At 36.4% G+C, this 137,002-nt stretch overlaps 11 protein-coding genes and 1 long non-coding RNA gene across 15 annotated transcripts in view; 6 read left to right on the top strand and 6 right to left on the bottom strand.

Moving 5' to 3' along the window:
• LOC105200637 overlaps positions 1-260 on the top strand; it is a 1,651-nt gene extending 1,391 nt beyond the window's left edge. The window contains exon 3 of the mRNA XM_039453736.1: positions 1-260. This exon is cut by the window's left edge and continues 400 nt beyond it. Coding sequence (XP_039309670.1) covers positions 1-260 — 260 coding nt within the window.
• Positions 261-298: 38 nt separating this feature from the next.
• LOC120358697 lies at positions 299-3,608 on the top strand. The gene is made up of 2 exons (XM_039453735.1): positions 299-394; positions 3,288-3,608. The coding sequence occupies exons 1-2, from the start codon at positions 299-301 to the stop codon at positions 3,606-3,608; spliced, it is 417 nt and encodes a 138-aa protein (XP_039309669.1).
• Positions 3,609-31,858: 28,250 nt separating this feature from the next.
• LOC120358648 lies at positions 31,859-33,318 on the bottom strand. The gene is made up of 2 exons (XR_005575553.1): positions 32,573-33,318; positions 31,859-32,153 (listed from the first exon to the last, which is right to left on the bottom strand). It is a non-coding gene; the product is annotated as an uncharacterized LOC120358648 (long non-coding RNA).
• An 87-nt stretch (positions 33,319-33,405) lies between these two features.
• Positions 33,406-34,700, top strand: LOC120358647. The gene is made up of 2 exons (XM_039453518.1): positions 33,406-33,621; positions 33,716-34,700. The coding sequence occupies exons 1-2, from the start codon at positions 33,514-33,516 to the stop codon at positions 34,082-34,084; spliced, it is 477 nt and encodes a 158-aa protein (XP_039309452.1). The 5' UTR covers positions 33,406-33,513; the 3' UTR covers positions 34,085-34,700.
• A 4,886-nt stretch (positions 34,701-39,586) lies between these two features.
• LOC105207218 lies at positions 39,587-42,130 on the bottom strand. Its single transcript, XM_011176647.3, has one exon. The coding sequence runs from the start codon at positions 42,128-42,130 to the stop codon at positions 39,587-39,589; it is 2,544 nt and encodes an 847-aa protein (XP_011174949.3).
• Positions 42,131-51,082: 8,952 nt separating this feature from the next.
• LOC120358636 lies at positions 51,083-55,284 on the bottom strand. 3 transcript variants are annotated; one of them, XM_039453434.1, is made up of 4 exons: positions 54,701-55,283; positions 54,431-54,621; positions 53,659-53,858; positions 51,083-52,983 (listed from the first exon to the last, which is right to left on the bottom strand). In XM_039453434.1, the coding sequence occupies exons 3-4, from the start codon at positions 53,813-53,815 to the stop codon at positions 51,656-51,658; spliced, it is 1,485 nt and encodes a 494-aa protein (XP_039309368.1). In that variant the 5' UTR covers positions 53,816-53,858; positions 54,431-54,621; positions 54,701-55,283; the 3' UTR covers positions 51,083-51,655. The 3 variants fall into 3 exon arrangements, with proteins under 3 accessions (XP_039309368.1, XP_039309370.1, XP_039309371.1); XM_039453436.1 differs by having other exon boundaries at positions 54,776-55,283; XM_039453437.1 differs by having other exon boundaries at positions 53,659-53,873; positions 54,431-55,284.
• A 1,421-nt stretch (positions 55,285-56,705) lies between these two features.
• LOC120358671 (myb-like protein U) lies at positions 56,706-59,257 on the top strand. 2 transcript variants are annotated; one of them, XM_039453635.1, is made up of 5 exons: positions 56,706-56,855; positions 56,933-57,142; positions 58,478-58,714; positions 58,825-59,061; positions 59,224-59,257. In XM_039453635.1, the coding sequence occupies exons 1-4, from the start codon at positions 56,843-56,845 to the stop codon at positions 58,857-58,859; spliced, it is 495 nt and encodes a 164-aa protein (XP_039309569.1). In that variant the 5' UTR covers positions 56,706-56,842; the 3' UTR covers positions 58,860-59,061; positions 59,224-59,257. The 2 variants fall into 2 exon arrangements, with proteins under 2 accessions (XP_039309569.1, XP_039309568.1); XM_039453634.1 differs by having other exon boundaries at positions 58,259-58,714.
• Positions 59,258-78,047: 18,790 nt separating this feature from the next.
• Positions 78,048-78,701, top strand: LOC120358696. The gene is made up of 3 exons (XM_039453734.1): positions 78,048-78,256; positions 78,345-78,387; positions 78,543-78,701. Exons 1-3 carry the CDS (start codon positions 78,078-78,080, stop codon positions 78,699-78,701), a joined length of 381 nt encoding a protein of 126 aa, XP_039309668.1. The 5' UTR covers positions 78,048-78,077.
• Positions 78,702-82,277: 3,576 nt separating this feature from the next.
• On the bottom strand, positions 82,278-85,120 carry LOC105204999 (DNA/RNA-binding protein KIN17). Its single transcript, XM_026136141.2, has 2 exons — positions 84,468-85,120; positions 82,278-82,559 (listed from the first exon to the last, which is right to left on the bottom strand). The coding sequence occupies exons 1-2, from the start codon at positions 84,871-84,873 to the stop codon at positions 82,297-82,299; spliced, it is 669 nt and encodes a 222-aa protein (XP_025991926.2). The 5' UTR covers positions 84,874-85,120; the 3' UTR covers positions 82,278-82,296.
• A 9,727-nt stretch (positions 85,121-94,847) lies between these two features.
• Positions 94,848-97,696, top strand: LOC120358611 (DNA/RNA-binding protein KIN17-like). Its single transcript, XM_039453255.1, has 2 exons — positions 94,848-95,498; positions 97,406-97,696. Exons 1-2 carry the CDS (start codon positions 95,093-95,095, stop codon positions 97,666-97,668), a joined length of 669 nt encoding a protein of 222 aa, XP_039309189.1. The 5' UTR covers positions 94,848-95,092; the 3' UTR covers positions 97,669-97,696.
• Positions 97,697-125,455: 27,759 nt separating this feature from the next.
• Positions 125,456-126,601, bottom strand: LOC113005467. The gene has a single exon (XM_026141074.1). It carries the CDS (start codon positions 126,599-126,601, stop codon positions 125,456-125,458), a length of 1,146 nt encoding a protein of 381 aa, XP_025996859.1.
• A 114-nt stretch (positions 126,602-126,715) lies between these two features.
• Positions 126,716-128,667, bottom strand: LOC105206883. Its single transcript, XM_039453733.1, has 2 exons — positions 128,344-128,667; positions 126,716-128,290 (listed from the first exon to the last, which is right to left on the bottom strand). Exons 1-2 carry the CDS (start codon positions 128,665-128,667, stop codon positions 126,716-126,718), a joined length of 1,899 nt encoding a protein of 632 aa, XP_039309667.1.
• Between the last annotated feature and the right edge of the window lie 8,335 nt (positions 128,668-137,002).

Genomic DNA, 137,002 nt, shown 5'->3' with positions numbered 1-137,002 from the left:
TTATAAGGGACTACTTCCGGGACAGGAAGCTGGAGTTCCGAGACAAAAAACAGACTTTAGCAGTGGAGGGACATGTCGTGTGGCGTTCCGCAGGGGTCAGTGCTTGGCCCCCTGCTATGGAACGCCGCATACAACGCAATGCTCCGTACGGTCCTTCCCCCTGGCTGCCACATGATCGGATACGCGGACGACACATTAGTGATGGCCAGGGGGGGAAGTCTCCTGGGGAAGAACTGCCAAAATGGGCAATTGGGCGGTAGCATATACCGTTGGCGCTATCAAACGCCTGGGTCTGAGGATGACCCCCGAGAAAACGGAAGCCGTCTTTTTCCATGACGGCTCCGCCGGGGTCCCTCCTCAGGCCTCCATCCTGGTGGACGATACTCGAGTCCAGGTGAGTCACCTTGAAATATCAGAAGTTGCTCCTGGACGGTTGCTGGGCCTTTGTCTAACATTTCGACAAATTGGCCCCGCGATTGGATACGAGGGCGGAAGCCCTCGCGAGGTTGATGCCCAACCTCCGAGGTCCGAGAGACGGTGCGAGACGTGCGTACGCGAATGCCATGGCCGGGGCTCTATACGGAGCCCCGGTCTGGTTCAGTGAGGCACTGGCCAGCCGCCGTATACGTATCGCGTGCGATACAAAGGCGGCTGGCCAGGAGGATCGCACGCACGTTTTGCACCGCTCTCAGCGAGGCGACCCTAGTCTTGGCGGGACTCCCCCGGCGGAGTTGGCAGCCGACGCCCTGGCATGGTCTTATGCCAGGGCCAAGGCCATCCGCCTGGAGGGGGGAGGGGGTAACCTCTAGGGTTGCCTTGCTGCTAAGGGTGAGAGCGCGCCGGCAGGCCATAGATGCTTGGCGAGAGTATCTCGTCAACGACCCGCCGGCGACCGGTATTTAGACCTTGGAGGCCGTTCTACCACACCTGGACAAGTGGGTAGACCGCCCATGGGGCGGTCTGTCCTACAGGATGGCGCAGGTGCTCACCGGACACGGCTGTTTCGGTGAGTACCTGTGTAGGATAAACAGGGAGCCAAGGGCACAATGCCACCATTGCGAGGAAGAAAGGGACTCCGCGCAACACACGCTGGAATTCTGTCTAGCGTGGGACGAGCTGCGCGGAGTCCTACGAGAAGAGATAGGGGAGAACCTTTCCCTGCGGGCCATTATTCGTCAGATGATCCGCAGGGAGAGCGCCTGGAAAGCCGTCTCCTCCTTCTGCGAGCAAGTTATGCTGCAGAAGGAGGAGGCGGAACGGGAGAGAGAAAGAGGGGAGAAGAACACCGTTCCCTCCTCACATAACGGTAGAAGGGGGGAGGGGACGCAGAGGAAGGAGAAGAGGAGCCCCTCCCCCCCACGGCCGACCGGCCAGGAGATCGTCGTCGCCACTGCCACTGAGACGGTGGCAAAGATCAGCCACCAACGCGTCGATGGCGCACCAACCAATGGGCCACCGTTGCCCCCTCCCTTCTAACCATATCGGAAGAAAAAGGGAGCGACGGCTCCCACGCAGAACAGGCGGAACCCCCCACCGTTCCTGCCGAGGGCTCAGCATACGGGACCCGAAGCAGGACGGGGAGGAGGGCGCCTGCAGGGGCTGTGTCCCCGGAGATGCTGGGCGGAGGAGACCACTCAGCTGGCCTTTTCACCGCCCACCACGAAGCCGGCGGGGCCAGTTGACATGAGGGGGGGAGGTCGCCCAGCACACCAGCTGGCCATCTTCTCCCCCCTCTCTGGCCTCACCGCGAAGGGGGGAGAGTGAAGAGTAATCTCCCTCACTCTCCCCCCTTGAGAAGAAGGATAAAACCCGGGGCTCTCCGGCGGGGGCCAGATCCTCGGGTAATACCCCCAAACACCAACAGGGGTAGATACGGGGGGGGGGACGGTGTCCTCATCCCCCGACCTAGGGCAGACTAGGTCCTAAAGCCCAGCCAGGTGCGCTCATGGTTAGGACGCACCTGGCGCGCCGAGTAGGCCCAGGCCGATCGGGTCCGGGGGGCTCCGGAAGTATGCTGCACGCGTTCCCGGAGCCCTCCAATCATGGACCAGGGCAGGACACCCGGAGAGGTTTTAGTGAGTAGGTCCTCGCCGGCACGTCACCGGCGGGGAAGAGCCCCACATAACCACCAGGCCTCCCCCGGGGGCTGGGGTATGTGGTAACGCATTTCCTCTCCGTCAACAAACAAAAAAAAGGTTAAATCCTAGATAAAGTATCTGGAACTGATCTTTGACTCGCACTGGTTCTTTGAGCCACATTGGGCATGGATGGCCGCCAGGTTAGGCCTAGCGGTGCAAAGCTTTACTCGCATAATGTAACGCGGAGCCGTACCCCCCCTGCCTCGCCGGGGAGGGGGGAGTGGGAGGATTCTCCCCCTCCCCCCCTAGGGTAGTTAGGAGGGCCGCGCCGCCGCACAGGGCGGCGCGAAGAGGCCCGGGGTTACGGCGGGGGCCGGATACCCCGGGCTCTACCCCCAAACCAACAGGGGAAGAGGCGGGGGGGCTGGTGTCCCCCCTTCCCCCGACCTAGGGCTGCCAGGCCCAAGAGCCCTGCCGGGTGTGCCCAGAGCGCACCCGGCGTGACGAATCGGCCCATGGCCGATCGGGTCCGGGTGGCTCCGGAAGTATGCTGCACGCGTTCCCGGAGCCCCCCAGTCATGGACCAGGGCAGGACACCCGGAGAGGTTTTAGTGGGTATGTCCCCGCCGACACGTCGTCGGCGGGGAAGAGCCCCACATAACCACCAGTCCTCCCCCGGGGCCTGGGGTATGCGGTAACGCATTTCCTCTCCGTTATCAAAAAAAAAAAAAAAAAAAAAGGGCCTAGCGATGCAAAGCTTGACTCGCATAATGCCCAACCTTGGCGGCCCTGGCGAGGGAGCGCGCCGCCCGGGTGGTGCGCTCCATCGCGTTGTATGGAGCGCCAGTGTGGTGCGGACCCCTGGTGGCCTCCACAAGAAATGTATATTTGCTCCATGGAGCCCAACGTAGGATGTCCATCAGGGTGATAAGAGCGTATCGCACCGTGCCGCGGGAGGCGGCTTGTGTGCTTGCGGGCTCGGTCCCATAGGCGTATGTGGCGTGCTCCTTAGAAAAGTTATATGATTGAAACTCCTTTCAATCCTCCCCCGAGCATGCCCGCAGGCTCGGGCCGGCGGCACGTAAGTCGCTTCTCGAGAGAAGAACTCGCACAAAACGAGGTGAGTTCCGGCACTAACAGGAGAAGCTTCCTCATGCCAGGGCCGGACTTAGGGTTGTCGAGGCCATTGGGCCCATACTTGACCGGTAGGTGGAGAAGGGCCGTGGGGGCTTCTCGTTCCACATGACGCAAGTGCTCACCGGGCATGCTTGCTTCGGGGAGCACCTACACGAAAGGACTGGACGGGAAGCCACTACAAGGTGCCATCACTGTCCAAAGCCAAAGGACACGGCGCAACACACGCTGGAGTTTTGCCCAGCGTGGGCTGACGAGCGCCGTGCCCTCGTGGCAGTAGTGAGGGGCGACCTTTCCCTTCCCACAGTGGTCGAGCGAATTTTAGAGAGCCCAGAAAAGTGGGACGCACTCGCCTCTTTCTGCAGCAATGTAATTGCGGCTGAAAAAGGCGGCTGAGCGGGCGCATGAGGACACAAATGCGCCCGCTGAAAGACGGCAAAGGGGGGGAAGACGGACGAGGGTATGCCTGCAACAACATCAGTAAGTCCTCCTCCCTCTTCACCCCCCCCCCTGCGGGAGAAACTAGGCAGGAAGAGGGCGAGCACGTCGCCTTCTCCCTGCCCACAATAAGAGAGACCGGCGGCCCGGTGGCGATAATTACGTCACTGGGAAAGCCTTGCCGGCGCGGCTGAATTTACTTTCTCCCCTCTTCCTCATGAAAGGGAAGGAACAGTGAGGAGGGGGGGGGCCCTCACAGCGCCGACTAGATCAGACAGAGGGCCCTACCCTCTTCACTGTTGAGGAGGTACGCCTGAGGCGGAATCAGCGGCGGGGTAGTTGCCCGGTTGACCCGTCTGGGGCTTGGTATGCGGGAGAGCGAACTTAGGGCCCTCTCCTACGGGGGCCCGTCGCACCCGTGGCATCCTGGTTCGGGCGGCTGGGGCTCGACGGTCGAGTCTCGGCCACTAAATCCGGAGGGGGGTCCCTGCTCTCGAGCGGAGACCCGTTTGGGCTAGGACGGATCGCGGTGCATGCTAGTTCAATCCCGTGATCCGTCTCGAGCCCAGACGTCGGAAAAAGTTGGGTTTTAATGAGTATGCCGGCCACGTCTAGGTCGGAGAGTCTCACATACCCCGCGTCCTGACCCCACAGGCGCGAAAACCCATAAAGGTGTTTCCCAAATAAAAAAAGAAAAAAAAATGGGTATTCTTATCTCGTCCCTGTGCCCATACGTTGTGTTTGCATACGGCGAATAAGCGTGGGTTTCAATCTTGACAATTCGGTTGTCAAAGATTGGCTTGGCTCCAACGTTTAGAACATCAGTCACTTTTTTTTAAAGATTTTTGTACCGTGAATCGCAGTAATTGTAAAAATTTAACGTTTGCTGCGCTGAGCTTCTTCTTCTTCTTAATTATCCGAGTAGGATTATCAATCAATAATGTCACCGTCCTTGTAAAAGAATGCATTATCTCTCTTTGCACGCTCGGCTCCACTCAACACAAGCATCTCATGTGTCACGCTCGCTTTTGAACGTGCAACCTAACTGTAATCTCTTTTCCTCGAAAGTTCAACAATTGTCGGTTTTGATCGACAACTTGTATGGGGAGAGTTGTAACGCTCCGTACGATTACTGGAAAGTAAATGATCTGATTTGGCCTTTTATTGAGCTTATATCCTAAAAGCACGTTCGGCAAAAATTCATGAATTGTATGCACACGCGCACTGTTGTTGTGTACATTCGTAGTTACACTGCATTTGATACAAACTATATTTACGTTAATTATGTTGATCGACTCGTCCGATTCATACCATCTACGCGGCTGCGCTTAAAAAATCCCAGCAGCGATCGAATGCTGTTTGGTTTGTTAAAGTTTATTTTGTAAGCGCATCTAATCTTGCATTTCTTTGTGTTATAATTTGCGCAAATCATTATCGAGAACTCTCCTTCCTTGCTGTCATCATAGAACACGCCGATATTGCCGCGAACAACTAGCATGTCACCGGCATCGGGTGCGTTGCGTGGACGTTTCTGCAAAATTGCGCGTTTCAAAAATTTGTTTATGGCCGGCAGCTTGTGCGAGTCTTGGGTATCGTAATCTCCACATCATCTTTGCCAAAATAGAATTTATTCTTTGAGGCGTTTACGTCCGGTATCGTGTTATAAGTTTCAAAAAGCATTAGATTGAGTTCGTATGGGGTGCGCACGATTGGACACCGCACGATTGGACACCACCACTCACAGCGGCCGATGCCTAGAGTTTTTCCGTTGGTTTGGTTAGATAAGTCAAGATGATTGGTTGGTGTCCAATCGTGCTGTGTCCAAAAGAGTGTCACCCAGTTCGTATTTGGCATCGGTCAAATCTATTGCCGGAACGTAATTTGAAGCGAAAACGCTACTCTTTCTTCTCAACGTTACCGTAAACGACATGATGGAAAAAAACGCTCTACAAATACTGAGACTTTGCGTTACCTCGTCGGTCTTTTAAAGGTCGACAGTTTGTAAAAATTGCAAGCACATTTGTCCGCAGAAATTTTAATCGTACGTCTGATAGGACGTTCAATTGTACTCGATCGTAACATTGCTTCTAAAATATCGCACCAGATTTAAAGGCGGTCGAAGATTACCAAAACTATCGAAATAAATTACGCGGTTGCTCCTCTTTACGTATGCGACCCAGTGCATTCCAGGGCCCTTGGTATCGTCTAGATTGACAATAACGCTTTTGTTTCTTTATACGTCACTGGTCGGTAAAGCATTACGCATGTACACGCCCCTAAAATATGTTATGCGCATACGTTTCGCCAGATAGTTCAATTGCACATTGGTGATCACTCCCTCGGGCATTTTTATCGTTTTTTCGACGTTTTTTTTCTTTGCTGATACTCCTTGTCCGCATTTATATGGTCTAAGATACAATCCTTGTCCGCTTTTATACGAAGCAAGATAAAGCCCGCGATCTTGTTCCATTGCGTGATTGTGACGTTGCAGCTCTTTGAGCTGACGTCGCGCGGTTTTGCCGAGATATACCGCTTTTGCTACACCCGCCGATCAAAGATCCGAGTACGCCTAACATTAGCAGAATCGGTAACACGCCGCCTCGTTTCGCCGACAAAAGTATTCATTTTTTCTTCGTCGTTTTCTTTTTTTTGTCTCTGCTTTCATACTTACGTCGATTTTGGTTTTGGCTTTCATCGCTGCCCAAACGGCTGCTGCGGCGGCTCTCACCAACAGTCGAATCTTTTGCGATGACGCGTCCCAGCGCTTTATCGGCGAGCACCTTGTGTGTCTGTTGAAGAGTTTGTTACTTTCAGAATACGCAATATCGTGTTCGCGACATGCCGTGTCCAATGGATTGTCGTCTCTGGCTAATCGTTTCTTCAGCCGAGTGTCCGGACCGCAAACCGGTATGATCAAAGAGGATATTGCGATAGAGAGACGTTTCAAGCCCATCGTCAAACTTCTGAAACAGATCGTCGAGGAATCTCAGCCGATTAAGAGAGAAGCTAAAAATATCAAGGCAGAAGTGTTAAAAAAGTTTATGAAAAAACAAAGACATAGCGACGACGACGATGACGACAATGTTGCAAAATTTTGAAAGTAACATCAAGCAAAAAGAAACGTTCGAGACAATCAAACGTTACGTTGGATTCATCAGTGATAACGTCTACACCGCGTACAACGGTTGGAACTGTAAAATCAACAAATGATGCTCTCGAGAACGTTTTCGAAACCATAAACGATTCGTTCGGAACATCTGTCCAACATCAGATGCAAACGTTGGAAGGTCAAAAAACGTCGCAGCATTTGGATCCGTTGGATCAAAAGTACATTGGAGATTTTCTCAGCGGTGACGGAAAAGAGAAAATTATAGACACTATATATGGCGTTTTTCTCGACAAGGATAGAATGATGCTTGGTAATAAAAATGTAACATGGACCGCAATGAAAACATAATTGTCGATGGTGTGCGATATGCTGGCACACCCGGTCTTTACAAGTTGATTTTTAAGAGAATCCCCGATAATCTAATCTATACGAAGAACAATTTGCAAAAGTACAAAAGCATATTGTTAACTACTAAGCGCACATAAACGCAATTACACCGCACAGGAGCGATTATGGGGCAACAGAGGATACAAGTACAGAAACGTGATCACACTATTGATGTCGATTGAATTTATACTAAAGAAAAAGAATAAATCCGGAAAGGGATTACCTAGCGCTATAATACTAAACAATAATAAGATAGATTACGTTTATTGGGACGATCCCAATAAATTGGTGGATTGACTTCGATTGCTTAAAGCTTCGCATAAAGCCGGTAACGACACTCATGGCAACGAGATGCTGTCTATCGTAGAAAAACTTCGCGAAGCCGGTATTATTATAAATTAATCGCGTATTCGCAAAAACGAGTTAGACGAGAGGCTGACTTTGTTCAAGCAGGACGTGCGAGCATTACGATGAAACGACAAGCTTCAGCGTATCATTATTAAAAAAAGCCAAGATAAAACAAAAATGAGTGGCAATGAACATAAAAAAACGGTTACAAACGTCTAATAAATAATTTTGAACGGTTCTTCAATAAAAATCGAACGGTTCAAGAATTGTCAGATTATTACCGATCGGCTCAAGATCGCTATAAAAAGACTCAAGAACGAGTGTTGGATCGTTATAGAACGGTCGTAAATCAAGTCAAGAATAGTTACCACCAAGTATCTAATCGCCAAGTACCGGAAGATAAAGAAAAGTTATTGAGGCATGACAGAAATTTGTAACAAAAAGACAACAAATACAAAAAAAAAAGTTTGACAAAATAACTTTTTTAAAACAAATTAGAGGAACTTTGCGATAGTAATATAAATTAAATTGTGTGCCCGCAATACGAGTCAGTTGTAATATAACTCGTTTACGTGCTGAAACATGAGTTTGTCAACGCTGTTGTACAACGCCGATGTGCAGAAACTCTTGAAAAAACATGACATTAATGATTATTCTACATATTCGGTTTTAAAAGCATCTATAATAGAGAGATGGAATCGCACACTTAAGAACGATATGTGACGTAAATTTACATTTAATGGGTCGCACAAGTGAGTCAATGCTCTGCCGCGTCTGGTATCGGATTACAACAACCGCAGGCATCGTACTAGGCATACGACCAGTCAATGTAACTCCAACGATTACCAAAAAACTCGTATCCATTGTGTACAGTCGCACCAAAATTGCAGGGCCGGCAAAATTCAAAGTAAACGATTCGGTATGCGTGAGCAAGTTCAAAGCTGCATTTGAAAAGGGGTACACCCCCAATTAGACCGCCGAGGTGTTTAAGATTGTGAAAGTGCAACGTACTAATCCCGTTACTTATTTACTGAAAGATTATCGCGGTAAACAAATCTCAGGTGTTTTCTACGAATATGAGCTAAATTGCGCGAGATATCTGAATGTCTATCTCGTTGAAAAAATTTAAAAAAAGAAAGGAAACAAAGTTTACATCAAGTGGCTGGGATTCGATGAATCGCATAATTCATGGATAAATAAAAATGATGTTATTTGATTTATTTTTTGGTATGTATAAAACATATATATTGTGAACGATATAAATGTATACATGAATAAATATATATCATTATAAAACACTTTTTTCCTTTATTCTCCCTTTGTCCTTATTTTACAAAATTTATATAAAATTATTTTTTTAAACAAATAAAAAAATACAAAATATCTTATTCATAATACATATTAAACGTGTAAAAAAAAATATCTGAAACAATATATGAGATATAATACAATATATTATAATTGTATCCGCTAATGTTCCCAGGATAATGTTTTTGTTGAATGCGGCAATACATATCTTTTATCGTCTAGAGAACTAAGCGCGACCTTCTTCTCATTAATAGAATAAACCTCATGTAACTTCAAGCGTATGCACGTTTGACGTCGAGTTAATTCTATTGCATCATTCAAACAACGTATGTAATCTTCAAAAGTAATAGTTCGTGCTACAACATTATTCTTTACGCTTTTCGCCTTTTTCGTATCTTGTTTACCTTCTACTCTCACCGCGTACATCTTCGCCCTAAGTCCAACAAATTCAGTCATAATTAAACCACTATTTTCATTGTTTGTTAACCCGGAAACCTTTTTATTTGCAAGAGGTATTCCGTATGCGTTGTCCGCCAGATAATCGTTTGTATCATATCTCGCTATATCACTTTTCATCATCTCATACACATCTTTGCACTCGAGGTAATACAACAAACTGTCGGTATGAGGCCGTCCATATATTATGTAAGCAAATTTTTAACCCCTCCTTTTTTGAATCCCCCCCTCCCCAATGTAAGCAAATGTCAAATTTTTTAAGACTCTCCTCCCCCCAAATTACGTAAGATTTTCCTATATGCTCGATGTAAATTCTGAAAATATCTAATTTGCTGATATTACTAATAAAAATTTGTCTTGGCGTATTTTTTTGTTTTCAACGCAACTATATGATTTTTTAAATAACTGAAAGTAGAGAGGATATAGTATCAATATGCAAAATACATACCCCTAAAATATTGTGAGAATAATAAGAATACAATATGTTATCGGCAAAATTAATAAAATCTTTTGTTTCACTTAATTGTAATTATCAACATTCAATCGTCATTTTTAAATGATCCTCTCAACCAATTACTCATATTGTTTATCAAAATATCCTCCTGATCAATGAAGTGCGAGTCGCTGTTACTATCTGCCTCTACTTCTGTTTCTTCCATCCACTCTGTATCTTCGCACCTCGATACAGGATCTTTGACGACGCAGAGGACTTTTCCACTGCGTCGAACAGCTATTCTAATCTTTATTACATCATTTGAAGCATGTGCATCCTCTTTCTGGGAGTGCACATGCTTTGAATGACGTAATAAAGATTTTTTTTAAGCATGCTATAAGCCACACGTTTTGCAAATACGCCCATCCAATTGCGATTTTACGAATTTGCAAAAAAAATCATACAAAACCTGTAATATAATCCGTCAAAAATATATTACAAGTGCAAACATACTGTATGTATTTGTACTATGTTTTGAAATATGTGTATATCAGTTTAATCAATTTTCTACCTGCAAAAAATCTCTTGAATCGGGATTCAGTTTGAGAGAGATATGAGTCATCAAATCTATGAAACTCCCATTTGTTTCATTCTTGGTGATGACTAAATCATGCGTTGTTTGCGTCACTCGAATAGGAGGGGAAAGAAATCCTTCCGACAGCACTCTTTTTGACCCACTCCGAGTAATGGAACAACAATCATGCGAGTTACACTTCACAATCTAAAGCAAATACTAGCTTTCTCGGACATGACGGCTGTACCATTTAGCATCACATTCTTCAGGGGTATCAAGCTTTTTCCCTGGAGGAACATACTGTGCGTGCACTGGATGTCCATTGATTGTTAGGTTGCTCCATACCTCTGCTAGAGCTCGACCATATTCAAAGTTTTTGCGCTCCAATTCTTTATCGAAAGTCTTCCCCTGTACGTTGAGATGTGTCCCAAATTTGTCATGAGGCAAAATAAGACCAGCAAGTTCATAGGTCAAGGGAGCCATGCGACGTTCTGCTTGGTTAAAGGCGCTTCTGCCTATAAAAATTTTTTACCAGTAATAAAATATGTAAACTCACAATGTCATAAAAATTAAGAGTAACTTTATTCACAAAATATTGTATTTTACCTGGTGCGTTTGTGGCGACAAATATAGCATCTAAATTATATTTTTTTAAATGGCTGATAGCATGGGCAATCACCTTGCTGTAGCGCGGGTTTTCATCCGGTCCGCCATCTATAGTTAAAATCAAAACTGGCTTCACACTGCTCTCCTTTGTTCTTACTAATGCATGAAACGCCTCCAGATCTAGAAGTGCGTGCACATTCCGTGCGTTGTGAACGAGAAATGCTTGCCACTTCTGGCTATAAAAGTCGGACCCGAATAGCCCACAGCTTTAGGACAGCCCATTTGTTTAGGGCTAATGCATATTCCAGCAAACAGAAGGTATAAGTTTGTGTCTCGCTGCTACCACCCAATTATGGTCGGGTAATGATACACGGTACTCAACATGCATTAATAATGGAGCTTGTTTGTTTGCTGCTGTTAATCCTATCGGCACTCGGGCCTTATAGTCCTGTGAAATAAAACACACTTGCGATGGACCAAGAAGAGAAGCAAGGCATTCGAGATATCTTATGGAGGCCATGGCAAAAGGGCCATCCACGTGCTTGCGGTGCAAGTCTGTTTGTGCGCGAGTAAGTCTTACGGGCATCGTTTTTACATGACGCTGTCCCTCTAGAATGCAAGAGTTTTTAGGCAAGAGTCGTAGATAAGCTGCTATATTAGATAAGGATCTAATATAAAAGGATTAAGATTTTTGTAAATATTAATTTCAATCTAGATAAAATTCAAGAAAGTCATTTAAGAATAGAGTTTATATTATATACCTGCTGAATGAGAAACCTAGTTTAAGCAACTCCTCATAAAGTTCATCAAAAGTTTTGATGCTACAAATTATATTGGAGCGCCTTCGGTCATCCGCAGCACTGCCAAACATCGCAATGTTGATGATAGTTTTCAGGAGAAGTGGCTGATTCTCTTCTATTCGGGGTCTGCCAACCCTGTCTTGTTGGTGCAATTTCTCTTTCACCAGAAGAAATTCCGTGCATATTTCGCCCATTTTCGCCTTTTTATTATCACGGTGTTTCTTTTTATAGGCAGCATTACTCTTCTTTTTTTTCAAATCTTGTCTTGCTTCTTCTAGCGCCTTTTTAATTTTTTTAATTTTATCCTCGATGTCGCTAGAGTAAAATGAGTTGCGAGCTAAAAGCAGAGAATTTAACCGCTTTTCCAAGACCATGATATTCTTTGCCGCAGCTTCTTGCCCGGGTGACAATATTTCCTTGATACTAATGAAGAAGCTGCATCGATTTCAGGGTCATCTACATCGTCTTTATTATCTGTATTGTCTATAGTTTTTCTTGCTGCGAGATAAGCACAGGATGCTGTCTAAGCAGGCGATGCACCGCTAGACAAAGGAGCTACACTAGATACTGCAGCAGGCGGAGTCTAAAATAATTGAAAATGTCAAAGGGAGAATTCCTGAGGTCGACAATGACAATTTTGTCTCTTACATCAAAATATCGAAAACTTAGAATTTGCATTACGATATCTCCGCTTGTAGGGCATGAAGAGAAAAAATAAAATCACTTTTATTATACAATTCGACCCCAAGCTATCGAAACTACTCAGAACTTGATCGGTTTAGCCATTACGGAGATCTGATAATCTCGGTATGCTTGAACTCGCTGATTCGCGTAAAAGAGGCGGCGATTGATGCTCTCGCTCGTTCATTCAGAGAAGAGACAGAGAGAAAGACATAGGCGCAACACGCGACCGCGTCTCTTGATTTAAAAAATACAATTTTGTATAATATTTTAGAATTAACTAATTCTGTTTATAATGAATGAATTTCGATAATTTTTTAAATTATTGGTTTTTAAATTACTTATATAAAGTTTTAAAATATTTATTTAAATCTGCGAGCTCTAGATTGTTCAAATAAGCATATAGAAAATTTAAAAAGTACTTTTATATTATTCATTAACTTTTTTATCTAATTAATAAAAAGTTTAGCGTCAAAAAATGAATTTTCATAACTCTAGTTCTAATTGGGATTAAGAGATAATTTAAATCACCCTAAAATTTCAATAGATCTGAGATCAGAAATCAGATCAAACCTTGACAACTCATTTTTATTTTGTATAAAATCGGCATAGATACATTTAGGTAACTAATATCATGAAGGCTAAAGAAATTTTTAAAGTGTTAACACCAAAAAACATCACATTTTTAACTAATAAAAACTTCTTAAATCCCACATAAAGTAATTTATTCCAGTCCACATTTTTCTCAGCTTCATATCTTTTACTACAATTACAGAAAAAATGTCACTGTAACTATTGCAGATTATTTTTGGAAAAAAAGCTGCAATACTTACCTTTTGAAAAAACGGTAATATATTACGTGTTTTTTATTTTGTTATATGCTTCTCATAATTTGTGATCAAAGCCGAGATACACTTATCAAACTCCGTTTCACACTTTTTTGCATCCTTCCATATCTTTGTCACTTCTTTTTGACAAAAGTCTCCTGTTTGGTCAGAATATTTTTTTTTCTATACGCTTTAAACAGCATACCGAACTGTTCACTCCGCTTAGAAGTATGCATTTATATATTAATATAATTAATATAAAAATCTTGAAGTTCAATACACCTCTAAAATAATTAAACAGTAGCGCGAATGACTGGTGTAGATCAACACTCGTTATAGACAAACGTTCCGCGAGAACTCGGCAGTGACAGAGAACGATCCGCGTATGGGTCCATCTATTTGTCGCGTATGAACAAATACACTTAGAAACAAAATAGAGCTCACAGTCTGCGGACATGAATGCGCATGAAGCTGCGTATTTTTTGAACAAATGAACATGGAAACCAGTGGTGAATTATACATGAAGCATATGAGGCGCACGCCTCAAAACCTGGTCACTGTGAGGGCCCGACACAAAACTTGAAAAATTTTTATAAAAAATTAGAGCAAACGCAAAGTGTTAATTTAACATTTTCTAATATCATTACTTTACTGGAAAATTATTTAATAAGCCCGTTATCCAATGCCCCAGCAGAGAGATCGTTTTCCACATTAAAACAGATAAAAAATTACTTACAAAGATCAACTGTGGGGCAAACCAGACTGGTTCTTTTTTTCTCTAGCGCTTTCTTTCTTATACATAGAAAACAAAAATATGAACAATATTGACTGTGATGCTATTATAAAAGGCTGATTAAAGAAAGCAAGATAAAAATATATTTGTTAATAGTTTGATTAAGTAGTTATATTTAAGTTAGAGTTTGCTAATTAAGCGGTCTGTTCGTTTCTTCAGCTCGGTTGCCTTAATTTTAAGGAACTTAGAGCCTTTCCACGGTGTCTGTCGGTCGGAGTAGGCGAAAATAAAGAAAAACTTTCGTTTTGGAAATCACCGTTTCGTTCAATGAGCACTCGGTTCTCTCGCAACGAAAATACAAAAGCGGATAGGCGCGCGCTTCCCAAGCCGGCAAGCCGCGCGTCTCCCTTACCCTACCGGCCAAAACCCCGCTCCAGATGCTCGATCCACCGGGCAACGGAAACTCGGCCGGCAGATACAGCCATCTAGTCTAGATTTACAGTGTAAGCAATAAGAATGCGAACATTTCGCCCGCCTCGTCAAGTTGACAAAACGGACGCAATGCTCGAAGGACCCTGTCGGCGGAACTCCGTGAAGCGGTAGTCCCGCCTATCGATTAAGTATTAGTCGGCGGAAGCCTTGGCGATGTCCTCGGCGTAGTCCTGCGCGGGACGTGGATCCTCCGTCGCCTCAGGGCGTAACAGGCACAGTTTGGTGACCGGGCGCGTCAGCGTGGAGGAGGCCGTCCTTACGGTGACCACCCGTACGAGTCCATTCGGTCCCGGGCTCACCGCTGTGACACGTCCCAGGGGCCACTTAGCCGGGGGCAACAATTCGTCTTTGATCAGAATAAAGTCTCCGACGGCAAAGTTGCGTCGGCCAGTGTGCCACGCAACTGGTAGCCTGCTGCAGATGATGGAGATACTCCTTGGCCCATCTCTGCCAAAAATGAGTCCGTAAAGCTGAAACCAACCGCCAACGATTTAACAAGCTGGAGCTTCGGGTGGAGTCGGCTCGGGCAGGTTGGTAAGCGGTTCGCCAATCAAAAAATGCCCCGGCGTAAGGGCCGCGAGATGCTGGGACATGTCGTGTGGCGTCCCGCAGGGGTCCGTGCTCGGGCCACTGCTATGGAACGCCACATACACTCCGCGGGGCCCTCCCCCCCCGGCTGCCACGTCGTCGGATACGCTAACGACACATTCGTGGTGGCCGGGGGAGCCTCCTGGGTGATGGCAATTGCCATGGACAATTGGGCGGTGAACTGTGTCGTCGGCTCCATCAAGAGCCTGGGCCTGAGGGCGGCCCCGGAGAAAACGGAAGCTATCTTCTTCTATGATGGCTCCTCCCGGGTACCGCCCCGGGCTTTCATCCGGGTGGACAACACCCAGGTCCAAGTGGGGGCAACCCTAAAATATTTGGGGTTGTTATTGGACGGTCGCTGGGCCTTTGTCAAGCATTTCAACCAATTGGCCCAGCGATTGGGCAGGCGGACGGACGCCCTCCGGGGGTTGATGCCCAACCTCCGAGGTCCGAGAGTCGGTGCGAAGCGCGCGTACGCCTACGTGGCCATGGCTGGGGCTTTGTATGGAGCCCCAGTCTGGTTCCGCAAGGCGTTAGCCAGCCGCCGCATACGAGACGTGCTGCACGCAGTGCAGCGGCGGCTGGCGCGAAGAATTGTGCACGCGTACCGCACCGCCCCTAGCGCGGCGACCATGATACTGGCGGGACTCCCCCCGGCGGAATTCACGGCCGACGCTCTGGCTTGGTCATACGCCAGAGCGAAGACCGTCCGCCTGCAGGGGGGGAGTGGTTACCCCCAGGGTCGCCGCGCTACTACGGGAGAGAGCACGCCAGCGGGCCATGAGAGCTTGGCGAGAGAGCCTCGTCAACGACCCGCCGGCGGCAGGCTCTCGGATCTTGGAAGCCGTCCTACCCCACTTGGACGAATGGGTGGGCCATCCTTGGGGCGGCTTGTCCTACCGGACGACACAGGTGCTCACCGGGCATGGCTGCTTTGGTGAGTACCTGTGCAGGATACGTAAGGAGCCGACGACGCAGTGCCACCACTGCGACGCCGACAGGGACTCCGCGCAGCACACGCAGGAAGATTGTCCAGCATGGGATGAGCTGCGCGGAGTCCTCAAAAAAGAAATTGGCGACGACCTCTCCCTGCGGGCCATCATTAGCCAGATGGTCAGCAGGGAGAGAGCATGGGTCGCGGTCTCCTCCTTCTGCGAGTAAGTAATGCGGCAGAAGGAGGAGGCCGTAACTGGAGGACGAATGCCCCCAGGCAAAGACAACGAAGACAGGGGCGGCGAGGACGGGGGCCATGATCCACCTTGGCTCCCTCACCGGCCGCCCCGAAGAAGAAGAAGGCCTGCCCCCTGGGCCTTCGCGACCCGTCTGCCAAAAGGCGGCGGGGGGCCAATAGATCAGCCGCTGTTGCACCATCCCTTCCCACAATCAAGAAAGAGGGGAGCGACAGAGCCTACGGGGAGAGGAGACGTCCCTCCTCCCCTGCGGCTGCTGGCCCCGCCTTTGGGACACGCAGCCGCGGGAGCAGGGCCCCTCACATTAGCGAGCCTGGCGAGGCAGATCCGACCTGACCGTTTGAGGGGAGCGACCCTGCGGCATAACGCGGAGTCACTCCCCCCACTGCCTCATCGGGGCGGGGGGAGAGGGAAAGATTTTCTCTCTCCCTCCCAGGGTAGAAAGGAGGGCCGCGCCGACATCAGAGCGGCGCGAAGAAGCCCGGGGTTACGACGGGGGCCGGATACCCCGGGCTTTACCCCCAAAACACCAGGGAAAGAGGCGGGGGGCAGACGGTGTCCCCCTCCCCCGACCTAGGGCAGACTAGGCCCTTAAGCCCTGCCAGGTGCGCCTATGGTTAAGGCGCACCTGGCGCGCCGAGTAGGCCCAGGCCGATCGGGTCCGAGGGGCTCCGGAAGTATGCTGCACACGTTCCCGGAGCCCTCCAGTCATGGACCAGGGCAGGACACCCGGAGAGGTAGGCCCTCGCCGGCACGTCGCCGGCGGGGGAGAGCCCCACATAACCACCAGGCCTTCCTCGAGGTCTGGGGTATGCGGTAACGCATTTCCTCTCCGTGAACAAAAAAAAAAGGGGGGCCGCGAGATCCTGTGTATCGGAACTCAATGGGCTTAGTGGCCTCGAATTGAGGCAAGCCTCAATTCGGCACAGCAAAGTGACCAGCTCCTCGAAAGTAAGGGTGTGATCCCCTATGAGGCGACGCAGATGGTACTTGGTGGAGCGCACGCCAGCCTCCCACAGACCGCCAAAGTGGGGGGCGCGAGAAGGAATAAATGTCCAGTTCGTCCCGTCATTTGCGAGACAGGCACCAACCTCGCGATAAAATTTGGAGGCCATGTGGAACATCCCTCTCAGTTCTGCATCCGCACCATGGAAGTTGGTGCCGTTGTCGCTGAGAAACGAGGTACATCGACCTAGTCGACAGATAAAGCGGCGGAAAGCCGCAAGGAATGCATGGGTCGTACGATCCGTTACCGCCTCCAAGTGGATAGCCTTCGTGACAAGGCAAATAAAAAGGCATATGTAGCCCTTTGTTGCCTTGTGACCTCGCCCCTTGGAGGTTCGTATACCAAGCGGTCCAGCATAATCCACGCCAGACGAGAGGAAAGGACGCGACGGACGCACCCTCTCCATCGGTAACTGGCCCATGCGCTGTTGACCTGTTGCGGCTCTATAGCGCGCACAGCGTACGCACTGCCGCGCGATCATCCGGATTCGCGAGGCGCCGCCCAAGATCCAGAAGTGGCGCATCAAGTAGCCTCTCATCAGCTAAGGGCCTCCATGAAGGGTAGCCAAATGCACGTGACTAATCACCAGCATCGTGAAATGACCGGACCTTGGGAGAAGCAACGGATGCCGCTCCGTCTGCGGTATTAAAGCTGCTTGAAGCTTGCCTCCCACGCGCAGCAGCCCCGTCTCATCAAGGAGAGGGTGAAGACCGCGCAATGGAGAGCGACGCGCTACAGGGTGGCCGCCTCTCAGCGCAGTAAGCTCACTCTCGAACGCCCGTTCCTGGACCATTCTCACCAATGCACAGCGGCCTAAGTGCAGCTCGTCAGCAGTGAGATAACCATTTTGGGAAGGTTCTCGTCCTGACGCATGGTGATAGAATCTAAAACAATAAGCAATTACTCGAAGAAGCTTAGTTAGAGATGAAAATCTCTCCACAAAGGTCTCCTCCGGGAGAGTGTGAGCCTCGTGTACAGCTACCCGTCGTTCTTCGTCACGGAAGGCCGCGCCGACGGGCTCGCCTTGGACGGGCCAACTGTTACGGGGCTGGCTGAGCCAGAGCGGCTCGTGCCACCACAAGTTCATAGTTAGCAATTCCACTGGGCAGACGCCTCTCGTCGCGGCATCCGTTGGATTGAGCGACGTTGGGATGTAGTTCCATTGGTCAATCGGCAGAAGTCAGCTACTCGGTTGACTACAAATGGCTTCCACCTTGAAGCGTGGGATTTCAGCCAGCTGAGGACTACCTGCGCGTCTGTCCAGGCATAGATCGACGTTACCGGGAGACTGAGATTCCCGGCGGTACGAGCGAGTATTCTCGCCAGCACTAGAGCCCCGCACAACTCAAGGCGTGGGATGCTCTGAGTTCTTATCGAGGCGACCTTAGTTTGCGCCACCAATAGGTGTGTCGCAACTACCGGGTCCGGGGGGCTCCGGAAGTATGCTGCACGCGTTCCCGGAGCACCCCAGTCATGGACCAGGGCAGGACACCCGGAGAGGTTTTAGTGGGTATGTCCCCGCCGACACGTTGCGTCGGCGGGGAAGAGCCCCATATAACCACCAAGCCTCCCCCGGGGCCTGGGGTATGCGGCATTTCCTCTCCGTTATCAAAAAAAAAAAAAAAGGTGTGTCGCAACTTCGCCCGACTTCTGTACTGCTCGCAAATAGACGGCAGCGGCATAGGCTCGCTCCGAAGCATCGGAAAAACCATGAAGCTCGAGGGTGACCGTGTCTGAGCCGCGCTTGACTCAACGAAGCAAGCGGACGTCCTCCAATTGTTGCAGAGACGCTTGGAAGGTCTGCCACGACTGTGTCAGCTCCGTGGGCAGTGGATCATCCCAGCCACATCCGGTCAGGCATAAATCCTGAAGAAAAATCTTGGCAAATAGGAGGACCGGTGCCGCCCATTCAAAAGGGTCAAAGAGTTTGGCTATTACCAAAAGTGCTCCTCGCTTGGTCATGGCCAATGGTACCTCAGAGCGTGAGTCCCCAAACGGGAACACTCTCAAGGCGAGAGTGTCACTCTGAGGGTTCCAGATGACTCCCAGGGCGCTCACCGCCTCCTCAGTAGAAAACAATCTCTCCTCTTGATCCGAGGGCACAGATCTCTCCAATTGGAGGCCCACTTGCTCAAGGCGAACCCCCCTGCGCGCAAGAGCGCAGCCAGTTGCTCCTAGACGTCCCTGACCTCATCGAGAGAGTCACCACCTGCAAGAATGTCATCCACATAGGAGTGGCGACCGAGAGCTTCCGATCCCCTCAGAAACCGGGATGATTCGTCCTGAACCAGCTGCCTTAGTGTCCGCAAGGCCAAGAACGCTGAAGCCGTCCCATAGGTGACGGTGGTAAGACGGTAATCGCGGACTTCCTCAGACGGGTCCGCCCGCCATAAGATACGCTGGAGGTCAGCGTCATCTGGGTGGATTCGGATCTCCCGAAACATTGAAACGATGTCGGCCATGAATCCGACTCGGAAAAGTCGCCATCTCGTCAAGACGATCCGACTGAAGACGTGGCCCTGGCAGGAGTTCGTCGTTTAACGAATAGCCCGACGTAGTGCGAAACGACCCGTTAAAAACGACTCGAATCTTATTTGAAGAATCTCCCGCCTTAAATACCGCGTGGTGCGGCAGATAATACAACTCCTGTGCGGTGAAAGCTTCAGGACTTACCAAGTCCATGTCATTGCGGCTCTCCGCCTTATCAAGTCCATGTGACCAAGCGCTAGGTACTCGACCATAAAGTCGGCGTAGCGTTTACGGAGCTCCGTTTTCGTGCCTAGTCTGCGCTCGGAATTCAAGAGTATGGTCATCACGGCTCGACGTGAATCGCCGAACTTGACTTCTCCTTCTCTTCTCCTTGGTAGGCGGACGATGTAGCGTCCGTCTGGATCCCTAGAGTGCGTCTCGCAAAATTGCTGCTCCGCCCAAATCTGATCAGGAGTCGGAGGCGTCTGAGAGCTGACCTCCTCTAACTCCCAGAGACGCTGAACCGCGCGAGACAGATCCTTGTTGGTTTGCGCACAGTTAACCGAGATACGAAGTGAGACCGTTGTCCCACGGTCCACCGGAGCCAGCCCGGACAGTACCCAATCAAACGCAGTGAGCTGCGCAGAGGAAAAGCCAGATGGACCGTGACGCAGGTTCCATCACCAGATCATAGATATCCGAGCCGAGCACGGCATCGACCGGGGTCGGGACGTCGTAGGCTGGATCCGCTAGCTCCAGCCCGCGGCCAAGACATCGTCCTCACGCGCTCCGGCGGCAATAAGCTTGTCAAGCTTCGAAGCACCAGAGCTTTGGTTGGAAGACGCAAGCTCGGCTTATTAGGAGAGCTCACAGTGAGCCTGCAGGAAGAAGAAACCACGCCCATTCGAGCCTCCTGGAGACCCAGAACCGTCACGTTCACTCGCCGTCGCCTAGCGTGCAACTGCTGCGCAACCCACTCCGTCACGAAGGTTGACTGTGCACCCGAGTCCAGGAGTGCTCGGACCTTGATCGCGTGTCTCGAGTCACTAAGCAAGGTGACCATAGCTGTCTTCAGGAGAACCGTGGACGCAGTCGGCGCCGCCAGAGCAGCGACGCTCGTAGTCGCAGTGCTACTACTCGTCAGCGTGCCAATTTCACCTCCCTCCGACGACTCGAGGTTTGCAACGTGCTGAAAGGTAAAGCCATGTAGCGATGTGTGATGCTTACCGGAACAGACCAGGCATTGACCTGTTGCCGCACACGCGTCTACTCGATGCCCCGTGCGTAGGCAGCTGAGGCACAAGTTAAATTTCTTGGCCAACTCGCCCCGGTTAGCCACGGTCATGCCCTTGTATTTGGCGCAATATGGGAGAAGATGTTTCTCTTTGCAGAGTGGACACTTTCCGTTCGGCTTTGGCTTGAAAGTGGAAGCCGCATTCGCAGAGACACGCGTAGGTTTGATAGCCCTGGATCTCGACGCGAGCGCGGCCTGGGTAGGGGAGACATCCGGGTTTGCCACCTCCAGAGCTCGGATGCGATTTTCCATCTAGTCTCTTAAATGCTGGAAGGAAGGAAAATTGCGCGAATTTCCCAGCAAGGTTTTCCACCGAAGACGTGTCTGGAAGTCCATCTTGCAGCAAGTGCACGAACCAATCATCCCACTTGTCGTCGGGTCGCTCTAACGACGCAAAAACTCGAATCGATTGCGTTACAAACGTGCGAGCAAACGTTTAAGCTCTGCCGGCGACGCCTTAGACAGACCCGGGCAAGACAGCAAGTTACGCATGTGACTGAAAAGTAAAATGCGCCGATTATCATACCGAGCGACCAAATCGCTCCACGCTCCCTCATAGGCGGCATCGGTTACTGGAGCCTTCGCCACCATCGCCACTGCCTCCCCAGAGAGACAGCTTCTCAGATGTTGCAATTTTTGCACCGCGAGGATGTCCGGCACATTATGCACGAGCGAACTGAAGAGGTCGCGGAAATCCTCCCGCGCGAGTTGATCGCCCGAGAACTTGGGAAGATCGAGTTTCGGAAAATGCAGTTGTTTCAGAAGGGGCTGTGTATCAGCTGCCGATTCATCGGTCTTCCGCTCCGGTTGTTTCTTAGATAAGGCTGTCAAAAACTGAGCTCGCACGGAGAAATAACTTTCTTCAGTGGTGGTGAAGACATCGCTCTTATTATATGCGCTCGCCTCGAAACCCTCGAGAGCTATCAGCTCAAAGTGTCGCTATTGAAAACTGCTCCCAATAATTGTCAAGCCGCGTCAAGCGCGATTTAATTTCGTGTTGATCGATCCTTGCCTGGCCAAGTTTCTGCATATTCGTCCACATACGAGAGATATAGCCGGCCTGCGTGGTTTGTTATTTGACAAATGTCTCCAAAGTAGCCATGCCAAACTCCAATTGAATACGCTGTCACACTTAGCAGCAAGGATGCAAAGAAACGGAGCAGTGTATCGCGCACTTTTGGGACACCCGGTATAGTTTCCGCGGGAATCGAATCCCGTGTCACGCGCGCGTGCCAGACACGCGGTGCAAGGCGACTCCGGAATACGCGTTCCCGGCAGCCTACAAGAGCGAGGGAGAGAGCGCGTGATCAGATGCGTGTAACCCGCGGGAGCATCCCACAGACAACGAGCAAGGAAAGTATAGCGAGCGCGTGATCAGCGCGAGTAAAACGCGCAAGTATGCCACTAGCGGCGAGCACGAGAGAGCGAGAAAGAGAGAGATAGGCAAGGCGCATGATTGACGCGAGTAAGACGCGTGATTGTGCCATTGTCGGCGCGCGCGAGAGCGCGAGAGAGAGAGAGAGAGAGAGATAGACAGAGCGTGTGATCAACGCGAGTAAGGCTCGTGATAATCACTGGTCACTGGTGCGACAAGATCACACTTACCATTTAATGTCCACTGCAGTAAGCCTCCAGCAGGCAAACTCTGTCCACTGCACTCACCAGTGTATTAAAAGAGTCACGCCGCGAAGCGCGATGCGACCAAGATCGCCACAGCTCCGACGATAGCGACCACGCGGTTCGTACTATGATCGCGAATCACTGGCGAACTTGCGTTGCTCCGTAACTTTAAGGATCGGAAAGATCCGGCTCGAAGGATCAAATGTTCGTTTCTTCAGCTCGGTTACCTTAATTTTAAGGAACTTAGAGCCTTTTCACGGTGTCTGTCGGTCGGAGTAGGCGAAAAGAAAGAAAAACTCTCGTTTTGGAAATCACCGTTTCGTTTAATGAGCACCCGGTTCTCTCGCAACGACAATACAAAAGCGGGTAGGCGCGCGCTCCCCAAGCCGGCAAGCCGCGCGTCTCCCTTACCCCGCCGGCCAAATCCCCGCTCCAGCTGCTCGATCCACCGGGCAACGGGAACTCGGCCGGCAGGTACAGCCATCTAGTCTAAATTTACAGTGTAAGCAATAAGAATGCGAACACGGTCTTTATATGTTTAACGTAATTTTTAAACATTACTTAACGTTTAAACTTTTAAATTTTGCTATAGTTTATAAATGTTAAATCAGTATGCGAGAAAGAAGCACCTCGAGACGCCTTCTCATCTTCAACATCCGAAGATACACGCCGGGGACAGACATAAAAAAATCTTACGTAAGAATGTGTATGACCCCCCTCCCCCCATGTCAGCATTTATCAGAATTTACCTGACTCCCTCCCTCCCCCAATTATGCTTACGTAATATATGGACGACCCCTATCTGTATATAATATACTATATTTATCATGATATAAAGGAAGCATATACTCGTGGTAGAATTCGTATAGACAGATTTTTGAAATGTCGAGTATGCACATGCCCACATAAATCGGCTAGTTCAATTTCATCGACAATTTACGCAATTCGACGGTAACTAAGTTTTTCAGCGAAGACGCTGAGACTATGAAAATTGGGTGATATTACGGCCTCCGCCATAACGGCCTTCTCATTGCATTAATAATTTAATGTCAGAGTGATTACGTATTTTCATTGTTTTGCCAAATACTGCATTGTTTATCAATTTATATAAATTTTTCCTGAAATCATTTTTTGCGCTTGTTCTTAATTTTGTATTTAATTCGATATAATCGCGAAGCCAGGTGGATTAATCAAATTGAAGTATGCGGTGTATTTTTACAACTTCAAATCCATTACGCATTGTTAAAGACTTCGATAATGGATGACGTAACGCTTTTTGTCATATACTGTCGCAAATACTATTATTGTGCCTTGACCCTGGCGGCTTATCGCGTGAAGAACAGAACGGAAGGTCTGTGTGTCGATCGTGTAAATGTTTTGGATAATAAAAGTCGACTTTAAGAATATATCCAATGTTCGAATCCGAATCGATCGCGTTTACCTCAAAATTTTCAACGTCTTCGACCCATTTGAATTTGCCATATGGCAATAGTTGACATATTCCGTGGCCATACAAATTGTTTATGTCAAAATACATTAAATAAGACAATGGTTTTGACGGATCATAAGACTGCATGTATTTATTATTGGCTTTTGCATATCTGCCAGAACATTGATATAAACTGCCACGAATACCTTTTTTAATAAACATAACATCATCAATGTCTCTGAACAACTCGAATCTTATACCTGTTTTCTTCGACATTGCATCCCAAGCATAGCCGGGCAATGTGTAATAATGCGCAGGATCCAAACCGTAACTCTGCATGCTTTTATTACAGAAGCTTTCAAATACGTCAGATAGCAATAAGACATCGGTTTTCAAGTATAAATCGCTGTATTCGACCAGGATTTCAATTGAGAACCGCTGCCACACGTTCTTTGCGTGAGTGTAATCATTCTTTGATACCGTCTGCCTGGTAAGCGAACTATGGAAAGATTTGCGCAGAGGTAAACGCGTATCATTGAACTTATCCTTGTGATCCACGTATTTGTACGGAAAGACGCCTTTGCGCGTAAGCAATTCAAAATTCTCGTGAGACAACGAGGAAAATTCAGAACGAGTAATTTTTAATTGATCAATATTTAGAAATGATGCTAATTATTCAAAACTTGAACTCAAAAATTTATATGAATCAATGAATCTAAACCGTATGCAATTTCGTACTTTGCCCGATTCTGTTTTTACGCCGGTAGCTGCGACCATGATGTAAGAAACAAGGTGTGCTCGTGCGCAGGTATTTTTACTAGCCAATAAGAGAGCGTGACAAGTTTCTGCCATCTTGTAGAATTAAGTGGGAAATTTTAAGCAAGTTGAACAAGTTTTTGAAAAATGTGTAACGTTACGCCCCTCCATCGCACCGCCACTCCGGTCCAAACGCCGAACACAACGTGTGAGATCGAGCACGTGCATGCGCTCGGCTAAGTTTGCCGCGATCACGCGCTACCATGCGTGCCGCGGGCCGCGTTCGGCAAGCATTCCCACTCCGGCCGGCCCAACCGCGCGCGCTGATTGGTACGTCCAACCGCACAGACCGCTATACAGGGTGTTTCAGACCACCGGTACACCCCTTTTCTCTTCGCAGGATTAGGACCAATCAAAAATATGTTCAGACGAAAGTTGTAGGGTTTCAAAAGATCTATTCAATGATCTTATCAGTTTGACCTTGGATGGCGTCGCCAAGGTCAGATCGAAATCACATTAAGTTTTTTAAATGAAACACCCTATTTTTGATTCCAGAATCTAATAGCTGGTGTCAAGACCTTTCCAAAACACTACAAGAAAGTTTATTTTCGTTGACTACTTTCCGAGTTGTGCGGCTTGAAAGTTACACTACCGCCAACACCATGTAAATAACAATATAAAATCACGCGTTACGCAGAAAGCCGTGCAGCCGACACAAAGAAAGTAAACACGCGAGCCGGGCCAACAAAAACAGATCATGAAAAATCGTGAAAGTTAGCTGTCGCGACCGTAGATAGTCACATACATATGTATGTCATAATATTATGTAATTACATTATTACTTTAACGGTAGCACACGAGCAATAACGAGTGCGGCTTTCTGCGTAACGATGTCTAACTCGTGATTTTATACATATTGTTATTTGCATAGGATGTAGTAGAGATGTATTCACCACAACGCTATTGTGACTCAACTCAACACGAGTGACAATAACTCTCTCAAACTTGTCACCTACGTCTTCAATAACCGTCATATCAGTATCAATCGCGCAACAAAAATCCGACCCTCTTTATTAGTCTAGGTTTATTTAGCCATGTCCTATTCCAATGAAGAAGCATATGATATGCTGCTAATTTTAGGTGAGTGTCGAGGTACATTCATTGCAGCGGAAAGATTGTGGCGGGAACGTTATCCTGATCGGACTCCTCACTCGCGAAATGTTTTTTCACGTTTGGCTAAACGAATCAAAATTAAAGGTGTCGTTCAGCCTCAACATAACAAAGGTACACAAATTCGTCGTCCGATTATGGATGAAAGAACAGTGGAAATTCTTGCATCAACAGAATTGAACCCTTATGATTCTTTAAGACGACGAGAACAAGATTCTGGTGTTAGTAAAATCAGTGTTTGGCGCATTCTAAAAAATAACAAATTTCACCCTTACAGAATGTCTGTTCATCAAGCGTTGAATTATAACGATATTAGACAGAGACTTGTATTTTGCAACTTTATAAGACAGCAACCACTTGATTTCCACTTGAAAATTTTATTTTCTGACGAATGTACACTTAAAAGTGATGGATCTGTTAATACTTGGAACTCTCGTTATTGGGCACAAAATAATCCTCACTGGTTGAGAGAAGTAGATCATCAAACCATTTGGAAAATCAATGTTTGGTGTGGAATTATTGGAAGTCAAATTATAGGTCCTGTTTTCTTTGACGAAAATCTAAACGGTGATAGATATTCCGCCTTGATAATGACAGATCTTCCTGTCTTACTAGAAAATATTCCTCTGCAATTGCGCCTGAACATGTGGTTCCAACAAGATGCATGTCCGTCTCATACATCGAGAGTTGCTCGTGCGGCATTAAATACTATGTTCCCCGACAAGTGGATAGGCAAATACGGTCCAATCAATTATCCACCCCGATCACCAGATCTCACCGTCCTTGATTATTATTTCTGGGGAAGGATAAAAAACTTGGTCTATCATGAACGTCCGACTACGAGGGATAATATGATTCGTAGAATAAGTGAAGCAATTCGATCCTTACGTGCCGAGGAAATTCTTCGAGCAACCAATGATTTTCAAAATAGAGTTGATGCTTGCATCGCAGAGAATGGTGCTCACTTTGAACATTTAGTCGCTTAACAAAACATACACTCATTCATTCCCGAACGTGAGAGGCAAGGGGACTCACATGAATCAAGCACCCCAAACGTGAGAGGCAAGGGGACTCACGTGAATCAAGCACCCCAAACGTGAGAGGCAAGGGGACTCACGTGAATCAAGCACCCCAAACGTGAGAGGCAAGGGGACTCACGTGAATCAAGCACCCCAAACGTGAGAGGCAAGGGGACTCACGTGAATCAAGCACCCCAAACGTGAGAGGCAAGGGGACTCACGTGAATCAAGCACCCCAAACGTGAGAGGCAAGGGGACTCACGTGAATCAAGCACCCCAAACGTGAGAGGCAAGGGGACTCACGTGAATCAAGCACCACAAACGTGAGAAGCAAGGGGACTCACGTGAATCAAGCACCCCAATGGGATGAAATTCTCGTCACGTCCACGTCGTTCATTCTGGATAATGCTAAGCACGGGAAAATGCATACAGTCAATCTGGACATGATTGATCATCAAACATAATCAATCCAGTTAATAAACAAAAGCAGAGTACATAAAACTTTGACTCCCCTTTTCCTCCCCCATACACATACGCATGCACGTATGCACACACCCACACACAAGATTAAATCCGACTAAGTAACCACCACATGGTACATCTTGAGTAATGCTGATGCTGGCGGTAGTGTAACTTTCAAGCCGCACAACTCGGAAAGTAGTCAACGAAAATAAACATTCTTATAGTGTTTTGGAAAGGTCTTGACACCAGCTATTAGATTCTGGAATCAAAAATAGGGTGTTCCATTTAAAAAACTTAATGTGATTTCGATCTGACCTTGGCGACGCCATCCAAGGTCAAACTGATAAGATCATTGAATAGATCTTTTGAAACCCTACAACTTTCGTCTAAACATATTTTTTATTGGTCCTAATCCTGTGAAGAGAAAAGGGGTGTACGGGTGGTCTGAAACACCCTGTATAAGCCGGCAGCGAGCAGCCGAAGATTGCTCCGAGCCACCAATCTTGCACCTACTCCTCTCCTGCGTCGGGTATCTTTAGCGCTCCCTAGCTTCGATATTCTCGAGCACCTCCTCGGAAACGGGCATTCTCGTTCCAACTATCTTACGACGGGCATATCGTCGTTCCTAACGGATGGAAATACTCGGCCAATTCCATCCTCCGCTCGCGACGGAAATACTCGTTGTTCCCGCGGCTGGGTATTCTCAGCCAATAGAAACCGTCCGTTCCGCACGTCCGTTCTTGGGGATTCTCGAGAACATCCCCGTTGTCGGGAATACTCGACGCCGCTCCCCGGCTCAATTCATAAACCTATCCCCACGGGGTGACAACGTCCCGCAAGGAGAGACCACTTAGGTCTCTGAACGTTGATCACCCTTGCGTATCGCGGAACTGTCCGCTGCACCGCGCACCGTCGACTCCATGATCGCGACCGGCCGTCGCGCGGGCCAATCACGGCCCGTTTAACCGCACTTGAAGTTCACCGTTTCACGGCAACTCCGATTATGAATTATCCGAATCCGTTCTTTTGCTGAGATATTAATTTGCGTAGTGAATTATATTTTATCCGGCCCGACCAATCGTCGTTCATTTACTTTGCGCGGGTCCGATCGTTCATTTACTTTGCACGGGTTCGATCGTTGTTTAATCGAGCACTCCGGTGGATTGTTAATATTTATGTATTTAGACGACCTTTTGATACATATATTTTTTTTACGTTTGTCTCATTGTACCCAACACGGAGTTCTTATTACTATCAAAAACCCTGGCATCCGGCGAGCACATCCAAGCAACCGATTACGATATCACGCTGCTACGAAAAGTATCTTGACATCTGCCGCACCAAAAAGTACCAGCGTTACAAATGTAAATATATTTTAACATCAATTAAATACCAAACAAATGTAAGAGGCAATAAAATATTAATACATATTACAATAAAATATTAGGAGTACAAATTGAAAACCGCCGTTTTTTGTCAAAATTTGAGGATTGATTGTTGAAAAATGGTTACATACTTATTCTTGTAAGTATTGTCCATCGCTGGCCACTACTTTCTCCCACCTTTCGGGCAGCATACGAATCCCGCGTCGAAAAAACTGCTCGTTTTTTGCGGCGATCCACGAATCGACCCAGTTTTTGGCCTCTTCGTAATAATGGAAGTGCTGCTCAGCCAGGCCATGCGCCATTGATCGGAACAAGTGGTAATCTGAAGGGGCGATGTCAGGAGAATACGGCGGATGAGGTAAGACGTCCCATTTCAATGTTTCCAGATAGGTTTTAACGACCTGAGCAACATGAGCCGAGCGTTGTCGTGCAGCAACATCACTTTTTCGTGTCTTTGCTCGTATTGTGGCCGTTTTTCCTGCAATGCTCGGCTCAAACGCATTAGTTGTGTTCGGTAGCGAGCTCCTGTGATAGTTTCACCCGGTTGTAACAGCTCATAATAAATCACGCAGAGCTGGTCCCACCAAATACACAGCATGAGCTTCGAGCCATGGATGTTTGGCTTGGCCGTCAATGTTGATGCATGGCCGCGGTAGCCCCACGATTTTTTTCGCTTTGGATTATCATAATGGATCCACTTTTCATCGCCGGTTACAATACGATGCAGAAAACCCTTTCGTTTTTGCTGTTGAAGCAGCTGTTCGCACGCGAAAAAACGCCGTTCGACGTCTCTCGGCTTTAATTCGTATGGCACACAGTGTCCATGCTTTTGGATCATTTCCATGGTTTTTCAAACGATGTGAAATAGCTTGTTGAGTCACGCCCAATGAATCTGCAAGCTCCTGTTGCGTTTGAGATGAATCTTCATTCAGTAATGTTTCCAATTGTGCGTCTTCAAACTTTTTCACCTGTCCGGGCGCTCCTTGTCTTCTACGCCGAAATCACCACTTTTGAAGCGTTGGAACCATTCTTGACACGTTCTTTCACTAATGGAAGCCTCACCATTTTACAATCATTCGACGCGCCTCAGCCGCAGATTTTTTCGAATTGAAGGCAAAAAGCAAAACTTCCCGCAAATGACGCTTATTGGGCACAAATTTCGACATTTTCGATCACAAAAAATATGTAACGCCGATAAAAATTCACAACTGCAATGATAAGAAATTGTTGCCAGATGCCCAACCTTACATTTAAAATTTTTGATCTAATGTTTGGCGCCAGCATTTACCGCTGGCGCCATCTACTGGAAAACGGCGGTTTTCAATTTGTACTCCTAATATTAATATGATTTAGATTACTTAATAATTTGTAAATTTTGATATATTTTTTATGCTTTCTTTTATGGTTGTAACAACCTGTGTTTGTCCGAGCACGGACGAGCTCAGGAAAGCCAGGGCTTTCGTGAAAGTAGGTTGCCAGGTTAATTAAATTTGAGATCGGGAGTGCGTAAAAAAAATACAAATTTATTATAGCAGAAATGAAAATAATATATGCAAGTGTATGCTCTAAAAATAGAGAAACGCGGTATGTACAAGAACGGCGGTGTGGTCTAGAAATAGAGAAACGCGGTATGTACAAGAACGACGACGGTTATTTACAATGCTCTGTCTTTTCCTTTCGGAAAAGGCGGCCGGTGCAAAAGAACGGCGCAGCAGCGTTGTTTTCGTCGCGCCTGTTCGGTTACAACGCGTATTCTTCGCGGTGTTTACCTTTTTGCGGTTTCATGGCCCGCAACGCGCGCGGGCTGGGATGCTATTCAGACGGCGCGCCGGTGTTCTTGGAATTCGGTCTCGCGACAGGAGTTCTACGGGGTTCCTTTGTTTGCGCGTTGGTACCTGCTGCCTCGAGATCTCTCGATGGAACCAAAAATCACTTTATCTCCTGGGTGATAGTCGTCACCGCGGACTCTGAGGTGGAGACGGATTTCGGCGGAATCGTCGAGATCATTTGACGGTGACAGAGCTCGCTCTACCGCTCGGATTCCTTGGATATCGAAAAAGCGGGATCGGAAATCACTGAGATCTCTCAGCGGTGACATAGCTCGCTCTACCACATGGATTTCCTTGGTCTGGCTTGGAAGCTGGACCGGGAAAGAGTCGGTCTCTTCACGAAATCGCCCACCTTTTATACCCTGATCTCGGAAAGTTGGGGATGCTCGGATGGAGTTCGGTTCTTCTCGGAATACAACATCCCCGCTGCTCCGAGATCGGTCCACTATTGCGCTCCCGCTTGCGCGTACGTCTCTTTGTTGCTCCAACGCCAAGAGCGGCTTAATGCGCGTGCGCACGAAGTTTCCACGATTAACGGCGCGTTTGCTGGGCCGTTCGCGCGCGCGTATACAAGGCGTTTATCGGCGCATAGCGCCTGTTTGCCTGTCCGGCGGGTGTTTGGCCGGACAGGGAGGCGGTTCATGACCCCAGGAAAAACAATGCGGAGATGCATCGTTACATGGTTTTCGGCCGAAATTTGTTTATTAATAATTTGCACTCTAATATAAGTGCGCGTACGAATTAAACATAATAATACCTCCCGAGGTATTTTAATATGTTTTTTTTTCTATAATATCTGCTAATGTTTTAAAAATTCATGGATCTTTCTGAATGAAGTTTCCATAATAATTTTGGAATTCTTCATTCATTATTTTTGCAAGTAATTCAGTAATTCAGAAAAAGGATTAATTAATTTTTGAAATAAAATTAATCCAGTCGTTTTGTGGGTTAACTATCATTTTAGTCAAAGTGCCTAAATGAATGTATTTGTACATAATCTGAACATTGCGTCACCGGCAATATATTTAAGGCCTACTTCTTGAATTATGTCAATAACATTTCTTTCAATTTGATTTAACAAAGCCAGTTCTTGTGTAGGGGAATAAGTAAAAGAACTTGCATGCGGCCAGCTAGCTCCTCTACCCGGTGGAGGGGCGGGGTAGTGGAGACAGGGACGGAGCAGCTCTCTTACGGGAGGAGACGGGTAGGCGAGGAATTAAGTAAAATCAGGCCGATATAACAGATAGAGATCACATGTATTGCAGTGCATAATGGAGATGGCATACAATAAAATAAGAAAAAAAAAGAACGTAAGACGTTAACGTAAGAAAGAAAAACAAAGAGATAAGGAGTTGACAAAAAGAAATTAATAAGCCGGACGCGGGAATTATTTCAACTCAGACCATAATTACGCTACACGCGCCGATCACGACGACTGATCCCGCGCAAAGCGCGGCAACCAATCACGCGCGCTCTGACCGGCGCGGCAAGAATGCGAACGCAGAGCCTCCGCTACGGCGAGCCACGTAATTCTGAAACAAAAGTGCGTATAGTAAAGGATTCGCGCCGGCGACAACGCAGTCGCCGGAACCGCACTGCAAAATTAATATAACACGCACGCTGCGACAACGCACCGATAGCCCGGGCGGCCGTGCGATCACTGCCGTAACACGACTCGCGCACGTGCGCGAGGGCTTTGCGGCTTCCCGGGAAGCCGGTCGTCCGCGAACTTCTACAGCGGGACCGCCAAAACACACGCGGCAGCCGACAGCTGGGTGCCTCGACGAGGTCTCGTGCTTGAGGTGGAGATCCCGCCAAACACCAAGAAGCAAGGTGCGTTCAATCGCCACGCGGCGGACGCACTCGCACACTAATCTAATGGCTCCACCTCAGAACGCGAGCCGGTCGACACCGACAGCTCGTGGCCTCACACAGCGATCAGACGGGTCACCTCGACTCTCGGCACGATCCTCTTCCTCGTCTGCAGGATCCTGGGCAGAGATCGCCAGGCCGGACACCCGATAGCCGCCTCCCGGTAACTCAGGACGATATCCCACGCTCTCGCCTCCGATAGCACCGTCTACGCCGAATGCGCGATCGATGAGCGCTACCCCTCCCACAGGGTGCGCGATATCCTTGCGCCTAGCGGCGCGGCCTATTAGCGGCCGCCCTTATCTAACCGTGACGTCACGGCAGCGCAGTGTCGGGTCTCCGCAGGTGTCGTGCGGTCCCCGTCGGCATCCGACATCCTCGTCGCTCTCGTCGTCCTCGCGGCCGACAGCCGCAGAATTTTCCTGCGATGATTCCTTGCCGCTACCCTCCTCGATGGACAGCCGGCATTCGACCCTTGTCCTGGCCGTTCGTCCGCATCAGCCTGCCCATCAGCCATGCCACTGGCGAACCTCTTTTGCGTGGCGCTTATCTGTCGCCACGTCTTGTCTCCTCCTCTCCGTCGGCGTTATCCTGTGCGCCGGCCCTGGACGATCGCCCTCTCCTTTTTTTCCTGTCGCGGTCCATCTCTCCCTCGCCGCTGCTAGTCCTTAGGCGACGTTTGTCGAGGTGCCCGCGGTTACATGAAATAAGCCGCGAATGAGTAAATAAAATAATACGCTCCGCAGTCCCGCCAGAGATTTCGTTCTCTCGCTGAGTGCCCGACCCGGCCATACGCGCCTCCTTGCGCGACGCTTAGGCGGGAGACGGAGTGGCGAGGCAGCTAAAACTGCCACGTCACAATATATATATATATATATATATATATATATATATATATATATATATATATACATATACATACATATACACACATATAAAATTATTAACATAAACAAATTACTAATATAAATACATTTAAAAATATGTTACTTTTTAGATACAAAAGTGGCTATAAGTCTTATGTTACTTCCACATTTAATTCCGCCAAAAGGCCTGAAGAAATATAAAGGCAAATGTTATAAACCCTCAATAGCTAACGCCAAAGAAAGCCTGATAAAACATGCAAACGTTAGTAAAATTCAAAATTAATAAAACTTTATAAAAATTAAAGTTTCATGTAAAATTGTTTCATTTTTATTATATACTATAATATAATTTTTAGATTCCTGGAGACATGATTCTAATCAGACAAGAAGCAAGAAAACGTGCTGAAATGTTAAATTTGACGTTACAACCGTATATAGTCATTTTAGGTTCTCTTGACGAAGTAAAAGAGACATACATTCAAGTGGACGACATTTTATATAAAGCAAATAGTACTTTAGAGGCAATTGATGTATGCTTCAAAATATACCATGTTTTTCAAGTAAGCTACCCTATAATGAGCGAATACCTTTGGATGCTAATCCAAAAAGGTATTTATCACTTTACTACTAAGTGGGATTTTATAATTCCTAATATAGAGTATATATTAAGTAAAGTAACAAAGTGTTTTGAAAAAGCTATTAACTCTAAAAGTACTAATGTTTAAAACGTATTTTTAAATTTTTATTATTAAAATTAGATTTTTTGTAAAACTTTTAATCTATAAGTTTAAGCTATTATAAGTAAAAAATTTTCTCGTTTTGTATAAGTATATTTACTAGTTATATGGTAGTCTAATTTTTTACAATGATTCTTTGTTTTTTTTGTGAACACACATTTTCATCGACAGATACTTTAATGTTACATATAAAACTGAGACACAAGTTGCTTATGAATTCTACAGTGAAATGTAATTTCGAAGATTGCATAGGTAGTTTTAACAATATTTATTCATTGCGGAAACATGTTTTAAATACGCATTGTAAAATATTATCTCAACAGAATGCTTGTGTAAAGCAAAATGAAACATTAACAAATAATGGAACATTAAAAACTAATGTTGAAACTTTTCAAAATAATGTACCAAAATGCAATGTTAAAAATAATTTGCAATTTTTTAGTACTGAAATGTTATTTGATGTGATTGATAATACTGACGAAATTAATACTGAATTTTTCAAAAATATAGTATCCGAATATTCTGTTCGGTTTGTAACAAAATTGTATGCTACTGGAAATTTAAATAGAAAATGTATTCATGAAATAATAAAAAATATAGAAATAAATTACATTTTCATTTGTTTAAATGTTTTATCTAAGAAATTTAAGGATATAAAAGATTTTGATGTTTTTTTAAATATTATAAAAAATGGCTTTAAATTATTTAAATCAGAATATAAAACATTACAGTATTTACAAGAAAGAGATTGCTTGTTTATGCCAAAATTAATACGTATAAACTCTATTTTATCATTTGGTAAAGTTAAGAAAAAATATCAATCGCATCTACAACATAAAAAATTAAGTATAATACTTCTAAAGTTGATACTAAAAAAATTTTTAGAGCTTCCAAATGTATATCAACAAATAATGTCACACATTGAAAAAAGTAAAAAAAATGAATATTTAGTTTCTATATTTCAAACTGATTTTTGGAGATCTGTTGAAAAGAATGCAAATGGTAAATTTATTTTACCACTCATACTCTACTTTGATGATTTAGAAATTAATAACCCTTTGGGTTCTTGTAAGAATAAAAATAAAATTGGTACAGTTTATTGTCGTATTGATAGTTTACCAAATGAATTCTCCAGTTTATTGGAAAATATCTTTTTAGTGCAATTACATAATTATCAAGATCATAAAGTTTTAGGAAATAAAAAAATTTTTATTCATGTCATAAACCAAATTAATGAACTTTATACTAACGGAATTTCCATTAATGTAGAAGGAGAGACAAAACAAGTTTATTTTATTTTATCTCATATTGTTGGTGATAACTTAGGTCTCAATACGATTCTGGGCTTTACCAAAAGCTTTAACTCTTCTCACTGTTGTCGTATATGTTACATTTCCAAAGAAGAAATGCAGAGTACAATGATTGAAAACAGCAATTTATTAAGAAATGTTGGAAACTATAATAAACATTTTGTCGAGAAAAGTCATGGAATTGTAGAAAACTGCGTTTTTCATAATATTATAAACTTTCACGTAACTAAAAATATATCAGTAGATCCTATGCACGATCTATTGGAGGGTATTTGTAGATACGACATTGCTAAAATTTTATATGATCTGATATGTAATAAGAAAGCATTCTCTGTAGAGATACTTAATGAAAGAATTAAGAATTTTTCTCATTCATTTGATAAAAATATTCCTATTATAAAATTAGAATCTATAATTAACAGAATGATTATCCTATCCGCATCAGAAATGTATTATTTAATTTTTAATCTTGGCCTATTTATAGGCGACTTAGTTCCTATTAAAAGCTCAGTATGGAAACTATACGTGATGCTACGTAAAATAGTAAATATTTCTATGCTGGAATCTATTACTGACGATATTATGAACTCTTTTGCAATGTTGGTATCTCAATATTTAGAATTATATTTGAAGACTTTTAAATGTTCTTTTAAACCGAAACATCATTATTTAATACATTATGAAAGGATTATGCGTGAATTCGGACCTTTAAAAAATTTTTCTACAATGAGATTTGAAGCAAAGCATAAACAAATTAAAGAATACAGTAAAATTATTAGTTCTAGAAAATGTCCTGCATATTCCTTATCATTGAAACATCAAATGCAACTTTGTCACAGATTTATTTGTAACGAAGGGTTCCCAATACGACTTTCCCATGGGTCTTCTATTTCAAAATTAAAATTTATAAATGATTATGATAATTTTAAATTTTTATTACCAGCACATTTTGACGATTATTATTGTGTTCTATGGGCAAGATTACAAGGAACTCGTTATGAAATCAATAATTTTATAAATATAGAAACATATGCGTCTCCAGTTTTTGGTCGAATTAAGTACATTATAATTAATAAATCTAAAAATGTATTTTTCTTATTTAATAAGTACATCAATTTATGTTATTGCGAGAACTATGGAGCACATAATGTAAAAGAAAATAACGAATGGGGATTTATTGCTCAAAATAATCTCGTAGATTACAAAGTTTACAGTGCTCACATTATGTCAAATAATAAATATTATATTCCTTCTTTTTTATAACTATTATATGTTGAATGCTTTAATATATAAATATAAAGTTTTTAGATTCATTATAATGTACTCTCTCCTCTTTCTGTATTAATATTATTTTTTTAGTATTGTATGTTCACAATTTTGATATTTTTTGTTATTTATAAGTACAGTTTTTTAATTCATTATAATTTACTTCCTCCTCTTTTTGTATTAATATTACTTTTTAGTATTGTAATTCACGATTGCGATACTTTTTGTTACTTATTAGTAACAAAATATGCATTATAAAATGTTTTGTTAGTAACAAAGTATGCAATATAATAAAATGTTTTATACAACTCAAATGTTCTCTTTATTTTATATAAAAGGTTGATTCATTATTTTGATAAGAATATCATCTCGAGAACTTAAAAAGATTTTTTATGCTTAGAAATTCGTATTATTGCAATTGAGTAATTTAGCGAGTTTAGAAGAGAGTTGCTGACTAATCACGTGACCATTGCAGTATGAATAACTCTGATCAATCACATAATTCTGTGATTGGTCGAAATAATGCATACTGTAATAATAACATAATCAGTTGGCGGTTCTCTCTTAGGTTTGTTAAATTACCCCATTAAACAATAGTACGAATATGAAAACACAAAGAATATTATCTAGTAATTTAAAAAATATAATATAAAAGAAAAAATTTATGTGTTTAAATTAAACAAACAGTTCTTAACATTAATAATATATTTATTGAAGCAAACAAATATACTTATTTATTAATAAAAAAATGCTATTTATTTTAAAAAGACGTTTTGTTATTAAAATAATAGTTTATTGTATTAAAGAAAATTTTTTGCTACATTAACATCTAGAATTATTAAAATAAGTATCAATATTTTTAAAAATAAATAAATATTTTTTAGAATAAAAAATGATTTTTTTCTTTTAGAGAAATTATTTTTTTTCATTAAAACTATTACTTATTTTAAATTAATAGAAATTGTTTTAATTAAGAGTTACAACTTTTTAAAATAAATACTGATACTCTTTAATTAAATAAATATTGTTTTAATTTAATTTGAAATATTCTCATATAGAAAAAATCTTTGCTTTATTTTTAAATTAATTTTTTTTAACTGACATAATATTCATTGCAATATTCAAATAAATAATGTCTTTGCAAGTATTCAAATAAATTATTTATTTAGAACAATTAAAATTTTTTTGGATTTAAGATATTTTTTTTTCAGTGTACGAATTCCCCTAGCTAACGCAGAGGAATTCGTATCGTCGGTTAAATTAAAATACATGTAAAAATATGTAAAATATTTCTTTATATCTTTAAAAAGTATAATTTTTATATTTGGTGAACGCTTTTAACATAAATTTGAATTTATGTAATTTAATGAATGTTTATTACGAAAAATGTACACTGTATATTTACTAAATTGCACATAATGTAAAATGTTATACTTTGAAAATGTCTGCTTATTTTATTAAAATTATTCGAACGGTAAAATAAATTTCCTAACATTTCCGAATTGATTTATTCTAAACGGAAAGAGAATTCTTACAATTACCTAAATTAGAATTTACTTTTTTGCATTGTTTTTTTGTTATTCTCCATTTATCACCTTTGAAAAGGATTTAGAAAGAATTAAAGAGAGAGAGAGAGAGAGAGAGAGAGAGAGATGAAAAATAGAAGCAGGAAATAGTGAATGTAAAAGAAAGCGAAAGAAGCGACGTAACGGAAAGAGAGGAAGTGTGGGGAAGGAGAGAGATTCGCTGGCAACTCGCGAGAGAGGAAAGCGAGAACAACGGTGGAAGAGAAAGGGGAATGGAAATGCCGCGAGAGCACGGTGGAGAGACGTACGAGAGTGAGGCAGCTTTGCGGGCATTAAGGGATATTTCCCAGGTGGCCGTGTCTCCCACTGCGTCGACCGGCTTCCGCTCTCCTGGTTGCAGAGAGCACAGCGGAGTAGCGGCAACGGCAAGCAAGAACCACATTGGGAGGTTGTCGGGTTTACGGCATTGGCGTCGTCGTTCGCGACGATACCAATAGCCTCGTACTGTGCTACCTGGCTGTACGTACAGCAACACCTGAGAAGCCAGTGTCCCGGCAATATACACGCTTTTCGCCGATAAAGTGAGACCAAAAAGTCTGCGATTTCTTTTTCGAACAAATTTGTCCGGACAAATTTGTTTGGATAAATTTTTGGACAATTAATAACGTGATTATAATAATGAAATGTTTCTTTTTTTTTTAGAGTTTGTTCGATTTGAGAATGGCTCTCAAAATCTGGGGCTTGTGCCCTGTTCGCGCGTCCCGCACCAAACAAATTCACAAGAAACGCGCGGTCGAGAATTGCTGGCTGATTCTCTAATTTCTTTAATAACTTTATTTAAAAACTTTGAACATACTACAGCTTTTGCGAAAACGGGGTACAAGAATATCGACACGCTTGAAAAAACTTAAATGAAAAAATGTACAGATACGTCCGCACGCATCGGTGATTGAATTATGAATAATTGTGATCGCGGAGCGCGAGAGCAGCGCAGAAATCGGGATCAAAAAAGACAATCGGAAACGCGAATATTCACCTGTCTAAGACGCACGACGCTTTATGGGAATATGCGCAAACGGAGGTTTGTTGCCAAGGGAAAACTCGCGAGAAAAAAGGAGTAGGCGATGAAAATAGGGAAATCGCAAAAGTGCGATGAAAACGAATCAAACTCAAAGACGCATAATGGAAACCGAGCGATAACGATGACGCGCGTACCGAACAATGCCGCCCCCCTTGGAAGGACCAACTTTCAAAAAAAAAAAAAGGTGTGACAAGTACGCGCTTAACACTCTAGCTCTCGCGCGGGAATATGCTATTTTGACAAATATGAATGAATTGTGATCAAGATTTAGAACAAAAGTTTAAAAATACATTGATATTGCCATAATTCAATTGTCTATTGGCAATATCGCAAGCCGCGATAGCGGACGCACGAAAACACCTTTGGCAGTTTTAATTGTGGCTGTTCTCGCCACCCCGTCCGACCCTGGATGAGTTTCCTGGACGCGACCCAGAACCCACTGCATTGGTGCTAAATTTTGTTGTCTTACTAGTACCATTTGATTTGGTGATAATTGCGCTCCCTTGCTACTCCTCCACTTAGTGCGTTCCTGCAAGGAGTGGAGGTACTCTGTACTCCACCGCTCCCAAAAGTGCTGTCGAAGCTGCTCTACCCTTTGCCAGCGCACAAGGCGGTTCTCAGGAACGTTGCTTAGGTCGCTGTAAGGAAAACTGTTTAGAGTCGTGCCGACCAGAAAATGACCCGATGTGATATATTCTAAGTCGTTTGGATCCGAACTCAAAGGCGTGATAGGGCGTGAATTTAAAATCGCCTCGATTTTACAGAGTGAAGTCTGCATCTCTTCGAATGTTAAGTGAGCATTGCCTATGATTCGGGCCATGTGAAACTTCGCAGACTTAACTGCTGCCTCCCAAAGCCCGCCGAAATGAGGGGTGTTAGGAAGTATAAAACTCCAAGAAATTTCCTGATCATAGAAGAATCGCTTAATATCTGATTGTATTTGTTGCTCGTTATAAATTTTGTAGAATTCACTAAGTCGGTTTTGTGCGCCTACGATGGTTCCATTATCGGAAAACATATGAGCCGGCCTCCCCCTTTGCGAGATAAATCGCCTGAATGCTCCAAGGAAAGCTTCGGTCGTGAGATCACTTACGAGCTCAACGTGAACCGCCTCCGTAGTAAAGCACACAAATATCGCTATATAGGCTTTGTGATTTCGCGAGTTTCTTCTCTTTCCCTCTCGCAAGATCACCGGCCCTGCGTAGTCGATTCCGCAGCGAGAGAACGGCCGGGATATCGTAACTCGACTCGCCGGGAGCGAGCCCATGACGGCCTCCGACTGACGTGGTTTGGCTTTAAAGCACGTAATACAGTTTTGAACAATTTTTTGGGTTGTTGATCGTATTGCCAACGGCCAATATCGCTGTCTGACGGCCGCCATGGTGGCCTGCGTCCCTGCGTGCAAGTTGCGAACATGCTCATGCTCTATGATAAGTCTAGTTAAATTGTCGCTGCGCGGCAGTAAAATCGGATGACACGAGTCGAAAGATATGTTAGCATTTTTTAATCTGCCACCGACCCGCATTAAACCTGCCTCGTCCATGAATGGAGACAACGACAGTAAATTACTTGAGAGACTAATGTTGCTCCCACCGTTCAAAGCTCTATATTCATCGACGAATGTCCGTTTCTGTACGGCTCGACACATGATAGAGAGTGCGAGTGACTTCTCGTCTGGGGATACCAAGCGAATAGGCTCGTCCGGACGCCGATTTGTCCGAAATCGCAAACAATATGCCACAATACGGCTTATCTTATTGAGATTAGAGAACTTGCTTGTTAATTTGCTAACGATACACTCACCAATGACGGATGCGACCGCAATGGTCTTCCTTCTTTCCTTATCCTCGCCCATGTGAACGAAACTGCTACTCGGCCAGAGATTATCATCGAGCTGGAGGAAGCCGGGGCCGTGCCACCATTTAGACTCGGCGATTAATTCCATAGGGCTTACGCCGCGGGAGAGAATGTCAGCGGGATTATTTGACGAAGAAATGTGTCGCCAACTTCCATGATCGGTCAATCGCTGTATCTCGCCCACTCGATTGGCAACGAAAACAGCCCACTTCCTAGACGAAGACGTTATCCAGTTTAACGTGATCGTGGAATCCGACCAGAGAAATGTTTGAATGCGTGCGAAGCTTAACGACTCTTCCACCTTGGCTATCAGTCTTGCCAACAGAACGGCAGTGCATAATTCCAGCTTGGGCAGAGACACGGCCTTGAGGGGAGCAACGCGAGATCTCGAACATAACAGTTCAGATTGATATTTGCCTAGTCCAAGCTCGACGCGAATGTATACGCAAGCTCCGTAAGCTCGTTGACTAGCGTCGCAGAAACCATGTACTTGAATGACGGTGGAGTTTGAATTTGACTTGACACAGCGTGAAATTTGCAACTGATTGATGTCGAACAACTGTGATCTAAGTTTTGACCAACAGTGAGAATGAATATCTTGAGGTACTGATTCATCCCAATGGACCCCGGACTGCCACAGCTCTTGTAAAATGAGTTTTGCCGTAACAATAACTGGGCCGAGGAGGCCGAGAGGATCAAACAACCTTGAAACTTCTGATAAAATGACGCGCTTGGATACAATGCCAGGAGTAGTATTAAGCTTGCATGAAAAATGAAAGGTGTCGCTGATTTGATTCCATTGAATTCCTAGAATAGAGGAATTACTTTGATCATCTATGCTGACTACTTCGCCATTTCTGTTGTCGACTGCTTCGAGCAATTTGCGACAATTAGAAGCCCACTTGCTCAGCTCGAAAGAGCCTCGACGCAACAATTGAATTGTTTCATCCCGAATACGACTGACTTCTTCAATCGTGTCCGCCCCTGATAGCATGTCGTCAACTTAAAAATCACGCTGGACACAAGTGGAGCCAACAAGATAAATGGAAGCATGTTGTTCGGCCAAATGCTTGAGACATCTGGTTGCCAGGAATGATGCCGATGATGTACCGTATGTCAAAGTCGATAATTCGTACGTCTGGACATCCGAATTGGGATCGCTGCGCCAAAGAATTCTCTGCAAACTTGCTTGTGAAGGATCTACCAAAATTTGCCGGTACATTTTGATAATATCGAAATTACGTATTGAAAAATACGAAAACGCGTTAGGATGGATGCCAAATCCTGCTGAATGACTGGGCCCACCATCAAAGCATCATTTAGAGAGATACCGCTGATTGTTTTGCAAGAAGCATCAAATACAACGCGCAATTTTGAAGACTGATCGGTTACCTTGTGTACGCAATGATGAGGCAAATAAAAATTTACTGATCTTTCTTCGGGCAGTGCATCTATCAAGGGCATGTGACCCAGTGAAAGATATTCGTCAATGAATCGTGAGTATTGAAGTTTTAATTGAGGATCGCGACGAAAACGTCTTTCTAGAGAGAATAATCGTTTGAGGGCAGCGGCTCGAGAATCTCCAAGCTTACTGATGAGATGCTCCTTGACCGGGAGTTTGACAATGTACCGACCTTGCGAGGTCTGTGTAACATTGCTGATGAAATGCTGTTCGCAAAAATTTTCTTCTGATGTACGAGTATTTGAAGGTATAATACTGTCGTTCAATTGCCAAAAACGATTCAACTGCTCATGTAATTGAGTATCTGTTACTGAAGCGTGAAGAGAATGCACCCTTGAAGGCAATGCGGGACCTCCCAATCGCCCTGCTAAAATCCAGCCCAGCCGCGTCTTTTGTAATAGAGGATGATCTCGTGTGGCCTTGATCTGTCCAATACACAATAGCTCCCAGAATAAGTCATTTCCTATTAGAACGTCAATTTCAGATGACACGTCAAAGTGAGGATCGGCTAGCTTTAAATTCTGGGGAATGAGGAATTTATTGCGCTTCAATGAGAGTGCCGGCATTCTGTCTGTCACTTTGTTCGCGACGATGCACTTTATTGTAGCTGTATATGAGTTCATGCGCGATTGCAATTTCAAATTAACCTTTTGATTGGCTGTAGAAATCGTTCTGTTTACCCCTGAAATGGTTATGTTAGACGGACGCGAAATAATCCCGAGAGTATCTAAAAAGCGTTTCAAAATAAGATTAATTTCTGATCCGCAGTCCAGAAGTACTCGGCATGAATGAGATGAGCCGTTTATGTCGAAGGCGTGAACGACGGCTGTTGATAGTATACTAAAGCTACTGTTAATCGAGCCCGATGCATGCGCCGCTAGAACTGTGGCAGAACCGGACGGCTTGGTATCATCGGGATTTGCGTTGTGCTCAGATGTTTCCGATGCGGAGCTGGATGAGTGTAGCAGAGTATTGTGTTTGGCTTGACAAACCCTGCAGCTACCCAAAGCACATTTATTAGCTACGTGCGACGTGGATCGTAAACAATTCGCGCAAATCTTACGGCTACGTATTTCCGTGATTCTACGCTGAACTGAAGAGCTAGAAATTGTTTGCAGCGGTAAATTAAATGTTCGCCACTGCAATAATTGCACTTTGGGCGTACAGTTGCTGTGCATGAGGACTGGCGTTTGGAAACTGACTGAGATGCCTTTGAAGGCGGTGCGCTAATTCCATTAGTAGCTTTGAGCATCTGACATTGGTGAGTGGTGAAATCAAAAAATTGCTGAAGTGTTGGCAATTCAGCGCCGATCAATGCCGACTGCCATTCTCTGAGCGTAACTGCATCAAGTTTCGAGCTAAGTATGTGTACGAGCAGGTCGTCCCAATGAGAAGTCGGACGCCTTAGACTCTAAGGCTTAAAGCGTGGAGAGCATGCAAATGTTTTGCGGCACCGTCCGCAATTTTTCTTAACTCCAAGTGGTTTTCCTTCGCCATAGATGGCAATTCCATTAATGCCTTTATATGATTTTGAACAATGACTCTTTTGTTATCGTATCGATGCTTGAGGAGGGTCCATGCGACCTCATAATTCGCATCCAAAATTTCCAAAAAATTAATTACGTTCCTCGCGTCACCAGTAAGAGACGCCCTCAAATATTGAAATTTTTGAATGTTATTTAGAGTAACGTTGGAAACCACTCGTCGTATTTCCCGGAAAATGTAGGCAAATTTAATTTAGGAAGGCGGACGTGACCGATTCAGCTGTATCGCGAGAACTTATCGAGACCGGAGAGGATGGACTCGGCGTACGCGTCGCCGACATGACCTTTACGACTAATTCGCGAGCCTTAGATGATAACGCATAAAATTGGTCTTCGAAAGTCACGCGATCGACAGTCTCCGATTCATCGGCGAGCTCTATTCGCGTTTGCACCCTATCATACTCCATCCAATAATGATCTAGCTCAGTGCTCGGAATTAGTGGCACATTTCGAGCCGATTTCCGAGGCGACGCCTACTGTCTCCCCTCGAGCCCCTCACTCCGCTCGCGGGCCTACAGCCGAGCTGCCGGCCGCGCGTCAAATGTTGTGGCTCAGGAGCGTAGAGCGTCCCTTGTAAAAGAAATAGCCTAGGGCCTAGAACCTAGAAATAATTATTATTTTTATAAATAATTATATAAAAATTTAATATTAATGTATGTAATATATACATACAATATAAATAATTATATAAAAATTTAATATTGTGAATGTGCGTTCGGCCGGAAGAGTTGTATTTGCTGCAGTGTACGAGTACGTTTGACTGCGATGTCGTTTAGCCGTGAATTTCTCTGACCGGAAAACGACGCTCAGGAGATCGTGTCGTGTCGATGGGCAATTGACACCCGAAGCCTTGACCCGCTGGAATCCGCTGTAGCCGATGTTCTGATATTGTGCAGGATAATCCGGAGCGGAATATCCGGCTCGAAGGACCATAAAAATGTTCGATTTGAAAATGGCTTTCAAAATCTGGGGCTTGTGCCCTGTCCGCGCGTCCCGCACCAAACAAATTCACAAGAAACGCGCGGTCGAGAATTGCTAGCTGATTCTCTAATTTCTTTAATAACTTTATTTAAAAACTTTGAACACACTACAGCTTTTGCGAAAACGGGGTACAAGAATATCGACACGCTTGAAAAAACTTAAATAAAAAAATGTACAGATACGTCCGCACGCATCGGTGACTGAATTATGAATAATTGTGATCGCGGAGCGCGAGAGCAGCGCAGAAATCGGGATCAAAAAAGACAATCGGAAACGCGAATATTCATTTGTCTAACAATAAGACGCACGATGCTTTATGGGAATATGCGCAAACGGCAATCGCAAAAGTGCGATGAAAACGAATCAAACTCAAAGACGCGTAATGGAAACCGAGCGATAACGATGACGCGCGTACCGAACAGAGTTCATATTATTAAATTCGTAATTCGCGAGTTATTTCAATTCTAATTAACGTTCAACGAGGTATTTGATATCGGAAAATTGAAACATTGCGGTGAAGGAAAACGTCCAATAAAATTATCGTTGAAGGGGAATAAAATTTATATTAATTAATGAATCTCTTTCTCGTGATTTCGATTACTCTGTACAACTGTGCGTGAAGCAACGATTGACAGTCACTTTACGAAAAAGCGACTTCTATGACGACGCGACAAATACGGATCTCGCGCGAGACATCGCGTTGGATTAAAGACGATTCGCTTCAAATCCCGTCGTACTACCGTCGCCTCCGTTTCTCCGCTTTCGCCTTTACCTTCATCTTATTCGTGAAAGCTGCAGGTATTCTCGCAGAGATATGCAAGAAGGTAAACACCGGTTTTCGATAATGCTGGCTCATGCGCAACAATAATCGCTCGATTGAGTCTGTAATCCGTTTATAATCTGAATTAAACTCTTTATATATAGACCTATATCTGTAACCATATAAGTCTGTACTACACTTTTATTTATTTTTTTCTTATTTATCTTTTTTGTTCACTTTCTTGTTCTTTTTTGTTCACTTGTTGAGAACTTTTTCTTACAAACATGTAATTTAACGACACATTTGTCATCGGCATTACAACCTGTGATTATAGAAATTGTATTGACTATTTAAGTACAAAAGAATTAATTTTCGATATCACGAATGTCAGTCTTAATTAATTAACTTTACTTGATGTTAATTTAAACACGACGTAGATGTTGAAGTTTAAATTCAGCGCGATATAGATGAGAGGCGCCTCTGACTGCTTATGTAATCGCGTGCGTGCATTACTACGCGCGTTACTCAACTCGTTTGTGTTGCGACATTGGCCTAGTTTACATCGTGCACTTGATACGCGTATTAAGCACTATATTCGTATCAAATTTGTACTAAATTTTTAGTACTCACGATGTAAACGCTGCCGGATCAAATTGGTACGAACGTATCAAGCAAGAGTATCGTACCAAACTGATACGCGTACCAAATGATACAGACCTAGTTTACACCGAACACTTGACACGCATACTAACAAGTAACTTTCTATTAAATTGTCTTAATTTCGACAATACGTGTAAATGTATACGTGATATCTATATTTAATTAATTATCTTGATTCATATTGTACCAGCTTAATATACTATTCATTAAATTTATTATCAAAATTAAGATAATGAATAAAAAGTTACTAAATATTACGCGTATCAAGTATTCGGTGTAAACAAAGCCATTGTCGGGACTGCAATTAATTTAATCAGCAATTAAATCATGTCTGTGAAAATGAAAGATCGATTCGACAATGCGATGATGCAAAAAAAAAATTAACTAATTGCATTTCTACTTACATTTCTACTTTTTCATTGTTTATTTTTATTATTTATTACATGAAAGAAAAGTAAAATGATATTTGCATGTAATAATTTATAGAATCATTCGACATCGATTTAAACAATAATTTTATTAGTTATTTAAAATTTTTTCAGAATTTTTATATAAATTGAAACACTTTAGAAATATTGAAAAATATATTTTTTTTTTCTAAATTTTTTATATATATGTGTATTTTTACATATTCTAAAGTTTACATTAAAAAATCTGAGAACTATTCTAAAAAATATGTTATACAGAAAATCAGGAAAATTTAAAGAAAAGTTTTCAGAGTATATAAATTTGTCTCAGATTTTTAAATATAATTTTCAAAATTTTTAGATATTTTTTAGTCATTTCCAGAATTTTTCAAAATTTCTGTAATATTTTATAGTTTTTAGAAAATTTCTTAGTTTTTTTATAGAATATTAGAATATTTCAGAACTTATGCATACATGAAAAATTTAAAGAAAAAACTTAATTACTTAATATTTTTGAAAAATGTTCTATAATTTGTATAAAAAGTATATCTCAGAAAAATTTTTATCAGCAATAGAGTTAATGATGTCTTTCTTTTCAACTGATTTTTCTAGTTTTATCTTTTTTGTATACCAAAATTATTACATACGTTTATAAACTATAAAAAAAAGAATATTAAAAAAAGAAAATTGCAGCAGTGTTGTAATGTTGCAGATTACAATGCAATATTATAGAGACATTGTAAAAACATAAATTAACAATATGCCTTTAACATCGCATAGCATATGCCAGTAATATTCCGGAAACATTGCAATATCATAATTTTTTAATAAAGTAGTGGCAATAAAAAACCAAAACAAAATTTAAAATTTAAAAAAATAAAAACAAAAATAAAAAATAAAAATTATTAATTAATTATTAATTTTATTAATTATTCATCAAAATTAATAAAAATTTTGAAAATTTTTGACTTGCATTTCTGACATCGAAACGACAGAGAGGAACCATCGTTTCGACAGAGAGGAACCTGAGAGCGGCCACGGCGGCCTTTTTCCAGTAACGCTTGAAAACTCCCGTACACTAGCGACGCACATCCATTTAGGCCGGAATGGGAACTACATGTCACATCCATTTGCGACTCGCCGTTAAAAACAGTGCCTCGTGAAGGTGGATGTGGGTTGTTGTCTTTGCTAACATCCATTTTCCCGTCGATAAATCATTTGACGTTATGCGTGTCCGTGCTAAGATGTAGCACATCCATTTTGTTACCGATAAATCGTGTGTCAGCGTGCTGCATCCACAACGGGACTACTTAAGAGGATGCTATAGTGACCGAAGAACTTCCTCGGCATTGCAGATTATTTTTGAGGGAGACCAAGCTATCGCTCTTTGTCCAACGCACAGATCTGTCTTTGTTTTTCAATTATTTCGCCATCTACGAAAAGACCTATCAACTACAGTCACTACTCTGTTTGCCATTGTTTACGTGCGCTAAGCGAAATTTGTACACGTACAACTGTTTACATGTTAAACTTTTTTGTTAGGCTTTTGACTGGAATGACACACAGTGTTGTTCGTCAGAATTTTCTAAAGTGCGGTCTGGTCTCATTTCATACATGCGAGCTACGTTAGTAAATGACAAAAGTTAACCTCGGTTGACAGATCCACGAGCCAAAAATAAATAAATTTTTAACTTTTTGTTTGATTTTCTCGTAAAATTTACCAGCCCGCACTTTGTTTTGGTGCGTACTTTTATTCTGTAAAAGGATTTTGTGATCTGTAGAGTCAATTCGAAAATTAATGAACACTGTAATGTGTCGGTAATTCCCGTCACTATAGCATCCTCTTAAGAAGCGTCTACAGTGGGGTCGTAGAGTCACGGGACTAATCGTAAATTTCTGTATTTTTGGTCGTAATTGTAGTCGCTTGGAGTTGATTCAATTCCAATTCCAGCGACAACCGTAATTACGGTTGACCAATTACAATAGAACATGGTATATCGCGTATTAACAGAAACTTTATTTGGATTTACGACCACTCTTGCGATTTTACGACCCCATTGTAGACGCCGCTTTAAATTTAAGAAAATGTTTTTCTATTCATACACGAGGAAATGTATTAAGAAGTAAACAATATATTTTATTTGATTTTTATTTATTAAAATTTTATTGCGTTACAAATAAGGTAAAATATTAAAAATAAAAATTAAAAGTTTTTGACACCCCACTTAAATTTCTCCAATTTCTCTTGCTTTTCATTTCTCCACTCTTGCCCTTTTCTCCACCCTCTCCATTCGCGTTTCCGTTCCTTCCTCTCCAACCGCCTTTTCCTCTCCAACCGCCTCTTCCTCTCCAATCACCTCTTCCGTCTCTTTCGCCTCTTTCGACTATTCCGACTCTTCCGCCTCTTTTGCCTCGAACCAAATTTCCTCTTTTTTTCCAAATCTAAAATAAAATAAATAATATTATAATATATAAATCGTAAAAAAGTAATTAAATAAAATATAACATGCACTTAAAAAATGAATAACATATATCTTACATTTTGTTCCTTTCTTTTAAATTTTTCCCTCCTCTCTTTGTTCTTCTTTTCTCTTCCGTCTGCTCCTTTTCCTCCTCTTCCTCCTCCTTCTCTTCCTCATCATCAGCCAACAAGGTGGCTTCGTTTAAACTTTCTTCTTTGTCGACGTCCATCTTCTTTAACTCCTTCTTTTTCTTTTTCTCCTCTTTCTTATGTTCTGACCTGTATTATAATTTTAAACGATAATGTTGATTAATTTTAATTTGGCATTTTTTAAAAACTTGCGCAACAATATCATAAATCATAACGACACTATGAAAAGGTTATATCCCAGATAGCACACAATATTTATGATAAATATTAATAAATATTTATCATAAATATTTTTTATAAATATTATAGAAATATTTTATAAATATTTTATATATATGACGGAAAAAGATTATAAAAATCTTTATCAAAAATATTGTTAAAATATTTTCTAAAATATTGGTTGCGACTTGGATGGGTAACCGCTTCGGAATTTCCGAAAAAAATTCCTAAGAATGGAATTTTTGCGAAAATTGTTTTTTAAAATATAGAAATATTGTTTTACTCATTGGGATTATGTGGTGTAATATAATATTTATATTTATGATATTTCGAACATTTTCAAAATAATTATCATAAATCATAAATATTTTTGAAACATTTATGATAAATATTTATGATCAGTCCAATCTACGGCAATAAAAACATTTATTAAATGTTTTGATAAATGTTTATAAGATATTAAAATAAATATTATAAATATTTAGTAAATATTTTATAAATATTTTGTGCTATCTGGGATATGATCAATCTCTTAGCTTGATAATCTGGATCTACCCTATAAGCGCATAATATTCCTGGAATATTATATGAATATTATTAAAAATTAAAATAATATTATTGTAATATTCCGAGAATATGATATAATATTTTTTAATATCTTGGGACTATTCTGTGGATGTTATATGTCCACTTCATATAATATTTTACAAATATTATTTTAATGTCCATGGAATATTATTTTAATATCTGCGGAATATTATTTTAATATCCGCGAAATATTATTTTAATATCCGTAGAATATTACTTTAACATCCGTGAAATATTATTTTAATATCCGTGGAATATTATTTTAATATCCGCGAAATATTAAAAAAATGTTCTTAGAATATTATTCTGGTCCAAAATTGACGTTCATATAACATTCCTGGGATATCAGATTTTATTTTTTTAATGAAAATCAATCTATATTTAAAATATTTTTATTTAATAAATTGTTTAATCAAAATTTTTTATTACAATAAATAATATGCCATAAAATATATATTCCAATATTTTTATTTTAATACAAATGTACAAATTTTATACATATTATATACCTATTACAACATACATATTACAAAATAAATTTCTCTGTATTATGTTCGTTATGCAGCAATGGTAATACAATGAATTTGTTTTTATACGGTAATACGAACATTTTATTTTTAATTTTGTTCAATGGCCACATTTTTCTTGCGAAAGCTGAGAAACCACATAAATTTGGAGTAAAGAAGATTCACATGGGATTGTAAATAAATTATCTTTTCGCTCGTATCTTTTCCCACAAATGATTCATTCTTCCTTCTCAAAGTCGTAAGAAAATTTTGTTATTTGTACAATGTCTCCATTTGTCAATATACAACAATTATCATTGATAGTATTTACTCGAAAACGATAATTAATTGAAATAGCTTCTGTATATAAAGGTGCTCTTTTTCCATTGGGCAAAATACAATAAGTATTTTGCGATTCGCTGACTACAAGTTTAGTTGTACGATAATCAGTCCTTTTCACGTTAGATTTAATTTCATGGTACCGATTATACAATTGTTCTAAAGGTTGCGCATACTTTTTGACTACTCGTTTTAGATGCTGTAAAAAATTTTCATATTTAAATGCACTGTAATTGTCTAATGGTCCAAATGTTTTTACATCTTGTATAACGTGTATCAATCCATGCACATTATGCGATACAAAAGATTCATGATACAAATGTGGCATTGCATCCACAAATTTTTCTAACAGTTGACCTGCATATTCGATGTACTGACTATAATCATTACTACACAGAATTCGTACAGATACGTGTAAAACCAAGAAATGGTTAAACAAATTTTAATCTAAAATGTTTTTTAAAACAACAGGACCGGTATATAAAAGCAATAATCTGTATTCGGTTGCTTTAAAATATTTAACTAATTGTAACGATCGAGGTTTACGTGAAAATTCGTTAGGAACAAACGATGCAATGTTTTCAAACAAAACGGATAAACGTTGTATACTTTGAGCATTTAAAGAATATGGTTGTTTTGATTTACTTAACCATAAATATAAGAGTTTACGCATAACACCGAGGCATATTAAGTGCATGTATTCCAAAAGAATTTGATTAACAATATCAAAATCCGGAATGTCTGTCAAAATACTATGCCCTAAATGATAATTAGGATCGGTTTTATTTTTAAATTCAAAATCATTTCGCAATTGTTCATGATTATTTAACATATAAACGCGCCTATGAGCATATTTGCCTTTTACATGGCATTTAGTACAACTATAATATCCGCAGTGACCTTTGACATTTAAAATATATGATTTTGCTGGTGCATCAGCTATAACAGAAACAATTCGACAGTTATAATGTAATCCTTCAATTGTTATACCATTTTGACATACATCTTTAATATCATTTATAGTAGCACTTAAATAAAGATTACTATCATATGGCTTTTCAGAACCGTAATAAGCTCCAATAAGAAAAATATCACTAGTATTTTTTACAGAACCTACAATAGGCCACAATGATGCACTTGATTTGAATAACGGAATACCATCTATGAAAATTGATATTTCTATTCCACTGAGAAATAATTCTTTGTTTGTATTTAAAATTGTTTCTGTAATTCCTTTTTGTAAACCTATGTGTATATATCTACCTGGTACCATGGATATGATATTTACTTTATTGCGAGGAGTATTCATCAATGTCTTTGATTGTATTGGTAAAGTTTGAAAACAAGAGTGCAATTTGAAATGATGTAACAACTCAGTCACAGCTGTATGACAAATATTATTCCTAAGTTTCCAATTTCTTAAAAATTCTTTTGTATTCTCGATCTCTTTATTTTTATGCTCTTTTGTAGAACACTCCGTTTCACTCATCACATTTTCGTATTCAGGAAGATATGGTGTCACTACTGTTGTATCATCTGTATTATTAAAGCATTCAATATCTGAATCAATTGGATTATCATCCGAATCTAGACAATTTATATCAATATGACAATTTTCTTCATCAAATATATCTACTATTTCTTCGAATTTATTTTCACATTGATTCTGATACTGTAAAAATCTATCAAATGGATCTTGTTTAGAAGAGCCTGGTCTATGTAATGATTCAGTCGTAACAGTACATTGTTCTTCGTACAAATCGAGCAATTCTGAAAAAAATATAATAATGGATTACAATTAATAAATTCTTTAGCATCCATAATAGTGCATAATATTGCAAAATGTAATACAACATTTAAGCAATATTACAAAAATATAATATTATACAAGATATTGTGAGAATATTTCAAAACATATTTAATATCATAAAAATATTTTTTATAAATATTTTAAAATAAAACACTTAAATTAATATTGCTTTTCTATGTTATACTTCTTATTTGAAATATATTGTGCTAAAATAATATATATTACATGATATATAAATATTTTCACTAAAATATTTTTAATATTGAAGTAAACTTCATGAACTTCCCGGAATATTTAAGATGCCTATAATATTTATGTAATAAGAAATTAAAATATTTTATATATTATCTGCATATTTATAACATTTAAAATCAGTATTTTCTGATACAATAATTATAAATGTATAAAAATACCATTAAATTGTATAAATTTTTATTCTGTGTTAAATAATTGCAGAAAACGTTATTAATAATTGTGTTACTTTTATTACAAAATAAAAATGTTTTAATTGCTTGTTAATACAAATAATTTTAATATAATTTTCTTTTTAAAATAACACTTCCATAGGATGAAATAAATTGTTTCATACATAATACAAATAATTTTACAATAAAATAATATTGCAAAAATTATACCTTTTCTTGTTTCTTCATCTCTATCATCATAATCATCATTATCTTTTATGTTCTCGAAAATACATCTCATCACTTTTTCCGTTTCACTTGTTATGCGACGGCGGAACTGACGATTACTCAATTCCGAAATGTGTTTTTTAAAACGTTTCGACATCATACAAGTTATCCGGCAATATATACTCAATTGACAAAACGTTATCCTGTTACATTTTTATCTAATATTAAATTAAAATGTTAAGAGAGTAAGATTTCATTGTAAAGACAAAATCATAATGTAATTTCCAAAATGTAAGTTTTACTTAAAATAAATAAAATAGTAAATTTAATATCAAAAAAATTGAAACTTTGTGGTTGCAAATTTAAATACTTACGCCGCGCTGTCCGCAAATTTAAATAATCGGATAAAAAATTTATCATTTACATTTATATGTTTTAAAAACAATGTGATAAACAAAATATCAACAACATCAACAAATATCAATATTTGTCTTATTATTAGAAAGAAAGAAATATACTCTCAAAGGGACAAAGTTTTGCTTGGCATTATAATTATTTAAATTTGAAACTACGAAGTTTTCATTATTTTAATATGCTATTTTATTTATTTCAACTAAAATCTACATTTTTGAGATTATGTTATGATTTTGTTATGAAAACGAGAATAATGGATAAACGCTAGTGCGATTATCCATTTTACATGTCATAAATAATTATTATATTATAATTATTATATTACAATTATACCTATATGTACTATAGTACTTATACTTACGACACTTATAATGCAAATTGATTTGAATTAATTTTGCTTTCAAAATCTTTTAATTAAATTGATACTTTGTACTGTATTTACAACGGATGGCCAAAATGTATACTCCTTGTCATCAGTTAACCATTGTTTCGGTACTATAATCAAGTCATTGTTCAATAAAATTATGTAAAATATGTCGCTTTTTTCTTTTTCTAAAAAAGATGATAAAAATATGTGCGCATGCTGCTAACATTTTGCTTATTGGACTATTTCATACAATGTAGTACTTACCAATACGACATTCATAATGCTAATTGATTACATTACAGTACTTAATTACTATTAATGTACTACTAATTAGCCTACGCTGCAGAACATGTGACCACGTGGCATTAGATATTATAAATACGTGGCACCGTATTTCTAGATTTTTCCTTTGTCGAACGGAATTTCACTGTGTACATACTACTAATAGCGTTTTTCACTGGGAGAATTGGTGCGCACTGAGTGCGCACTCGCTACGGGCAACGTGTTTCACTGAACGTTTCGGTGCGCATGAAACCGGTGCGCGCTGTTTCACTGGGAAGGCTAGTGCCGAATTTTTGCCCTTTCGTGCAAGATTTCGGCACGAGCTCCCAGAGACGGTGCCAGTTCAGTGCAACATGGCTGCGCGGGACGCACGATTAGCAATTGCATTACTAGATTTGCTTTCTTCATCATCATCTAGCAGTGATGAAGAAGAAGTATTAAAAAATCCACGGAAAATTCCGAAAATCAAAAATTTTGTTCAGGTGGTGCATAACTTAACGGATAAAGATGTAAGTACATCTGTTTTCATTGTTTCTGCAGATTATATTGTATTACACGTGAAGCAATAATATATATTGTATAAATATATAGTATCAATACTACAAATAATTATTAAAATATTTAAGATAGACTTGGTAGTATTAAAATTAGAGAATAAAACGTAGGAAATGCGAGTCAAATGCGGTAGTTGGTGCGTCAATAATATAAATAGTAAATATATTTAGCTATCAGTACATAAATGTGAATACAAATAACGGACGCGTTTCGACTTTCTTTGAAGTCATTCTCAACAATAATTTTAAATTAACAATTAACATATATGATTTTGTTAATTGAAAATTATCGTTGAGAATGACTTCAAGGAAAGTTGAAACGCGTCCGTTATTTGTATTCACGTTTATGTATTAATAGCGAAATATATGTATTATTATATTGACGCACCAACTACTGCGTTTGATTCGTATTTCCTACGTTTTATTCTCTAATACAAATAATTATATTATTAATAATTGTATTATTAATTATATTATTATTATTACTATTATTACTATTACTACTATTACTATTACTATTATTATTATATTACATTATTATTATTAATTATTTTTAATCTAATGGAGTCTGTGGTACTTACCAATTAATTTTATTATTTTATTAATTTTATTATTATTTTTATTAATTAATTTTATAGAAATTTATCAATTTCTTTTCTAACATGTGCATTGAATAACCTCAAAAACCAAGATCATAAGTACATACTTACTCTTTAATTTATTATATAAGTCCGTTTCAAGCGGCTCAAGGGTTAAAGTTAATATTTCAGTATTTATTCTAAAAGAAATACACAAACTAATCGATCCTTCCATATTAAATTACAAATTTTTGTGATGCTAATGTTCAAAAGGTATCGAATATAATGCGCCATAAAACTGCACGGAAAATAATGGACGTGTTTAGCTGAGAGTGCAAGAAACTCGCACTGTCAGTGCACTCGGGCAGTGTCGCCTGAACTCGGCGAGTTTCCAGTGCGCACTCGGTGTCGCCCAGTGAAAAACGCTATAACTAGCTTATGCTGAACTGTGCTGAACAACGTGTGTGCTAAGCAGCCAAGTGTAGTGTTGCCTTTACCAGCCATGCGCTGGCCGCGCTGTCCATGGAGGGGACTAGCTCCCAGTGATATCGTTGAGGCGCCAATTTGAACCACCGAGTGCAGAAGAAACTGCACCCGCTGGTAGAGAGAGAATGCTGCGGGTGCTGTTCCTTCTGTACTCGATGGCTGCAAATTGGCGCCTCAACGGCATTACTGCTAACTCCCCTCCATGGACAGCGCAGCCGGCGCATGGCTGGTAAAGGCAACACTACATTGGCTGCTCAGCACACACGTTGTTCAGCATAGGCTACTTATGGCTCTGGCAGACCAGCGCGATTTGCGACACGCGACGCGCGATTATCCAATAGGCGTTTACAATTTTTTGAAAAAACGTACGCCTATTGGATAATCGCACGTCGCGTGTCGCAAATCGCGCTGGTCTGCCAGAGCCATTAGTAGTACACAGTGAAATTCCGTTCGACAAAGGAAAAGTCTAGAAATACGTTTCCACGTATTTATAATTAATTAGCATTATGAGTGTCATAGGTAAGTACCACATTGCATAAAATAACCTAAGAAGCAAAATGTTAGCATGTGCGTACATTTTTACCATTTGTTTCCAAAAAAAGTACAGAAAAATGACAAATTTTACATAGTTTTACTGAAGGATGGCTTAGTTACAGTACCGAAACAATGGTTAACAAATGACAAGAAATATACATATTGGCCATCTGATATAAATACAGCACAACGTATGAATTTAATTAAATCTTGTGCCGAAGTAAACTTAGAATGGGAAAAATACGAGATAGAATGTAGATATGGAACAGCAGGTTTGTATTTACCCATTATCTATTCTTAAATTATGTATACCTTTATTTAGACTTGCAATAATTTCGGCCGTAAAATTAATTTAATTTAACGTGAATTTAATTATTGGTTTAATTCTTAATTTTAATCATGCATATTCTATGCTGAATCATTGATTTATATAAATATTATTTCTAAAATATCACTCTTTATAATTGTCAAAAAATAATCTAGTAAACTCTTGTAGTTATATTTAATTTTGTACTTAAGCAGTAATATTAAAATAATAGAGCTTTAATATTGAACAATTAATATTTATTATTTGAGTAAAAAAATCTAATTTTGCAGAACATCATTAGAATATATTAATTTTTAATGTTACAATTAAATAAAATCCCGGGAAAACAAATTTATATATAATCATATAGGATCATTTATATACCATTATATAAGAATTATAGATAATATACGACCATACATAATTACGGTACATAATTGTATATAATTGTATATAATTATTATAATTATATTACTTATCAGAAACATTATACAGGGTGTCCCAGACCAATGTATAAAGATTATCACGATGAGGTAGAAGGGATCGAGATAAATGAAAAAGTCTAATACCATTTTGCGATATTTGCAATAATTTTTGAGTAATAAAATATTAAGGTCAGCCAAATAAGAGCGCGCGGAGAGACAAGCGGTCGCTCGTCTGAGCCGTAGGACCGCCCACTGTGGTCCGATTGTAGGCGACGGTAAGTGGTGCGCGGCGAGGGAAAGGATAGCTTGGCACCGCATCGCGTCGAACCGGGCGGCCTTACGGCTCAGGCGACCAACCATTTGCCTCTCCGCGCGCTCTTATTCGGCTGACTTTAATATTTTATTACACGAAAATTATTACAAATATCGCAAACTGTTATTAGACTTTTTGATTTATCTCGATCCCTTCTACCTCATCGTAGTAATCTTTATACATTGGTCTGGGACACCCTGTATATAAAATTATAATACGTAACTTACATAAAATGCTTTTCGTAAGTGATTATATTTCATATATGATTATATATAATTACTTGACGCTACTTTATTTATTTGTAAATAATTATAACAATAAATAATTTTTTTTTGGTAAAAAGAAACTTATACAAGAGCTCGAGAAAAGGAAAAATTAGCAGAGAAAATATCCGACATTAATACTGCTTCAGATGAAGAAGAAAATAAACGTAAAAGAAAATTACGCTGTAAGAAAACTTTAACTACTTCTGAATCTGAAGATAATGCTTCTGATAATGAAGATGCTTCTGTTGCTGCAAAATTGCCAAAAAAAAATAAACCTTCACAATTGACGTATCCAGAACCACCAACTTCAAAAATTACATCTGTGTCCAGTTTAAATATGGATTACATTGACACAAATAAATTAGATTCCAATAGTGAGATTGAAGAAGACATTGATGAGTATCACAAATCAAACAATTCAAATCATCGGAAAAATACAAGTAATAACTCTGTTGTAAAAAATTTGGCATGTAACAAAAGTCAAGAAGCTACGGGTAAAAGTTTGGCATATAACAGAAATAAAAAAGCTACGGGTAAAAATTTCATGTTTGGAATATTATTGTATAACAAATCTTATTATATAACTTAAAATTTTGTTTTCATAAGTAATTAAAAATTTTTTCAAATATTAACTTTTTTCCAGAAACAGAAAAAAAAATTCAAAAAATTCATGATTAGTAGTTTGATAGATATTACTAATCGCGTAAAGAGTTGCGAGTGTTTGTTAAAGAAACTGCACAATTCTTCTCAACAATTGGAATATCAGATTTATGATACTGACAACAAAATCTTGGATGAAAAATTCCCCATGAAAAGTCTCGATGACGTAAGAGATATTGAACAGCAATTAAAACATGATGAGACATTTAAAAACCAAGTTGTAAGTATAGATAAACGTATTATCCAATAATACTTGTATATTTTTTACTTATTTAGAAAAATTTGGACATTTTTTTAAGTTTTACAGTATTTCCACTTTTTTTGGAAATGTAATTGGTATATCATTGTAAATATCCGTTATCAAAATTTATTTTTTTTACAGAAATCGGCACTTTATTTCAACTCACAAAGTACTATGAAAAAAATCGTTACGAGAATTATGACAACATTGTTTACAAATGAAGTAGCTACAAAATTCAGTTGGACTGGACAAAAAGAAAACGAACAGAGATTTGAAACATTGCTTTTATGGAAAATAATATATGGTAAGAATAGACTTATAATTTACTTAAATTTGAAATTTTAACATCGTTTATTTATATAAAAGTAGAGTTGTTAACATATTACAAAATATTTGATAATGCCATTTTTTAATTTTTATAATTATTTTCCATATGAGTAAAATAAAAATTCTATTTTTTATGTAAATGTTAATACTGCTTTTTGAGATTTAAAGGAGTAAACATTTCTTGAAATATATTATAAAATTGTTAATAATGACACGTTCAAACTTTATTTTTTGCATGACACAAAATTTTATATACTTTATTTTTTCTTTGAATTTCATTACATTTTAACAACAAAATATATTTACATTATCAAAGTTTTAATTTATTTTTTCGTTCTATATAGTTACGTTCTATGATAATTTTAGGTGTTGTAAGAAGCAAGTTCAAGGATGTCACTAAGGGGGATGTAAGCGCACCTATTAAAATTTGGTTAGCTCACGCAACGGATCGACTAAAAAACAAGAGACAAGAATGATTATTTTTCTATAGCATTTAATTTAAAATTTTATGAAAAAAAAAAAGAAGTCATGCATATACGTTTCCTTTTTTGTTTATAATTTCTGTTTATTAATATATATCTTTGTTGTCTAATAATTTTTTTTTAATTTTTGTTTATTGAGATATACTTTAGTTGTATAATCTAAATTATAAATACCGTTTCTCAAAAAATTGTTTTTTTTTTTATAAAAAGATTAGAATTGTTATTCAACGAATTAAAAGTATACGAAATTATGAATAAAGATTTTATTTGATGAAAGTAATGAAATTTATAATTTTTTCCATTTGTTTATATATTCTTCATACAGAGTAGCGATTACCTATCACATAACTTAATTGTTATAATATTAAATAATGTTAAATAATATTACTCTTTAATTTTCAGAATATCATTATAATATTAAATAATATTAAATAATGATACTTTTTAATATTGAGAATATCATTATAATGTTAGATAATATTTAAATATTATTAATAATATTAAATAATATTACCTTTTAAATATTCAGAATATCATTATAAAATATTTTTTTTCTCAAATAATATTTTAATAACATTAAATAATGTTATTTATTTAATATTATATGAAGTGGACATATAATATTCATATAACAATCTAATCATATTCCAGGAAGATTATTTAATATTATTTAATATTATTGGTATATTCTTATATTATTCATTTAATATTCTAAGGATATACCAAGAATATTATTTAATATCAAATAATATTACGCGCTTATAGGGTATCTTAATGCAAATATTCTAGAAGTTCGAATGTACACCTCAAATGCATAGAGTATATAGAGTATGCATTATTTATCCTTGTTTAACGTCTAATAAACTACAAGGACAATATGTGCTCTATGTATTTGATGCATATATTCAAACTTTTGAATTATTCGCGTTAAGATAGATACAGATAATCGAACTAACAGTCATCACAACGTTAAAATGATGTCAAAGTGACCGCAAAATGATCATTGAAAATCATTTTTCGAACAATTACGATTCACTTTCATATCATTTTGACGTTATATTCGGTGTTTTGTTTGAAAAGAGATCGATTCTAATCCGTAATTCAGCGGGACGGATGCAAGTATTTATATATTCCAAACAAATACGCTTTTTATTATGCATATTGTTCGAGATGTTATAAAAAGATAAAACATGTTTTTACTTACATTTTTAAGCACCGTTGTCAATTTCTGCTCGACGTGACGAATTACAATAACCAAGTGTGGCAATAAACGTATTAAAAATAACAATTGATGGTTGGGAGCGGGGGGAAATAGCAACCGACAGGACTCGCGGCTGCAAAAAAGAGTTTGTTTTGTTTTGAAGACGTTCAAAACAAATCAATTGCAATCGCAGATATATGCATCTTAGCATATCTTCACGTAGATATAGTAAATTTGCAAGATCTGTATTATCAATATTTGTATTTATTTACTTCTATTCATAAACTTTCGCGCAGTGAATATTAGATTTATAGTATAATTAAATAATAGTAAGTTAAACAATGGCAAATAACAATGATTTGAACAATACATGCACGTCTAAAAACTTTTATAAAAAGTGCATGTATAAAGATTGTGTAAATGGACGTGTGCCTCATGACAAATATATGTATATATAGATTTCCACTACCGACAGATGCTAGGCATAATATATGGATACGTAATAGTGGTAAGTTTATGTACATACATACATATATAAATATATCCTAGTTGCACTTTCTGCAGAGCTAAATGCGTGTGTGGTTATACGTAGCAAAATTAAATTAAATGTGTAAAAGATTATTCTCAATACAGTCCTGTTGACAGACTGTCATCAAGATTCGTGTAATGTACATTGGCTATTCTGCGTGAAACCAATTAGTCATCTCTTATTTTGTAATTTTGTGTCAAAGGATTTTTTTTAATTACAAAATTAATTGAGATATAAACAATTAAAAATTTGACTATCATTTTGTTTAAAAATTTATAACTTTATTGCTGATAATGTTAGCTCAATTTTTTTTTTTTTCCACGGAAAATGTTATACTTTACGAAAAAAATGTCAATATTGTAAAATTTTTTTTTTCAATGTTTAGTTTACAATACATTTTTTAACAATTTTTTCAACAATCAGGGACAGATCAAAAAAATCCTAAAAAATTGTAGGAAAATTTAAAGTATATAAAAACAATTTTGTCAGATTTTTCAATTCTCTTCCCGATTGTTTACAAAATTGTTAAAACGATTATTATTAAATAAACACTGAAGAAAAACTTTGCATTATTCATATTTTTCTCTTAAAGTAGAAAATTTTCCGTGAAAATTAAAAAAAATTACATTACCGCTATCAGCAATAAAATTATGAATTTTTAAACAAAATAGTAGTCAAATTTTTAATTGTTTATATCTCGATTAATTTTGCAATTAAAAAAAATCTTTTGGCACAAAATTACAAAATGTGCAAAATTTTAAAAATTTCTAAGAGTTGACTAATTCGCTTCGCACGAAATAGCCTAACATGCAAATGAATTGTGTGTAGATATTTATTGCAGAAATCTAACTTTATTAAAGCAGATTATTCTGCTCTTAACTGCAGTCTGTAAACAAAATGCTGTAATTTTTGCAGCAGATACGTGCAATTTCTTGCAAAAATGTAAGTTACAGAATTTTTACAAGAACTTGAGCAAACTTGCTACTAGGGTATATACAGAGTGCCCCAAAATTTGCACCTTTGGAGTACATGATACTTTATGTTAAAAGAAATAACTTTTTCTTTTAGTTAAATTGCGAAAGACATAATTTTTGCGGGATAGCTGGTTAAAATTAACGAATAAGCGTTTTTAGTTATGTGGCGCTCAGGAACAGTGCGCGCGTTTCTCACTCACTTATTCCTAGTATTTGGCTCGTATTTATGAATAATGTTTTCTTAAGATGCTAATACGATCGTGTTATGATTAATTTATCGCATTTTAAGACAATCTTAAATATAATATAAAACACCTAAGACAGTGTTAAATATAAAAATCTTAGACAATCTTAAAAATCAATTATAAATATCGGATTTCAACATTCCTTTCCGTATTGTTATGGTTTATATATGAAAAGTTAATAAAAGAAATATTAATTTTATTCCTTATGTAATAAATAAAGAAAAAGTTATAAGTTAATTTTGTTCATATGAAAATAAAGATAAATGTATAAATAATAGAATACTTTACGCGGGCTGAGTGTTCTATCGTTACAAATATTGAACAGTTGTGTACGATCATTAAATAGTATCAATAAATAAGTAGTTTAAATAATAACTCTAAATCTAAAGAATAGTTTACTAATTATGTAAGCTGTGAATATGCATTCTTTTCGCTAGACGCACGATCGAGAGAAAATATGATACGATCAGGTGGAAAGTTGGTATCCTTACGTTCTGTATGAACGAGGTATCGTGGTATTTTGTTGCTTGTCGTTTTAATTTTTAATAGCATAAAAAATATTTACTTGATTACAAATATTTGCTTGAAAAATAGTGCAAATATATAGACTTTCAATTTTTATTAATAAATAATTTGCGTAAAACTACACTCGACAGCAAAATTAAGGGATTACCTATTGTTACATCCGGAGGATTTCACGATTTCCCTTTTCGCATCCATTATATAAATTATGCTAAACAAGCTAAGGGATTGTCTGTAAAATTTACAACACTTATATCCGGAACTCCACGATTTCTCTTTTATAAATAACACTATCACCCGGCTATTATAAGAAAAAAATCAAACATTGTTCTCGGAATATATATATATAATGGCCACATATTACATCCGGAGCAATAAATAGACGCAAAAAAAGGAGAAATCGTGCGACTGCAAAATTATAAGCAACGATGCTTATTTAATAATTCATATGGACGAACAAAGCCTGGACTCGAAAGAGAAAAAATCTAAACGCTATTAAAGTCTGGCAACAATCAGAGATAAGATTGAGTCGCGACGCCGGACGGAAACTATAAAACTATAAAATCAAAATTTACAACCCGGCTTTGTTTGTTCGAACCTATGTTTCATCACGAACGGAAAGATGATTCATATGGAAAGCGAGTCCCAAATAAACGGACGCGGCGATATAAAAAATCGAGACCGAACGTTCCAAGAAGAGGAACCGAAGATAACGAATTCCTTAAGCGATTGGGTGATGCAACTGCTCGCCCCTCTTAGAGTTAAGAAAAATCGGGAGAAGATGGAAAATTAGCCAACGAGAGATCATCCGAGAAGATGATTGGTAGTGAGCGTTGGTGAACTACCCAACGAATAAGCTCGAAATTTCGACAACAAGGAATCTCCAAAGAAGGGGAAAAAGCTCAAAAGGCTTTACCCAATCAAATCCTCATCTCACCCACTAAACTAATCTCACGCCCTTTTCCTAAGCCCTATAAAATACGCAGCTTCGAACGGCTCGAGCATTCATTCACTGATTCATTCATTCATTCATTCATTCATTCATTCAAAAAATTCAAAGTTCAAGTTCGCACTCACATCCACGCGTTGCACGTGTCGAAGCTGTGCGCGTTATTTTCAAAATCGTTTTAAACTTAGAATCTGTGCTTAAGAATCACATACATTAAAACTCCGAGCAGCCCACCGTTGAAGCATCCCCAGAGCGGACAGCCTGCGCTGCGTCAAGCACCTTTCAACCCGCAGATTTCCATAGTTCTTCCCTTTCTCTTCTTGTCTAACTAATAAGTAAGTTTTTTCCTTTTTTTCTCTTTTTCGGTTTTACTTCAATTTTCCATTCAACTCGCCAGGAATCAATCGCTAATGAGCAATCACAGCCGTTCATGTCCCAGCTCCTTGTTCCCAATATTATTATTTTTATTTCGGATTAATACAGCAATTCTCATTTTAAACAATTCCCGACTTTCCCTCTAAATCTCTATGTAAATGAAATGTTCTACTTCCATTCTTAAATCTTAGGTTTTGATTTGATTTAATAGTTAAAATATGAATCTCAACGCATAATTACAATTCTCGTAACCGAAATCAATCAATTCCATCTTCTCCTACACAAATGTAATAGAATTAAGTTTTTTTTTATTTTTTTATTTTATACTATAAATCCTAACGATAATGCATAATACTAATTTCTTCAATAACCTTTAATTAATTTCTTGTTTTGTTCACTTTTACAATTATGTATCGATATTAAACAATGTATATAACTTTTAAACTTCTGAATAATCATTACCTAATCGTTTTGTATTTTAAACTAACCGATTACGTACTGCTGTCTTAATTAATAATGATTACCTTGTTATATTGTTTTCTTTTTTCTATTAAATAACCATAACCGATAATGTATTCATTTGCTAATTCCTTTTGAACCTTTATGTATGTAAAATTCAAATATTAGAATATATGTTAAATTTTAGTTTAAAAGAAGCTCCAATGTAAAATTTTATTTCATCAAACCCATCTCGTACTCACACACTAACCTCCCGACTCGAAAAGATTACACTCGGTCCGATCCCGAGTTATAGAGATTGAATTCTCTGACTCAAATTAGGACCAACGATCGCACGATTTTGAAAAGGCGTTAAAGCGTGTCATTACACGTTGACGCATAATTTCGGAATCTTCAAAAGTGCGTTCGGCTCGTGCCGCACGTCCCACTAGTGCGGTCACGAGAATAAAAGAGTTTTTGTTGCATCCTTCCCTGCCTTCCTTTCCTTAAGGCTGGATGTAACACTATTCTAACTCCGAAAAATAGGCATAATTCAATAGAGTGTAACTTTGTCAAAAATGATCGTAAAAAAATAAAAAAAAAACATTTTAAAAGTTGAAATCTTTAGTTTTGAGATTGACAAATCATTAAACGATTTACAGATAGTTTATGAAGTTACGCGGATTTAAATGGAGATGCGTCAAATCTCAAAATTTTTTACATTTGTCGGATTTTTTTACGAACTTTGCAAAGCTCCACGACGCAAAATAAAAATTGCACACAAAGGCAGTTTACAGCATTTGAAAGAGTGGATCTTTAGCTTTAATTTGCGTTTTTGTTGAGCTTTGTACTATTTTTTTTTACTGACAAGGAAACACAGGGAAGTGTCCGCCTCAGATTAAAACAAGTTTTTAATATGTTGTAGTACAAATAAAAATAAGGGACACGTATTTTTTTATACGTGCCCATACGCACTTTAAGGGGGTGAAACACCCCTTTGAAGAAAATCGGTTTTTTTCTTTCGAAGCGTATGCCGTCGAAACTATAAGAGATAGAAAAAAATGTTTTAAAAGTTGAATGGCTTGAAGAGTAATTTATAACAGCGGAAAAAAAATTTTTGTAAAAATTTTTTTTAATACTTTCCCCCACCACTTACCTATTTTTTTTCAAAATTTTTATTTTTTTTATAAACAAAATAAAACTTATTTTATTACAAATTCAACGGTATATGATAAAGTTACGATACAACATTCCCATTTTCCAAAAATAATTAAAAACCTCTCTATACGCACGGTACGCGCACCCGTCCGCGTGTTCGTGCGCTATGGAAGTGACTCCCTCCGATTTCGACGTGCCTTTAATATGTTGTACAGATTAAAATAAGGGACACGTATTTTTTACGTGTCCTAATACACTTTTAAGGGTGAAACACCCCTTTGAAGAAAATCGGGTTTTTTCTTTCGAAGCGTGTATCGTCGAAACTATAAGAGATAAAGAAAAATGTTTTCAATGAAAGTTGAATGCATGTTTTACTCGCATAAGATGACAAAAACATTTCGAGGACAGTCTGTGTCTAATATGAAAACGCAGACATTGAGAAAAACATTTACTATAAAATAAGACGACACTACACTAAAGAATAACAACAATTACGGTGTTGTAACACATTAATTTCTTGTTTAGAAAATAATATGTAATTAATATAAGTTATACATTTATTTACTGGTCTACATGATTCGACTAGAATAGTTGTTTTCTCCAACATTTTACAGATAAGGAGACTTGGATTACAAAAAATTATTACTCACACATTCCATATCTTTACTATCTAACGCCATCTCATCAACTAACAACAAGAGACCTTACATACGTAACTCTTGAATCTATACATGTCAATACTGCCGAGACGTAAACATTCTATTTCAAGATAGGAAATGACCCTATTTCAAGATAGGAAGTGCACGCACCAGTAGCGTGGTTATGCATATTTCTACACTAATGGAATTTAATAAACACTTTAATTAAATTGTATAAGTGCAGTATAAAAGATGAAATTTCTAACTAATTTTTTAATTAATTTTATGTTAGTTCTCTTGTTGTTAGTTGATGAACTGGCGTTAGATAGTGAAGATATGGAATGTGTGAGTAATAATTTTTTGTAATCCAAATCTCCTTATCTGTAAAATGTTGAAGAAAACAACTATTCTAGTCGAATCATGTAGACCAGTAAATAAATGTTTAACTTATATTAATTACATATTATTTTCTAAACAAGAAATTAATATGTTACAACACCGTAATTGTTGTTATTCTTCAGTGTAGTGTCGTTTTATTTTGTAGTAAACGTTTTTTTCAATGTCTGCGTTTTTATGTTAAACACAGACTGTCCTCGAAATGTTTTTGTCATCTTATGCGAGAAAAACATGCATTCAATTTTCATTGAGAACATTTTTCTTTATCTCTTATAGTTTCGACGATACACGCTTCGAAAGAAAAAACCCGATTTTCTTCAAAAGGGTGTTTCACCCTTAAAAGTGTATTAGGACACGTGTAAAAAATACGTGTCCCTTATTTTAATCTGTACAACATATTAAAGGCACGTCGAAATCGGAGGGAGTCACTTCCGTAGCGCACGAACGCGCGGACGGGTGCGCGTACCGTGCGTATAGAGAGGTTTTTAATTATTTTTGGAAAATGGGAATATTGTATCGTAACTTTATCATATACCGTTGAATTTGCAATAAAATAAGCTTTATTTTGCTTATAAAAAAAATAAAAAATTTGAAAAAAAATAGGTGAGTGGTGGGGGAAAGTATTTAAAAAAATTAAAAAAAAAATTTTTTTTCCGCTGTTATAAATTACTCTTCAAGCCATTCAACTTTTATTTAAAACATTTTTTTCTATCTCTTATAGTTTTGACGGCATACGCTTCGAAAGAAAAAAACCGATTTTCTTCAAAGGGGTGTTTCACCCCCTTAAAGTGCGTATGGGCACGTATAAAAAAATATGTTTCCCTTATTTTTATCTGTACTACAACATATTAAAAACTCGTTTTAATCTGAGGCGGACACTTCCCTGTGTTTCCTTGTGAGTTAGGCAACACTGAAGCAAAAATGATTCCTTTTTTTAATGTTGAATAAAACGGTGAATAAACATCATACAACGCTCAACAAGTACGCAAATTAAAGATAAAGATTCACGCTTTCGAACGCTGCAAATTGCATTTGTGTGTGATTTTTAATTTACATTAAATAAACTCGAAGTCGATATTTGAACTTATAAAAAAAAAATTATAAAATAATCTTCCAAGACTCCTGTTAACGGGCAAAACCTTTAAAATGCTTTAAAGGTTTCGATTATTTAAATTGATTTTTTTTTTGAAGATTTTTTTACGCTAGAAAATAAAGGAAGAAATTCAAGAAAATTTTTAAAAATCAAAAATTTGCCAAATGAAAAATTTTTCATAATGCAATGAAACATTAAAAATATTGTGGATTATTTTTTAAATACTAAATTTCTTTAAAGGGTTTTTCAACTTTCGACTTCATATTAATTAAAATGGCAAAAAATTAGCAATTTCCTAAATTTATTTAAATTTGGAAAATTTTAAATTTTTTAAAATCTTTTTTGAATTTTTTCCTTTATTTCCTAGTGTGAAAGAATCTTCGATAAAAATCAATTTGAATAATCAAAATCATTTTAAAGATTTTGGCTGTTAACATGAGCCTTGGAAGATCATTTTATAATTTTTTTTTCAAAAGTTCAAATATCAACTTCAGCAAAGATTAAATGAACGTTCAACAGCAAAATTAAAAGATCATCAACAGTTACTCTCCAAAAGAAAGTGTAACATGATAAGTCAACAAAAATGATAAATTAAACGTTTCAAAACACATTTTACAGCTTATTATTTCTATGTACACTTTTAGTATCGACTTTAAAAACATATACTGATTTTTTACGGAGCTATACGGATAAAAATAAAAATGCGGCAAAATTTATTACAAATTTTGTGAGTTTATTTGACGTGAATTAAAAATCGCACACAAATGCAGTTTGCAGCGTTCGAAAGCGTGAATCTTTATCTTTAATTTGCGTACTTGTTGAGCGTTGTATGATATTTATTCACCGATTTATTCAACATTAAAGAAAGGAATTTTTGTTTCAGTGTTGCCTAACTCAGTAAAAAAAAAATTGTACAAAGCTCAACAAAAACGCAAATTAAAGCTAAAGATCCACGCTTTCAAATGCTGTAAACTGCGATTTTTATTTCACGCTGTACAACTTAATAAAATTTTTATAAGATTTTGACATTTGTCGGATTTTTTTACGAACTTTGCAAAGCTCCACGACGCGAAATAAAAATTGCACGCAAATGCGGTTTACAGCATTTGAAAGGATGGATCATTAGCTTTAATTTGCGATTTTGTTGAGCTTTGTACGATTTTTATTCACTGAATTATTCAACATTGAAGCAAAAGAGGCCATTTTTGCTTCAGTGTTGCCTAATTCAATTCACACGTTTTTTATATTTCTTTATTTTTAGTATTCTTAAATCTTGTTTTTTTTATGATCGCATAATAATAAAAAGGAATTAATTGTTTACGAAACAACAGTTGTACTTTATCGAAATAATTTTTACAAATGTGACCAGATAGAAAAATATTGTAAGTTGCACATTGATAAAGGTTGCAATGTGTCAAAATTATGTCGAATAACAGGCTGTTGTATTTTTTAAGCCGGTGCGTGCATGTACGTGCACGGCTTTGTGTGTGTACGGCAGCCGTGCGCCGCGCGGCGATAGATCTCATTCCTAACAGTCCGATACATGTCTCGAGATAGCAAGACGCGCACAATTCTGCATCTTTTTGCAGGACGCACGATCGAAAGAGAAAGTATAAAATAATGTGATGCGGACTTGCGATGTCCTATAACTACCTAACTGCGGTATTATTATTACATCGCTCGCTTATGGCAAACCGTTTTAATTTTTAATAGCATAAAAAAATCGACTTGGTTATAAAGATTTTATTTTTAGACATTTGTTTTGAATAATAGTATAAATAAAGGGTATAGCTGGATTTGTTTATGAAATCTGCCCCCACTCCAAAATAGATGTATTATTGTACGTCAATCTTTAACTCTTGATGAAAGAACAATTTTCATCAAGTTTTAATTCTGTATCCTTGCTATTGCGATAGTGACAAATAAAAACATAATTATTTTATTTTATTTTTTTCTATTCTTCTGATTCTTAAAAAATTATGAAAAAAATCACTGATGTTTTAGTCATCAAGGTACATATCTAGAAATTTCAAGTTTTAATTTTAAAAAATTTAAGAAGTTTAAAATTGTACATTTTTTATTGAAATTTTTAAGTGACTTTTTTCATATTTTTTTGATTGCAACATCTTTCCAACATTATTTACCTCAATTTTTTCAGATTTTTTTAAAGACAAGCGTCAATGTTAAAATATTGATAATATAATTTTTTTAAGTTTTTATGCATAAAATTAATGTGATTCTTTAATCTACGTATTTTCTAATATATGTTATTTTATTTTATTTATTGTTTATAATAATGTAATTTTTCTATTATATTAAATGATTTGAGTTTTATATGTATATAAAAAATAATACAATTACATCTTTATTCTTAATATTATTCTTAATATATCATTATTATCATTATTAATCACAAGATTAACATTTTTAACACAAAATATTCTACTTAATATTAGGTTGAGGAAAAAGAAATCCATTATTTCACCATTATTTATCTATTATAAAATAATATTTCTGCAGGTCTTATAATTTTTGAGAGATTTCGACTATTACAAATAATAAATTACTGCAGATACGTATGAACAGCATCCGATAGTACGATTACCATTAGCACATTTGCAATAATAACATTTCACTATAAAATATCTAATGAAACTTGGAATGTAATCAATATAACATTTATAAGTTCTACTATGAACATGTCGCGATAATGGTAATCGTACTATCGGATATTGTTGACACGTATCTGTAGTAATTTATTATCTATCTCATGATCAATACCTCTCAAAAATTAAAAGACCTGCAGAAATATTAAGTAGAATATTTTGTGTATTAACTATTTCATATTATCCTAATATTTTTACTATGATGTATAAACAGTTAATAAAGATAATATGTAAAATTAATTTTATATTTATTATTTTTTTTTAAAGCAAGACAAATATAATTCCAACACAATTAACTAGTTAAATCAACTTTCATTGTTTTTTTTTATAATCTACATATAATTGTATTAGTTTTTATATACATATAAAACTCAAACTTTTTAATATAATACAAAATTCCATTATTATGAACAATAAATAAAATAAAATACACTCGACGCCAAAATTAAGGGATCACCTATTCTGAATCCAAAAAACAGGCGTAATTCAAGAAAGTGTAACTTTGTCAAAAATAATTGTAAAAATTTTTTAAAAAAGCATTTTAAAGTTTGAAATCTCTAGTTTTGAGATTGATAAGTCATTAAACAATTTATAGATTGTTTACGAAGTTACGCGGATTCAAATGGGACTGCGTCAAATCTCAAAATATTTTACAAACTTTGCACAGCTCCACGGCGTGAAATAAAAATTGCACGCAAATGCAGTTTACAGCATTCGAAAGCGTAAATCTTTACCTTTAATTTGCGTTTGGGTTGAGCGTTGTACGAATTATATTCACCGAATTATTCAACATTGAAGAAAGGAGAAAATTGTTCTTTCATAGAAGGTTACAGATTGACATCTGATAAATCTATTTTGGCGTGGGGGCAGATTTCATATACAATTATCTAACTGTAATTCTCAATCTTTCCATTTTATTACTCTATTGTAGGAAACACTAATCTGGAAAAATGGTCTCGTCTTTCTCTTCGACGTGTCGGATTGTGCGAAAATCATTTCACTGCAGATTCATTTAATCCAAACAGTAAAATGAAGCGATTAAAAAAAGATGCAGTGCCAGTCCCATTTGACTTAAATGTACAAAACTCCAAAAGAGATAATAGAAAAAGAACAAATTTAAATGAAGCAGAAGAATATCAAGCTGATAATATTACAAGGCAGTCAGAATCTGAAAATGATGAGACAAACGTTGCATCTGCACTCACATCAATTTCCGATAATATTTCAATTCAAGAGCAATTACAAGAGCCTCCACTAAAAACTTATATATCAAAGCTTGACAACTCAGACGAAGATATTAGCGAATGGCTACACCTTGAGCCAGATATGCATAAAGAAACCTCAACGGCTATTGCGCCTAATTATGTACAGAACGTTTCTCAAAGTTCAATGCTAGTCCCATTTGAATTCAACGTCGCTGAAAACAATTTTAAAACATATAATAGAAAAAGAAAAAATTTAAATAAAACAGAGGCATATCGAGCTGAAAAATATCACGAGACAGTCACAATCTAAAAATAATGAAATAAACATTACATCTGCACTTACATTCATTTCCGATAATATGTCGATTGAAGAGCAATTAAAAGAGCCTCCAATAAAAACATATAAATCATGGCTGAATGATTGTGACAGCTCAGAGGAAGAAGATAATAACAAATGGACACATCTTGAGTCACCTATGCATAATAAAAATTCAGAAAATAAAAAATATAAAAAATAAGAAACAAAACAACAAACAAGAAGAAAATAACGATCATAAAAATGTAAATAATTCAAACATTGTTAAGTTTTTACAACGTAAGATAAGTCGATTACAGAATCATATAAGATCTTTAAAATATAAATTACGTACAGCTCGAAGATATAGAAAACCAAAAACACAAAAGCAAAATAAAAAGTTGATAAAACAATTAATAAATAAACAAGACCTACATCCCATTGCAAAAACTATGATAAATTTGCAGCTACATCAGCCACGTATACCATACACACAAGAAGAAAAAAATCTTGCAAGGCAATTGTATTATTATTCGCCTTCTGCATTCTGTCGTTTAAGAAAAGCAGGTTGTAATTTACCGGAACAGCGAACAATTCGAAAGTGGCTGGAAGAACATGATATAATATCAGGATTTTGTGACTTTATATTTAAAAAATTAAAAGACAAACTTTCTCAGCTTCCATTACAGGAAAGAGTGTGCGCTCTAAAATGGGACGAAATGCCTATAAAAAGTTATGAGGAATATTCGCAGAAATTAGATCAAATAGAAGGTTTTGTCGATCTTGGACCTTTAGGAAGAAAATCCGAGAGAAGTAAATGTGTTCTTGTATTCTGTTTGGATAGTTTGAATGCGCATCATCTATGGCGTTAGCCTCTAGCATACTTTCTACCAGGAAAATGTATGAAAGCAGAGGAAATAGTGATATTAGTAAAAGAATGTCTAGATAGACTAAACGAAGCAGGAGCTGACGTAAAACTTCTTACATGTGACCAAGGTACCAGCAATCAAAGTGCTTATGCTCAACTAAATATTACTACAGAAAAACCATATTTTACACATAACGGTAAAACATATTATGCCTCATTTGATTTTCCTCATTTGATAAAAAGATTAACCAGTTTTTTGAGGAGACATACAAATCTGTATTGTGATGGAAAAATAATTGCATCATATACAGATATCGAAATGACCTAGACTATCGACAATGCTACAAAAGGAGGCTCAAATTTGTTATCTCACATCACAGAAGCTCACATTCGTTCAAATAATTTCGAGGCGATGAGGGTTAATTTAGCTTTTCAGCTATTAAGCCATACCATTGGATGTGCGATAAAAACAGCTGGCAATGAAAACGAGTTAGATACTGAAACATGGGAAGCAACTGCCGATTTTGCAGAACGCATGAACAATATTATTGATGCGTGTAATAGTTATAGCATTAAAATGAGATTTGGCGGAAAACGACCATTGTCCTCTAAAAATCCAGATTTAATTGCTCTGTTAACAGATTTTACTGAATGGTGCTCAAGATGGTCAAAATCACCAAACAATGTAACTCAAATGCCATGTTTCAGAGGCCTCGTTTTAACTGTACGAGCTATTCTTGCAATTTATGAAAAACTTTCAAATCAATTTCAAGGATTTGAACTGGTAACAGGATTGTGCAACCAAGATTCGGTGGAGCACTTATTTTCTAAACTTAGACAACGTGGAAGGCATAATCCAAATCCAACAGCAAGAATGGTACGATTATCCATGAGACATATACTCTCAACAGGATATATACAAACAAGCGACAAAGGTAACGTTGAATGTCCAGAAAGTGAGGCACTTATTACTCAACCAAGTCAACTCATGAAAGAGGTAGAAAAAGTCATGAGTACAAGTACTTCTACTGTAGAATATGCTGACTTTGAAGATGATTCATATTTGGAAGATGCGCAGCTTTTGGAAGAATATGCAGATTATGAAAATATTGAAAATATAGAAAATATAACTCCACTGAGTGGTTATGATGAAAATGCTATTGCATATTTCGCTGGATTTGTAGCACGACGAAGTTTGAAAAAAACTAAATGTGAGAATTGTCGAAACGATATGATGAAGACTCCCATGGATGATGCGACAGCAAATGAAAAGTATATTGAATATCGTGAATATTCAGATTCAGATGATGATGAAGATGCTCCAACAGTAAAAAAATTAGTAAGGCCAACTACTATCTTAACAAATATAACAAAAACACAATTAAAAACATTTAATCATATGTGGTAAAATCATTGGGCATCTAACCACGTTCTTGAAAATATTGTAGCTGCATGTGTTCAAGCAACAAATAAAAATCACGCTGGATGGTTGGATACTAGTCACGAGTGTTATAATCATCGAATGGAAGCTTTAAAATATTTGATTAGAGTAAAAACATATTCTCGCACTAGATACAACAATCGTGCAGAGAAAATAAAAAGTAATACCTCCAAAAGAAAAATGAAAAACATTTTAAACAAATAAAATGTAATAGTGAATATACGATAAAATCTAAAAATAACACAAAAATAAAATATTATTAGCATCAGATCATAATTTGTCATAATAAGTAAAGTGTAACAAATATAATGTAAAGATATTAATTTTACAAACCTAAATCTATTAATTTATTGTATTGCACAATGAGGAAAATGTTTTATAATATTTCACTGCGCATAGCGCAGAATGCATCTTACAACAATTTGCTGCGCATAGCGCAGAATGCATTTAACAACAATTTGCTGCGCATAGCGCAGAATGCATTTAACAACAATTTGCTGCGCATAACGCAGAATGCATTTAACAACAATTTGCTGCGCATAGCGCAGAATGCATTTTACAACAATGTGCTGCGCGGAGCGCAGAATGCATTTTACAATAATTTGCGGTGCGGAGCGCAAAATGCATTTTACAATAATTTTCTGCGCATAGCGCAAAATGCATTTAACAACAATTTACTGCGCATAGCACAGAATGCATTTTACAACAATTTGCTGCGCATAGCGCAGAATGCATTTTACAACAATTTGCTGCGCGGAGCGCAGAATGCATTTTACAACAATTTGCTGCGCGGAGCGCAGAATGCATTTTACAATAATTTTGCGGTGCGGAGCGCAAAATGCATTTTAAAAATACTGAAATCAGTGTTGTGCTTTTATGCATAAAATATGAATAGTATATGTATAGTATGAATAGTTATGCGTAAACATGTATAAAATGCAGGGTAAGTTAATATATTTTTTAACTACATTAAATTAAAAAGTTACGTTCAGATTAAATTAATGTAAGTTAAATTAAATATATATATATATATGCTATTTTTATATCCTAAAGTCAGATATATTAACAATGTTTTAAAACTTTATTATTACTTTTTCTGTTTTGTGTTTTGTATTATCCAATTTACAATAATTAATATTTTTGTATTCGCTAATATGAAAAAAGTTTGTGTAAATTACACGTAAAGTACACGTTAAAAAATTGTAAATATAATTTCAAAATATACAAGCACACCCTGAGTAAAATAACCATGTGAATTGATGCGCGTATTCATGTGGTTGTGCGTAATTGACTTACGGAATCGGCCGCGATGCTACAATGCTTCGATGATCATCTACGATGATCAGCGTAGTGTGGTGTAATGGACTTTTACTTTGATTTTCGTTCAGAGAATTATCGCTGAGCTTGAATACAGCGGACCTGGGTACGTATGACGAAATTGTTCAGAATAAATTCCGATCGGAATTGTTCAATTATTCCCTAAATTTTTATTGTTTTCTAGGAAAAACGGATAATTCCGATCAGAATTCATTCAAAATAATTCCATAATATGTGCCCTGTTTGAGATAATAAGTAATTCTTGTCGCCGTCACTTGCCTGGTCAAAATTATAAATCGGCGCGAGATCACCTGTAGCTACTTTGTCCAAGATCCATCGCAGTTCCAAGAAATCGCTCCTGTACACTGTGCCCGTTTGAGAAATACCAGAGGCCGTGGTTTCGTACAACTTGGTACTCTGCTAATCCCATATAAGCCATGTGCACCGTAAAGTAAATACAAACATTTTTTTTCTTAATCTTAAACAACACGCATATTATAAGGCGTGTTGTCTGGGATAATATCTAATAAATTTATATAAATTTATATAATCTTTTTGTTAATACGTGTTTTTGACACTTTCTGTTTTAGGTCTGGAATCTTCATAAATTAATTTTTATTACTTTTACATAAAAAATTCTTCAGCAACTCTTGTCTATGCATCTTTAGAAAGCATTTGAAAAACATAGATATAAAAACATTGTATATAAATATTGTAAGTAATTTTAACAAAAGAAAGAAGTTAGAAAAATGCATATTTTTACTGGTGACAATTCTTTTCAGATTTTTTTAATAACGTTACCACGGTGTGCAAGGAGATCTATCTCGATACGAATAATAACAAACAATCGTCTCGTCAAATAGATGTTGCTCGTGCGAATCGTTTGATCAAATTGCTCAAGGAGTTAAAGCCGATGATCAGAGCCCAGCTTTGACTCTGCTGATAGTAATATTGCACAAGAATAAAAAATTAAACAGCGAATTGCTACAGGTAAATAAATTCAGTAATTGAAATATAGAAAACGGGTTATCTGCTGCTTTTTCAATTTTCACAGTCTCTAATCAACTTTATATAAAAGTACACAGGAGATAGAGAAGAAAAAATAACATAAACTCCTGAGACTACTTATTTTACTAATAAGAAGTTGACTCATTAATTGTCTGTAAGGATAAGAGCATACAATACTTAAATAGTCAGTTATAGCATTCTTCTAGCATAACATGGTATACTTGCAAAACATCGTATGTCTAAAATTAATTAGTTTACAAAAGTAACAAAGTTATTTTTAAGTAATATTATATAACATTTATGATTATCGTTTAAGTCAATCTGGGACTTAATGGGAGAAAATTTATATTGAGAAATAGATGTTTTCATTCTCTTAAATGTGTTCTGTTATAACATCAAAATCCGTCTGTTATAACATCAAAGGTTTGTTGAACGCCTCTCGTATTACAATCGTTACTGGAGCGCTCCACGATTGCGTTATAACATCATTAGAGAATCCAATGAATCCGGGATAATCTACTGAATATAACGATACCAAAAACTCGATTTTGTTTTGAAAGTATACCATTGATAACACCTTTTAACAGATATTGAAGAAGAAAATTTCTTTTTTGTTCTACCCTTTCAAACTGCTCACAAAAATTTGATGATGTTTAAGTCAGGCAATTACGCTGGCTGAGAAAAATGTTGAAGTTTTAAAGAACAGAAAGCAATTTTGAAAAATATTTTTTCCTCAAGCATTTAGTGTTTCAAAAACCAATTTAAAATATATTTTAATAAATGTTATACGTTAAGATATTATGGGAAAAATTCTCCATGAAGTATTCAAATACATCGCCAATATTATATAGATAACAGAATTGCATTAATGATAATAACGATAATAACTCAGGCAAACTTCAATATAACGACCGATAATCTGGACGTGTTAATGAAGATAGAATTAGGTCTGCGCAAGAAAGACGATCTTCTTTTAGCGCGAGATATTTGCAGAATGTTATTAAAGAAAAAACAAACTAGCAAGGACGTCGAAAAACCACTTCTAAGGTAAACTTTCCAAGTGGTGAAATTAATTCAAAAAATAATTCGAAATTTGTTGGGAAATTATTAATTAAAAACAAATTTTCTTATACAGATATTCTAACAATCATGACATATTGAAAGAGATCTTGACATTAGTAATAAGATATTTTATTAGAGCGGAAGAGAACGCTTATATTTCTTTTGTCACAGATGCACTTAACGCTATATCATGTCAGTGCGATTATTGTGTGTTAATTAAATGCAACTGGAATGAAAACATTGCACTAAGAGAATTTTATTTTAATTACAGTTAGCGAATCAACCTGACAAGTTGATAAAGGAATTATTATTAAACATCGTCGAGAAGGGTCACTTTATGAATAAAAAAACGAACGAAGTGTCAGATGTGTCAAGTACTGCGCTCTCCAAATTGCTTTACATAAAATTGAACACGCCATCAAAGAGTTAATTCACTTGAACGTGTTCATTTACAAGGATTCAAAGCGTAAAAATATACTACGAGAGATGCAAGGTAAAAGAAAGAAACAGAAAATTGCGTTTTCGACTCCAGATATTAAAGTTAAATTGACGAACGCATCAATCTCGAGAAGCTCGAATGCGCGATGCGAATTTCTCGAGCTAAGGAAACCTCGATGCTCAGGATAATGGTGAAGAAGCCTTAGAGAGTGCTATGAACGCCTCCAAGGCGAAGTTTGTGAATGGCGCACTCGAATATGAAATGGTTACTGGGGAAGGCTTGCTCGTAAAATTTGTGTATGTATTTGAATATTAAAAATTGCAAGAACTTGAACTTACTCGATTATTAAATATTGCAATTAACGAATGCGCGATTATTTACAGTTCGCTGGTATTGGATATATGCCAGTATCTCGGAAAACGTACAGGCTGCAGGTTCACTCGCACTCAACAAAATGATGATGATGAGCTCTAAATTTTGCGAATAATCTTTGCAACTTTAGATCATCACATTGGAGCGATCGCCGCATCCTGGGATCCGATCAAATATATACTGATCGGATTAAATAATCTCGCTACTATAATGAGATGGAACCATGGTCGAAATACATCTACGGTAAGTAAATTAACTTTTATGCATAAATTTTTAGCATTTAAAATCAATCTTTTAGGATTAATATTGATAATTATATTACATTGATTTTTATTATATTGATTATTTTTATAGACTTCGAGATGATATGAACGTGCGTAGGACATAAATTCGTATGTTGTCAAATCTGATAATGAGAGAAATGATATGCGTGAAGGCACAGATTTTGGAATTTGCGTCATCGATGAGGCTGAACAGATACGTCGGGATACGAAGAAATTCTTCATTCAATTTTCTCAAAAAGGCAATGTCTTATACAATATAGTTCCGGATATATTGTTGCGCTTAGTAAATCTTGGAGAGGAGAAGGAAGAAGAGGATGGAGAAGTGGATCCAGACGCGGAATGTGGAAGAGGGGATCTATTTTTAATATTAATGGAAACAATAAATTTTAATAAATATTGTCTAATAAAATATATATAATTGTTCACTTTTTAATACATGTCCTTGAATAGAAAGACATTTCCCTTTATATAATATTTATATTAACTTATAACTAGTCCTGTTGTGGATGTAGCACGCCGACACGCATCAGATTTATCGTTAGCAAAAGATTAATATCGAAAAAATTTTTATTAAAATCCGTTACTCTATCAACCAATGCTTCGATACCTCATATCGTATTATTATATAATTTTTTATTAATTTCTTTTTGCAAAATTTTGGTTAATCTTTACGTGACATTTCGTAAAAACTGTAGAAAGGTTCTATTGAAATCAGATCTATAATTTTCACGCTTGTAAGAAAATAAAAATAATACTCAGATATTCATATATATATTCCATATTAATCTTTATTACATTATTATTTATTATACAATATTAAACACGCGCGTATTATCATTTTTAATTCAATCATATATGCGCGCATATTCCATTATAACAAAATAAAAAAATTTATAAAAGAGGCGCTTTCTGACCTCTTTACGTCCCTGCCCAAAAATCGTCCGAAATCCTCTTTCTGCATTTTACGGCTAGGACGTTGCACGGAAAATGAGATCGGTGAGAGGGAAGTGGAGAGGAGGGTATCCATAGAGATAACATCGTCGCTTACTCCGTGTTTGCCACCGCGATGCTTTCTCTCTCTGACCGGTGATGTAAACAGAGAACGAACAAAGATTGTCCGTCTTTATCTATCCAGAAAAGAACGTCTTAGCACGGACACGCATAACGTCAAATGATTTATCGACGGGAAAATGGATGTTAGCAAAGACAGTGTACGGGAGTTTTCAAGCGTTACTGGAAAAAGACCGCCGCTCTTAGGTTCCTCTCTGGTTTCGAGAAACTATTTCTGACTGGATATATTTAACCTCCAATCTTGATGATTATAAACAATTATATGTATATATATTACTTTCCTAATTGCTATCTTAACTAACATTTTAGTATAAAACTCCATATTACATACAAATATAGAACAAATATAAACATCTATTAACCTTTGGAATCTTCATATCCAATATCTGATTGATACTTGATTGGCTATCGTTACAACCTTTCAAATTTTGCTCTTAAAATCACTTTGCGATGTAGTGGGGGTACTCCCACCATATGATTTTAACACAGACATGAACCATTTTTATCGACAGTCGCAAAATAGATGTAATTTTAGTTCATATTCCGACCAGAATGGATGTGCGTCGTTAGTGCACCGGGAATTTTAGCGTTACAAGAAAAAGGCCGGCGTGGCCGCTCTCAGGTTCCTCTCTGCCGCAAGTGAAGTTGGATTAATCCAACTTCATTTGCGGCAACGCAGGAGGATGCAGAAGCTCTTAGATTTAGTTCTTTCTGAATCCCCACCACAACCTTCAGTATCCAATTGAGTCCTCCACCGCCATTTTAAGACCGCTTTAACGTCATCAAGCCATAGAGATATTACAGATAGAGTAGAGAAGCTAGCCTCAAAAGTGATCCATTGGTAGAAAGAGACAAATCCCATTGTTAGAAAGAGACAAAAAACGCGAACTTTAGTTTATCTCTATCTTAATGGCGCTAGTACGACAAAGACAAGAATATAGGTCCTATCTTCTCTCTCTTTTTAACGGAGGGACATTTCCGCTTACAGATCTGTCTATGGTTCCTCTATTCTATTTGTAATATCTCTATGCATCAAACACCATTCGTATCATTCTACAAACAGCTGTGGTCACAATATGGCTGCTCGCTTAGCCAATCAAGTGTCAATCAGATTACCAATCAGAGCTTCGGATATCAATGTCGCTTCTCTCTTTATATAGGACTTTACTCTGTATTTGAGACTTGCTTTGGTAAATCTTTACAAAAGGGGAGCAGCCTCTGACGATGTTGACCTTGATATATGTTATCAATGGGAAGGTACTGAGTGACATACACAAGATTTTAAGTAATGCTCACTTTTTATTTAAAAAATATCATTACAGAAAGAAAAGTTTTTCTTACTAATTTCGGAAAATATTCATTTTACGAAAAAATGTGTCAAACAAAAAATGAAGCTATTACTAAGCTCTATAAAAAAGGTCATATACACATTTTACCTAATGTCAATACTTTCGTCGTTATTACAGAAAAATACTTTTGCAAGAAGTTATCAACGAAGTTACTAACAAAACGAATGCCTGGGCAGAGCAAAAATATAAACAAAAGGATGACATAAGCAACAGTTACCAGCTCGTATATAGGGAACATTCACTTGTCAACTTAGTAACTGCTGCAACGTGTCATGTTGGATGGCTAGGTTTCTTTACTAGCACATTCGGCTTGGCGTATTTAATATATGAAAAACCACCGGTACAAGAGAAAGAACCAGAAGATCCGGCTGCTGGACAGAAATTTAGACCTCTGATTGCTGTAGAAAGAATACTCATGTTATTCGTTAGTTTTGCTTTATCCACACTACTCGTAGTAGGGAGTAGAACAATTCCGTTTAGAATTTATCACGATTCTGCAGAAAACATTTTTTATTTAAGTACAGGAAGCAACTTTGGCTTTGGTTTTAGCTTTATATTAAGAATCAAAGGTGTATCATTCTCGGGACGCATCAGTGGTGCCTTAGATGTTTCGCCTTCAGCTTCTTTTGTATCTTGTTTTGCCTTCTCTATTTGTTTGGCAATAAAATCCATCAATCGTTCCTCGTCGTCTTTGTCCATTTTTGCCTTTTTTGCTTTTTTCTCCTGTGCAGCGAGAGTCTCAGGATCTCTATCGATGTATGTTATGAACCAACCTAAAACAATATAACACATTTTTTATGAAATTTAAAATTTTATCGATAAATCTGTTTCTAATTATCTAATTGTAAAGAATTTTGACAACATAAAAATTTAAGATTGAATAAATTAATATTTTTTAAACTAAATTGAGTTAAAATTAACTGAGAAATTAACATAAAATTAATTTAGTTATGTTAAAAGCTGCATGAATATGATAAAATAATTCAGTTAAAAGTTACATTATGATTAAATAAAAGTTAATTTTGGAAAGCATGACATTAGAGTTGTAATTTTTGAAAAATTAGATTACCCTAAATAAAACAAAACGATTAGGTACATTACCAAATAAATTTAATATATTTATTTGTAAATTAAGTTTATGAAAAATAATAAAGAAATATTGTCCTTTATATGGAAATGTACTTTTTCTCTTTTTGTTTGCAATTTTTTCTTTTGCACAAATAAAATTTCAACTTAAGAAAAAAGATTAATAAGTTAATAATTAAACATTTTTAAAATAACTAATTAAAGTTAAAATTAACTCATTCGAAATTGATTAACAAGAAAAGGTCCTCCACTTAAAAATTCAAAAAAATGATAAATCTTTGCTTTTGAAACCTTTATTAACAAATTTTTTATTGCTTGAATTTATCTTATAAAGAAGGGAAGTCAATCCCTGAAAATTGACTCATTTTTTTGTTTCATTATTCATTAACAAAAGAAAATAAAATAAAATTTCATAGAGTACATTTATTTCTTTTAACGAGATTTATTGATTAGAAAATGTAATTATTTAATACAATAATTTGAATAAAATCTTGATGTGTGTAACAATTAAAATCGAGAAAAGGCCGTTATGAACTGTCACGGGTGTCCGGCGCCGATTTGATTTTACTTGAAATATGTTGTTAAACACGAAAATTAAAGACACTCATATTTCTTCATATGGGCGAAATCTTATGTTTAGGGGGTGAAACACCCCTTTGAAAAATGCGGTATTTTTCTTTCAGAGCGAATATCGTCAAAAGTATAAAAGATATAAAAAACTTTTTTAACAAAAGTACGGTTTAAAAAGTACTTTAAAGTTGTAAAGAAAAAAATGTTTTTGTTTAATAAAATACCCCTATCACCCAATGTTTCTTTCAAATTTTTAAAATTTTTTTTCAGCCAAATTAAAGGTTATTCTTTTCTAAATCCAACCATATCACTGCCCAGCAAAGAAAACGGTATAATAAAAATTTAGGAAAAATTTACCAAACTTCAAACACTTGTAAAACAAGAAATATTTAAGATACAGGGATGTTTCAAAAACAAAATTAAAGCTTGAAGCCTGTACTTAGAGAAACTTTCAATGCCGATTGAGTGGCATAATTAATTTGTTAATGGCCGATAACAACAAAAATTTGCAAAATCGAATTGCATTGGTCCATTGGAATTGTCTATTCGCATTGCCTATTGTGTGAAATAACAAATGCAATTGGTCAATTCCAATGGACTAAGATTGGTGAAAGATTGGTTAGATTGGTGAAAGAGGCTCTAAGAGCTGTTTTAAGAACGAAGGTAATGGTGTGCAATTTAAAAAACTAGAAAATGTACATAAAATCACAGGAATATTCAAAATCTTGCTATAATCATTGTTTTCCTTTTCTTAATTTCAATTGTAATTACTTAATAATAAAATAAAATAGGCCAATTTTAGAAAAATTGATTTTCTCTCTCCAGAGTGAAATTAAACAGCAAAAAAATATATTATTGTTATATTATTATATATCAAGATTCTCTATGTATTGTCAAAATTGTATAATCTTTTAACTTTCCGAGTTGAAAATCTTCCCTTGTAAGTTAAAAGTTAACTTTATAACTTCATTTAATTTTTACCTTTTTAATTAGTTTCTATCAAGCTCTAAACAATGTGTACAAACCTTTTTCAGTCTCATCAACCACGCATTGTCCAGTACGTCCAAGCCATTTCACAAACGCAGTCAAAGTCAACCACTTAGTAGCGTTCATATGTATATGTCCTCTGTCAGAAATGTACTCTTGGTACACTCGATTTGCTGGCACTCGTCTGGTGCCAAATTGCCTCTTTAACAGATTCAAATATCCTTCTGAAAATTCTCGGGAAAATTGGTCCATGTACCGATGTGCGTTTTCAGCAAATAGCAATAGCTGATGATGATGTGACTCTGACATAGTATGACATTTGAAGCCATTCTCATCGCGACACTGTTTCTGGCACATTTGACAATACCATCGTAACTTTTGTAAGCCTTTGGCTTTCATTTTATTGGATATATATTTGGGTGTTCCAAATTCATGTTTACCCATTATTAATCTCACCACTCGTTTCACACTCAAATTGAAATTATTTACAGGTTAGAAGTGAAAACGATGTCAACGTGCGATGTGATTTTATTAATGTACGAGGCTCTTTAGTAGGGCAGGGACGATTCGGCCATAAATCGAATTAATTTCAGAATGCAGAGAAGTATATGTAGTAAATTAAAATTTGTAAAGAGTATTCGATGCAATTCGATGACTCCAGTGGAAATGAAATATAATGGCGGAGCGAACCGGAAAACAGGGTTGCCAGATGAGCTTGGACAAATATCGCCAACTGCAAAGTTTTTTGTAGCCAAAAATCGCCATTTTACTGGTGAATTCTCGCCAAGAAAAGAGGCCTGTTCGTGTTGCTGCCCTTTTTGAATTAATTTTTTTGTCGTCTCTCTCTTTCTTACGATCGAATATATATTTATCTCATCTCGAGTGCAAAAATTTTTGGGGATATCAAGCAACTTGAACAAACCTAAGGCTTGTTTTCTATTCCTGCACTAGAACGTTCCTTCTTGCTTTCGCTAACTTTAAAACGTCTATCTATTTCATTTTAGGTGTACACTTATATAGAGAGTTCAGGAACAGAAAACAAATGGAATATCGCCAAATTTTAGGAACTTATATTAATGAATGAACTAGGCTTGTTTTTTATTCCGGCACTAGACTGCACTAGAACGTTCCTTCTTGCTTTTACTAACTTTCAAATATATATCTATTTTATTTTAAGTGCACACTAATTCAGAGAGTTCAGGAGATCGATCATGAAACTTTTTCCCTAAGGCGGAAACGTAAAAAATGAAAAATTTCTCCATTAACTTCAATGGTAAAAATTTTCACTTTTCACGTTTCCGCCCTAGGGAAAAAGTTTCATGATCGACCCTCAGGAACAGAAAACAAACGGACTGATGTAATTACACTATACAGGCTTTTTACAATAAGCTATTAGTCGGTATCATAAGTCATAAGCCATAAAAATTGACCAATCACAATCAAATGTAAAGAGAACATTCGACTGTGATTGATCAATTTTTATGGCTTATGACTTATGATACTGACTAACAGCTTAGGCTTGTTTTCTATTCCTGCACTAGACTGCACTGGAACGTTCCTTCTTGCTTTCGCTAACTTTAAAACATCTATCTATTTCATTTTAAGTGTACACTTATTTAGAGAGTTCAGGAACAGAAAACAAACGGCTTATTGCAGAGAAAGCCTATTAAGTCGTTTGTTTTCTGTTCCTGAACTCCCTGAATTAGTGTACACTTAAAATGAAATAGATATATATTTGAAAGTTAGTGAAAGCAAGAAGGAACGTTCCTGTGCAGTTTAGTGCAGGAATAGAAAACAAGCCTAAGGTTGCGACACGTGCTTTAGCATACCATTTGTTTTCTGTTCCTGGACTCCCTGAATTAGTGTGTACTTAAAATGAAATAGATATATATTTGAAAGTTAGTGAAAGCAAGATGGAACGTTCCAGTGCAGTCTAGTGCAGGAATAGTAAACAAGCCTATAGCTGAATAACCGTATGCATAAAGAAATTGATTGGTCCATTTCTTTATGCATGTGCTAACGAACCAATCAACTTCCTTATGCATATGGTTATTCAGCTATGCAAAAGCACATGTCGCGGCTTTAATAGGCTTTCTACAATAAGCTATTAGTCGGTATCATAAGTCATAAGCCATAAGAATTGATCAATCGCAGTCGAATATTCTCTTTACGTTTAACTGTGATTGGTAAATTTTTATAGCTTATGCCTTAGTTTACACCGAGTACTTGATACGCGTACTAACTAGTAATTTTCTATTAAATTATCTTAATTTTGGCAATAAATTTAAAAAATATTATATTAAGTTGGTACAATATGAATCGAGATAATTAAATATATGTATCATGTATACACGCATTGTCGAAAATAAGATAAATTAATAGAAAGTTACGAGTTAGTACGCGTATCAAGTGCTCGGTGTAAACTAGGCCTATATTTATCTCATCTCAAGTGCAAAAATTTTTGGGGATATCAAGCAACTCGAACACACCTAAGGCTTGTTTTCTATTCCTGCACTAGACTGCACTAGAACGTTCCTTCTTGCTTTCACTAACTTTCAAATATATATCTATTTCATTTTAAGTGCACACTAATTCAGGGAGTTCAGGAACAGAAAACAAACGAACTGATGTAATTACACTATACAGGCTTTTTACAAAAAGCTATAAAGGAGCTCGCACATGAAATGCATAACGTAACACAAGCACAACATCAGACCGATGGGTCAATGAGCATCCAGCATAAAGTCGCCATATTGATTTACATAAAATTTTCATTGGTCTATTGGTCTTATGTTGTGCTTATGTTATGTTATGCATTTTATGTGCGAGACCCTTTATGCTACGCTTATGCTCTGTTATGCATTTCATGTGCAAGACCCTATAGTCGGTATCATAAGTCATAAGCCATAAAAATTGACCAATCACAGTCAAATGTAAAGAGAACATTCGACTGTGATTGATCAATTTTTATGCTTAAGGGCCTCGCACATGAAATGCATAACAGAGCATAAGCATAGCATAAAGGGCCTCGCACATGAAATGCATAACGGAACACAAGCACAACATAAGACCGATGGGCCAATGAGCATCCAGCATAAAGTCGCCATATTGATTTACATAAGATTCCCATTGGTCCAGAGGCCTTATGCTACGCTTATGCTCTGTTATGCATTTCATGTGCGAGGCCCTTAAGACCTCTGGACGAATGAGAATCTTATGTAAATCAATATGGCGATTTTATGCTAGATGCAAGATTGTAACATAAGAAATGAAAATTTTTCATTCGCTTATGAGCTTTTAAAACCATGCCTTACAACCTTACGGTCTTGTGTTTACTGCTATTGTAGAACAGGCATTAAAGGGTCTTGCACATGAAATGCATAACATAACATAAGCACAACATAAGACCTATTGACCAATGAGCATCCAGCATAAAGTTGCCATATTGATTTACATAAGATTCTCATTCGTCCAGAGGTCTTATGCTAATTCGTATGTACTTGACCGAAGCAAAGTTCCGGATGAAGAAATGACTATTTTAAATCGTTTGTATTTCGTTTGAAGAGTTATGAAGTGCATTTGAAAAGGTTTGTGAGTCCTTCAATTAATTGTAATTAATTTTTTATTTTTACACCGTGTATTTGGCCGAAAAAATTAACCGGAGCTAAATTAAACAAAAATCTTGTATGGATTCGTTTGTATTTTGTTTGAAGACTTTTGAAGTGTCGTCAGAAACGTTTGTGAGTTATCCAGATAATTTTAATAAAATATTTTAAAGTCATGTAATTGACCGAAATATAGATTCCAGGCGCTACTGGTCCTGAAGTACCAGAAGGCGCGTTCGCTGTAATCTCTAGTATTTCGATACTCCTGGTTCTTTCTTGACAGTAAGGATAAACAATGTGCAGTAAATCACATATTTCCAAAATATCTGGGGGGGCTATTACGGTTTCTGAAACGAGGTGAAAATTACAAAAGTGAGCAAATTCATTAGTTGTTGATCAATAAAGTTATAGATATTCTAGTAAATTTGTTCACTTTTGTAATTTTCATCTCGTTTTAAGAACCGTGATAGCCCCCCTGAGAAGGTGCAATTGGTGTTGCAAAAGCGAATTGGTATTTAATCAACGAGATTCAGAGACGGAAGCACAAGCCCAGGATGATCCTTCCCGAGAAAGCAGTCTCCGTACTTCGTCTGGAACCAAGATTCATAACTCCAGCGATTAGAACCTGTTCGGATGCACTCAAATGCAAAGTACAATAGAATTAATTTTTTCAGAAAGATGAAAATGTATTTAATATTTACACATAAAATAACATTGGATCCAAGATCCTTGACGATAGTTGATGCATCTTTATTTATTTTTGCAAGTAATTTTTTTGGATGCTGTATTGATTTTATGTTCAACGCACTATATTTTATTGCAGGTTTGTCGTGCCATGAGATATTTTCCTCCTGAACAATGCAGTATGGTCAATGTTAAAGTGATCGGGTGTTTACTGTTTGTATGTGATGGCGACACACTATAGTTAAACAAACATCCGTATCTCTCATTATTCTAATAGAAATGTACAAAGCTTATTGATACATAGGAGAATCTGATACTTAGGAGAGATAGTTACAAAAGTGAGAAAATAATACATATACAAATAGCAGGATTTTTAACTTATGTCTATGGCCGCGATAATAACATCTTATTTGTTTATATATATTTATATACACATACATATATATATACAGGGTGATTCAGAACGACCCATGTGTCCCTGTAAAGACGTGTTCTTGAATAAATTCTAAGACGATTTTTCCTGTACAAAAAATTTGTCCGACACTTACTTTTTGAATAATAAGAGGATAAAGTTAGCGAATCACGGGCCGCGTACACATGGTAGACAAAGGCGACGCAACTCACCGTCCGACACAGATAGGCGCCCACGTCGGACTGTGAGTTGCACCGCCTTTGTCTACCATGTGTACACGGCCCGTGATTCGCTAACTTTATCCACTTATTATTCAAAAAGTAAGTGTCGGACAAATTTTTCGTACAGGAAAAATCGTCTCAGAATTTATTCAAGAACACGTCTTTACAGGGACACATGGGTCGTTCTGAATCACCCTGTATATATATGTATGTATGAAAAACAGTGATACAGCCGAATAATGAAAAGTACAATTGTGCAATATGTATCAATGGTTCTAACTGCGTGATAGAAGTACTTTGAACGATAACATTAAGTACATATTTTAAGTAATAAATGTGTAATAATTTGAATAATCTTTACACTACAACAAACGTCCGTATCTCTCATTATTCTAATAGAAATGTACAAAGCTTATTGATACGTAAGAGAGTCTGATACTTAGGAGAGATAGTTACAAAAGTGAGAAAATAATACATATATAATTAGCAGGATTCTTAACTTATGTCTATGGCCGCGATAATAACATCTTATTTGTTAATATCTATATATATATATATATATATTTGTATGAAGAACAGTGATAAGCCGAGTAATGAAAAGTACAATTGTGCAATATGTATCAATGGTTCTAACTGCGTGATAAGTGCTTTGATCGATAACATTAAGTACATATTATAAGTAATAAATGTATAATAATTTGAATAGTAACGAGGCTACAATCCGTTGTCTTTTCTTCTTTTTTGAAATGGCAAATGCTTAATGTATTTCAACGTGAATTAACTAATTATTTACTATGTAATGCCGTTAACTTTGTAAGACGTCGAACGATATAGCAACGGATTGGCTTCAACGCCTGATTTTAAATAGCGACCTTAAAATTCTCGGGGTAAATGTACGAAACAGTCGGCTAAAATTAACTAGAAGTCAATTTTTTTAATTAAATGGAAGATTTATTGATTATACAATTGTAACAATAGCTCTTTGCAGTAACAATATAATTTTACCTGTATTACAAATAGGTTTTTTTGTATGGTACATGGTATTTTGCATAATGGGAATTTTATTATGTACAGTTTCAGATTAAAACATGGTTAGAATAAATCATGATTAGTATATTTATCATAATTGACTCTATTCCCTTCTGACAGATATTCTACTCCAGAAATCATACCCTAAGAAATGCACTCCATCAACGTTGCTGGTTTGGCAACGTTGATGGAGTGCATTTTTGGAGGAAAACATCACATTCTTTATCGCAGAATCATAAGATCTTGATCAAATTTTTTATCCTTTGTCCTACCGTGGTTTACATATGTTTCTAATTGCGTCGAGTCTACAAATGTAACCAACTATCCGCAGGACTCAGTATAATTTTATCTTGAGCTTAAAAAAAACCAGTCTAGCTAAGTGCAAGATTCAATAATGTGGAAATTATCTGTGTACTACTTGTTAAACAGTAATTAAAATATGTAAATAACAAATTACCATGCATTTCAATGGCATTCCTCTGTATGTTCTCCCATACTTCTAAGACATTTTCATACAAACTCGTTAGATTATCAAATAAAGTCGAATGCATCAAGAAATATCCTTTCGCCAAAGAGAGCAAGTCGCAGATGGAATATTCCAATCTGTTCTTGAATCACCGGTACAACTATAGTGTGTCGCCATCACATACAAACAGTAAACACCCGATCACTTTAACATTGACCATACTGCATTGTTCAGGAGGAAAATATCTTATGGCACGACAAACCTGCAATAAAATATAGTGCGTTGAACATAAAATCAATACAGCATCCAAAAAAATTACTTGCAAAAATAAATAAAGATGCATCAACTATCGTCAAGGATCTTGGATCCAATGTTATTTTATGTGTAAATATTAAATACATTTTCATCTTTCTGAAAAAATTAATTCTATTGTACTTTGCATTTGAGTGCATCCGAACAGGTTCTAATCGCTGGAGTTATGAATCTTGGTTCCAGACGAAGTACGGAGACTGCTTTCTCGGGAAGGATCATCCTGGGCTTGTGCTTCCGTCTCTGAATCTCGTTGATTAAATACCAATTCGCTTTTGCAACACCAATTGCACCTTCTCAGGGGGGCTATCACGGTTCTTAAAACGAGATGAAAATTACAAAAGTGAACAAATTTACTAGAATATCTATAACTTTATTGATCAACAACTAATGAATTTGCTCACTTTTGTAATTTTCACCTCGTTTCAGAAACCGTAATAGCCCCCCCAGATATTTTGGAAATATGTGATTTACTGCACATTGTTTATCCTTACTGTCAAGAAAGAACCAGGAGTATCGAAATACTAGAGATTACAGCGAACGCGCCTTCTGGTACTTCAGGACCAGTAGCGCCTGGAATCTATATTTCGGTCAATTACATGACTTTAAAATATTTTATTAAAATTATCTGGATAACTCACAAACGTTTCTGACGACACTTCAAAAGTCTTCAAACAAAATACAAACGAATCCATACAAGATTTTTGTTTAATTTAGCTCCGGTTAATTTTTTCGGCCAAATACACGGTGTAAAAATAAAAAATTAATTACAATTAATTGAAGGACTCACAAACCTTTTCAAATGCACTTCATAACTCTTCAAACGAAATACAAACGATTTAAAATAGTCATTTCTTCATCCGGAACTTTGCTTCGGTCAAGTACATACGAATTAGCATAAGACCTCTGGACGAATGAGAATCTTATGTAAATCAATATGGCAACTTTATGCTGGATGCTCATTGGTCAATAGGTCTTATGTTGTGCTTATGTTATGTTATGCATTTCATGTGCAAGACCCTTTAATGCCTGTTCTACAATAGCAGTAAACACAAGACCGTAAGGTTGTAAGGCATGGTTTTAAAAGCTCATAAGCGAATGAAAAATTTTCATTTCTTATGTTACAATCTTGCATCTAGCATAAAATCGCCATATTGATTTACATAAGATTCTCATTCGTCCAGAGGTCTTAAGGGCCTCGCACATGAAATGCATAACAGAGCATAAGCGTAGCATAAGGCCTCTGGACCAATGGGAATCTTATGTAAATCAATATGGCGACTTTATGCTGGATGCTCATTGGCCCATCGGTCTTATGTTGTGCTTGTGTTCCGTTATGCATTTCATGTGCGAGGCCCTTTATGCTATGCTTATGCTCTGTTATGCATTTCATGTGCGAGGCCCTTAAGCATAAAAATTGATCAATCACAGTCGAATGTTCTCTTTACATTTGACTGTGATTGGTCAATTTTTATGGCTTATGACTTATGATACCGACTATAGGGTCTTGCACATGAAATGCATAACAGAGCATAAGCGTAGCATAAAGGGTCTCGCACATAAAATGCATAACATAACATAAGCACAACATAAGACCAATAGACCAATGAAAATTTTATGTAAATCAATATGGCGACTTTATGCTGGATGCTCATTGACCCATCGGTCTGATGTTGTGCTTGTGTTACGTTATGCATTTCATGTGCGAGCTCCTTTATAGCTTTTTGTAAAAAGCCTGTATAGTGTAATTACATCAGTTCGTTTGTTTTCTGTTCCTGAACTCCCTGAATTAGTGTGCACTTAAAATGAAATAGATATATATTTGAAAGTTAGTGAAAGCAAGAAGGAACGTTCTAGTGCAGTCTAGTGCAGGAATAGAAAACAAGCCTTAGGTGTGTTCGAGTTGCTTGATATCCCCAAAAATTTTTGCACTTGAGATGAGATAAATATAGGCCTAGTTTACACCGAGCACTTGATACGCGTACTAACTCGTAACTTTCTATTAATTTATCTTATTTTCGACAATGCGTGTATACATGATACATATATTTAATTATCTCGATTCATATTGTACCAACTTAATATAATATTTTTTAAATTTATTGCCAAAATTAAGATAATTTAATAGAAAATTACTAGTTAGTACGCGTATCAAGTACTCGGTGTAAACTAAGGCATAAGCTATAAAAATTTACCAATCACAGTTAAACGTAAAGAGAATATTCGACTGCGATTGATCAATTCTTATGGCTTATGACTTATGATACCGACTAATAGCTTATTGTAGAAAGCCTATTAAAGCCGCGACATGTGCTTTTGCATAGCTGAATAACCATATGCATAAGGAAGTTGATTGGTTCGTTAGCACATGCATAAAGAAATGGACCAATCAATTTCTTTATGCATACGGTTATTCAGCTATAGGCTTGTTTTCTATTCCTGCACTAGACTGCACTGGAACGTTCCATCTTGCTTTCACTAACTTTCAAATATATATCTATTTCATTTTAAGTACACACTAATTCAGGGAGTCCAGGAACAGAAAACAAATGGTATGCTAAAGCACGTGTCGCAACCTTAGGCTTGTTTTCTATTCCTGCACTAAACTGCACAGGAACGTTCCTTCTTGCTTTCACTAACTTTCAAATATATATCTATTTCATTTTAAGTGTACACTAATTCAGGGAGTTCAGGAACAGAAAACAAACGACTTAATAGGCTTTCTCTGCAATAAGCCGTTTGTTTTCTGTTCCTGAACTCTCTAAATAAGTGTACACTTAAAATGAAATAGATAGATGTTTTAAAGTTAGTGAAAGCAAGAAGGAACGTTCCAGTGCAGTCTAGTGCAGGAATAGAAAACAAGCCTAAGCTGTTAGTCAGTATCATAAGTCATAAGCCATAAAAATTGATCAATCACAGTCGAATGTTCTCTTTACATTTGATTGTGATTGGTCAATTTTTATGGCTTATGACTTATGATACCGACTAATAGCTTATTGTAAAAAGCCTGTATAGTGTAATTACATCAGTCCGTTTGTTTTCTGTTCCTGAGGGTCGATCATGAAACTTTTTCCCTAGGGCGGAAACGTGAAAAGTGAAAATTTTTACCATTGAAGTTAATGGAGAAATTTTTCATTTTTTACGTTTCCGCCTTAGGGAAAAAGTTTCATGAACGATCTCCTGAACTCTCTGAATTAGTGTGCACTTAAAATAAAATAGATATATATTTGAAAGTTAGTAAAAGCAAGAAGGAACGTTCTAGTGCAGTCTAGTGCCGGAATAAAAAACAAGCCTAGTTCATTCATTAATATAAGTTCCTAAAATTTGGCGATATTCCATTTGTTTTCTGTTCCTGAACTCTCTATATAAGTGTACACCTAAAATGAAATAGATAGACGTTTTAAAGTTAGCGAAAGCAAGAAGGAACGTTCTAGTGCAGGAATAGAAAACAAGCCTTAGGTTTGTTCAAGTTGCTTGATATCCCCAAAAATTTTTGCACTCGAGATGAGATAAATATATATTCGATCGTAAGAAAGAGAGAGACGACAAAAAAATTAATTCAAAAAGGGCAGCAACACGAACAGGCCTCTTTTCTTGGCGAGAATTCACCAGTAAAATGGCGATTTTTGGCTACAAAAAACTTTGCAGTTGGCGATATTTGTCCAAGCTCATCTGGCAACCCTGTTTTCCAGTTCGCTCCGCCATTATATTTCATTTCCACTGGAGTCATCGAATTGCATCGAATACTCTTTACAAATTTTAATTTACTACATATACTTCTCTGCATTCTGAAATTAATTCGATTTATGGCCGAATCGTCCCTGCCCTACTAAAGAGCCTCGTACATTAATAAAATCACATCGCACGTTGACATCGTTTTCACTTCTAACCTGTAAATAATTTCAATTTGAGTGTGAAACGAGTGGTGAGATTAATAATGGGTAAACATGAATTTGGAACACCCAAATATATATCCAATAAAATGAAAGCCAAAGGCTTACAAAAGTTACGATGGTATTGTCAAATGTGCCAGAAACAGTGTCGCGATGAGAATGGCTTCAAATGTCATACTATGTCAGAGTCACATCATCATCAGCTATTGCTATTTGCTGAAAACGCACATCGGTACATGGACCAATTTTCCCGAGAATTTTCAGAAGGATATTTGAATCTGTTAAAGAGGCAATTTGGCACCAGACGAGTGCCAGCAAATCGAGTGTACCAAGAGTACATTTCTGACAGAGGACATATACATATGAACGCTACTAAGTGGTTGACTTTGACTGCGTTTGTGAAATGGCTTGGACGTACTGGACAATGCGTGGTTGATGAGACTGAAAAAGGTTTGTACACATTGTTTAGAGCTTGATAGAAACTAATTAAAAAGGTAAAAATTAAATGAAGTTATAAAGTTAACTTTTAACTTACAAGGGAAGATTTTCAACTCGGAAAGTTAAAAGATTATACAATTTTGACAATACATAGAGAATCTTGATATATAATAATATAACAATAATATATTTTTTTGCTGTTTAATTTCACTCTGGAGAGAGAAAATCAATTTTTCTAAAATTGGCCTATTTTATTTTATTATTAAGTAATTACAATTGAAATTAAGAAAAGGAAAACAATGATTATAGCAAGATTTTGAATATTCCTGTGATTTTATGTACATTTTCTAGTTTTTTAAATTGCACACCATTACCTTCGTTCTTAAAACAGCTCTTAGAGCCTCTTTCACCAATCTAACCAATCTTTCACCAATCTTAGTCCATTGGAATTGACCAATTGCATTTGTTATTTCACACAATAGGCAATGCGAATAGACAATTCCAATGGACCAATGCAATTCGATTTTGCAAATTTTTGTTGTTATCGGCCATTAACAAATTAATTATGCCACTCAATCGGCATTGAAAGTTTCTCTAAGTACAGGCTTCAAGCTTTAATTTTGTTTTTGAAACATCCCTGTATCTTAAATATTTCTTGTTTTACAAGTGTTTGAAGTTTGGTAAATTTTTCCTAAATTTTTATTATACCGTTTTCTTTGCTGGGCAGTGATATGGTTGGATTTAGAAAAGAATAACCTTTAATTTGGCTGAAAAAAAATTTTAAAAATTTGAAAGAAACATTGGGTGATAGGGGTATTTTATTAAACAAAAACATTTTTTTCTTTACAACTTTAAAGTACTTTTTAAACCGTACTTTTGTTAAAAAAGTTTTTTATATCTTTTATACTTTTGACGATATTCGCTCTGAAAGAAAAATACCGCATTTTTCAAAGGGGTGTTTCACCCCCTAAACATAAGATTTCGCCCATATGAAGAAATATGAGTGTCTTTAATTTTCGTGTTTAACAACATATTTCAAGTAAAATCAAATCGGCGCCGGACACCCGTGACGTTCATAACGGCCTTTTCTCGATTTTAATTGTTACACACATCAAGATTTTATTCAAATTATTGTATTAAATAATTACATTTTCTAATCAATAAATCTCGTTAAAAGAAATAAATGTACTCTATGAAATTTTATTTTATTTTCTTTTGTTAATGAATAATGAAACAAAAAAATGAGTCAATTTTCAGGGATTGACTTCCCTTCTTTATAAGATAAATTCAAGCAATAAAAAATTTGTTAATAAAGGTTTCAAAAGCAAAGATTTATCATTTTTTTGAATTTTTAAGTGGAGGACCTTTTCTTGTTAATCAATTTCGAATGAGTTAATTTTAACTTTAATTAGTTATTTTAAAAATGTTTAATTATTAACTTATTAATCTTTTTTCTTAAGTTGAAATTTTATTTGTGCAAAAGAAAAAATTGCAAACAAAAAGAGAAAAAGTACATTTCCATATAAAGGACAATATTTCTTTATTATTTTTCATAAACTTAATTTACAAATAAATATATTAAATTTATTTGGTAATGTACCTAATCGTTTTGTTTTATTTAGGGTAATCTAATTTTTCAAAAATTACAACTCTAATGTCATGCTTTCCAAAATTAACTTTTATTTAATCATAATGTAACTTTTAACTGAATTATTTTATCATATTCATGCAGCTTTTAACATAACTAAATTAATTTTATGTTAATTTCTCAGTTAATTTTAACTCAATTTAGTTTAAAAAATATTAATTTATTCAATCTTAAATTTTTATGTTGTCAAAATTCTTTACAATTAGATAATTAGAAACAGATTTATCGATAAAATTTTAAATTTCATAAAAAATGTGTTATATTGTTTTAGGTTGGTTCATAACATACATCGATAGAGATCCTGAGACTCTCGCTGCACAGGAGAAAAAAGCAAAAAAGGCAAAAATGGACAAAGACGACGAGGAACGATTGATGGATTTTATTGCCAAACAAATAGAGAAGGCAAAACAAGATACAAAAGAAGCTGAAGGCGAAACATCTAAGGCACCACTGATGCGTCCCAAGAATGATACACCTTTGATTCTTAATATAAAGCTAAAACCAAAGCCAAAGTTGCTTCCTGTACTTAAATAAAAAATGTTTTCTGCAGAATCGTGATAAATTCTAAACGGAATTGTTCTACTCCCTACTACGAGTAGTGTGGATAAAGCAAAACTAACGAATAACATGAGTATTCTTTCTACAGCAATCAGAGGTCTAAATTTCTGTCCAGCAGCCGGATCTTCTGGTTCTTTCTCTTGTACCGGTGGTTTTTCATATATTAAATACGCCAAGCCGAATGTGCTAGTAAAGAAACCTAGCCATCCAACATGACACGTTGCAGCAGTTACTAAGTTGACAAGTGAATGTTCCCTATATACGAGCTGGTAACTGTTGCTTATGTCATCCTTTTGTTTATATTTTTGCTCTGCCCAGGCATTCGTTTTGTTAGTAACTTCGTTGATAACTTCTTGCAAAAGTGTTTTTATTGATAGGATCAGAAATTATTTTTTTGCAAAACATAGGTCGACACAAAATGGTAGCTTTACTCACAATGTAAGCCACTCTTGTGAATCACTATTTTGTAACATTACGTGCAAATATGTTTATGAATAATCAAAAAGTATAAGATTCATTAAATTATATTAGATATATTATATTATTATTAAATCAGATTAAATAATCTACATGTAATAACATTAGTCTCAGTATTGTCATTATTTTTTATTTTTATATATAGGATGTTTGATAAGTACAAAAAAATTTTTTTAAATTCTAAATAAAGCAAGATAAAAATAACAAACTTGCAATAAAGGTTTTTTGAATTATAAATATTGAAATATTTACATAAAGTGTTTAAAATGTGCAAACATTTAAACATTATAATTAAACAGACAAAATATTTCATTAAAATTTTGTTCTTAACTTTATAATTCAGAATATTTAAATATTCATGTAAAAAGTACTTAAAACATGTGAATATTTAAATATTTACAATTGAGAAACAAAGCTTTTTTGCAATTTTGTTATTTTTTCCCCTTATTTTATTAATTATCTAGAATCACTTAAAATTTCTTCAGCCTATTGCTAAATCTGAATACTTATTCCAAAAATTTGATGTTTTTTTTTAATGGTTAGGAAATAGAATAATATTATATGTTGTAATCTTAGAACATGTAGGGTGCGTTCGTTTATGCAGTCACTGCCGCAGATGTTCGTTTACTCCGTCTTCGAAAGCGACTTCAGCGCAGTTTGTCGTTCGTTTATGCAGGGATGCATCCCATTTGCGTAGCTATTTACGAGGTCCTGCTCAGGATGCTCTGCTTGCAGTACTGCGTAAACAAACAATCGTTTATATGACCTAACCCGTTGGGTGTATTCGTTTATGCAGTGGTTAGCGCAGCCACTGCTCTTTCATCTGCCGATCACATGACCTAAATTTACCGAACGGATTCCTGCGTGAATGGCTGCTTGGATCGTATTAGTCAGATATGTACCAATAGAAAATGTAAGCAAAATCTTAATTAAAAACTGTTTGCAGTGTGTAAGTAAAGAAAATGTTTTTAATCTAAAATATTTTTTATTTATAAAATATTATTTATAAAATATTTTTAACTTCATATTTGAATAATTTTAATGTAATTTTTGAAATTATGTAAGAAATTATATTTTTATTAAAATTATTAAATTTTAGTAATAATAATTAAGCAATAAATATCTTAAAAATATTTAATTTATATAGTTTATTTAAAGGTTAAGTGATGTAATTCTTTGTAAATTTTATTTTTAAGCTTATTTTATTTAAAAACTTCAATTTTCAGAAGTCACAATGAAAATCAAAGTAATTATGAATTGTGCTATGGATCTCATCAATAGTAGCTCATCAGACTCTGACTTGTGGTCGGAGATCAGTTTTAATCAATTTTCCCGTGTTCTTTTCATCTTTATTGTAAAAAACCATTTTTATTATACACAGGATACGCGAATTCAGTCTCAGGTTTTAATTTGTTATGGCTCTCGTTCCTTTTCTCAACAATGCAGAGACGATACGGTCAGTTTTCAGAGTCATATAAACGATTGTTTGTTTATGCAGTACATACTGTAAGCAGAGCATCCAGAGCAGAAGGTCATTCATGGGTGTTTACGATAACTAATCGGATCTCGGATTGGATTGAACAATAGTACTCAACGTAGGTATAGGAAATTTCCTTAGGGTAATCGGATTGACGATTGCTGTCTCAAATGTAATCCGATTGATGACGAAAGCGTGGAGACCGAGAAGCATGCTTGAAAAGTAAGTCTCTTTATTTTGTTAAATAATAACACAAAAAATCAAAGATAAAGTTAAAAATAATGATTTGAATTTAGATTTATTGTAATTTTTTTTGTCTAAACACTGGATTTCGTTTAAATTTTTGTTTGTAAAAATTAATTAATCTATTCTAAAGTTTGTGGTTATATCGGAAACAAATCAAAATTAATAAAACAATTATTAATTGTTAGGTACATATTAAAGCATATAATATTTCAAGCATATCATATAGAATTCCTGTTTATTACAAACTTAGTAAAAATAACTTTGAAATTATTCAACTACATTACACATTAATCAATATTAATTTATATGTTAAAAATCAATAATGTCTCTGAAAATGTTTTTTTTTATTCTTTTCCAGATCGTAAATAAACTTCAACTCCAAGAATAAATAAAAATTACTGGAAAATGGATTGACATGAAAAGGGCATTATTAAACAATATCAATTTGTGCTAATTTAAAATTTGTAAAATCTGCTATTCTTTGTTAGTTGTTCATTAGAGAGTAATAATATAAGAACGGAATATACATAAATAAAATTCAAATAATTATCGTAAACACCCTGTAGTGTATATACACCCATGGAATTTGATTCTGTCCATGAGGAAATTTTCCAAACTAAAAAGTCGCTATCTTTCTACATACAGTTTATAATTAACATAACGACCAATAAGCTCTAGTCGTTAAATTTATGAAAAGAAATTTTTGAAAAAAGAACCATATTTTTCAGATTTATTAAGGTTTTTGAGAATTTATAAAATGAGAAAACATAGAATATATTAGAATACATATATAAGGATTTTTTTGTTTTTTAGCGCTATTTGTTTAAAAACGCACTTTTTCTTTCCAATGTCATTATTTCCTCAACAATAAAAAAATTGGTAACAAGGCTAATGAGAGTCAGCGCGGGTATAAATGCGCAATCATAAATATTGATATTATAATAAATATTTATTCATCCTAAATTACAGAAATGAACAAACATTTTGACTCATTTTGGAGTCATCTTCAACGTATTAATGTAATAAGTTCTAGCCGTCATCAATCACCAAAAACAGGAAACAGTCGAATTATCTTTTACATTAAAACTCATAAACTTAATATTTATTTATTATAGATTTCGCGCGCGGCACATGACATTTGTTTAAATTTGTTTCATATTGTATACACAAATTTAACATCATCATAATTATTCATGTGCATAAGCGCATAACAGAAATTCGCATCTTGATTTGTATTGCGTGTTCTAAATTCATCGGAAAAGAAAGTGTCGCAATGCTCTCGACAGTTGTACATACACCAAGCGCCTGTCGAACGGCAGCCTGGCAAGTACAAGAGCGACGGGGTCGTCGCAGGTGCGCTACTTACCGCGCATAGCGACAGATGGCCGTAGCCACGAATAGTTACTCGCGTTTAAGATTCCGCGACTACAGTATAAGAGTCGCGACGCTACGACAACTCAATGGCCTTAGTGGCGTTTGGTTGGTGGCATTATTGCCGGTTTTCTCTCTCAAGCAGTTTCTCTCGCTTCAACCTGTTATCCTTTTCTACCTTGAGTTTTCTCTTGTTATAGAGGTACACTCAGTGTTGCCAGGTCCTTAAAAAGTTTAGCGGTATATCCTTTTTTAAAATAGCGGTAGATGACGCAACTTAGCGGTAAAATCTAGAGTCCCTAGAAGTAGAGAGTCTGGACATCTCGGGGTTCCACGTGATTGGACTGCACCTAAAAAGGCAGCACCAATACGGATACCTGTTTAATCTTCTTTAGCCAATGCGATAACAGCATACAACACATTTAAGTGCACGCAACGATAAACATACACACACATAAAGCTCACGTACATAACTGACATATTCATCACCGACATTTTAGGGGCAGATGTCCAGACTCTCTACTTCTAGGGACTCTAGTAAAATCCACAGAGTCATCCAATGTGTAGATGTCTTTTCATTGGGCCAGAGTCAGACACCCCTATTAAAATGGCGAATCAATGGCCAATCATCATACAAAGTGAGAACGCTCTGTCTCTCTCTCTCTCTCTCTTTCTCTTTTTCTCTCTCACATACAAATCAGTATCCATGATTTTGAGGAGGTCTGACTTTGATCCAATGAAAAGATTTTTTTAACCAAGTTGACCAGACTTCTGTATTCTTACTCTAGTAAAAATTATTATTAAAGAAAGTGGTGCTGCAAATAAAAAAAATTTTTAAACCGCTTTTTTTGTCTTTTTTGACAAAAAATTGCATTTTATTACTTCGAAATTAAGACAAACTGTTTATTTTTTTATAAAATCTTTATTAAATCTTTTCTTCTTTGTAAACAAAATAAGACATAAAATCTAAGGCCGGTATTTATAGTCGATTCTTATATTTAAGATCATCTTAAGTATTATCTTAAGATGCCATCAACCAATCAGAGAGCCGTATTAGCATCTTAAGAAGTTACTTAAGACGATCTTGAAATAAGAATCGACTATAAATACCGGCCTTATAATCTACAAATTAACAAAAACAAAAAAAATTTTTATAGTCTACAAATTGACAAAAACCAGAAATAAAATCTTGAGCCTTATGTCCACAATATTAGAAATTAGTCCGAAATCTTGGATAGAGAATTGATTAATTGCATTTAAACAATTCGGTCAACTGATTAATATGATTGATTCTCTCTGTGGTCAATTCTCTCTCTATACGAAATTTCGGACCGATTTCTAGCATCATGGAGAAGCTTTACAATCACAAAATTTTACAAGCTATAAAACAAAAAATAAATTTTTATTATTTATGAACTTAATAGACAGAAACAAATATAAGTTCTCGTTAAGAATTTTTGACAATTAATTTTCTATTCATTAGTTACTCAGTTCATTAAGATCAGTTTCGTCACCAATAGGTTTGTACATTTCATTATTAATTCGCTTCAGAATATTTTTTTCAATGTTTAAATTAAAACATTCCTTATTTTTTAAATAAGTTTTTGTATGTAACAAACCTGTAATTGACTTTGTGCAAAGTTTGTTTCTTTGTTGGGTTTTCATTAAGTTTATTTGTGAGAAAATTCTTTCAACATTAGCCGATGAGTGAGGAAGACAAAGTAAGTTAAGCATAAATGGCCCTAATGTACCGAACATAAGATGTTCATCAGAATATTTTAACTCCGAAATGTAACTCCAGAACTCTTCTACGGTAGAATATTTTTCATAAGAAATATTTGTATTGCGTAAAAGCCGCCACTCGTTATCAATTGTTTGAAATTTTTCTTCCGATATCAAGTTTGGAAACGCGTTACATAAATTCATTATAGATGGTACAGAACCACTTCTTACAATTTCAGGATCTAGTACTTCTAATGATTTTAAGACAATGCTATCAAAATCGTAACGTTTTCGTATTTGTTTTGTGCCTTCTATATAGAAACTTAAACATCTTGTTCGCAAAACGTGTAGCTGTTGATTGTCAAAATGTTTATTATGTAAAACTGCAAGTATTTTAGCTCCCATGTATATTTCTTCTAATGGTAGATAATTTTGTGGATCGTTCATATTTATTAAAGAAATGGACATTTGTTGTATTACAGTTCTTTTAATAAAGCACTCCAATAAAGTTTTATAAACTGTGTATATTTTTTTATGCAAATTATGAATCTGTGGAGTGGCACTTTGTAATTCTCGGTTTAAGTTGTTAAAAATAGGAAGAACAAACTCTAGAAACATAAAAAACATTTTTGTCAACGGATTTTGAAGTTTCTGTAAAATATTTTCAGCAGTCACAGTTCGATCACTGCTAGATGCATCAATAAAAAAAAGTTTGAGAGCCTCATACTGCTCGAGAATTCGCACCACTACCGATTCAACAGACAGCCATCTTGTTTGAGCCGGATGAAGAATTTTATGGATTTTTACATTTGTAAATTTTTGAAACTCTGAAAGTTTCGACGCGTTTCGGGCTGTTCGCAAAATAGTTATATATATCTCTCGTTAACTCTTCAATAGCACCAGGTAACATAGTGCAAGCATTTGACGCACACAAGTGAAAACTATGACAAATGCATTTCATTAAAAATATATTTGGAATATCTGAGACCAATCTACTTGAAAAAGAATTTTTAGTGCCTACCATTACATTTGCTCCATCGGAAGCGAAACCAATTAAATTAGTCTTATATGGTATCTTATTTAAATTGAAGAATGTTGTAACCTTGATATATAAGTCCTCGGCCGTTGCGTCTTTTAAGGGTATTAAACCCAAAAAACAGTCTATTACTCTGAAAAAATCATTTTTTAGTATACTTCTTAAGTTGTTAATTCATTACCCAAAACAACTCTGCTTTTACCTTTTGTCTTGAAAAAATCTTGTTACCATACATAAATGTTTCGTACATCCACGATCTGTCGATTCATCTACGATCAATGAAAATTTAACGTTATTTAAGATTCCACATATTTCTTCCAAATTGTACTGTCCGATAACATTTCGCACTATAGCAGTTACTTTGGTTCTGCTACACGTTATATTTTTTGCTATTTCAGAATCAATACATATTTTCTTTATCAGTTGAGGCATTTGTTCCATTATTCTAAATGGCACGTTATGTTCAGCTACAAAAGCAGCCAAATACAAGTCAGCCTTTTTGATTGAAAGCTCTAAATTATTAAAATTTTGAACGTTAGGTAATGAAGTCATCAATGGTTGATGTTTACGAGCAATGGCATTCTTAATGTGACTAGTCCTAGCTTGGTGTCGTTTGAGTTGATCCTTTCCAGCAACTATATTAATGCTTTTATTGCATATTCGACATATAGCTTCATGTGCATTGTCTTTATTAGGACCCAACCATTCTTTATATTCGACTTCCCACTTCAAATTGTATTTCTGTATGTATTTTCTCTTCTTGGCCTGTTTACGCCTTGTTACAGTTGATTCATTGCTTGACTCATCAGTCTCATATTCATTCTTAGAGCTGCAATAAAGTAAGAAACATTAAAATAGTAAACTTAATGGTAACTTCTAGATAAATCAAAATGTAAACTCTAACCTAATTTTGGGATACATGCATACATCATATCTTACCTATTCATTTTGGATTCCTTGACGTTTTATTTCATAATTTTTGATAATTCATCGAAATTGAGGACCATATAAACCCAATTTTCACATTAATTTTGATTAGGCATATCGTAACGTTAGCGTGGGTTGGTGGAAAACTATTTACATGTTTCACATGTTCACATTACTTTTGTTTCATTCTCATTTATTAATTTTAAATATTTTGGTCCGTTCCGCGGTTTTCCGCGCGCGGCTCGATACAACACACATCATGTTTGCGTTCGTAAATCCTATCCGTAGAGTCTGTATGAGAACCTCTAGGGCTGCGTTCAAAAATTCTACTCGTCGGGTAGAGTAACTTTGAGTGACCAATCAGGATGAAGAAATCTTAAGAAATCTCAAGATTTCTATATCCTGATTGGTCACTCAAAATTACTTTACCTGACGAGTAGAATTTTCGAACGCAGCCTAGGAGAGAGAATTACCAACTGGGATCACGTGATCGATTCTGTGATTAATTTTTATAAAGCGGTAGCGAGTGATTTAAAAACGGTAGAGCGGTAGTAGAACGGTATTTAAAGTTAAATAACGGTATATCTACCGCTAAGCGGTAGACCTGGCAACACTGGGTACACTTCTTGTTCGCTATACAGGAGGGTGTCCTCGTATTATAATATTTGTACAACAGGTTTGTTCTTTTTGATTACATGAAAAGTGTAAAGTGTATGCTGTACACTTTTGCGCCATCCATTTTTTTGTGAGGGGGAGAAACGTTGTGTAAATTCAGTGTAAAGTGTAGGCTTTTTAAGGAAAACGCGAAAGTGTAACATCCCAAGTGTTATATATACGACAGCTATTTGTGTATGGTGTTTATGTTTAAAGTTTTATTGAAAAAGTGGAATTTTATTTCTTAAAATTTATTATATTGTTACAATTTATCACAAAATGATGAATGAAATAAATGCAGAAATTCTTGGTCACATTTCGAGTCTAAGTCTAAATAAATACTTCACTAATTGTATATTCTACGTAAATAAAATTCATTAAATTCAGTAAATTTGTCTAATTATATATTATAATAAAACATTGTATATTCTATTTAAATAAGAATTCATGTAAATTTATCTTTTAAAGGCCTTATATATTATATTATTTATGAATTGTAAATAATAATAAATGTGTATATTCAATAACAATCCTTATTTTATATTAATATAAAAATTTTTTTGTTAAATTGTTTTTCTCTTTTTTAAATCAACATAAACAATAAACTTCAGAAATATATAATAATATATTCTAGATAAACAAAACAGCCTTTAATAAATTTACTATCAATTTTAATTCCTGTTTTTTCAATAATTTTTAAATCCTCTACTATTTTTCTATAAACACTTTTATGATTAAAATCTGCTTTTTTACATAGAGCAATAAGTTTAATGAAGTTAATTTAATTTGACTACGAAAGTTGTCTGGTATGTTACCCAAACTCATATAAATGGCCAATAATTTATGTTTTTTCTTTGCTGAACTTATTGGGTTAACGACTTCAAATGCATCTTGGTAAAGAATTATTTGTAAAGCTTCTGGATTATTTTGGAAAAACAAGTTGCTTCTAAAAACTTTTTCATCTGTAAAATCTTGTAAAAATTCATTATGTTGGGGTTGCAATCTAAGATCAATTACATTTTGCAACGATTTATCCTTGAAACAATTTTTTAACGATTCCCAGATAGCACGTGGACGTCCATTGGACGTCCAATGGACGTCTGACTTCGGACATTGGGACGTCCTTTAGGTAACCGAATAAAGTCCGACGGACGTCCTATGGCCGTCTTATGGACGTCCGTTTTCTACTGCCTCGGATGTCCACTGGACATCCAAAAAAGGATCTAAAATGGACCTAAATTGACCTAAAAAGGACCTAAACTGGACATAATTTTCAGTACCCTACTATTCGTAATTATTGCTGAAATAAATGTTAAAACTATATATAAAGGAAAAGTTTAGAAGTAATAATAAGTCTGAAATACAAGATTAATTCTTATATTTATTATAAAACATTTTTAAAACATTTATTAAACATTTATAAAACATTATATATTATATATATATATGCATATACATATTATATAACTGTACACACAAATTTTTAATGTAATAATGGACAGTCTTTCACTCAATTGAGTTTGCACATGGTTTAACTGCAGAAATTATATTTCGTTATTTGATTATACATATGCGAAATAAAAAATAAAAACGAACGTAACATTAAGATATGCGCAGTGCGATCTTTTACAAAATAAACAACGTTCACAACCTTTTAATCTTTTTATCTTTACTATTTATAAAATATCAGAATAAAATCTTTGCACTTTCTTAACGAGTTTAATATTTTTCTATGCGTCGTAGCATAACTAGTTGTAGAAATTTATAAATACATACATATAGGGGAAGGTTGCCGCACCGGCTCCTGAATCACACCACATCGCCTAAAAATTCAACTTAATAAAACTTAACAAATAGAACTTAAAAATATATATTTATTATAATTTAGTTATTTCAAAAGTGGTGCAATTTCGGCAACCTTACCTTACACACGCGCGCATGTATAAATATATGTATGTATGTATAAGTTATATAAGTAACAAAAATAAGAGCAAATCAGTCTTCTTACGTTATTTCGTAATTGAATGAAACTATAAGTGGACTTATAACTTTGGATAACTTTGGATTGAAACTATAAGTGGTGTTTAGAAATCACTTATATTTATATTAATATCTATAAAGTGAAAGTAGTTTCACTGCAATTGTACGTTGTCCGCTATCACTTCTGAAAGAATTTTGATTCCCCTTGTATTAACTCCAGCAGATTTTCTATGGTTCTAGAAATTGTAAGAAATGTTACAATGTCTACAACAATCGGCGATTTTCATGTGCTTCAAGTTTTTTTCTTTCAGCGTCATATCGTTCTTTAGCCCTTTTTAACCATTTCTGTATGGCCTTCTCTAGTTCTATTTCACTGTACGTCGAATTAGAATATTCAGCACCTGCAGCTGTAACAAAAGAAATTTTATACATGTATAAATTGATACAAATATACATATATTTATTACTATAAAAATATCATATTAAAATGTAATATATTTTTATAAATACATTTACCTAATAACATTTTCGTAATTCGAAGATTACAAAATTTTTTTTTGAGTTTAGCACCTAACCAACTATATTGTTGTGCAAGTTCATTAGTAATCAATCGGCACAAACTTCGTTTGATAAAATTGTAAGGAGAGGTGCCTCCTATTTTACATGTTTCGGTAGTCTGTAACAAAAACTCGTACATTACAATACAATATTTAATTCTAATTTTGCAAAATTTATACAGAACATATATATGTATTTTACCGAGCGTTTAAAGTTCTCTTCAGTTCTTAAAAATTCCTCCACGGTCTCAATATTTTCTACAGTTTTTAACGGTAGATCAAAAGAAGAATAAATAGATCTTATATCCTGCTGTTGGTTGTTATCCTGATCTTGCCGCAGATTTAAACCGGTTATGACATTTTTCATTTCTCTCAAATCGTCTACTATCTGCCACAACTGAGTTCGAAAGTAGCCTTGCTGGCGAATAATTTCTTTGAAATAGTTTGCATTACCTGTAAAAGAAGAATATTAATTCTTAAAATATTCATCTTTCTATCTAACAATGATAATTTTTAATTCTTAAAAATAATACATACAGCCATCATCTGGAGTGGTTGCGGGGAAAACATTATTCAAATTTATCTGTGTGTCGCATACATCATAATTGCTATTTAGTAAATTACACGTTGATGTACTTGGTGTTTGTTCGCTAACTTTGGTAATTAAATTTTGTCCGGTTACTCCATTCGTGCTTACGTTTAAACTCTTCTTAATATTAATAGATTCTAAAAAAACAATATTATATCTACAACTTTACGTTACAAAAATATGTGGTTCTATCTTTTACATTACTTATTACAATTAAAGTATACAGTTGCTCAATATTTTATTTCAATAAAAATCAAAATTTTGTATATATTTATTTTAATAAATAGAAATTGAATTATTTTATTGTTTTACTTGATTAATAATTATTTTATTTTATTAATGTACCTGTTATTTGCGGAGGTTTTGGAAGAGTGCTTTCAGACTCGTCAGACTCTTCACTAGAGTCTGCAGTCCTAATTTTTTTTTTCACCACTTTGTTCTCTGAAGAAATAATTTAAAATATAAATTTGTATATATTCTTTGTAAAATACATTTTAACATTATACAATAAACTTTAATATTTATATAATAATTGTAGAGAGTAATTTTTATTTATAAAACAAACCTTTAACGTGTTTCTGTTTTGTCGGAGCGTTGTTTTCCTGATCGCTATCACTGCAGGTGTCACTCACAAACAACGGATTTCTTGTCCTTTTTCTTTTTGTATCCTCAACTTCTGAGTTTAAATCGGATGTACATTCAGCCTTTTTTGTTTTTTGTCTTGCCACATTATAGTCATCTAAAATTATGTAAATGCTTATATTCCAGCGAATAATAGCAATAATATACGTATATAAATTCACTTCTAGAAAAATAATATTAATTTAAATAATTTTTTTTAAGTAAAATGTTACTGACCATATGTGCTGTTCCGAAACGTAATGATATCATAAGATGGCCAACATGTATTTCGTTCTACGTTTTTTCTAATTGCAGCGATAATTTGTTCATATTTAAATGGAGGCCAATAACATTTGCTATGTTCTATCCAAGTTGATGGTACTGCTTCAACAGTGTTATCTGCTGTAAATTTAATAATTGTTCACGTCGGTTTGGCCATTTCTGGAAAAAAAACAAGAGCACAATTTTCTTTTAGACAGTGACTAATTGTACACGTAACGAACACGTGACGAACATTTTTAATATTAGGATTAGCATCTTTTCTCATTTTAGTCATTATATTAATGTATTAAAGTTAGCACATATTGTAAATATTATTAAAGATTATTTTTTATGTTTAATCACTTATTATTTATAAAATTATGTTCTCCAAGTCATGAAATTATGTTATATAAATCACTAAGTAATATCCTTAACAAAAAATCAATATTAAAAGTTAGAATTGTGCAAACAATTAACCAAAATAATCGTCTGTATTATTTGAAATAGCATTTTTTTCAAATGACTTGAATATTTTACGTACAATTTTACATGTAATTATCATACAATATGTATTCGTTAATTACTTTTAAACTATAAATTTATCAAAATATGTATATAATGTATATAATGTATATAATAAATTATATATATATATATATATATAATATATAATCAAAATATGTATATAAATATAAATTATGTATATAAAATATGTATAAAAAAAGTAAAAAAAGTTAAGTACAAATACAGTCATAAAAAAACATTTAAACTTAAAATAAATGCACTTTTAGAATATATTTATAATATACCATGTTAGTCATTATAGATATGATGTGTAGCAAAAAAAACAAAGAATTATTAGTCTATAAGGCAAAGTAAATGATTGCTAAATGTAGCTGCCTATATTATGTGTAAATATAATGTATATATATTAGTCTGTAATAGAGATATTGTAATATTACTTAAGTAATTTATATGAAACAAATACTGTAGCAAATCGACCTAGTAACATGAATTACATTTCCTTCTAATACAGTGAATGAAAGAAGATCTAAATAGGTAATCACACAATTTTGATTAAATTAATAAAAATATAGACTGGATGACGATAAACATAGATTATATTAAAAATATTAAAACAAAGTAAAATTAAAAAATGTTATTAATACTAATAAAACAAAAATTCTTTTTCTTGTCTTACTTTAATAATAATTTTTGTGAAGATTGTGAAATAAACTGAACAAATTTCATATGATATTCTCGATATAAATTTGTAATTATTAGCAATAAATGCTTTGTTTTCTATAATTGTGCATGTAATAAAGGAAAAATAACGTATTTATTTTTATATTTTAATCTAATACATTTATGGGCGACTTGGTCCAAATTCCAAATCTGTAAATTGCCAAGATCACAGACTTTATAAATATCGAGTTTTGAAGATTTGCATGGATTGATATAAAAATCTTTAAGTGTCTTATACTTATTTCCAATTATAATATTATTCTCGTCATTAGAAGCAAAATTTGAGATAATTATAATACTTCCATCCAACAAACAACAACAATTATCAGGTTCTTTAGTTGTTAATAAAAATTTGTCAAACACAACTTTACTAAATTGATTACAATTACGACAATTTATAAGCGGACCATTAGAATGCGGATTTAAAAGTTGAGGTTTATTACATTGTTTTGTGTTTAAATTAGGATTAATATAATTATTTTGTTCACTTATCCGACAAACAATTTGCTCTAAAGGCTTATCACTTTTGCGAACCATTTTTAATATAGATTGCATATAATTCTCAAATGGGAAAGCACTGAATTGTTGCAATGTTCCGAATTTTTTCACATCATCACAAAGATGTAATAAATGATGTGTATTATGCGATGCATTTTCTTTACCGTACAGACTAATAAATGTTTCAATGTAGTATCGTAATAATAATTTTGCATATTCTAAATATAGTTCAATGTGCTTTGGATTGGATAAAATGGTGGCAGCTGCATATAAAGTTACAAAATTTAAATATTTATCACGATTTAATACAGATTTTAATACAACCGGTCCCGTATATAATAAAAATGTTCTAAATTCCGTGGCTTTCCACCTTTTACTTTCTGATAACGATCTTGATTTTCTATTAAAATCACATGGTATATTATATTTTTGCTTTTCTAATAGAGTAGATATTATTAATAGTTGTTGCGATGATAATTTAGCAGGTTTTTTATGACACCATAAAGAAACGACTAATTTTTTTACTTCACCCAAGAATAGTAAGTGCATTGGATCTGATGGGAAATCATATATCATATCTGTATTTGGAAGCAATTCTAATATTGATGTACCCGTATGATGATCTGGCTGCGATTTTGATCTGAATTTTTCATCTGTTCTTATATTAGAAATTTCTAAGTACGGAAAGCACACTCTATTAAAATGATATTCTCCTTTAGCTTCACATTTTGTACATGAATAATAACCGGAATGACCTTTTGTATATTTTATAAAAGATTGAGCTGGTACATCACAAATAAAAGCTTTAATTTTAAACGGATAGATTATTCCATTAATTCTTATACCATGAGTAATTAAATCTTGAGCTTCTTTTACAAAAGAGTACAAAAATTTATTAGCATCTGCAGGTTTTTCATATCCGTGATAAATTCCAATAATGCCTACATTGCTGTAATTATTAACTAAACTGCATAAAATAGGATAGACTTGACTCCCTGAACTTTTAGACAAAGGTAAACCGTCGATATTTATAATAATTTCAATTATCTGTAAATTTTGAGAATACTGAGATGCAAGTTTTTCCACGCAATAATTTATTCCAAAATGATAATAGTAGCCCGGTTCGACATTATCTGTATTTATTTTTCTCAATGTGCCTAATAAAGTACGAGCATCTCGAGGAAGTTCAGGATATTTAGGCTTTATATATGCCATCAATTCGTTTAACGCAACATGAGTTATTCTATTTCTAATAGCCCATCCTTGCAATTGTGATGTAATTTCATTATCATCCTCAGAAACATTATTTAAAAAATTGCGATTATCATCATTAATGCAACAACTATTAATATCATCTACCTTATTATTTTCATTATCAAATACTTCATTATTTATTAATTCGTAAGTATCAGTATGAATGTCTCCTGTTACTGATAACTTATTATCAAATTTTGTATTTAAATCAATTGTGTTTACAAGTTTATCTCTTTCACTACATGATGCATCACTAGTACTCGAAACTGAAGGTGGACTAATATAAGTGAATGAAGGTAAATCTTGAATTGCTTCTACGATATTAATAGATGCATCAGTTATCTTTTTTGCACGTTTATAATATTTCTTATTTGTATTTACTTTAGGCATTTTTAATTATTTAATTATTTTTAATTATTTAATTAATTTTAATTATTTAAGTATTTTATTATTTTTAATTATTTTTGAATTATATTTGTATTATACTTAACTGCGTCAAGCGTTGATCTTCTTAGCCATGAAAATCTATTTCAATCCATGTAATTCTCTTCAATTAAGATCCGAAGAAGTTGCACGTAGAGAGATCCGGAATTCACGAGCAGCCTAGATTGTAAAATGCTGAAATGTTCGCCTGAAAAAAATCGATAAACAATATTTTAAAAGCGACAAGTGGAGGCAGCAGTTGGGACGACAGTGAATTGAAGCAATTTAACCTTAGAACAATTAAGTATATATGTTCTAAGGCAATAACATAGACTTAGGCTACATTCCAAAACATCTTCTACGAGGAAAAATTTAACTCGATATACGATATAGAGTATACGTTACATGTATTTCGAGTAAAATTTTCCTCGGAAAGAACGTCTTGGAACCTAACCTTTAACCTATTATGCAAAGTGCCCAACATAATAGGTTAATCAACGCCGTCATATTTATGTATATATTTTTTACACACAATTTTAATAAAATGTACTTACTGTTTTATAACAATAAATGGAAAATTGCTATCAAAAAAACGTAGAACGAAATTTAGAACACGATTAAGTCACAAGCACAAAGGCGGTTGCCGATTTCTCGATGAGACGATACTGGCGAGACCAGTCATAGAACTTTTCTATGAGACCAGTGATGATCAAGGGCCGGTTTTTCTTGCGCATGCGCGACTATGAAGGAGTAAATTCAGCCCGTGTTCCGAAATACAATGCCTGTACTAAAAGTCTATAAAATATAAACGTAAAGTATAGATTTTCAGTACTAGCAAAATGCATATCAGAATAAAGCCACAGTCATGTAACAGACATGAGTACTAGACTTGGCTTACTTGACAAAAGGATATAGGTAAAGAATCATGTACTTAACGTTCATAGTCATTTGGCTGCACGCTAATGACGCACTTCCCGATTAATGCCGAGATCGAATGTCCTATGGACGTTTAAAAATGGACCATTAATGTACGTCCAAAATTGGACATACGATGGACGTCCATTTCATGTCCATGGACGTGCGGACGTAAAATGGACCGGAAACGGACGTCCATAGGACGTCCTGTGCTATCTAGGTTCTTGCACAGGCACGTAAGCAAAATACTTTTTTGTTACTTTATCGATTTCAATAAAGATTGGATCGACGTAATCAAACTTTTTTTATAAAAATTTTTTCTCTTATAATCTGTTTGAAAGATGTTATTACTTTTAATCCAAGAATCACATTTGAAAACGTTTTTGATAATTTGATTTATTTTATTGGATGAAATTTTTTCATCCAAAAGATTCTTGTAATTTTTGTTGAACGATTTTTTGTCTTTTCTCATGAATGTTATTTATTTCAATAATTATATACTAAATTGTTGATGCTGGAAGTAGTAACTACCTTCTATTTTTATGTAAAATTGACCAACATTTTTTAGGAATAAATCTGATTCATCAGCATCGTATTGGGCATTACAAGGTTCATATTGCACTATCATATTAGGTTGATCATCAATTTCAAACAGTGTATTGTTTAATGACTTTTCAGATTCAAGTTATTTAATAAAATAAAAATGGGTGCCATATTATTTACTTTCCATCTATAATATAGTATATAATAATAATTGTACGTCAAAATAAAATACTTAGACTGTCGAATTATACATTTTAATTTTTTCGATTATTTCATTTGTAAATAATTCTTTCGTTAAATCACCTTCTAAAATTTCATCCATAATTGTATCATTAATTATATTGTCTCCTGATCCGTTTGATGTATTTAATATAGCATCTTTTTTAGATTGTTTAAAATTAATATTAATATTTTTAGAGAATTTATCTTCAAAACTCATTGTTTCAATATATTATAAAATTATTTGTTGTTGAACTGAAATTTTTATATATAAATAAGTGTATGCTTTGCAGATAAAATCTGTTGCTATATAAAAAAAAAAAAAAAAAAAAAAAAAAAAAAAAAAAAAAAAAAGGAATGAAATCAATTCTCATCCACATAACGTCGGACATTCTATGTATATGTATTTTTTCTCCATAATGTGAAAATAATATCCTGTGTATAGAATGTATATACATTTCATATGCATAATTGTAATATATATTATGGTATATAATATGTATATTCATTAATGTATTTTGTATATATGTACACCGCATAATATGAAATGTACATACATTTTATATACATTATTTGAATGTACATTGTAGTACATAATATGTATATTTATTAATGTATTTCCATTAATTATTTTTTATTCTTTGTATTGATACGCTGAAGATGACTCCAAAGCGAGTTCGTTTGAATGATTTTGTTATTTCAAGATAAATAAATAATTTTATGAACATTATTAATTTTGATTGCGCACCTCTATCCGCGCTGAATTTTATTAGTTTTATTAATTGTGTTTTGAATTTTGAAAGTCCTGAGATACATATTTAAAAAAATAATATAATCGATCATGGTTGGTCAATTTTTTTTTTACTTAAAGCTTATAACATTAATTGTAGACCGGGATTTAGAAGTCAAGTATCGTCCATCGCGGTCACATATTCTTTTTTTACGAAAAATATTTTTTTGAATGTTACAAAAATATTGTTTTGCTCATTGAATATATGTAGTATGATAATATAATATTTATGCAATTATATACATTGATGTACGTACAGGGTATGTACATGACACATGTCGTAATGTTTTATGGGTACATACATATAATACGTAAACAGTGAAATATTATATACATGTGTATATACATAGTGAAATATCATATCCTCTGTATATACATGTGTGTATATATATATATATATATATATATATATATATATATATATAATACGTAGACAGTGAAGTATTATATTCTATGTATATACATGTGAACTAAAGTATTTAAAATAAACAACTTTAAATATTTAAAAATATAGTTTTACTTATAAAATTTTATTAATTTTAAAAATTAAATAAAATAAACTTTTCAAGATTATTTATCTATAAGATATTTTAATTAATAAAATATTAATAATTTAAAAATAGAAAATTTTATATTGCCATAGCAAATAATTAAATTTAATTATTATTACATTTTGTTATTTATTAAAGTAAGCAGCAAATAAAAGAATTTTCAGAAAATTTATTTTTTTATGTTGAGAAAATCATGGATTTTCTTGGAATTTATTGATATTTAAAGAAATTTTTATAATTTTATTTTTAAATTTAAATTTTATCTCTTTTTTGATAAAACTCCCGTGTGGAAATTTATCCGGGCGTTCCATAAGTTAGTACTGGCCCCGTATAGGCATTACTGAGGCATCCAAAATAAGGGTTGCCAAAGCCACGCCCATTTAGGACCTAGTTAGGATAGTATAACTTAGGCTTGCCTAGTTACAGCCCGTATAAGGCCCAGTTTGGTTTAGATTTTTCTTTCAAGGTAGTTATACTTAGGCGTGCCCAGTTACAGCCCCTATAGGACCTAATTTGATTTAGATTTTTCTCCCAAGGCAGTCGTACTTAGGCTTGCCCAGTTACAGCCCGTATAGAGCCCAATTTGGTTTAGATATTTTTGCCAAGACAGTCGTACTTAGGCTTGCCCAGTTACAGCCCGTATAGGGCCCAGTTACAGCCCGTATAGGGCCCACTTACAGCCCGTATAGGGCCCAGTTACAGCCCGTATAGGGCCCAGTTACAGCCCGTATAGGGCCCAGTTACAGCCCGTATAGGACCCAGTTACAGCCCGTATAGGGCCCGTAGGCCCAGTTTGGTTTAAATTTTCCTCTCAAGACATCATATTTAAGCTTGCCCAGTTGTAGCCCGTAAAGTACTTACTTTAGATTTTACTTTTATTCCAAGATAATTATACTTAAAAAATATGTTTAAATAAAAATTTCTTTTTTTTTTTAAATAAGCAAAATTTAATTAAATCATTTTGTAAATCTAAAAAAATTATTTTTTCCAGAAAAAAAATTACTATTTGTTTTAACGCATTAAAGCTCACGACCAGACCAGCAAAGATAGCTAAAAAATAACAATTTGAAATAGGCCCGAAATGTAGAAAAATATTATTGATGTAAAAAGCACATTGCAAAAATCAATTTTGCAACTCATTTGTTCATAACAATTATAACAATTGAGAAGCGTCATGTCTGTTTCTTTAATAATTTTTTCCGTAGAATCGATTGGCGCAATCAGTTTTCCTCTACAGTCAATTTTAATAATTTGTTTATAACAATTAATTGCAAAATAGATTTTTGCAACGTGCATTTTATGTTAATAATGTTTTTTTCATGCTCCAGCACTATTTTCAATTGTTATTTTTTGACTATCTTTACTGGATTGGGCATGGGCAAGAACAGGTTTTAATTATTTATATAGTTTATATAGTTTATTTTTAAAATATTTAAAGCTAAATCAAAGGGCTAGTGAGAGTATTTGCGCAGTACCCAACACGTAAGTTTCTTCCTGTTCAAATCAACTTTAGTTTAAATATAACTTTTTATTAACGATATTGCAAAAGTACGATTAGCTCAGTGTCAGCGTATTAGATTATGGTTCCGAAAATCTTAGGTTCGAATCTAGGCGACGCGTTTTCAAAAATTGTAAAATAATGCGCAATTGTAATTAATGAAATAAAATCTTATATGCAAAAATACAGATTAAGCTATAAAGATAGTAAAATTTGTTAAAAAACGAACAAAAATTTCTTTTAATTTTAAAAATAAAAGAAAAACGGGCTTAGACTCAAATTTTTATATTGGCCTAAGTTTGGAAATTAATGCAGGCCCTGAAAAAAAGTGTGACAATTCAAAGTTAGGTCAAGATAGGTGTCCTAACTTGAGTCTCAAACAAAGTAAGGAAAACTAACCTGACCCAGTTTTTTACAGTCTAGACAGAATTTTCACACGGGCTGTTTCTTTGATGAACTTTCTTCGTAATGCAAAATGGATTGGCAATAAATGTGGTATACACATCCACGTTAATCTCGCAACTTTTAAATTTTTATTAAAAAATATATTAAACAATTGACAAATTTAAAGACTCTGTATACAAATTATCTCTGTATAAAAATTCAAAACAAAGTTTGACAAAGTTCAACCAATAAGAGTTAGCAGATATTTATGTGTACATAGTAATTTATTAAATTATCGAAAATAATAGACGTTTGAAGTTCAATTCATACACTTTAGGTGAAAAACCGTCGCCAAAAAATGAAAATATTCAACACACGTCCAATTCTGTACATCAATATGTATACGTAGAATATATCAACACCTATCTTACACTGTACTTAATAATTTTGATGTTGATTCGAACATGAGGCTAATGCACTGAAGACAACTCGAATCATGAGTCAAAACGTTTACTTATTAATGTAAATTTACGTTAATTAGCGTATGAACACCATTTACTAACTTGTTTAATTATTAATAAATTACTATATGCACATAAACATCTTATGTTGACTCTTATTGGTCAAACTTTGTCAAACTTTGTTTTGAATTTCTACGGTAAAAAAATATATGATTTTAAAGATTAAGATGTGGATTTAATTACTTTCAAATTTTATACTTCTGAAGAACTGAATACGTATATTGCGAACAGATCATTTTATTTCAAATTATATCTTTATAGCATTTTTTTTTTAAATCACAAAACATTATTATATACGTAGTATATACACTGTACATACGTCCATGTATATTGCACATACATTGCATATGCGATGTACATACTGGGAATATGTAATTTATGTGCAAATGTTATCACAATAACACACTTTGCAAAAAGAGCCACTTGAGTTTTACATATTAAAAATATGAAATTTTGAAGAATTACTGTGAAATATTAAAAAAAAGAACTATAAAAATATAATTTGAAATAAAATGGTCTGTTCGCAATATACGTATTCAGTTTTTCAAAAGTATAAAATTTAAAAGTAATTAAATTTACTTGCTTTTTAAAAATTATTTCCTTTTTTTTATCCTTATCTTATCTTCTTTTTTCTCCTTATCTTATTGTCCTTCTTTTTTCTATCCTTATTTCTCCTTTTTTTCTTTTTAATTTCTTTATATTTTTGTATTTAGTTTCTTTCTTTTTTTCTTTTTAATTGCTTCTTATGAATTAAACGATAGAATAATATTCTTTTTGGAATAACAAACAAAATTTGTTTATATGTGTAATAAATGTTAACTTCATATAGCAACGGAAATGGGTATGTTCTGAATTACGCATAAAGCGCATAGACTAAATGGAAAATTCGATTTAATTAATTTACGTATTAAATTCTTAATACTTCTTCTAATGCATTGAAAAGCAATACACGCGCATACCCGCACACTTTGCTTTTCCAATTTTATGACTAACACAAAATAAACAAAAAAAAATCGACAAACTCAAACACACTGAATCAAAAATTTTTTGTATTTCCTATTTAAAAAATTTGCAAAAAAAGTTAATATGTTTAAAATTATGTTTTTATTAAAATCATATAAAAATCTTATAAAGGGCCTAGCAGAATAAGTATGGTAAAAGTGCCCCCATAGCTTTTCGAGTTAACCTTTTTTTCTAAGATATAACTTATATAAAAAGACGCTTACATACCAAATTTTAGATTTCTATGTGGAAACGTGACTAAGATAGAGCAAAAAAAAATGATTTTTTTACGTTTTCATGATTTTCACTTAGTAACAAATTAAAGAAAATTTTGAAAAAAATTCTGAAAAATCACTTAGACATTAATAAAAATATTTTTTACGAATTTTGATAAAAAAAAAATGAAAATAACTTTTAACATTTTTTCCACCCTGATTTCGTTGATTGATTACCTTGAAAAAATAAATAATATAAAAATCAATAATATTTAAAATTACACATTTTAATGTCCTTATTAAAATTAATAAAAGCTGTCGAAACTCCGAATAAAAAAGAAAAGTAGAAGATGGACAAGTAAAGTTATAACGCTAACACATAATGTAATGAAATTAAAATAATTAATAATGACAAATAAATATATAGTATTTAACGACTGAAATAAAACATTTTTCTCACTGAAAAAAAATTTGAAAATAACTTTGAGTGAGAGTATTTTGTTAAACACAACAAAAAAAAATTTTTTTCTACAATTTTAAAGTACTTTTTAAACCGTACAACTTAAAAAAAAAATTTTTTTTCTGTCTTCTATTTTCGACGATATTTGCCCCAAAAAAGAAATATGATTTGTTTTCAAAGAGTGTTTCACCTCCTAAACATGAGATTCCGCCGATATAAAAAAATACGTGTTTCTTTTGTGTACGTTTAACAACATATTCCAAGGAGAATCAAATCAGCGCCCGTGACAGTTCCTTTATAAAGTGTAGACCTATAGAATTATAACACGTAAGCACGGGCAGATGCAATTGGATTAAAATTGCATATAGTATGCGGATAGAAATTACTGTTAGAATCTTTATACGTAATTGCTAATTTTCTATCCGCAATTGCAATTGCAGTTGCAGTCTCGTTTTGAAGTTAATAACAAATAGAACCTAATAAAAGAAAATTCGTATTGCATTTAGAACAGATAGTATTTTATTATAATAGAATGCTATCTGAAAGAAGGTTAAAAAAAGGTATAATTTATATTAGTTTCTATAGAAACTAATATAAATTATATCTTTTTTGAATTGTACCTTAATTATTATAGGAATTTTTTATCAAAGATAGTAAAAATAATAGTGTTTACTTTTGTCTTTCATATGCGCGCACATACACACACATGCAATACTAAAATTAAATAAGTACTCAAAATAAAACTCAGAATAAAAAATATCATTTACAAAGAAACAATATAGAAATAATTGCAAAATTATCGAAATAAAAATATATTTATAACACAAATTGAATATCTACATGGAACACCATGTAATTTATAGGTGAATACCATAAAAAAATTTTTATTCAAAGTGATGTCAATGTACCATAATGCATCTAATACATTTGACGTTATTTGATGAAACTCAGGTGAAGTTTTAGTCAAATAAATGGCATATAGATCTTTGAACTTCTGACACAATTCAGTTGTTTCCTTTGCAATTTTGCGATACAAATTAAATTTGTAGATCAGAACAAACAATTTATTGAATTGTTGAAATTTATTGAATATAATTTATTGAACATTATTGACAATTTATTGAATATAAACAATATTTGAACTGTAAAATTAATGTATTATATTCTAGTGAAAATAAATTATTAGCGATCTATACTATACTATAAAAGTATAGTAAATTAAACTCTGCGTTAGATCTTTAATAAAAGTCATGTTCCAATATCATTTTATGTATTACTTGTTGATTCATAGCATGTATACATTTACACACCAGAAATGATTAAATGCTTTTTTTTCTTCCAGTCTAAAAGACTACTGTATTACACAGTCTAAAAGACTTAGGCGCAACGTAAACAAATCCCATAAAACCTGTTGAGTAAGAACCATATCTCTTTGAGAAATTTCTTCAATATCAGCATTCTTTGATTTTTTGGATCCTGTTTTATGATGCCAACGAATTGCGTTTATTGATTTGTACCACCTAGCAAATTTTAAAAATTCGTCTATTTGTTTTTTCTTAACATAAGAAATTTTAATATTCTATTTTTATCTTAAACTCTAAATTAGAAAATATTTTTAACGAGTAGTTCTATATTTCTAAATATACTTAAATACCTCTAAAATGTGATTTTTGTAAAGATTTCATGATTTAAAGATTTTAACGCTTATATAGCTTATATAATAAGCGTTAAAGATTTTAACACTTACAACTTACGAAGACAAATTTCTTTAAAGAAGTCTTTCCAGCATGGCATATATAAAAGTAGCAATATATTCAAAGTAGTATATCTACGGAAGTTATTAAAAAGATGAGTTTAAAAGACAAGTAATTGAACATATAAATACAATATCTTAACTTAAACGTAATATTACTTTTTACCTATTTTTAGTGTTTGATTTAATGAAACAAATTTCAACTTTTTTTCGAAGAAAAAATATCTGACTTCTATGTCAAATCTAGGAAAATAATGGATTATAATTTTTAGAGAATCACCGAAGATAGCTCAAAGAGAAGTTGAAATATTTGCTTGTTGAATAAATTCACGTTATTATAAGTAGAATATGTCTAAACAGTGGAATTTGCATTTCAACAACCCCGACTAAACAGAATATCACACTGGCTTTATCCACTCTTTTGTTTCTAATTGTTATCTAAAATTATTATCTAAAAATAAAATAAAACACAAAGCATCAAGTTTTTATAATGATAATTATTACTAAATCATTGTAATATCTACACAAAACAAAATTTAAACATGTTGTAATTATTTATTTTAAAATTATTTAATATACAATAACATTTATACTTAGCACGTGATACGATTGCATTTTTGAATTAAAAACAAATATTATACACAACTCATCAACTTCCAAGCACACGAGATTATCATATCTCAATAACTTCTGAATCGATCAAGTTCTAAATACTCTCAAACGATGGGTAAAGTTCTATAATAAAAATGTTTTTATTTTTTTGTCCGTATTCTACGGACGGAAATATTATAATGAAAAGTTCACCTCTGAAATTTTATTTTCTGAAATATACGTGGTCATTAAAAATTTTTCAAACTCGTGTTCAATTGCATTCTTAATTTTTTTGTCCTTTATTTATAAATCTTTACATTCTCAGCCTTCTTTAAATCATTTCTACTTTCTACTTTTTTTCCTATTTTACACTTTCACAATTCTTCTTTCTTCTTCCTTACATTATTTCACACATTTTTTAAAATTTTTACTAAAACAGATAATGTTCGATTAATAAAATAGTAATTCGTAAAACAAAATGTCAATTTACCATAATATGCATTCATTATTAAAGAAACCTTCAAATTCATGTGTTCGTATCTTCAGCTCGGTTGCCTTAATTTTAAGCAACTTGGAGTCTTTCCACAGAGTCAGTGGTCGGAGTAGGCGAACAAAGAAAAGAAAAGTTTCGGTTTAGAAAACACAGATTCGTTTTAATGAGCACTCGGTTTTCTCGCGACGAAAATACAAAAGCGGGCAGGCGCGCGCTTTCCAATCCAGCAAGCCGCGCGTCGTCCTTACCCCTGCCTGCCGAATCCCCGCTCCAGCTCCTCGATCCACCGGGCAGCGGGAACTCGGCCGGCAGGTACAGCCATCTAGGCTAGATTTACAGAGTAGACAATAAGAATGCGAACATTCCGCCCGCCTCGTCAAGTTGACGAAACGGACGCAATGCTCGTAGGACCCTGCCGGCGGAACTCCGTGAAGCGGCAGTCCCTTCTCTGGCTTAAGTATTAGTTGGCGGGAGCCCTGGCGACGTCCTCGGCGTAGTCCTGCGCGGGACGTAGATCCTCCGTCGCCTCAGGGCGTAACAGGCACAGTTTGGTGACCGGGCGCGTCAGCGTGGAGGAGGTCGTCCTTACGGTGACCACCCGTACGAGTCCATCCGGTCCCGGGCTCACCGCCGTGACACGTCCCAGGGGCCACTTAGCCGGGGGCAACACTTCGTTTTTGATCAGGACAAGGTCTCCGATGGCAAAGTTGCGTCGGCCAGTGTGCCATTTGGTAGACTGCTGCAGATGATGAAGACTCCTTGGCCCATCTCTGCCAAAAATGAGTCCGTAACGCTGAAACCAACCGCCAACGATTTAGCAAGCTGGATGCAGCCTCGGGTGGAGCCGGCTCGGGCAGGTTGGTAAGCGGTTCGCCAACCAAAAAATGCCCCGGCGTAAGGGCCGTGAGATCCTGTGGATCGGAGCTCAGCGGGCTTAGTGGCCTCGAATTGAGACAAGCCTCAATTTGGCACAGCAAAGTGGTCAGCTCCTCGAAAGTGAGGGTGTGATCCCCTATGAGGCGACGCAGATGGTACTTGGTGGAGCGCACGCCAGCCTCCCACAGGCCGCCAAAATGAGGGGCGCGAGGAGGAATAAATGTCCAGTTCGTCCCGTCATTCGCGAGACAAGCACCGACCTCGCGATGAAATTCGGAGGCTTTATGGAACATCCCTCTCAGTTCCGCATCCGCACCATGGAAGTTGGTGCCGTTGTCGCTGAGGAGCGAGGCACATCGACCTCGGCGACAGATAAAGCGGCGGAAAGCCGCAATGAATGCATGGGTCGTAAGATCCGTTACCGCTTCCAAGTGGATAGCCTTCGTGACAAGGCAAATAAAAAGGCATATGTAGCCCTTTGTTGCCTTGTGACCTCGCCCCTTGGAGGTTCGTATACGAAGCGGTCCAGCGTAATCCACGCCAGACGAGAGGAAAGGACGCGACGGACGCACCCTCTCCATCGGTAACTGGCCCATGCGCTGTTGACCTGTTGCAGCTCTATAGCGCGCACAGCGTACGCACTGCCGCGCGATCATCCGGATTCGCGAGGCGCCGCCCAAGATCCAGAAGTGGCGCATCAAGTAGCCCCTCATCAGCTGAGGGCCTCCATGAAGGGTAGCCAAATGCGCGTGTCTGATCACCAGCATCGTGAAGTGTCCGGACCTTGGGAGAAGCAACGGATGCCGCTCCCGTCTGCGGTATTAGAGCCGCTTGAAGCCTTCCTCCCACGCGCAGCAGCCCTGTCTCATCAAGGAGAGGGTGAAGACCACGCAATGGAGAGCGACGCGCTACAGGGCAGTCGCCTCTCAGCGCAGTAAGCTCACTCTCGAACGCCCGTTCCTGGACCATTCTCACCAACGCACAGCGGCCAAAGTGCAGCTCGTCCGCAGTAAGATAACCATTTTGGGAAGGCTCTCGTCCCGACGCATGGTGATAGAATCTAAAACAGTAAGCAATTACTCGAAGAAGCTTAGTCAGAGATGAAAACCTTTCCACGAAGGTCTCCTCCGGGAGAGTGTGAGCCTCGTGTACAGCTACCCGCCGCTCTTCGTCTCGGAAGGCAGCGCCGACGGGTTCGCTTTGGACGGGCCAGGTGTTACGGGGCTGGCTGAGCCAGGGCGGCCCATGTCACCACAAGTTCATAGTCAGCAATTCCACTGGGCAGATCCCTCTCGTCGCGGCATCCGCTGGATTGAGCGACGTTGGGATGTAGTTCCATTGGTCGATCGGTAGAAGGCTCTGGACTTCAGCCACTCGGTTGGCTACAAATGGCTTCCACCTTGAAGCGTGGGACTTCAGCCAGCTGAGGACCACCTGCGCGTCCGTCCAGGCATAGATCGACGTTACCGGGAGACTAAGATCCCCGGCGGTATGGGCGAGTAGTCTCGCCAGCAGTAGAGCCCCGCACAACTCAAGGCGTGGGATGCTCTGAGTTTTTATCGGGGCGACCTTAGTTCGCGCCACCAATAGGTGTGTCGCAACTTCGCCCGACTTCTACACTGCTCGCAAATAGACGGCAGCGGCATAGGCTCGCTCTGAAGCATCGGAAAAGCCATGAAGCTCCAGGGTGACCGTGTCTGAGCCGCGCTTGACCCAACGAGGCAAGCGCACGTCGTCCAATTGTTGCAGAGACGCTCGGAAGGTCTGCCACGACTGTGTCAGCTCCGTGGGCAGTGGATCATCCCAGCCACATCCAGTCAGCCATAAATCCTGAAGAAAAATCTTGGCAAACACTAGGACCGGTGCCGCCCACCCAAGAGGGTCAAAGAGCTTGGCCACTTCCGAAAGTGCTCCTCGCTTGGTCATGGCCAATGGTACCTCAGAGCGTGTGTCTCCAAGCGGGGACACTCTCAAGGCGAGAGTGTCACTCTGAGGGTTCCAGATGACGCCTAGGACGCCCACCGCCTCCTCAGTAGAGAACAATCTCTCTTCTTGATCCGAGCGAGGGCACAGATTCCTCCAATTGAAGGCCCACTTGCTCAAAGCGAACCCCCCTGCGCGCAAGAGCGCAGCCAATTGCTCCTGGACGTCCCTGGCCTCATCGGGAGAGTCACTACCTGCAAGAATGTCATCCACATAGGAGTGGCGACCGAGAGCTTCCGATCCCCTCGGAAACCGGGATGATTCGTCCTGAGCCAACTGCCGTAGTGTCCGCAAGGCCAAGAACGGCGCCGAAGCCGTTCCATAGGTGACAGTGGTAAGACGGTAGTCGCGGACTTCCTCAGACGGGTCCGCCCGCCATAAGATACGCTGGAGGTCAGCGTCATCTGGGTGGATTCGGATCTGCCGAAACATCTTAACGATGTCGGCCATGAATCCGACGCGGAAAAGTCGCCATCTCGTTAAGACGGTCCACAGATCCGACTGAAGACGTGGCCCTGGCAGAAGTGCGTCGTTTAACGAAAAGCCCGACGTAGTACGAAACGACTCGTTAAAAACGACCCGAATCTTATTGGAGGAGTCTCCTGCCTTAAATACCGCGTGGTGCGGCAGATAATACGACTCCCGTGCAGTGAGAGCTTCAGGACTCACCAAGTCCATGTGGCCAAGTGCTAGATACTCGACCATAAAGTCGGCGTAGCGTTTACGGAGCTCCGCTTTCGTGCCTAGTCTGTGCTCGGAATTCAAGAGCATGGTCATCGCGACTCGACGTGAATCGCCGAGTTTGACTTCTCCTTCTCTTCTCCTTGGTAGGCGGACGATGTGGCGTCCGTCTGGATCCCTAGAATGCGTCTCGCGAAATTGTTGCTCCGCTCAAATCTCGTCAGGAGTCAGAGGCGACTTAGAGCTAACCTCCTCTAACTCCCACAGGCGCTGAACTGCGCGAGAGAGATCCTCGTTGGTTCGCGCAAAGTTAACCGAAATGCGATGTGCGGTCGTCATCCCACGGTCCACCGGGGCCAGCCCGGACAGTACCCAACCAAACGCAGTGAGCTGCGCAGAGGGAGAGCCCGGTGGTCCATGACGCAGGGCTGGTTCCATCACCAGATCATAGACGTCCGAGCTGAGCACGGCACCGACCGGGGCCGGGACGTCGTAGGCTGGATCCGCCAGCTCCAACCCGCTGAGATGCGGCCAAGACGTCGTCCTCACGCGCTCCGGCGGCAATAAGCTTGTCAAGCTTCGAAGCACCAGAGCTTCGGTTGGAAGGCGCAAACTCGGCTTATGAGGAGAGCTCACAGTGAGCCTGCAGGAAGAAGAAACCACGCCCATGTGAGCCTCCTGGAGGCCCAGAACCGTCACGTTCACTCGCCGTCGCCTGGCGTGCAACTGCTGCGCGACCCACTCCGTCACGAAGGTTGACTGTGCACCCGAGTCCAGGAGTGCTCGGACCTTGATCGTGCGCCCCGAGTCACTGAGCAAGGTGACCATAACCGTCTTCAAGAGAACCGTGGGCGCCGTCGGCGCCGCCAAAGCAGCGACGCTCGTAGTCGCAGTGCTACTACTCGTCACCGTGCCGATTTCACCTCCCTCCAACGACTCGGGGTTTGCAACGTGTTGAAATGTAAAACCATGTAGCGATGTATGATGCTTACCGGAACAGACCAGACATCGACCTGTAGCCGCGCACGCATCTACTCGATGCCCCGTGCGTAGGCAGCTGAGGCACAAGTTAAATTTCTTGGCCAACTCGCCCTGGTTAGCCACGGTCAGGCCCTTGTATTTGGCGTAGTAGGAGAGCAGATGATTCTCTTTGCAGAGTGGACACTTTCCGTTCGGCTTTGGCTTGAAAGTGGAAGTCGCATTCGCAGAGACACGCGCAGGTTTGATAGCCCTGGATCCCGACGCGGACGCGGCCTGGGTAGGGGAGACATCCGGGTTTGCCACCTCCAGAGCTCGGATGCGATTTTCCATCCAGTCTCTTAGTTGCTGGAAGGAAGGAAAATTGCGCGAATTTCCCAGCGAGGTCTCCCACTGAAGACGTGTCTGGGAGTCCGTCTTGGTGACGAGCAAGTGCACGAACCAATCATCCCACTTGTCGACGGGACGCTCTAACGACGCGAAAGCTCGAATCGATTGCGTTACAACTCCGAGCAAGCGTTTAAGCTCTGCCGGTGACGCCTTAGACAGACCCGGGCAAGACAGCAAGTTACGCATGTAACTGAAAAGTAGAATGCGCCGATTATCATACCGAGCGACCAGATCGCTCCACGCTCCCTCATAGGCGGCATCGGTTACTGGAGCCTTCGCCACCACCGCCGCTGCCTCCCCAGAGAGACAGCTTCTCAGATGTTGCAATTTCTGCACCGCGGGGATGTCCGGCACATTATGCACGAGCGAGCTGAAGAGGTCGCGGAAATCCTCCCATGCGAGTTGATCGCCCGAGAACTTTGGAAGATCGAGTTTCGGAAGATGCAGTTGTTTCAGAAGGGGCTGCGTACCAGCTTCCGATTCATCCTCCGCTCCGGCGTTTGTTTCTTAGATAGGGCTGTCAGAAACTGAGCTCGCACGGAGAAATAACTTTCTTCAGTGGTGGTGAAGACATCGCTTTTATTATATGCGCTCGCCTCGAAACCCTCGAGAGCGATCAGCTCAAAGTGTCGCTCTTGAAACTGCTCCCAGTAATTGTCAAGCCGCGTCAAGCGCGACTTAATTTCGTGTTGATCGATTTTCGCCTGGCCAAGTTTCTGCATATTCGTCCACATATGAGAGATATAGCCGGCCTGCGTGGTTTGTTGTTTGACTAGTGTCTCCAAAGTAGCCATGCCGAGCTTCAATTGAATACGCGGTCACACTTAGCAGCAGGGATGCAAAGAGACGGAGCAGTGTATCGCGCACTTTTGGGACGCCCGTTATAGTTTCCGCGGGAATCGTACCCCGTGTCACGTGTCGCGCGCGTGCCAGACACGCAGTGCAAGGCGAATCCGGGATACGCGTTCGCGGCAGCCTACAAGAGCGAGGGAAAGAGCGCGTGATTAGAGGCGTGCAACCCGCGGGAGCATTCTCATAGACCGCGAGCAAGGAAAGTATTGCGAGCGCGTGATTAGCGCGTGTAAGACGCGCGATTGTGCCACTGTCGGCGCGCGCGAGAGCGCGAGAGCGCGAGAGAGCGAGAGATAGACAGAGCGCGTGATCAAAGGGAGTAAGGCGCGTGATAATCACTGGTCACTGGTGCGACAAGATCGCACTTACCGATTAATGTCCACTGCAGTAAGCCTCCAGCAGGCAAACTCTGTCCACCGCACTCACCAGTTCATTAAAAAGGTCCGCTGTGAAGCGCGATGCGACCAAGATCGCCCCAACTCCGACGATAGCGGCCACGTGGCTCGTACAATGATCGCGAATCACCGGCGAACTCGCGCTGCTCCGTAACTTTAAGGATCGGAAGGACCAAATGTTCGTATCTTCAGCTCGGTTGCCTTAATTTTAAGCAACTTGGAGCCTTTCCACAGAGTCAGTAGTCGGAGTAGGCGAACAAAGAAAAGAAAAGTCTCGGTTTAGAAAACACAGATTCGTTTTAATGAGCACTCGGTTTTCTCGCGACGAAAATACAAAAGCGGGCAGGCGCGCGCTTCCCAATCCGGCAAGCCGCGCGTCGTCCTTACCCCTGCCTGCCGAATCCCCGCTCCAGCTCCTCGATCCACCGGGCAGCGGGAACTCGGCCGGCAGGTACAGCCATCTAGGCTAGATTTACAGAGTAGACAATAAGAATGCGAACATCGTGTACAATTACATTCCTAATTTCTTTCGTACTTTATTTAAAACTTTACCTTCTCTTCTTTGATTCCTTTATGCTTTATATTTTTTATTTATTCTACACTCTCACAATTCTTCCTCCTTCCTTACATTATTTCATGTCTCTCCGTTTCTTTACCCTCATTGTACATATTTTAAAATCTTTACTAAAAGAGATAACGTTCGATTAAAGAAATTTTCATTTCTATAACACAAAGCCTCATAACACGTGATATGATATTTATTCATTATTAAAAAAATTCTCAAACTTAGGTTTAATTGTATTTTTAATTTCTTTCGTTTTTTATTTACAAATCTTTACTTTTATATAATATAGGTATTCAAAGATTATTTTATTTTACATATATTGAGTGTTATACAAAAATTACAAATTTATATTATAAAATTTTAATTAATTTAAGCAAGTTAAATTAACATATTAATTTTTTCCAAGATAGAGATAAAAATATTTGTCGTCTTTAAAGAGGTTGAACTTCTCTTTAATTAGATTTTATAAATTCGCCATTTATATCTTTGTGTTTTTGGAACTCATTGAGCTAGAATTTTATTAATACATTTGTGTGCTTGCATCTTATTATTTACAAACTTTTTTTAATAATTTTAGTATTTTAAAATATTAAATATTAATTGTATCAATAAATATTTAAGAAGATAATTACTACAGAACTTTTAAAGAGATCTTTGTGTTGTTCATATAAATAGGCATAAATAATTTAAAATAAATGACTAACTTGTCTATATGGGAATAATAACTGGAAATACAATCCACGTAACACATGTTGGATTAGAGTCTATATTGCAGGATCCGAGATACACGTAATAAATTAAACAATCTGTCAAAATAAAAGAAACAAATAACATGATAAAATTATATTAAAGAAATTTTTATTTTTATGACACAAAATATCAAAATATCAAAATATCATGTAATATTCGCTCATTATTAAAAAAAACTTTTAATTTGATGTTTAATTGATGTCTTTACTTTATTCAACTTTTATTTCAAAATTTTTACCTTCTGCAACACCTTCAATTCATTTCTCCTTTCAACCTTTCAATTATATTTCCATTCTAAACTCTGTTGATCCTACCTCCTTCCTTCTTTTTCATATTATTTTATTCATAAATCTTTACAATCTACAATACCTTAAATTCTTTTCTCCATTTAATTTTATTTCTATTCTACACTTCTTTGATCCTTTTTTTTTATATTATTCTATTTTTCTTCTTTCTATATTTTCATTTCACATTTTTAAAAAGCCTTACTAAAATACATAATAATCTATTACAGAAATTTTTATTTTCATGACACAAAATGTCAAAATATCATGTAATATTCGCTCATTATTAAAAAAAACCTTTAATTTGGTGTTTAATTGATGTCTACTTTATTCATCCTTTATTTAAAAATTTTTACTTTCTGTAACATCTTCAATTCATTTCTCCTTTCAATTTTGTTTCCATTTTAAACTCTTTTGATCTTTCTTCTTTCCTTCCTTCTTTTTCATATTAATCTATTAAAAAATCTTTACCTTATACAATACCTTCAATTCCTATCATTCAATTAGATTTTTGTTCTACATTCCTTCGATCCTTTCTTTTTACATTATTCTATTCCTCTTCTTTTCTATATCTTCATTTCACATATTTTTAAAAAACTTTACAAAAATATATAATATTTTATTAGAGGCATTTTTATTTTTATAACACATAATATCAAAATATCATGTAATATTAGCACATTATTAAAAAAAATTTCAAACTGGTTTTTAATTGATGTCTATTCATTATTTACTTGTACTTTCTCCAACACCTTCAATTCCTTTCTCCATTGAACTTTATTTCTATTTTACACTTCTTCAATCCTACCTTCTTCCTACCTTCCATTTTATGTTATTCTATTCCTTTTCTTTTCTTTATCGTCATTTCACATTTTAAAAAGATTTACTAAAAAAATTAAAATTTTATTTGAGAAATTTTTATTCTCATGACACAAAACGTCAAAATGTCATGTAATATTCGCCCATTATTAAAAAGAACCATTAAACTGGTATTTGACTGCTGTCTTAATTTTATTTAAAAATCTTTTATTTAAAAATCTTTATCTTCTCCAATCTTTACCTTCAATTTCTTTCTTCTTTCAATTTTATTTCCATTCTACACTCCTTCGATCCTTCCTCCTCCCTCCCTTCTATTTTATATTATTCTAATCTTTTATTCTTTTTATCATTTTAAATTTAAAAAAAAATTTATTAAAATACATAATATTCCATTAGAAAAACTTTTATTTTTATGACACAAAATATAATATCATGTAATATTCACCCATGTTAAAAAAAAACCTTTAATCTGGTGTTCAATTGATGTCTTAACTCCATTTATTCTTTATTTAAAAATCTTTACTTTTTCCAACACCTTCAATTCTTTTCTCTATTTAATTTTATTTCCATTCTACACTTCTTTAATCCTTCCTTTTTATATTATTTTATTCCTGTTTTATTCTATATCTTCACTTCACATTTTTAAAAAACTTTATTAACAGATAATATTCTGTTGGAGAAGTTTTCATTTTTACGACACAAAATGTTAAAATATCACCTGAGATGTTCAGGATTTAAAAGTATTTACGTTTTTCACCTTCTTAACCCTTAAACACACCGATCCTGTAAAATACGGAAACACATTTTTGGGTCTGGGAGACTTTTTCAACTTTGAAAAGCTATAACTTTGATTACAATCAATATTTTTCTACGATTTTTTTTTAAACGAAAGTTTAAAATCTCAGGAGTGTGACTCCACAATCGGCATTGCCGAAAAATAATTTATTGTGAAGTTATAAAAGAAAAATCATTAAGTAAAAATGAGAAATTGGTTAAAAATCTACTTTTCTTTCAAAAAATCATATCTTTGCAACTAAAAACGTTTAAGGACTTTCAAATACGGCGTTTTAAAGCTAAAGAGTCACACTTTCAAAATAAAATTTGGCAAAGTCATTCCTTTTAAAAAGTATAATTATGTAACATGGAGAATATGAGGTATTTTTGGGCATCTAAAAATCCACGTTTTAAAAAAAAATCATATCTTTGCGACAAAAAACTTTGAAGAACTTTACAATACGGCGTTTTAAAGCTAAAGATTCATACTTAAAAAAAAAAAATTATATCATTGCCATTTCTATTAAAAAATGTACTTATGTAACAAGGCGAATATGAGGTATTTTTGATTAAATCGTGTCTAAAGTTGAAAATTGATGTGTTTCATGATATATTTCGGAAAAACTCCCTTTTTTTACAGCATTTCATAGTATTCCAACTTTAGACAGAGTATATGCGAGGAACATCCGCAAACTGACCTGTTCGAACGTATTTTGTCCAGCTCTTTTATGTAAAATACTCACAAAAAAAGTTTCACTTACACACTATATGGGTCGCATTGACCCTAAGAAAACTTTGCTGCCGTGCCGTTCGAATTCTAGTTGACCAAAAAAGTTGATCAACCATATCAATCGAAAGAGGAAATTTCAAACTTTTTTTACGTCTTGATCCGAACCTCCTATCTCATTCCGTCTTCACATAGCAAGCGTTCAAAACTTCATATGGGGTCTCTCAGACCCACTTACGTGTTAAAGGGTTAAATTCCTTTCGCTTTTTTATTTTATTCTCATTTTATATTACTTTGATTCTTTCCCCTCCCTCCCTTCTTAAATTAATGAATTTCTCTTTTTTTTTTACTTTATTGCATATCTTTACCAAAAGAGATAATGTTCAAAGGAAAGATATTTTCATTCTTAAAACATAAAATGTCAAAATATCATGTGATATTTACCCATTATTTTTAAAAATCTTCAAACCCATGTTCATTTACACGCTTAATTTCTTATATTTTTTCTATTCTAAATTCCTAAACTCTTTACTAAAAAAAATTAATATTTTATTTAAAAAATTGTCATTCCTAAAACACAAAATGTCAAAATATTATGTGACATTTATCTATTATTTAAAAAGATCTTCAAACCCATGTTCATTTGCACGCTTCCTATTCTTTTCTTTACTTTTGTCGCACATTTTTTAAACTCTTTACTAAAAGAGATAATATTTTATTAAGGATGTACTGGTGGTAACGTCTAACATTGACAATGCCTTGAAAATTTTACAAATCGTTTCTATTTATTATCTGAACACGTGCTTAAAATTTGAATTCGATCCTCTAACTGGTTCACGAGTTATTCTTTATAACTTTATAAAGAATAACTCTACATAACTTTAAATTTTGCATGTATTCTTATGGTGTAGCAGTACATTTCCACTTATATCAACAAAATTATAAAGAAACAACATTGCCAATATTCTGAAACTTTGTTTATGAGTAAATAAAATATTGAGCAATATTTCTAAAAAAATTTTATATTGATTTATTAACTCGTTGTTAAGATATCAATGACAAAATGATGCAAAATTTCAGTAAATGTCAAATTTTTGAATGGGCTACATAAACATACTATATAACCACAATCTACTTTGACTTGTATAAAGTGATAGAAGAGCAAATATTATGTTAATACTATTTATTTAAATATCTTATGGATTTTTAAGTTCCATTTGATATCTGATATACATTAAATTGCATTAAATATTATCAATATACGTCTAGTTTTTTCATTTCTTACAGTTGATTTCTGGTAAAATTCACGTGCAAAAGTTTTTTGTCGACGATCGCAGAAATTGCAAAATGTACAAATATATTTATTTGTAATGCCAAATATCACGTTAACTGACATTATTTAAGTCCTTTACATGATACAAGTACATATGGTGTACGTCTTAAGTTACCCAGATAGCAATGCATTCTTTGCACAAAAGGAGTGTTACGTCCTGCGGAGTAACAATTCTTTTCTTTCGAAATCGATGCAGCCAAGCAACCGAAAATCGCGAACAGATGGTCTATCTTAACCGCGCAGATACGCTAAAATTGTCCGGTCGAGTCAATACGATTGGTCTACCCTTGAGACGTGCCAATTTTGGCAGAAGCAAGCGTTGAAACGCGGATAATTGACCCCATCGACACGAAACACTTGTCGCGTAATTAATAGGTAACGCGTGGGCAATAATAAGAGACAGTACACCTGCGGATTAAAATCCCATAGGAATCATAGGCAGAATCAGGTATAAAAGGAAGGAGCTCCGGAGCTCGGGCTCACTTACTTACAGCACTTTTTTCATTCTGCTCAATCGTTCATTTTCGGCATTCCTTGTTCGCGATTCATAATTCACTCCAGTTCGATCCGTCGCACATTCCGTGACATTATATGTCCAAGTTTGTGACGTTCGGATTCATATTCATCATACTTAAATTTGACGCAGCACTGTGAAAATTAAGTTAACGAGTTCTTCTGCAACTTCCGAACACTCTGAGTGTGCCAACTGTCGACCAGCCGTCCGCCGTTATAAGCTGAATCCGCTCCGCCAAACACCAAATCACATTCGCACCGTCATAAATTTCAACCAACAGTAAGTCTTGGCCATCCATTATTTTTACTTTCCATAAGACTACCCTCTCTCTCTAATAAGATTTTCATTACATTTTTCAAATACCCCGTTTATTATTTCACTACCTTTCCTTTCCTCCTTCTATTACTCTCTTTTACTTTCCGCAGTATACAATCGAGCTCTTTCGATTGGGTCCGCATACTCTCTTTATTTTCCACAGGATACAATCGAGCTCTTTCGATTGGGTCCGCAACTCTCTTTTTACTTTCCGCAGGATACAATCGAGCGCTTTCGACTGGGTTCACAAACTCTCTTTTTACTTTCTGCAGGATACAATCGAGCTCTTTCGATTGAATCCGCAACTACCTTCTAATTCCTGCTGGATACAATCGAACTCTCGTTCGATTGAATTCGCAACTTTCCTTGCTTTCATCAGAAACAAAGAATTCCCTTCTTTTCATAATTAAAACTCTTTCTTTTTCTTCCTTTCAAGTACTTAGTCTAGTACTTAATCTAGATTTTTATTTCCCTTTTTATTTCTCTTAGGAAGAGAGAACGTAGCCTTAATTCTTAAATTGATTCTAGTGCGTAATCGAGTCCCTGAACATAAGTCTCGAAGAGGCATTAAGAACTGTCGGAATCGTCAAAATAAGAAAGTCCGGAACCTTGTCGCATCGTTATCGCTCTCCGAAAAATTAAACAATCTGCGAGGAGAAAATTCTGTTTTGCCTAGCGCTCTAACTAATTTAAGAACTTCCGATGAACCGATCGATTCATCTCCACCAGTCTCAAATCTGTCCGCCGAATCATTCTCTCTTTCCTCCTGTCGTCATCCCTCCCCCTCTTACTCCCCTGGATTTCATGTAGACACAGATTTTAAACAATCACCAGGGTCACCTTCTTCTACTTTCGATCCCTTTGCAGAGCCCTTAGTGTGTCCTCGGGATTCAAGCCTTTCTCCTACAGATTTTCCTCCTACACCTTCCCCCGATTTTTTTCCATCGTAACCCCGTTCACCTGTTCGAAGACCCCCGGAAGATCCATACTCCCCCGCGTTAGAGTTTCCTCAAGAAAACCCGCATTCCTACTCATTATTTACTCCCGAAGAAATAGAAAATATCGTAAACGAAAATATCGAAACGAATCGAAGAGTAACCAATGAATTGGAAGAAATCTTCGACTCGCTCCAAGAACTACCTGAAATCCCCTGATCACAATACACACCCACACACGCACATTCATATCTCGTTAATCTCAAATGTAACCGATTAGAATTTAAGTTTATAATTGCATTTTCTATCACAAGATTTTTCTTTCTTTTATCATACTTGTTCTCTGCGAACAAAAATATTATTCATAAATTAATTATTATTATTTTAATCATCACCTATCATTGTAATCGTTTATTTCTTTTATTATGTTAAAATAAATTGTAATCTTTAATTTTAACCATTTTCGTTTATTTTTACTACCTCTAATTCCAACTCCGATAAGATTGCACTTGGTCCGATCCCGCGTAAAAGCGATTTAATTCGTTTACGCAAAATAAGGACTACACGAATGCAAGAGTTTGAATGAGAGTCATAGGCCGTCATTCTCAACACCTGACCTACATTCTAACTCACCTGACCTACATTCTAACTCACCTAACGCATTCGACTCGTCGCACTCGCCCGGAAACATGTGTGCGCAAGATTAGGCCTGTTCCGTTCTTCCTATCTCACTCAAATCATTTCCATAAGTTTTTACCTGCAAGTCGACCCGAGAGACTTATTTAGAGAATTCTGGACGTAACAGAGAAATACTTGCTAATTACAAGTTTTCCTTCGGTTGCAGTCACGTTGTTATATTGCAAACG

Source organism: Solenopsis invicta, chromosome 9 (assembly GCF_016802725.1).
Source record: "Solenopsis invicta isolate M01_SB chromosome 9, UNIL_Sinv_3.0, whole genome shotgun sequence".
In the NCBI taxonomy this organism is placed as follows: domain Eukaryota; kingdom Metazoa; phylum Arthropoda; class Insecta; order Hymenoptera; family Formicidae; genus Solenopsis; species Solenopsis invicta.
This window is presented reverse-complemented; position numbering and strand designations above follow the sequence as displayed.

Coding starts and splice junctions, on each gene's coding strand:
- LOC105207218 (XM_011176647.3), bottom strand. CDS start 42,130: ATGCTATCAGGGGCGGACACGATTGAAGAAGTCAGTCGTATTCGGGAT.
- LOC120358647 (XM_039453518.1), top strand. CDS start 33,514: ATGTTACTTCCACATTTAATTCCGCCAAAAGGCCTGAAGAAATATAAA. Junction 33,622..33,715: donor GCCTGATAAAACATGCAAAC/GTTAGTAAAATT, acceptor TATAATTTTTAG/ATTCCTGGAGACATGATTCT.
- LOC120358697 (XM_039453735.1), top strand. CDS start 299: ATGACCCCCGAGAAAACGGAAGCCGTCTTTTTCCATGACGGCTCCGCC. Junction 395..3,287: donor TGGACGATACTCGAGTCCAG/GTGAGTCACCTT, acceptor CTTGACCGGTAG/GTGGAGAAGGGCCGTGGGGG.
- LOC105204999 (XM_026136141.2), bottom strand. CDS start 84,873: ATGGGTAAACATGAATTTGGAACACCCAAATATATATCCAATAAAATG. Junction 82,560..84,467: donor GGTTGATGAGACTGAAAAAG/GTTTGTACACAT, acceptor ATATTGTTTTAG/GTTGGTTCATAACATACATC.
- LOC120358696 (XM_039453734.1), top strand. CDS start 78,078: ATGATAATAACGATAATAACTCAGGCAAACTTCAATATAACGACCGAT. Junction 78,257..78,344: donor GTCGAAAAACCACTTCTAAG/GTAAACTTTCCA, acceptor TTTCTTATACAG/ATATTCTAACAATCATGACA. Junction 78,388..78,542: donor TGAAAGAGATCTTGACATTA/GTAATAAGATAT, acceptor TTTTAATTACAG/TTAGCGAATCAACCTGACAA.
- LOC113005467 (XM_026141074.1), bottom strand. CDS start 126,601: ATGACCATGCTCTTGAATTCCGAGCACAGACTAGGCACGAAAGCGGAG.
- LOC120358636 (XM_039453437.1), bottom strand. CDS start 53,815: ATGATGTCGAAACGTTTTAAAAAACACATTTCGGAATTGAGTAATCGT. Junction 52,984..53,658: donor AGATGAAGAAACAAGAAAAG/GTATAATTTTTG, acceptor TATTTTTTTCAG/AATTGCTCGATTTGTACGAA.
- LOC120358611 (XM_039453255.1), top strand. CDS start 95,093: ATGGGTAAACATGAATTTGGAACACCCAAATATATATCCAATAAAATG. Junction 95,499..97,405: donor GGTTGATGAGACTGAAAAAG/GTTTGTACACAT, acceptor ATATTGTTTTAG/GTTGGTTCATAACATACATC.
- LOC105206883 (XM_039453733.1), bottom strand. CDS start 128,667: ATGGCTACTTTGGAGACACTAGTCAAACAACAAACCACGCAGGCCGGC. Junction 128,291..128,343: donor GGAGGATGAATCGGAAGCTG/GTACGCAGCCCC, acceptor GATCTTCCAAAG/TTCTCGGGCGATCAACTCGC.
- LOC120358671 (XM_039453634.1), top strand. Junction 57,143..58,258: donor ATGTAGATATGGAACAGCAG/GTTTGTATTTAC, acceptor TTTGGTAAAAAG/AAACTTATACAAGAGCTCGA. Junction 58,715..58,824: donor CAGAAATAAAAAAGCTACGG/GTAAAAATTTCA, acceptor ACTTTTTTCCAG/AAACAGAAAAAAAAATTCAA.